At 44.0% G+C, this 117,599-nt stretch overlaps 2 protein-coding genes across 6 annotated transcripts; one reads left to right on the forward strand and one right to left on the reverse strand.

Moving 5' to 3' along the window:
- Positions 1–27,357: 27,357 nt before the first annotated feature.
- On the forward strand, positions 27,358–74,338 carry COG2 (component of oligomeric golgi complex 2). Of its 2 annotated transcripts, none has more exons than XR_012513581.1 (18): positions 27,358–27,557; positions 38,284–38,445; positions 39,576–39,641; positions 41,514–41,594; positions 43,408–43,511; positions 48,629–48,737; positions 49,312–49,491; positions 51,454–51,578; positions 54,983–55,109; positions 58,932–59,071; positions 63,598–63,659; positions 65,106–65,257; positions 67,007–67,204; positions 68,177–68,249; positions 68,535–68,677; positions 70,114–70,253; positions 71,786–72,641; positions 73,655–73,733. XR_012513581.1 is itself a non-coding variant. In XM_003940766.3 (18 exons), the coding sequence occupies exons 1-18, from the start codon at positions 27,486–27,488 to the stop codon at positions 73,754–73,756; spliced, it is 2,217 nt and encodes a 738-aa protein (XP_003940815.3). In that variant the 5' UTR covers positions 27,358–27,485; the 3' UTR covers positions 73,757–74,338. The 2 variants fall into 2 exon arrangements, 1 of the variants encoding a protein (XP_003940815.3); XM_003940766.3 differs by having other exon boundaries at positions 71,786–71,966; positions 73,655–74,338.
- A 7,491-nt stretch (positions 74,339–81,829) lies between these two features.
- AGT (angiotensinogen) lies at positions 81,830–93,629 on the reverse strand. Of its 4 annotated transcripts, none has more exons than XM_074385313.1 (6): positions 93,467–93,629; positions 91,355–91,452; positions 89,141–90,002; positions 85,001–85,268; positions 83,279–83,423; positions 81,830–82,440 (listed from the first exon to the last, which is right to left on the reverse strand). In XM_074385313.1, the coding sequence occupies exons 3-6, from the start codon at positions 89,997–89,999 to the stop codon at positions 82,252–82,254; spliced, it is 1,461 nt and encodes a 486-aa protein (XP_074241414.1). In that variant the 5' UTR covers positions 90,000–90,002; positions 91,355–91,452; positions 93,467–93,629; the 3' UTR covers positions 81,830–82,251. The 4 variants fall into 4 exon arrangements, with proteins under 4 accessions (XP_074241414.1, XP_074241412.1, XP_003940820.3 ...); XM_074385311.1 differs by having other exon boundaries at positions 91,355–91,472; XM_003940771.4 differs by lacking the exon at positions 91,355–91,452.
- Between the last annotated feature and the right edge of the window lie 23,970 nt (positions 93,630–117,599).

Genomic DNA, 117,599 nt, shown 5'->3' on the forward strand with positions numbered 1-117,599 from the left:
GGCAAAGTTCTCATGGCCTAGTCACCTCTTATTAGACCCCAATACTGTTGCACTATGGATTAGGTTTCCAACATATGCTTTTTGGGGGGACATATTTAAACCATAGCATCTGTGTTTAAACTGGTGGGTGACTCGAGGGGCCAGTAGGTGAGCACAATATACCCTGCCTGTTCTGTGCCCTCTGCCTTCCTCCCTGTTGTCTAGCTCCCCTTGAGCATGATGACCGGCAAAAATTGACCAAATAAAGCAATTGAAGGACTCCTCTGTTGACTTGGTCCCTGAGTGTCTAAGTTCCTGAAACATAAAATAGAGACATGTCTTCGACTTAACAATAACACAGCCTCCATTCCTTGTATGCCATGAGAAGCATTAATCATATTCATTAGGGATCTGGTTGCAGAGTACACATCAAGGGAAGAGAACGGAAGTGTGGGAAAACAATTATGTTTAACAAATGAACTAAAACAATTATGTAGCCCCCCACTGGGTAGAGAGCTTTGAGCTCTGCTTCAAACGGGTTATGAAATAACCAACTGAGAAACTGTATTGCAATTGAGCTGGACAGCTATTTCAGAGAATTCTTTCACAGGATGAGTCAACCAACATCTCTGATTAGAGAAGTCTAAATGGTGCTCTGTTGTCAAATCGCCTGTGAGTCTACAATGAGCAATTTTCTGTAATTTTTAGAAGTTCTATAATAGCCACATAAAGTCATTAAAATCCTTCCTCTGGTCATCTTCTTACAGTTACACTATTGTTATAATTTTTGACTGTTCAGCATCTCCTGGCTACTCTTCCTGTGTTGAGGAATCTCCCCTATTTTACCTCGCCTCCCTAAAGTAGGAACCAGAAATGTTCTTTCTCATACTAACTTTGCAACTTTTGGAAACCCACCTCTGCATCCTGGGCAAGACTTCCTATCAGTGGCTGAAAGGAAACATTATGAGATTTATATTTATTCCGTGACCCATGTGTCATTTGTAGGTTGTCAAACATTGAGCAAGTGAGTGAATGGTCCATTTCTTTGCACGCTTGGGCTGATGCTTCTTACCTCTAAAACCCAAGACCTGTCATCGCTATCAAAGATTGGTACAGTTCAGCTTGGACATGTGTCCTAGGCCAATCAAATACAACCACATGAGGCTTTGATGGGAAAGAAAAAACAGGTACCATGCAGACTTGGGTTGTTTGTTTGTTTGTTTTTGTTTTTTTATAAAGATGGGATTTCACCATGTTGGTCAGGCTGGTTTTGAACTCCCAACCTCAGGTGATCCACCCGCCTTGGCCTCCAAAGTGCTTGGATTACAGGTGTGAGCCACCACGCCCGGCCAGACTTGTTTTTAAGAAGGATGGAGGCAGAGTATTGGAGCCTCACAGCAAGCATGACCATGGTTCTCTCCAGGCCCACCGTTGAGGTATCACTGCAGTGTCTCTCTGGAAAGCCTTGTGGTATAGCATGTCTAGCTCTGTTGGGGGTATAGCTCTAAAACCTGACTTTGACCCTCCTGTGCTCATTCTTAAAGTTCTTTCCTGCTAGTTAGAATACTGAGTGATATACCATGCTTTTTAGAAGTTAATAAGAGAAGAAAAACATGCGAGGGTTTTAGAAAGCTGTATAAGGTTGTACCAGTTGGCAGGGCATGGTGGCTCATGCCTGTAATCCAGCACTTTGGGAGGCCAAGGCAGGTGGATCACCTGAGGTCAGGAGTTCAAGACCAGTCTGGCCAACATGGTGAAACTCCATCTCTACTAAAAATACAAAAAATTAGCCGGGTGTGGTGGCACATGCATGTAGTCCCAGCTACTTGGGAGGCTGAGGCAAGATAATCGCTTGAACCCAGGAGAAGGAGGTTGCAGTGAACTGAGATTACACCACTGCACTCCAGCCTGAAAGACAGAAAGAGACTCTGTCTCAAAAAAATAAAAAGGTTGTACCAGTTGATGGTGGCAGTGGCAATACTCAGCTTTAAGAGATAAGAAGCATTGGCCCAAGCTTGCAAATAATTAGACCACTCATTAGCTTGCTGAATGTTTGGCAACCTACAAAGTAATACACAGGTCACAGAATAAATGTCATAATGTTTCTTTCTAGCCACATGATAGGATGTCTTGCCGAGGATGAAGAGGTGGATTTCTAAAAGTTGCCAAGGCCACTCTTAGCACAGGAACTCACTGAAATAATCCCTGTGCCCTGTACTCTGACATTGGACAATGGTCCTTGGAAGGGCAGACAGACACTCAATTGGTGATCAGCCCCTAAGACTGCAGGAGCCTTCAATTGAGTCTAAATATGACCTAGGAGAGACAGTGCATGGAAGTGACCGACCTGTGCTACGATTTGAGCCCTTTAGCTAACCAGGTCACAGAATACAACCTCCTTCTATCTGCAAGGAGCATAATATAGGGTGAAATGATTGTATAGGATTCCCCAGACAAATCCCTTACTATAATGTAATTCTATAAATATTAGACTCTGAACAAACACATAGAGTGAGCCACCTTCAAAACAGTTAATTTCTAATATTTGGCCAAATATGACTAATTCCAGATTGTGGGCATGCATTGATTTTTTAAAGTAGACATATGTTTGGTACCTTAATAGGCTTCTCTTTTTTTTTTTTTTTTTCTGAGACGGAGTTTCACTCTTGTTACCCAGGCTGGAGTGCAATGGCGCGATCTCGGCTCACCGCAACCTCCGCCTCCTGGGCTCAGGCAATTCTCCTGCCTCAGCCTCCTGGGTAGCTGGGATTACAGGCACGTGCCACCATGCCCAGCTAATTTTTTGTATTTTGAGTAGAGACGGGGTCTCACCATGTTGACCAGGATGGTCTCGATCTCTTGACCTCGTGATCCACCCGCCTCGGCCTCCCAAAGTGCTGGGATTACAGGCTTGAGCCACCGCGCCCGGCCCTTAATAGGCTTCTCTAAAGTTAATTTTGAGATTCTGTGCCAGGTAGCCTCTCTTGGGTCAAAGAAAGTCTACTAATCTCAGGAGATCAGAGCCCAATGTAGAAAGACCTAGGGAAGCTGAGAAGAAGGTCTTCATGTTGGCTGCCACCCAGGCAGGCACTCAGACAGCTGGAGAGTTGTCTCTAGCCATGGGTTCTCTTGGGGTCACCCTCAGCAGCAGGCACCTGCCTGGCGCTCACGCTGTCATTGCTGTCATTCAGCTCCATTGTCCCTTCTTCCTCCACTCGTGCCACTGTGAATTGCCTTATCGCTTGTCTTCAGAATTCCCTCTAGTTCACAGCTTCTGCTTACTCATAAGCACTTCTGCTTTGTGGCTTCAGTTGAGTGCCTTTTATTTGTGTCTTTCAGCTTCTGCTTCCACTCCTGACTGCTAATATCGAGGATAGCAGTTGTCTTCAAATTCCTCATAAGAAGCTCCAATGACTTCATTTAGCCACTCTGCACAGCAGACCCTGTTAGTCAGAGCTCTCCAGCTGTCCTCCAGAATGCATACTCAAGCCCAGATAATATGGTAGACACAGTGGTGTGCCTTGCTTCACCCAGCCAGTTCCCCTTTTGTGTTCTATTGCCCTACAACTCACAAATGGATGCTTGTGCTGTTCTTGTCAGCTCCTTCTCATATATTAGAGCACAGAAAAAGAGACAGACAACTAGCTCGTGAACATTCTGAACCTGCAGGTAAAAGTTGTGCAGAGATTATCTGGACAGATTGTATTTTCCAAAGGTAAGTGGACCAGTATATCCCATCCCGCATTTTCTTCTTATGGTGGGAAGTTGACCATATGGGTCCATGGTTTCTTGTTGAATCTAAGCAGGCCTGTGACTACGGTGGAAGGGAAGCCACCTATCTTCCAAGGCTGAGTCATAACAAGTGGCAAGCCTTCTACCTCTCTTCTTGGGGACCTTGCTCTTGGAATCCAGCCATGATGCTTGCAGAGGTGTTTCAGCTCAGCCCTCGCCAATGTCCTGGCTAACAACCAGCACAAACCACCAGACCCACGAGTGAATGAGCATTCAGATGATGACTCCAGCCCTCAGCCTCCAAGCTGCCCCAGCTAAGGGTTAGTGGAGCAGAGACAAACTGTCTCCCACCAAGTTGAGCACAAATTTGCAGATTTATAAGAAAAACAAAAACAAAACAAAACCAACTCCATCTTAATCACTTAGGTTTGGGGTACTTTGTTACCCAGCACTAGATAACTAAAAGGATTTCTTACCATCTCCCCAGTGATTTTATCCCATCCACAGATCCCCCTCTTCCCTGTATCCTCACCATCATCATCTCCACTGGCTCCTTAACCTCAGCCTTTAAATGTACTTTAGCAGCTTCCAGCCTAAAGGAAGAAAAAAAATCTCTTTATCAAGCCAGTGAACTTCTACTTGCAAAACCAGCGGACAACACTCAATATTTATCTTCCTCCTTGTCTAACACCACGAATCTCACTGTGGGATGTCATCTGCTCCACTACTACCAAAATGCTTTCCACTCTATGTACTGATGTACAACTCTTATGTACTAACGACTTGAGGCTGAAAACAGCTGGGAGAAAACACAGAAATGTAAACTAAAGAAAATGACTGAGGCAAGTCTCAATCAATTTAGAGGTTTATTTTGCCAAACTTGAGGAGGTGCCTAGGAAAAAGAAACACAAATCACAGGAACATCTGTGGTTCATGCTTTTTCCAAACAGGGTTTGAGGACTTCAATATTTAAAGGGAAAAGAGTGGGCAGCAGAAGCAAGAAGAAGAGTAAAAGAGAAGAAAGGTCACAAAAGGTGACAAGGGGTTTCTTTTGAGGCTCCCCAGATCCCTGTCTTCTGTGTATCCCCACCATCATCCTCTCCACTGGCTCCTTAACCTCAACCTTTAAATGTACTTTAGCACCTTCCAACCTAAAGGAAGAAGAAAAAAATCTCTTTTTTTTTTTCTCATTCTTTTGAGAGACCTGGAATCCATGCCCCTATGTGGTCCCTTTTCAAAGCGAATAGAGCCGACCTGTGTGATTAACAGGATACTGCAGAAGTGGTGGTGTGTGGCTTCTAAGAATAAGTCATATTCTTAGAATTCTTAGTTGCAGCATTGCAACTGCTGCCTTGGCTTCTGGGGAAGCCAGCTGCTGCATGATTAGATCATTCTGCACCAAGGCCCCCAGGGAGAGCAAGTGAGGCCTCCACCAACAGCTGGCACCCGTGTGACAGTCACGAGAAAAAGCCACCCTGGAAGTGGATGCCATCACCCCGAACAAGTCTTCAGATGGCTGAGAGCTCAGCCAACATCCAACTGAGCTTCACGAAAAATCCCACACACGGTGAGAAATAATTATGTGTCTTGTTTTAGGCGATTGCATTTGGGGGTATTGATTATGCAGCAACAAACAATTAATACAAGAAGCTGTTTTCTACAGTCAGAGGTGCCTGTGTTTGATTTCCACTAGTCACACGGCCACATGGCAACTTCCCCGAACCTGAGTTACCTCCTGCATAAATGACAGAACCCACTTCCTACTGTCATTTCGAGGGTTACATTAGATAATCTGTGTAGGACACTAACCATGATGCCTGACACACAGAAAACTTACTGCAAATGTTAGCTGTCATTATGGTTATTACTCCAGCTCTATCTATTCAAATTTTTATGTGGCTACCTAGACATGATTCTTATAACCGCGTTTGAACATAAAAGAAGTGATAGTAAAGAAGGGACCCACTTGAATCCACTAAGATGGCATAAAGATTACTTTAAATTGAAGACATTTGAAATACAGCAGATACAGAATGAAGTCTTAGTGAAGCTTCCCTTATCTGACTAAAGGCAGAGACTTAGGAGAATAATCGCATTTCCTGGGAAGCTTCCAGACAGAAGGAGACTGACCATTAGAGAAAGTGCATAAACTAACCTTATCAAAAACTGTCTACCTTCCATTTGTTCCCTACAAGAACAAATCGTCTATCTTTCTTCCACCCTCACCCTTACCCTTTCCCTTCCCTGGTTAAACTGGTATATAAGCCGGTACTCCTAGCTGTTCAGTGAGTTCATGAGTACTGAGTACTCCTACAGGCAAGGGAATCAACTTTGTCTTTTCTTTTGTTAATATGTCAATTGTCAGTTAATGTGCAGGCCCCTGGTATGTGGACCTGTTAATAGAGGAAAAGTTTTTCTTCCAACAGTAACATAGCACCTTCTAGGAAGGCCACAGGTATCAAAATAATCACAAGGTCAGGAGTTAAAAGATTAGCCTGGGCAATATGGTGAAACCGCATCTCTACTAAAAATACAAAAATTAGCCAGGCATGGTGGCGTGCGCCTGTAATCCCAGCTACTCAGGAGGCTGTGTCAGGAGAATCACTTGAACCTGGGGGCAGGGGCAGGGGTGGTGGTGGGGAGGTGGGAGGGGCGGAGGAGGTCGGGGGGGGGGGTCGGAATTTGCAGTGAGCCAAGATGGCGCCGCTGCACTCCAGCCTGGGCAACAGAGCAAGACTCTGTCTCAAAAAAAAAGAAAAGAAAAAAAAAGAAATAATAAAGGCATAGCATTATTAACTTGGATTTAGAGAACCTTAATCTTAGAATACATTTCTGCAACTTCTGTCAGGGTCTGAGCAGTACTTTTAAGCCACTCTGAGACAAGAAATGTCACATACATGCTTGAGCCAGTGAAAACGGGCTGCTGTTAACAAGGCGATCTTTCAGAAAAATTCTTCTGAGGCAGCCTATGCCTGCCGCCTACTCTCTTACCTTCAATAGCTGATTAGCCCCTCTGACTCCCAATTCTGTCTTTCTCCCGGATTTAAGATTTCTGGATGGCCCCCTAATTACTCTTTGCAAAAAGTATATTTCACATTATCATCTTGTGGTACAAAACCAGGTAAAACTCTTCAAATCAAGAGGACTCTGATTCTCACCCCAATTTTCAGGAGATTTGGTCTTTTCCTGCTTCATTACCCCCTCTAGACAGTCCTGAGATGTCCCTGCATGGCCTGTGCTGGTTCCTGACATCTGCTCCTGCGGTTCACCTGCTCCTGCTGGCCGGGAGGTAGTGAGAATCCAGGCAAGACTGGCCTCTCCCACTGTGGTCACATAGCCTTCCTGGGGGAAGTCTCCAGACCTCCAGCCCAGAGTGTCAGGGAGGTCTAACTGGCCTCAAGATGGGCAGGACCACCCAGGTCTAATCTCGTTTCTGACGAGGCTCCTTGCATTTCCATTGTGTGTTGGTGAGATGTGCCTCTGTCTTTTCATAATCCCGCTACATTGATTGGTTATTTCTTTCTTGCAACCAGAGGCGTGGCTAGAACTGAAATCAAGACAAACACAAAGGTCATGATGCACATGAAAGGGGCAGAGTGGAGAGAACAGAAAAGACTCACTGCTGGGTCCCACTTCTGCGGTGCTTGCCGGCATCATGGCAGGGAGAAGACCTGCCCCTCCCTTTCCAGCCTCCGGAGGAAGCTCTCCACAAGGCCTCTGTCAGAACCATAAGAGGAGCCTGACTCCCATCTATATGGCTCACAGTGTGACGTCAGGTTTGTGGGTGTGGAAGGAAGCCATACCATTGCACCCAGAGAAGCATGTGTGGCCAGGGAGGCGAAATCGGAACCTGTCCTTGGAGTACTGTTGGAAGCAGGGGGGCCATCAGGACAGCGCCCGACTCCGACTCTGCGACGGAGCCACAGGAGCCTCTTCTACATGTCGCTGTGCTTCTTCAGTCTTGCCATCGCTGTGTTGAAACAGCATCCCTGGGCCTTTGTGAAGGAATGGATGAGGCCACTGGCAGAGCATCAGCAGGCTTTCCCATGTACCAGTTGTAAGGCCGGTTGCCTCGCCAGGAGCTCGGACACACCCACTCATCTCTGCGCCAGAAACCCACGTCACATGTCTGCTCCGGGAACCTACCTCAGGAGCACAGGCTCTCCTGGAAGGATCCGGCTAACGTAACCCAAGCCGGATCTTGCGTTAGGGAAATCCCGCCCAACAATCTGCCTACCAATAGCAGCTCGTCCTGTCCACATCCGGCTCCCCCATAACCAATCAGAGCACCCTGCTCTTCACCACTCGCTGTAACTATAAAAACCCTCCGCCTCAGGAAGTCAGCGCGACTTCTCTGGCCGCCCCCCTCCCATTCCCGGACCATTGAACCTAGCCGGGAGCTGAATAAATTGGAATTTAATTGTTCTTATACTGGCCTCAGTTTCCTCATTTTAAACTCGGCAATAACCGTTACACCAGTCCCTCCAGGACCAGCCCCAGCTCTATCATCGCGCAAAAAAGGCTCCGGAGTGACGAGTAGAGGGAATGAGTATGCAAGCTGGGAGAGGCTGCAGGGATGAGGCGTGGCTCTGAGAACTCCACATGCAAAACAGGGTTATGGCGGTCTAGGAGCCCAGCTGCAGGGCGGTGCGGAGCCAGAGGTGAGCTGGGGCCATCAGGGCGGTGACTGACTGACTGCAAGGACAGGCTCAAGGTGAAACCTTGCGAGGCAGATCCCAAGGCCCTTGGATCTGGCCTGTTACAGCCAATGCGGGCGTGAGGCAGAAAAGTGCCCCAGGGCTGTCTTCTACTCTCTCCTCCAACAGATTTTCACTGAGCATTTGCCACGAGCCAGAGTCCGTTAGCTGTCGAGTTTGCAAGGGAAGGTAGAAAAGGCAGAAGCTGATCAATGATAAAGATATCCAATGTCTTTTAGTGACTTTCAGACTCTCTTTTTATTCTGTGTGTCCCTTTCTCATAAACTAAGGGTTTCTTTTGTGCCAAATAAATCATCTCATTCAAACCTCTTAAAAAAAAAAAAAAAAAAAAAAAAAAAAAAAAGATGGGCAGGCCCACAGTGCCACGAAAGAAGGGCCCAACTGGCAGTGCAGCCATGCCTCTCCCCACAGGTACCCTCGTCCAGGGCTGGACGGCACCCCTGCACACCTCAGGCAGGCTAACTGCACTACAATTTGGTCAGCATTGTAGAAGTGCTGAAAATCCCAGCGGCACACCTCACACAGGAAAACACACCCTGTGGGTAACAGAACCCACCTTCTTCTTTTATTCCATTTTTTAGAAAACTGTGGAAAATATACATAATATAACATTTGCCGCTTGTTGTAGTTTGAATGTTCTTTCCAAAACGCATGTTGAAATTTATCCTTAATGCGGAGTATTGAGGTGAGGTCTTTAAGATACGATTCAATCATGAGGCTTCTGCCTCGGATTAATCCATTTACAGATTAACGGTTTAACATGTTATTATACAATGCCCTGTGCCACCTGAGGATACCACAGAGAGTCCTCACCTGCAATAAGGAGCGCCTGACCCCTGACAACCACCATTCTACTTTCTGTTTTTTATGCATTTGACTCCTCTGGGAACTTCATATAAGCAGAATCACTCGGTCTTCATCTTTTTGTGACTGGCTTATTTCACTTAACGTCCTCAAGGTTAACCTATGTTGTAGCATGTGTTGGAATTTCCTTCCATTTTAAGGCTGGATAATCAACATGCCATTGTATGAATGGATCACGTTTTGCTTATCCATTCATCCGTCTGATATAGGAGTTAAGAAATCAGCTAGGCAGATAGGGCATGGGAATCCTTGGTAGGGCTTTTCTTTTTAATAAAAAGCAGCCCAAATCATTTTCTAACAAAGTGCAGCCTGTAAAGTCAAGCTGCAGAACATAGACATGCAAGTTGGGAGCTTGCAGGGGTAAATGCTGCCAGGAACTAGGGAATAGACATGTTCAAGATGGCGACTCCATGATCCCTTCTCTGCCAGCCAAGTGTACAGTTAGAAGCAGACAAGATGGCGCCAGCCAAGGAGAATTTATTTGCGTAATAAGATTAGGGTGGGGCGACCACTACGATGCGGGATAGGATGATGTGGTGCAGGCTATGACATCACACCTTGTGAACCAATCAGTGAGGCCTAGGTAAGTAAGACACTGCCTCCTCAAGCTGGACTGTAAAATCCCGTGCATTTAGGCCGGGCGCGGTGGCTCACGCCTGTAATCCCAGCACTGTGGGAGGCCGAGGCGGGTGGATCACGAGGTCAAGAGATCGAGACCATCCTGGTCAACATGGTGAAACCCCGTCTCTACTAAAAATACAAAAAATTAGCTGGGCATGGTGGCGCGTGCCTGTAATCCCAGCTACTCAGGAGGCTGAGGCAGGAGAACTGCCTGAACCCAGGAGGCGGAGGTTGCGGTGAGCCGAGATCGCACCATTGCACTCCAGCCTGGGTAACAAGAGTGAAACTCCGCCTCAAAAAAAAAAAAAAAAAATACCGTGCATTTGCCGCCAGCCAGTTTTTTCCACTGGGAGACCCCCTTTACCTCTGTAGAGAGACCTGTTTCTCTTTCTCTTCTATAACCTCTGCTCCTAAACGCCTCCCATGTGTCTGTGTCCCAAATTTTCCTGGCAGGAGATGAGGAGCCCCGGGGTATATACCGCAGACAACGTAGCCATGTCACATCAATGAACACGTGAGGTGCTTCCACCGGGCTGTTGTGAATAGTGCTGCTTGGAACACTGGTGTAGCCTCTCTTCTTTTGAAGCCAGTTTAGTGGACCTCAGTTGTCACTTAAGCAAGTCTCCGACAAGCCCCAAAGCTGCTCTTAGCCCTTCTGCTCTACAGGCTGATCTTGTCTCGGGACATTTCCAGGGTTTTCTAGTGCCTCCCCTGTTACCACCTGGGCAGTTCACCCTGAGTCTGGTTTTTGGGCCAAAGTTTCAGCTCTTTCTGACAAGAGCCTTTCTTTTTCTTTTTCTTTCTTTCTCTTTTTTGTTTTGTTTGTTTGAGATGGAGGCTAGCTGTGTCACCCAGGCTGGAGTGCAATGGCGTGATCTCTGCTCACTTCAACCTCCACCTCCCGGGTTCAAGCGATTCTCCTGGCTCAGCCTCCCAAGTAACTGAGACTAAGGCACGTGCCACCACGCATGGATAATGTTTTGTATTTTTAGTAGACAGGAGGTTTCACTCTGTTAGCCAGGATGATCTCAGTCTCCTGACCTCCTGTTCCGCCCGCCTCGGTCTCCCAGTGCTGGGTCTACAGATGCGAGCCACCGCACCTGGCCACAAGAGCCTTTCAATTCATGCACACACAGCCCTTCCCTGAGACGTGAGCCTGTGTTATTACAGAATGACGGGCAGAGCTCTTCTGTGTCAGCTGCCTCCAGCGCAGAAACGTGAGCCTGTGTTATTACAGAATGACGGGCAGAGCTCTTCTGTGTCAGCTGCCTCCAGCGCAGAACTAAATTCTCCTTGCGCAAGTCTCCTTGGGACCCTACGGTGGATTCTCTCAGAGCCTTATCGCCCTTCTGTGGTTGTGGCCTTGATCATCACAGCCACTCTTTCACATTTTTATGTTTTTTTTTTTTTTTTGAGACGGAGTTTCGCTCTTTTCTTACCCAGGCTGGAGTGCAATGGCACGATCTCGGCTCACCGCAACCTCCGCCTCCTGGGTTCAGGCAATTCTCCTGCCTCAGCCTCCTGAGTAGTTGGGATTACAGGCACGCACCACCATGCCCAGCTAAATTTTTTTTGTATTTTTAGTAGAGACGGGGTTTCACAATGTTGACCAGGATGGTCTCGATCTCTTGACCTTGTGATCCACCCGCCTCGGCCTCCCAAAGTGCTGGGATTACAGGCTTGAGCCACCGCGCCCGGCCTTCTTATGTTTTTATCTACTTTTATGGGGGGGAGACTATATACTGCCATCATATAGGAAAAAGAAATGTGGCTTCTCCATTTTTCTAGTCTATTCTTCCTCATAGACCCTCACCTTGTAGGAAAAGCGAGGGGTGGGAAAGTTTAAAGATCTTCCGACTCTTCTAGATTAAAGAGTCCTGCAGGCAACTGAAATGCAGCTCCCTCCCAAGGCCAAGTTGAACTTTCTCATATGTAACCCAGTCCTTCCAGGTAAAGGCACCCTTTTCCATTCGCCCTCCCCATCTCTGCCCCACAGTGGTGTGAGCTGGGTAGAGACCCCAGGGCAGAAGGGCTCTGGATCTGTGCTGTGTCCTCTGGCACTATGGGTCTTTTTTGGCTTGCGGGTTGTCATGGAAAAGTATCTCAAGGGCTCTACTGCTGGAGTCTGGCTCCCACTGTAACGTCCCAGTGTGCTGTGGCCTTATCACATTTCCATTCCTCTTGCTCTCACTGTCCCTCTCCACCAGGAGTGGGGGCCTCCTGTGTCCTCTGCACACCACAGGCAGCCGTGGGGAGCCCGAAGCTCTGCTACAAGCAGCCAGCCAGCCCTTCAACCCACCTCCCAAAGCCTCCTGTACTCAAAGTCACGAAGCTTCTTGGCTCAACTTGGGAGGTGGAAAGAGGATTCTCTGTATGCGAAAGAAACTCTATTCTAGAGTCTAGCAGGGCTGGCTCTTAAAAGGTTAAAAGAAAGAAATTTTGTCTAACTGTGGATTTAAAAAACCCAACAGTAAGACTCAAAGACGATCAATGACTATTTTGATTTCGGTGGTAGCTGCTGTCTTTCCTGAGATGGATGCTTTGACAATAGGAATGGAAGCCCACATGGGAATGTAATTTCATGCCAAATTGAAAATGTATTGACTTCATTTTTTAAAAAGATAATCTTCATTACCCACAGTCAATCTTAAAGAGAACAAGAGGGGTTTCTGCTCGCTTCCCTTTGGGGGACCCACTTCTGGTTCTGCAGATTGCCCCACTTACTCCCGGCAAACCTCACCTGATTACAGATGGACTGGGCCCAATCAGGGAAAAAGGAGGAGGGGGAGCTCAAGCTGAATGAAAATGTGTTATGGTCTCACTAACAACAATGGGTGGACTCTTGCTTAACGTTTTAGTTTCTTTCGAAGAAATTAAAATGGAAATTGATGTTTCCATCTTCAGAAACCAAAACTTGCCAGTACCCTGCAAATGGCCGATCCCAAATGTGGGAAACTTACTAACTCCCTCTTTTGTCTCTCTGCTGTATGGACATCGTTTACATCTTTGACTACATCCTGTGTCACAGACGAAGAGTGAGCCATTTCATATGCTGCTGTTATTGACCTTTTTACGTTTATTTATTTATTTATTTATTTTTGAGACAGGGTCTCGCTCTGTTGCCAAGGCTGGAGTGCAGTCATGCAGTCATAGCTCACTGCCACCTCTACCTCCTGGGCTCAAGTGATCCTCTTACCTCAACCCTTGAGTAACAGGGACTACAGCTTAAAAAAAAAAATTAGCCTGGCTAATTTTTGTATATCTACTATTATTATTTTATGTAGAGATGGGGGTTTCACCATGTTGCCCAGGCTGGCCTTGAACTCCTGGGCTCAAGCAATCCACCAGCTTAGGCCTCCCAAAGTGCTAGGATTACAGACATGAGCCACTGTGCCCAGCCTGACCTTTTAACACCTGGGAGGTATAGCAAGAACTCTGGAAACCAGAGTCCTTGAGCGAGCGAATTCCTTCTGGAATACCTGCAACTGTCCCCAGAGTCTTTTTTTAATACCTGCTTTCCCTCAAGTGCCACTGTAGGTTCACGAACTGTAAGAAATGTATCCTTGGGTTGGGGACGTTGACCGTGGGGGAGGTTGTACATGCTGGGGGAGTGAGGAAGGGTGTATGGAAAGTCTCTGTCTCTTCTACTCCATTTTGTGGTGAACCTAAAACTGCTCTAAAAGGTCGATTCTATTATTAAAAATGGGGGGAAAAATCCAAGATCCATTACATGTAAAATTGATAAAAGCATATTTTATTACTATACATTTATAACTGAAAATTTATGATATTTACTTAATTTTTAGTCAATGAATAAGAATCATAAGGTGATACAAAAAAACATGGAATGAGGAGTTATATTTGACAATTAGAGAGTCAGCATCCAAATTACACCTACGTTTTACGTTGTATTCATTTGTATTTTGTTCCTTGAGAAAATACTGATTACAAAGGTAAATAACTACAAATAAAAATTGATTCATAATATTTTGCCTTGAAGTCTCAGAGTATTCCTTAATTTAACTTGAAGAAAAAGTGGCAGAAAATCTTTGCTTCAAAGTTAAATCAGTGAGAATGTCTAATACATGCTTACATTCCTAAATGCAAACAGGAACGTTTTATAAGGAGTACACAAATTTACACCATGATGTATAATTTTACACCAAGATGAGTTGAGACTTGTCCATTTGAGCAAAGCTAGTGTGCATTTAACACCTTTGCCTAAGGTCTTGCAGGTTGTACAGACCAAGGCATTTTTGACCAGGCAGCAAGGGGAGCCAAAAGCCACCCCATGCTCTTCCCCCAAGCCATGCACCTAACACAGAGCTGCATCTGCCCAGAAGGAGTTTCTTTTCCTAAGTCACATGCAGGTGCCTTATGAAGACAATAAGGCATTATATAGTGAGCAGTGAGAGGCAGAGGTGTGTATTCATGCATTTCAGTTTTATATGCATGAATATACACAGGCATGAATTTCTTAAAAGAGCAGTTGAGAGTTTCAGTTTTTCTAATTACATATTTAGAAGATCAAATATATGCACAATAATGACAAGAAAAATTTTATTCAATAGTCTGCACAAAGATAAATTAGTCTGCATAATTAATGTGGTGATATTCTTTGAAGTGTCAAAATTCAGTGTATAATACACCTAAGAGTATTGTTTGCATCATTTTAGAAGAAAGAAAATAAATATTTCAAAGGCATTTAAGTGAAAACTAAATGTGCATTCTCAAAAATTAGGAGAATAAAAATGAGGTCACATATCCATTAAATCTAAATTCAATGGCTTACATTTTTTGTTTGGTTGTCGTCATTGTTTTTTTTTTTTTTTTTTTTTACTAAAGGCAGGCCCTGTCGCACAGGCTGGAGTGCAGGATGCAGGGTGGTAATTATGGTTCACTGAAATCGTAACCTCCTGGGCTCAAGCAGTCCTCCCACCTCAGCCTCCTAAGTAGCTGGGACTACAGGCGCATGCCACCATGCCTAGCTGAGTTTTTAAAATTTTTTGTAGAGACAAGTCTCACTGTGTTGCCCAGGCTGGTCTCAAACTCCTGAGCTGAAGTATTCTTCCTGCCTTAGCCTCTCAAAGTGTTGAGGTTACAGGGGTGAGTGAGCCACCACTCCCAGCAAAATGGTTTCAAATTCTTACCTACTTCCCTAGAAGTAATTTGAAGGTCAAAGACTTCTGGGCTGTTGGATAAGATATCCTTGTTGGTACTGCTGCCATTGCAACCACAGAAGTGTGCAAGGAGTATTATGGAATCATAAAGAAGAGATGCCTAAACCTGACTTAGAAGATGCTGAAAATAATGCAAGGAAAGGTTGTATTAACACTGCTTTTCATTTTCTGTATTCTGATGCTTTTATATTTGGGGCCTTATTGACCCTAAAAGGACTGTCCTTCCAGGACTATTTAATTCCTAGAGATAGTAAATGATTTGCCATGGAGTGTGCCTTTCATATGCAAACCAGCCAATCCAGAGCCCACACCCTACAACCACCTTCTTATTGGGCTGTCATACCTAGGGCCACTATTATATCCTAATCGCCTTGTCCCAGTTGTAAGACTACAGATTACCTCTGTGCGGCAGAGCCTGCTGAAATTATTCACACTAGACAATCCTAGAACTGCTTCCCTGCTCACCCATTCTTCCTTCCTACAAAACCACCACAAACACTCTCTCCCTGGGTCTCCCGACCAACTCTGGTGTTTCTCCATGTGGCCCTTTGTGATATGCCCCCTCCTCTTGGGAACTGTGAGTAATAAATGGTCTTTTCAAGGATAATTATCTCCTGATCTGCTGGCTTTATTACAATTGAATAATAATAAAACCCACATGTTAAAACAAAGACTTCCTGAAGGAAGTAACGTAGGAGATAAGGTCTAAAGAATGCAGAAGCATCATCTTTGTAATGAGACAGCAAATGGTGTTTTAGGTACAGAGAGCAGTATGTGCTGGAGATAAAAAAAAAAAAAAAAAGCCAAAAGCCACCCAAGAATTCAAGTAGTTGACGGTGGCTGAAGCACAGAACACGACGAAGATGTTGGTTAAGGTGGAGTTGAAGAGGTTGGCAGGCACCAGATCTGCACATAAACAGCAGCTATGTGCCATGTTTAATAAACTGTGGAAACCATGACCTACCGTGTTGCCCCTGACCACTAGACTTTCTCATCTGTCTTCTTCTGCAGGCAGCCTGCTAATGTCTGTGGGGAATTTCTCCCACACTTTATGTTGTTTGGTTGGGGACACCTGATTGGTCCACCTGACCAAATTTGACCAATGAGACTCTTCCCTGGGATTGATATATAAATGGAGTGAAAAATACTCTCTTTCCACAGACGCCACTGGCTTTGGTGGATATGATTCTGGAGGTGGCAGTGGCGGTCTTTTCTGACACTTGAAAAGATGATGACTAAAGAAGAAAGCAGTCCAATAGAGACAAGCAGACAATAGACACGGACAGTCAGCAAGGAAAAAAAAAATATTCCACTGATTTTAAGTCCCAGTTGCTTGATTCTGAAATTCTAGTTTTTCTACTCTTCTTTGAGTACTATAAACTACCACAGAATCCTTTTCTATGTGAACATCAAAATTCCTTTTTTAAAGTTTTGCTTTGTATCTTTTTCCCGTTTTGTTCCATCCAGTTTGCTTTGGATTGTTGTCACTTGCAACTACTGGGTCTTAAAAAAATCCTTCACTAAGGAAATTTAGAGATATTGAGTAATTTTAAGTAGGAGAAGGATGTAATGGGATATATATTTTAGAATGATCGTTTTGGAGTAGTATGGAGCATGAATTTGTGTGGAGAGAGAGGGGAAGGAGACATACGGCTGGAGGTGGGAAGACAACTTGGAAAGCTTTTGCAGTAATTCTGGCAGAATATGGTAAAGGCTTGAAACAGAAGGGAAAACGGGGCAGTTGGAAAAGATTAAATAGATATAGAGTTGGGATGATTAATGAGGTTTTGGTAAAAATCTGAAATTGTTAGGCTTCTAATACACTTATTTTGGGATTTAACATGATCAGTTTTAGAAAATTGTCTATAGTAGCGATGATACCATAATCTTTTCCATGATTAAAGACTAAAATCTTAATCTGGCCTGGTTTGTAAATAATCAAATGGAGTTTAAGAGCAAGTAGCAGGGCACATGGCTCTCAGTCTTGTAATCCCAGCGCTTTGGGAGGCCAGGGCGGGAGGATCACTTGAGATCAGGAGTTTGAAACCAGCCTGCCCAACATGGTGAAATCTTGTCTCTACTAACAATGCAAAAATTAGCTGGGTGTGGTGGTGTGCACCTGTAATCCCAGCTACCTGGGGGGGCTGAAGCAGGGAAATCGCCTGAACCTGGGAGGCAGAGGTTGCAGTGAGTCAAGATTGCACCATTGCACTTCATCCTGGGTGACAGAGCGAGACTTCTTCTCAGAAAAAAAAAAAAAAAAACAAAAAAACCCAGGAGCAATAAAAAGTGATGAGAGGGTTCCTCTGACATTTTTAAAAGATCCTTTGACTGCTGTGTGGAGAATGGATAGAAGGGAGGCAAAAGTACACTCAAGGAAACTAGTCATTCTGCAATATTTATGGAACAGCGGCTATGTGCCAGGTACCATACTAGACCCCAGAGATGGAATAGTTACTAAGAAGGATACAGTTTTTGGCTCCATGGAGCTTCCATTTTAGTGGGGCAGTCAGACAATAAGCAGACAAATTATCTATCTATCTATCTATCTATCTATCTATCTATCTATCTAGTCTATTCAACCATCTGCCTATATCTACCTATCATCTATCCATTTATATCTATCTATTTAATGTGTCATCATCTATCTATCTGCCTACTTACCTATCTCTATCATCTATTTATCTATCTCTACCATCTACTCATCTATGCGTCTATTCATCTACTGTCTATCACTGTGTATCTGTCTATCCATCTATTATCTATCTATCTGTTCATCTCTCTATCAATCTATCTTAGGAGTTGATCGATATTAGGAAAAAAAGTAAAGCAGGGTGTGGGGACATGGCAGGTGGAGGTTTACAGGAGCAGGTTGCTCTTTTATTAGGGCTATGTCAGGGAAGTTTCTCTTATTTGAGCAAAGATCTCGAGGAAATAAAAGGGCGAGCAGCAGTAATATCTGCAGAAGAGCATTTCAAACAAAGTAAACAGCAAACATTGCTCTTTTATTAGGGCTATGTCAGGGAGGTTTCTCTTATTTGAGCAAAGATCTCGAGGAAATAAAAGGGCGAGCAGCAGTAATATCTGCAGAAGAGCATTTCAAACAAAGTAAACAGCAAACTGAACATGGGAGCGTGCCTATTGTGTTTGAAGAAAGGCGCAGGGATCAATAGGGATGGAGCAAGAGAGGAAGTGAGGGCCTGATCGTGTAAGTCTTCAAAGGCCTTTGTTAGAATTGATCCTTACCTCTGCGACCAATGAGTAGCCATTCTGTGATTTTGAATAGAGAAGAGGCCTGCCTTGGCTTAGATTTGCAAAGAATCCCTCAGGCTGCTTTGTGGAGGAAGATTGGCAAGCCTAGAGGCAAGGGGACAGTTGGGAGGCTACTTGCATTCATCTGGATTAGGTTTCACAGCCTCAACACCATTGACATCTGGGGCCAGATAGTCTTTGTGGTGGAGCCTGCCTGTGTGTTGTGTGAGGTTTGGCAGCATTCCTGGCCTCTGACCACTAGATGCCAGTAGTGACCCTTCCCCCATTGGTTCCACCTCAGACATCTCCAGACGTTGCCAAAACCCATGAGAAGAGTGGACAAACCTTCCACAGGTGAGAACCACTGATCTAGATGACATTGGCACAGACCAGAGCGGTAGATGGGCAGGTGGGGAGAAGTGGTCAGATTCTGTATGTGTTTCGAAGGCAAAACACACAGAATTTGTTGATGCCTTGTATGTGGATCGTGTGAAGAAGATAAGAATTGGGAAGAGTTTTAGATTTTTGGCCTGAGGCACTGGAACAATAGAGCTGCTGTTTACCAAGATGAGAAAGACTCTAGGAGGAGCAAGTTTGAGAGGAAATCAGGAGTCCAGTTTGGGATGCGTTGAATTTGAGATGCCTGTTGAATCACACGGAGATGACAAGTAGGCAGTTGGATGTCCAAGTCAGGAATTGAGGAATGAGGTCCAGGCTGGACACAGAAATGTGAGAGTCATTAGAATAGAGGTGTTATTTGAAGCCTTGAGCCTGGGACAGCTTGCCCATGCAGGGAGTAGAGACAGGGAATGTGTGTTAGCCAGCATTTTAAGATGGCCCTCTGATGTCTGCCCTGTGTTATGTCCTTTGATAGCAGACAGGACCTAGACTTGCTTCTAACTAGTTGAATATGGCAAGGTAAGGAGTTGTCCTTCCTACAAGTACACCGTGTTTCATTCATCTGTTCTTTTGCTGACTGGCGTGAGAGGCTCTCCTGCTGACTTTGAGGAAGCAAAGGGCTTCTTGTCAACCACTGTGGAGAGGTCCTGTGGCAGGGAACGGCAGAAGGCCTCTGGGAGCAGAGGGCAGACTCCAACAGATGGCCAAAAAGAGGCTAGGGCCCCCAGACATATGGGTGCAAGGAAACAAATTCTGCCAAAAACCTAAATGAGTTTGGAAACAGATTCTTCCCCAGCAGAACCTGCAGATGACGGCATAGCCCAGCCAACCCCTTCATTGCTGCCTTGAGGGAGACTCTGAGTTAAGCAGAAACAGGGCTGAGTTCTGGAGCACAGCGGTGCTGAAAAGTTGAGGTCAGAACAAGCCAGCGAAGACTGGCAGAAAACAAAGGCAGAGTCAGAAGCTAAGTGAAAAAAATGAAACATTTCAAGAAAAGCAGAGGGACGACTGTGTCAACTGGGACTGACGGGTTGACTAATCTGAGGTCTGAGAATGACATATGGGATCTGGCAATGTGGTGACTATGAGGGACCTTGAAATGATCTTGAAAAACAGCTGTTTCCGTAGAGTAGTGGGACTGAAAGCCTGATGGCAGTAACTGAGGTTAAAAAGGAAAAACACACACGTCAGGATTTGGATTCATATGGGAGCAGCGATCAAGTCTGCATTCTGTTTTGGAAGTAACATCAATAGGACTTGCTGACAGATGAGAATAGAGGAAGGGAGATGTCATCCCGAAGGTTGAGGCCCTAGCCGCTAGGTAGGAGGGGAGGTCTTTACTATTATGGGAGAAAACCAGGAGAGGAACAGATAGAGCAGGGAACTGGTTAAAGTTATGTCAAAATCCTGGCATCTGTAATATACTCCCATGGAGAAATTCCGTAGGCAGTTGGATATGAGACTGAGCTCAATAAACAGGTCAAGATTAGATATTTAACTTCAGAGCCTTCCATTTACAGAAAGTACTGAAATCAATATATTGTCTGGAATAACAGAACAGTCGTTCTGAAACTGAGAGATGAGGGTACATTGGAGGTGGTGCTCTTGCTTCCAGGGCACACTGGGCAATATCTGGAGGCATTTTTGATTGTCACAACTCAGGCAGGGAGTGCTACTGGCAACTAGCAGGTAGAGGCCAGGGATACTGCCAAATATCCTACAATACACAACGAAGAATAATATGGCCCAAAATGTCAGCTGTGCCAATGCTGAGAAATCCTGATTCAGAAAGCACGTGGCTATAGAAGGAGATTCAGAATCAAGCTTTGGGGAATCTGAAAATATGGAGATCAGGTAAGAAAGGGTAACCCTTAAAGGAAATTCAGGATATAGGTCCAGAGTGGTAGGAAAAACACCTGCGTGACTGTGGTGAACTAAGGAAAGAACAGGAAATGAGACCCGGAGACCCTGAACACGTGTTGCAAGGAGTGGACGTCTTTTCTCATGCCCCTCCTGAGAGAATTGATGTACCATCTTGAACATTTTTAAGTTGACACCTGAACTATTTCATCATAAGTTTATATTTTTAAAAATAAATTATAGGCTGAAAATATTTAAAGTTTTTTGTTTTTTGTTTTTTGTTTTTTGTTTTGAGCAGGAAGGTCTGTGTTTAATGAATATCTTTAAAAGCTTTTGCGACAGCAGACAGAACCCAAGGCAGCTTGGAAACCCACAATGATAGTAGTAGGGCTCTCATGCCTCCAGATGAGCCCCGAGGCTGGATTCTGGCTGCTCTCTCCCAACAGCTGAGCATCATGGTTTTGCTAATTAAGCCACTCTCTCGTCTTTAATTAGCTGCATGTGAATCTTGTTGGGAAGTCCTGGCTCCGTGAAGTAGTCTGTCCTCATTTTGAGGAAATGATGATGGAGGAAAGAAAAAGCTGAAAAAAAGCTCCCCTGGGGGACATCAGGTGAAGGAGTACCCCAGACTCTGCAGGGAGAATCCTGGGCTTATTCAAGTGTAAACTCCTAAAAGGATTTTTAAAAGATAATATAGGGAAAGATTGGCTTGACTGGAATAAAACTTTCCTGATCCAGTTTAACTTTCTAAAAACTCCTAGCTTTCCGTTATTTTGTTTTCTTAACCATACTGAAACTGGAAAACGTCTATGAAAATGCTGATTTGTGTTTCAACTCCCACTGTATTTGGACACTTTTGGTAGTCCCTCAAAGCAATTTAGTTTAATTTAAAAGAATCAATGTCACTAACCCAAAGGGATTCTGCTTTTCTGATTTCAGAGCACGTTAACATTAACCCAAAGACTCTTTTTCTAATGATACCCTTCAGTCTCAACAACAACAAAAAAAGGAAGTCCTAGTGTTGAAGTCTCTGTTAAAAAATTAAGGGAGACCGTTTTTTTTTTTTTTGGGCTGAGCTGCTGCACTAGGTCCCAATGGACCAGACCAAACAAAAATGGAGTCACTCCTACTAACTGCTGCTAATCAAACTGAAACTTGAAGGAAGCAGATAGATCCCCAAACGGACCAGCTTTTCCTAAAAAACAGAAGATTCCAGTCTACCTTTGTCAGTATCATAAGGAAGTTTCCTCTGCTTTAATACCTACAAAAAAATCCCCTAAAGTAATCTAATGTTAACCAATTAGATTCTTTTTTTCTATTGTTCTGCTTCTTTGTTCCCACCTTACAAAACCCACTGTTCTGTAATTTCCCAGTGGGACCTCCTGTCCTATTTATTTATTTATTGAGACTCAGTCTCACTCTGTCACCCAGGCTGGAGCGCAGTGGTGCAGTCTCGGCTCACTGCAACCTCCACCTCCCAGGTTCAAGCAATTCTCCTGCCTCAGCCTCCCAAGTATCTGGGATTACAGGCACACACCACCACACCCAACTAATTTTTGTATTTTTAGTAGAGACTGGGTTTCACCTGGTCTCAAACTCCTGACCTCAGGTGATCCACCCGCCTCAGCCTCCCAAAGTGCTGGGATTACAGGTGTCAGCCAACACACCCAGCCCTTTTGCATTTTGTAGGACGGAGACTGCCCCGATCCATGGCAAATAAATAAAAGGAAATTAGATGTATCACTAATCCGAGGCATTCTTGGACACATCAGTTTTACTAAAGAGTGAATATGGAAGTAGAGGATCTGGAAAGGGACTCTCTTAAAATGATCTGTGACCAAGATTGTATAGAGTTTTCAGGTATCCCCAGGGGAATGGTAACCAAGTTGGGCAACCAGGGTATAAAAAAGTATTTTACAAGTTATACTGTGAATGACGGTGGGGCAAAAACTCAGAGGTTGCTGACAGGAGTGATCCAGTAGAAAGGAGGCACGGAGTTACCTCCCAGAGTGGAGTCCTGGAAAGGGCTGGAGAGCATGAGTCCCGAGCACCTGTGGAGGCACCTGGCTGCGTGACACGGGAGGGAAGACACTTACTCCCCTATGACAGTCTCTCACTGCCCTTCTCGCTCACTCGGCTTTGTCTTTAGTGAACTTTTAATTTGTATTAGTTTATTGTGCGTCTGTTCAATTGCAATGTAAATTCCATGATGACAGGGACTTCTCTGTATTGTTCGTTACTGAATTACCAATGCTCAGAGTATTGTCTACCATAGAGTAGGTGTTTAATAAGTGTGTGTAGAATAAAGGATAAAAACTGAAAATACATGGACACAGATATAGTATACATTTGATTTGATGGTAAGAACATGTGAGAATTCCTGTGCAACTTGCTTCCATTTCCCCAACGAAACGTGGCATGAGAGCCTGAGCTAATAGGGAGGGGGCGTTGTGGCGGAAGAAGTAGGGGAGAAAGTTGAGGCAAGTCTTGAAGGCGTGAACTAGTCATTTTCATTAGAGGGAAAGTGCCCGCTGGAGAGCCAAGGGGGCTGGCAGTCAGTGCTGAATATGCTGCTGGGGCTGAGAAACTGCCGCCCTGACGTGTGGCACCTTGCCATGCGGAACTGGAGAAGGAGCCTCAAGGTCTCTATCACCCACTCTCTCCCCGGCTCTGGTTCTTTGTCCCTCCCAAGCACAGGATGAGAATCCTCTCTGAAGTTCCCTTATATCCCTGGAAACCAGAACCCCAAAGAGAAACACAATTGCCCTCCACTCATTCCCTGAAATCTCATTTCCTCTAGCAGGAAAAAGACCGAGGGGTACGACCATATCTGGATGGACTTTTCCACAAGATACTGTCAGCTTCTAGGGCTCATCTGTATTCCAAAGTGAATCATTTTTAGGTTAATTTCTGTCTCCTGGGTCCATTCATTTCCCCTGTACATCATTTTACTCCTACACCCCATCTCCCCTCTTCCCAATGCTTAAGTACGCTTAAGTATTTTACACGTTATACTGTGAATGACAGAGGGGCAAGAAACTCAGAAGTTGCTGACAGGAGGGATTCGTTAGAAAGGAGACACTGAGATACCTCCCAAAGCAGAGTCCTGGAAAGGGCCAGAGAGCATGAGTCCCATGCTTAAGGGCGCTGAAGCATCAACCAGCTAGGTCTTTTTGGAGTTTTCGTGTTTTGTATGATTCCAGTGCACATAGTAAATTTCTGATGCTTTCTCCGTTAACCTGTCTCTTGTTATAGGAGTGTCAGCCTTGACCCTTTATGATGGGGAGGAAAGGGATCACCCCTTTTCTGCCTCTACACCCATTTGAGGTTTGTGGTTGAGTATTTTAAAGTGCAATCGGTTGGCTCAGTTCTCTGATTGATATCTGGGTGTTTGGCTTATGCAGCTGGCATTTGGTGGAGTCATTTATCAAGAAATAAAATGAAGGAGGATAAGCAGGCCTTTTGGGAAAGATAATGAATCAGGCTTTGAACATGCTGAGTTTGAGGCATCAGTGGGACTTCAAAGTGAAGTGGTATTATACATGGGTCTAGTGGAGGGGGGAAAGAAGTGCGTGGTAAAGATGTGATAGGAGAACTGTGAGTATGTGTTCCAGGGCTGAAACCAAGGGCACAGCTGAGATGACTGCGGGAGAGGGTAGCATGGAAGAGAAAGGTTAGCAACCCCGAGGCGCGCTAACGTGAAAGAGTCACATATATTTATCATGCTTGAAGGTCATGTCTGTCTAAGCAGATTCTGAGCTCTTCAGGGTCAAAGGCTGGGTCTTGAGCTTCATTCATTCTTAGCCCCTGTCACAGTGCTGGCCACACAGAGGACAATTCTAAAATTCACTCTGATTTTATTTCTCTGCACTTTCATTTATGAGAATCCTATCACAGTTTATGATTTGAAATGCTGCTAAGGGATACTTTTTTAAAAAATCGTAACTTTCATACAAATATAAAAAGAATATTTGTGAAGATTTTAACTCAGTAATTAACAAGAGAACTAGTAAAATGTCACGACCACTTCCAGAGATAATCTAAAGACCTGACAGATATACAGCCAAGATGTGCAAATGAACTTTCCTAATGGATGCAAAACTAGCTTTTTCCAAAGGAAATTGAGGCAGGAAGGGTCAATTGTACTTTCACGGGATAAAATTTATTTGCATGTTTATGGACAAATGTTAATATTATTTGCATTGCTATCAGTTATCCACAACTTACAGAGTTGTAAAATAGCTTAAAGAAAGGCACAGGATACACCATAGAATTACATCTGGAGTGGCATGCTAGACCGACTATTTTTCCTTTGAAAACAACTGTAATCTTTTTGGTTCATTTCAAAGTCACAATTTCCCCTATAGTGGTAAAAAGAAAAAGATGTTATCCCTACCATTTCCATGAGCAAAGTCTATTACAAAATATACATGGAAGTATATTTGGGCATTACTATAACATTTACTAATTGATTAGGGAGACGAGACAGACTTTGGGACCCCCTAACAGAATCTCTTCTCATTGGCATGGGAAATGTTCAGGAATCAAACCAAACCACCTCAAACCCATCCTGGAATGAAGCAGAGTTATAAACAAAATACAGAAGATGTTGAAATAGCCCATGGGTTAATTGAGTTTTCCAAGTCAGAGTGCAGGTCCTAAAGGTAGTAACTGTCTCCCCTGTCTCTTCTGTGACGTGTCTGCCCTCCTCTAGAAATGCAGGACCGTCCGTCCGTATCCTCAGCCTTCAGTTCAAGCACATGATCCATTTAAAAATGGAAACGCTCCTATCCTTCAGCAGTGAACAAGGGCAACTCTGGTTGCTGGTGGAAAATTCAGCTGCTTGAGTCCCACAGTTCAGGAGAGGATGAGCATGAGAATGTGGTGATCATGACTGGAGAAAATGCTCCTCTGCTTTCCTGAGCATATTTCCCCTTGCAATTTTTGAATGTTCTATAGCAGACCTGCCAAAAATGTGAAGCCTATAAATAGGGGAGGGTGGGAAGAAAAAAATGGGAGCTGTCACAATGCCACTGAAAATAGGGAACTAAAAACCTTCCAGAGATGCAAAGTCAAGGGGGATTAATATTTACTGAGAAATGCAGAAGCAGGTGCATACTTTACGAAGAAATGCCGAGAAATGTTAGGTGTTTTTATTTTCTTCTTTTGATGAGGTATTAGGGAATAGGAAATAATGTGGTGTTTGGAATTTGTTTTAAAATATATTCCGACACTAAAAGAAGGTCTTGATGCGGATGGGTGGGGAGTGGACAGAGGAGTCAGGTTGATGATGGTGGAAGTGAGGTGCTAAGTACCTGGGGTGGGTCCCTGCGCTCTCTAGACTTGTGTGTGTTTGCAAATTTTCATAACAAGAGAAAACAAAAAACTAAACAGAAAATGAGGCTTTCATTTCCTCCAGCCAACAAACATAACAGGGACTTCGGATACACTTTCCCCAATCGCTCCTCTGGCAGAATATTTTGATTCTCCAGCTAGCTTCCAGCTCTCATCCTAGTCATCTGTTCTCTAGACACTGGCAGGATTCTTCAACAGGGCCTGCTAGGTCCAGTGCTAGCGAGTAGATCGTTTTGGATTCTATGCCTCCATTTTTTTTTTTTTTTTTTTTAAGTGACCAGTTTCCTATTCAAGATACTTGAAATACGAAGTCTCATGGTAAGGTCTTGCCCTCTGCTGTCCGATTCCTTTTTACGGGCTATCATGGCATTAATGTCATCTCCAAAGAGAAAAACTGGGAGGAAAGGTGTAGATTCCTCAATAAAAGCAGGAAGGAAAGGTTTGCAGAATGAAGAGTGTGAAGTGAGGTTTGTGGTTTGAGTCGTCAGAACGTAAAACAGAAAAGAAAAATGAATCATCATTTGACACAGTATTTACAGCTAGCGGAAGGGACAAGAGGAGAAACACGCAAGGGAGGAAAAAGAGGAACGTGTCAGAATAAAATCGGGGTGGGTGGAGGAGGAGGAAGACGAAGGCTGAGAAATTGGTTTGGTTACACCAGTACCGGCCACAACACAAACATTTGTCCATTCCTGGTTGAAATTAAAAACAAATATGCATACACATGTATTTGCCTGCTGTGTTTAATCAGATAGCGAGGCATTCCTTTAAGAATCTTGAAGACCCAAAGTTGCGCTCAGAGGCTGCCCACCTGGAATGCAGCCCCAGGTTGAGCAGGAAGCTGCCCAGAGGACCCAAAGCTGCCTAGCTGACCACCTTTTCCCCTGAGTTCCCAGTAACCGAGCCCAGCCGAGGACACGCTGCACTGCTCCGTGGGTGCAGAGACTAAGGGCGGAGTCTCCATAGAGGCGTCAGGGCCCATCCGGAGCAGTGACCCCGCATAGGGAGGTGAAGAATGCGACCCCGGTGATGTGTCCAATCTGGAAAACGGGCCTGAGAACCAAAGGGCCAACTTCCGGCCATGCAGAACGAAGCGGAGCAATCTCAGGGGAGAAGGCACTGGAAAAGCGTTGCAGGGCAATTTTTCCCAGTAGGAACGGTGGGGTCGGAGGGAGACCCGCTCAGCCCTTTTCATCCACCCCTGCAGCTCAGCCACGCCTCCTCAGGAAGTGAGCAGCCTCGCAGGAACCCGCGCGAGGCTGCAGTGCCGCCCTCCGCCGCATGAGGGAAGCACTGCCTAACCTGAGCGGCGGCGGCGGTCCCCGCGCCCCTCTTGGCCAGAGCCAGGAGCAGGCTGGCTTGCGGTGCCGTCGCTCATTGGCTGCGGCGCGGGCGCTGCCATGTTGGCGGAAGCGGACCTCTCGTGCCTTGGAAACTGGCGGTGGCTGCGGCCGCCGCGTCAGTCCGCGCAGCCTCCTGCGTTTTCTCGCTTGGATCTTGGCACTGAGAGGCGGTGGCCGGCGGGATGGAGAAAAGTAGGATGAACCTGCCCAAGGGGCCAGACACTCTCTGCTTCGACAAAGACGAGTTCATGAAGGTGCGCGCGTCCTCGGCTCGCCGGAGCCTGGTCTTGGGGGTGCCTCTGCCCTGTGCCCTCTGGGGGTCCTCTCTTCTGGAGGCTGCTCCTTCTGCTCGCGCACGCTCGGTGTCAGGTCCTCGGCAGAGACCTCGCTGCACTTCGCGATGAGTCTTTTGGCCTCAGGTTTGGCAGGTGCAGCCTGGAGAAAACACTTCTGTAAAATCGTGCATGTTACATGGAAAGGCCTGAAAGTTCTGGGCAAGTGGTTTTGAGCTGAATGTCAAAGCGCCTATTAGCCGGTCCTGTTACCATGCAGTGCAGTCAGATTGCCAGTCCCCTTGTTGGAAAGAAGCTTGCTGACCAGGGCCTTGGAGCTCATTAATTGGGTGTTGAATCAATCTCCGAGCCCACGTACTTTCCTAGGGACTCGGGTCGGAAAAAAAAAAAGAACTTAATCTAAAGTTTTGCCTAACATTCAGCTAAAGCTTCTGGAATGGGATATTTAGAAGCTTGGAACGTTCTTACTGACTATTGGAGTACAACAAAGCAAACCATTCCTCTTTAAAGAAGTTGCTCTACTTCTTTTTACGTGATGCACATGAGGAAGTTGGTAATTGTAGGTCATAAACTTAAAGAAATATAAGCTGAAAACACTTCGCTGATGATAAAGGTTGATCAGGAGCAGCCTTGAAAATGACCAGACTTTGAGTCAGAGCTAGTAGGAGCTTTGCCTACCTATTTGGTGTGTCCCTCTGGGTCTGAACCTTAAGCATTCAAAAAATGTTTTTATTTAATTTCCTAAGAAGTAGGATTTTTGACACCATTTAGTAGTTGGTTTCAATGTTAACTAGTAGACACCTACAATTTTGAGCAAGTGAGTTGAAATCTCTTACTCTGCCTTCTTGGTGATTTACAATGTTTTCTATTTTTCTAGATTAATTAACCTATTTCTTTTGGATGATATTTGCATTCAGATTATGTCTCCAAAGCTCTATTTTTACAAAAGGCATATATGTATTTTCTCCAGTGTGACCATATCATTTTTAGTATGTAGGGCTTATCTATACCCAGAAATAGCGTACCTTGTTCTTGTACAGTGATATTCCTGCTAAACCACTGTACTGAAAGGTGTAACTTTATTAGGATGTCTGAAAGAGTGTACAGAACCAACTCATTGATCCAGAATCCCTTTGTTTTGCCCACTGGCTAAGAGCTAGCATGAAATGAGGGTGCAAAGAAACAACTAAGGATACAGGCTGGGGAGAGGTTCTCTGGAAGAGGAAAGGCCGCACAGATCAGGGGCCTTGTTGATTTTAAGAATCTGGGAGTACAGAATACTCTCAACTTGTCCATCTCTTGACATCTTCAGGCTTCCTTCAGGCTCAACACCAGCATCTTCTCTGACTCACTAGCCCCGCCACCTTTCCCACTCTGAATTGACAGAATGCCTTTGGTAAATGTAGCTTCAAGAAGTGAAATCACAGAAATATAAATTCTAAAATAGAACTTAGAGTGCCAACTGGGGAGGTGGCTGGCATGCCAGCAGTTGCATATGCCGTGGCTCTGTGAATAAGCCGTCCATTTTGTAGTGCTTATAAATGTGACAACATACATAGAAGAAAATACATAGAACAGCTGTTTTGTGTAAAATACTGTTGATTTTTTAGGTGGAGTTTGAAGATAAAGATTATTTGCAATTTGTGTTTCCTTAAACATAGATGAATAGATATAAGTTATATTTCCATGGTAGAAAGGATGGGTGGAGCACTTGCTGTCCAGGGTATATTTCTATGTTTTTGTCTCATTCAACACATTTTGTAATTGGATAGGTTTTGCGCATGTGAGAAGGTGACATTTGCATTAGGAGATTTGAGATTGCTTGAAATCCAGTCAGTTGATGGAACATTGTGATTAGGTTGCCAAAGATCATGAGAGCATGCTAGTGCAGTGGCAGCAATCGTTCAGTCAGTGAGCTTTCCATGATCCCCTGCTATGCGCCAGGCAGCAGTCTAGACATGAAGGTACAGGGATAAATAAGATACGGTTTTTGGCGCTCTAGCATGGTGATAGGAAGGGCATGTGTGCCGAGAAATGACACTTAGTCCAAAGTGGCTAGCATATGGAAGGATGGCCAGGAGTGAGACTGGGAAGGTAGAAAGTTAGATGAGTGGGATTGCACGTTGCTATGGGCCTTGTATACTGTACTGACGGATTTGCACTTGATTCAGTATTCGTTGTGGAATATAGTCAGGCTTAAGGCAGGAAATGACATGTCAATATCTGTTGCCATTGGAGCTGACTGGTGGCAGGAGGCTACTTAAAAGTAATTTCATTGGTAGGCCAAAGTGAGGATCATGAGGTCAAGAGATCGAGACCATCCTTGCCAACATGGTGAAACCCCATCTCTACTAAAAATAAAAAAAAAAATTAGCTGGGTGTGGTGGCGCGCACCTGTAGTCCCAGCTACTCGGAAGGCTGAGGTCGGAGAATTGCTTGAACCTGGGAGGCGGAGGTTGCAGTGAGCCGAGGTCGCGCCACTGCACTCCAGCCTGGCGCCTGGTGATGGAGTGAGACTCTGTCTCAAAAAAAAAAAAAAAATTATTTCAGTGGTTTTTTATGAGATCTGAGAAATACGGGAGGGGATAGTTTGTGAAAAATATTATGTAAGTGATCAAAAAGCAGGAGTGGCAGATGAACGAATCACTTGAAGGGTCAAAGGTGGTGGCGGCATGATATTGTTGACTTCGTCAGCTTAAAGAAAGTACACACCCCAAGCAACATAGTGAGAACACATTTCTACAAAATATTAAAATATTAAAATATTAGCAGGGTGCGATGGCAGATACCTGTAGTCCCAGCTACATGGGAGGCTGAGGTGGGAGAATTACCTGAGCCTGTGGAGGTCAAGGCTGCGGTGACCCGGCATTGCAGCACTGCACTCCAGCATGGGCAACAGAACGAGACCCTGCCAAAAAGAAAAAGAAAAGAAAAAAAGAAAAAGGTACAAACACCGTTAGAGAGTGTTGACAATCCATAGATGAATTGAGATGCAAGATACTGGGAGTAGGAGAGAGGTGATAAGCTAACAGGGATAACTTAAACACACTTACTTACCTAGATGTGCTGTGGAAATCACATCCTGTGTCATGTATGACTTCATCTGTTTTATAGAAAAAGTAGTGGCCGTCAAGTGGCAGCTCTTTCATCTTGCAGATAACAGCCTCATTCTTGCATTTGTATCTGTTCTTACTCCCATTTTTATCCTGCTGTGTAGGGCAGCGGTCCCCAAGCTTTTCGGCACTTTTAGAAGACAATTTTTCTGGAGACCAGGATGGTTTGGGGATGCTTCAAGCATATTACATTTATTGTGCACGTTGTTTCTGTTGTTACTACAGTATAACACGTAATGGAATAATTATGCAACTCACTGTAATGTGGAATCAGTGGGAGCCCCGAGCTTGTTTTCCTGCAGCTAGACAGTCCCATCTGGGGGTGATGAGAGAGACAGTGACAGTTCATCCAGCATTAAATTCTCATCAGGAGTGCCTAACCTAGATCCCTCAAATGTGCAGTTCACAATAGGGCCCATGCTGCTATGAGAATTTAGTGCCACCACTGATCTGACCGGAGGCGGAGCTCAGACGGAATGCAAGCAATACAGAGTGGCTATAAATACAGGCAGCACTCCTGCTGTGCCACCTGGTTCCTGACAGGCAGTTGCGGACCCCTGGCGTAGGGGGCCTTCCTTGCTCCGGAGGTCTGCCTCCCATGCTTGGATCTGGTGCCTTCTCCCTTCTCAGGATCCTATTATTCCCACCCTCTCCACACTCCTTCCCATTGACATTCAGACACACTCGCTTCAGTTTCCTCTACTGGACCCTCCAACCTCCAGTTAAAGCCCGTCACACTCTTCCATCTCACAGGGTTGTCAATACTTTCTCTCCCTTCACTCTTAGACTCACTTCATTCTGGCTTCTGGCCCCATCATTCCACTAAAGACTTCTCACCAAAGTTAACTAGATAGAAGTCGATCCACTAGATCTTTTCTGCCTCCTCCCTGACCTCAGTAGACCAAGTGCTGCCTTCATTTGCTTTCTGACACCCAGTGCTGTCTGGCTTTCTTTTGGCCTCTCTGGTCTGCTTCTCTCTTTGGCATAATCCTCCTCCTCCTCATAGCCATTAAATGTGGATTATGAACTCGTCTACGTGTCTGTTCCTTTTCACAGGCTTTACACCTCTCCTAGGTGACCCACTTCATGGAGCTTCAGTGACTGCTTGTAGAGGTGAAAGGTTCATACTTCTGGCCCAGATATCTTCCGATCTGCAATCCCATGTGTGCAACTCCTTGACCTCTCTTTTTGGCTATCTCTGTGGCACCTCAAACTCAGCATACTTAAAACTAAATTTGTGGGGAGGCGGGGGAATGAAAAAACCAAGCTCTTCTAGTATTACCTAATTTAGGTAATCCCTCCATCCAGTTGTGAGTCAGAAAACCAGGGGTCGTCCTTGATAACACCTCTCTTCTTCACTTCCTCAAATCCAATCTGTTACTCAGCTCTAGGATTTCACTTCCCAGACGTCTCTGAAATTCGTCTACTTCTCTCCATCTCCTCTTTTCCCACTTTCTGAGTCATCGTTATCTCTGGCCATTATAATCTGGTGACTTCTTACCATAGTCCCCTGGCATCCATTCTTTCCTTCTAGTCCGTTTTCTACATCACAAGCAGGGTGGCCTTTTCAAAAGGCGTCTCAGTGCTTGCATGTAACAGGTGCTTGTATGTAATCAGACTGCCACCTGTGTTTACTATGAAAACATGAGAAGGCATTTTCCAGAACATTTGGAAGTATTCCCAAGCAGCTCATTGCATTGATGGACAGTTTCCACTGATTAGCAGCTATCTTGGTTATCAGATTGAAAAAGCGTAGCATATATAGAGTTGAGTACTATCTGTGGTTTTAGGCATTGACCAGGAGTCTTGGAATGTATCTCCCTCACATAAGGGGACTCCTTACTGTAGTTCTGAGGCTCCTCTGTATTCTAAGTGCATGAATAGGGAATATTGAAACAGGAAGTGTGTCCAAGAGAATAATGCCTTGCTGATTGAATAACAGTGACCTGGACATGTGGGCCCCAGTTTCAGCTCTGCTAACCACTCACGTGTGATTTTTGTACAAATCACTGGCCTCTGTGGGCTTCATTTCCTCATTTGTGTTAAAGGGTGACACTTGTCTCAGTACTCTTTCCAGTGTCTCTGGCTTTTGACGTTTTATGTTTCTGCAAATAAAGAAACTTACAGTTGCCCGTCAGTATCCGCAGAGGATTGATTCCAGGACACCTGTCACCCCTTCACAGATAGCAAAATCTGCAAATGATCGAGACCCTCTTATAAATGGTGTAGTTGCATATATATGTTATTTGCATATAACCTATTTACATCCTCTGGAGTACTTTAATCACCTTTGGATTACTTGTAATAACTAATACAGTATAAATAGTTGTTATACTATATTTTTATTTATTTTTATTGTTGTAATTTATAATTTTTTTTTTTTTTAAGAATCTTTTCAATTCATGGCTGGTTGGATTAGAGGATGTGGAATGCTCAGATACAGAGGGACAACTCTAGTAGTTTCTTCCGGTTTGCAGATAGGGAAACTGAGGTCCAGGGGTGTTATGACTTCCCCCACAGTCACATAGCTAATTGGGGCAACCCAGGGCCCTTATCTCCTGACTCCCAAACTTCAGTACTGGAAAAATAATCATGTCACGCTTTTCTTTCTAGATGGTAGGAACTTTGAGATGAGTGATTTTGAATATTATCAAGAACAGCCCAAAAGATGTCACATAGTCCCTATGCTAAAGCACATGCATTTTATCAGTAGGGACAAGATTGAGGGCCATCACTTATTTAAAACAAATTGTAACTCTTGGCCTGTAGACAAAAAGCAGACGTAAGTGTGAAGGCAGCACAACCCAGTGTTGCTGAGTGCCTGGCACAGCATGTGCCATCCTCATTTCACAGCAGCTCAAATGCTGACCTTACAAGTTCACCGTTTCATTTTCAGTCTTCATGAAAAGCTTGAATTCTCTTTCGCTTCTGTTTGCAACAGAAATAAATAATGTATTTGAGACTGATTGTCACTAAAAAATTTTTTTTTTTTTTGAGATGGAGTTTTGCTCTTGTTACCCAGGCTGGAGTGCAATGGCGCGATCTCGGCTCACTGCAACCTCCGCCTCCTGGCGGAGCCTCCTGAGTAGCTGGGATTACAGGCACGCACCACCATGCCCAGCTAATTTTTTGTATTTTTAGTAGAGACGGGGTTTCACCATGTTGACCAGGATGGTCTCGATCTCTTGACCTCATGATCCACCCGTCTCGGCCTCCCAAAGTGATGGAATTACAGGCTTGAACCACCGCACCCGGCTTGTTGATGTTCTTTATTGAGTTGAAGAAGTTTTCTTGTATTCCTAGTTTCCAGGTTTTTATCATCATGGATGTAGATTTTTGTCAAATACTTTTTCTCATCTCTTAATATGATCAATTTTTCTGTTGTTGTAATGGATTACATTAGTAGATGTCCTGATGTTGAAGAGGCTTTGTGTATCTGGTTATTTCTGGAAATAAATCTCTCATGGTTATGGTGGGTGATTTTTTTTATACATTATTGGATTTGATTTGCTAACACTTTATTAAGGATTTTTGCATCTGCGTTCATAAGAAATGCTGGTTTATAATTTTCCTTTCTTGAAATACTGTATTATTTTGGCATTAGAGTAATGCTATCCTCATAGAATAAGTTGGGAAGTGTTCCTTCTGCTTCTGTTTTCTGGAAGAGATCACAGAAAGTTACATGATTTCTTGTAATTAAATAATTTCTTCCTTTTATGTTTGGTGAATTCACCAGTGACAAGGGTGATGGCCCCTCTTTTCTCTGATATTTGTGGCTTTTGTTTTTTCTTTTTCTTTCTTTTTTATTAAATCTTGGTTTTCCTGGCTAGAGGTTTATCAATTTTACTGATCTTTTCAAAGAACCAGCTTTTGGTTTCATTGATTTTTCTCTATTGATTTTTGGTTTGTAATTTCATTGCTTTCTACTGTTATTTTTTCTGCTTACTTTAAATTTAATTTGCTCCTCTAGTTTTTTAAGGTGAAAGTGTGTTACTGATTTTAGATCATCTTTTCTAATATTGGCATTCAATGTGGTATTTTCCCATTTAAGCACTGTTTTTGCTGTATCCCACATATTTTGCCAGGTTATCTTTTTATTTTCATCTAATTCAAAATGTGTTATATTTTCTCTTGAGACTTCTTTGTCTTATCTGTTATTTAGAAATGTGTTTAATCTCCAAGTATTTTGGTTTTTCTCAGATATCTTTCTGTTACTGATTTCCAGTTTAATTCTATTTGGTCTAAAAATATACATTGTATGATTTCTTTCTTTTTTTTAAATTTAAGGTGTCTTTTATGGCTCAGAATGTGGTGTTTCTTGGTGACTGTTCCATGTGAGCTTGAGAAGAACATGTGTGTTGCTGTTGTTGGATGAAGCGTTATGTCCAGTTGATTAATAGTATTGTTAGTTCAGCTATGTCCTTACCACTTTTCTGCCTATTGAATTTGTTCATCTCCAAAAGAGAGTTCTTAAAGCCTTCAACCATAATAGTGGATAATCTTGGAGGAGAATAGATGGGTAATTCTATGTTTAACTTTTTAAGGAACTGCCAAACTGTTTTCCACAGTTGCTGTATTATTTTACATTCTCACCAGTAGTTTATGAGGGTTCTAGTTTTTCTACATCCTCATCAATACTTATTTTCTGTTTTTCCTCCCTTTCTCCTTTTTTATTATAATCATCCTCATGGATGTGAAATGGTATCTCATTGTAGTTTTGATTTTCATTTCCCTAATGACTAATTATATTGAGCATTTTTTCATGTGCTTTTTGCCCATTTGTATATCTTTGGAGAAATGTCTATTCAAGTCCTTTGTCCATTTTAAAATTGTGTTCTTTATTAAACCCTTGTCAGATATGTGATTTCCAAATATTTTCTCCCATTCTGTGAGTTGTGTTTTCACTTTCTTAATAGTGTCCGTTGATGCATGGACATTTTTAAGTTAAATTTATCTATTGTTGCTTTGATTGCTTATGCTTTTGGTGTCATATCCAAAAACCATTGCATAATCTAAACTCATGCAAATTTTCACCTATTTTTTTCTAAGAGTTTTATCATTTTAGCTTTTATATTTAAGTCTTTGAGCCATTTTGAGTTAAATATTTTTGCATATGACATGAGGTTAATATTTAAATTTATTCTTTTGCACTTGGATATCCACTTGTCCCCGCACTGTTTCTTAATCCACTGAATGTTCCTGGCACCCTTTTCAAAAGTCATTTGGCCATAAAGATACTGATTTTTAAGTTATTTCAAAATGTTTAAAATATAAAGTAAAAATATTTATGGCAAATGAAGTGAGTGTCTGCTGTTACGAGTTTTGGGTTGTTTGTTGTTACAGCAAATGCTGCCTGATACAAAAACTTAGTTCTTATGCTATGTAACATGTTTGTTTTAGACGACTGTAGAATACTTCATCCGATAACAGCAAAATACACTCTCAAGCTCACGTGGAACATTCACATTGCGTAAGAAGTAAGTTTCTTAGAATATCTGCATCAGGTAGCTTTTGATATAGAAGAAATACATAAGTGACAAGAACAAGTGAGTGGTAAGAAGCAAGTTGAGTACTCATATTACCTACTAGCATTTGCTCATTGGAGCTGGATTATACAATTTAGAATGGCTTCATGAAGTTCAGATCTGGACAGACTTCAAAGAATATTTAGCTTAGGCAAGAAAAGTGATCTAGCCTAAAGCCATATGACTGGTTAGTATCAAGGCTGTGATCATAAGCCAACTCCTGCCTCTATGTTCTTTCTGTGATGTGCCATGTAACTGTGAATGTAAGGTGGTGTCTGAAGTAGCCTCAAGAAGCAAGACGTCCAGGCTGATTCTGGCCCCAGATAAAGAAACAGATGGTTTTTCAGTAAGTGGCTATGAAATTATGGATTGGAAAGAAGTCCTCTTATCTGACACTATCAGGGCAGGTATTTGGTTAACTAAAAACATAAATAAGTACTCTGAAGGAATGATGCATACAGACCTTAATATTTTCTTTTCTTCTTCTTCTTCTTTTTTTTTTTTTTTTTTTTTTTTGAGATGGACTTTTGCTCTTGTTGCCCAGGCTGGAGTGCAGTGGTGTGATCTTAGCTCACTGCAACCTCTGCCTTCCGATTTCCCAGCAATTCTGCTGCCTCAGCCTCCTGAGTAGCTGGGATTACAGGCACCTTCCTCTACGCCTGGCTAATTTTTGTGTTTTTAGTAGAGATGGAGTTTCACCATGTTGGTGAGACTGGTCTTGATCTCCTGACCTCGTTATCCGTCCTTCTTGGCCTCCCAAAGTGCTGGGATTACAGGCGTCAGCCACTGAAACCGGCCGTTAGTATTTTATTTTAAAACATACATGTGTATATTTATTCTCCATTGATGTAGTACCAAGCTCTTTTATCTGAAAATTAATCTGCTGATTAAGTTTCCATATTTAGCATTCAGTTTTTGTTTCTTTCCATTGAATGAGGACCTGAAGACATTTCCAAAGAATCTAGGTATAGATACCTTCTAGACTTATATTATCCTCCTGCTTTCTGCCCTCCCAGGTTCATGGTTATTGCACCCATATCTAATTCAATAAACATTTTCTTGGTAGTTTGCCTGTATGAAATCTTTTCCAGAACATCTATCTGCCTTAGTGTCTCATAAAAACGGTTATCTTTTTCCCACTCATGTTCCATTGGTTCATATAATATTTAATAAAATTATGTAATCATGGTAATAAGTTCAAGTGGCCTTAACCGGTTTGGGAATCATCCCATCTGATTCTCAGTGATCAAAGAGCATAATGGATAAAAGTCAAAGTCACAGGTGAAGTTGACAGTAACTTGCTAGCCATAAGCATATCAGCCTACTAGGGGCATCAGAATGTTTTTCAGGGGAAGCAGAGATCACAGCTAATCATCTGAGACCAATACCTGGAAACTGGTTAAGCAAGCTTCTGCACATCTTGTTCAGTGGAATACATCCATGTAAAACATGAATACAAATTTATATGGATTATAAAAGTCATCCAACGTATACTGTTACATGGGAAAAAACAGTTTACGTAACAGCATGAATATTAAGATTTTGTGTGTGCATGTGACACATAGAAAAACATCTGGAAGGATGTGAATCACAATGTTAAGTAGAGACAAAAATTAATAGTACTTATCTCTACAGCATGAGAATTTGGTTGTCTTTTTTTTTTTTTAACTCTGATGGAGATTTTTGATATAATCCTTTGTTGTTGAAAGTTTTACATTAAACATTTGTTACTTTAAAATTAAGGGGAAACATTGTTTCTATTTTGAGAAGAACCTGATTGAATTGTGTTGTTTTGAAAAAGAAGTTAACTTTTAGAATTTTAGGCGACAGGAGAGAATGTTCTCAGTCGGGGGCCACGCTTCCTGATACCTTTATAAAGTGAACAAGCACCTTCATACTGTCCTGTATAAGCCAAGATGCTTTCTTCCTGCAGCAACATGGCCTTGTAAATGATGGGAATGGACTTTCTTATTCTTTCTTCCATTTCATTTTTATATGTCACTGTGATATCATCGCCATAATTTTTTCTTCTCTGGTTTTATTTTTTAGGAAGATTTCGATGTCGATCATTTTGTGTCTGACTGTAGGAAGCGGGTCCAGCTGGAAGAACTGAGAGATGATCTGGAGCTCTACTATAAACTTCTTAAAACAGCCATGGTCGAACTCATCAACAAAGATTATGCAGATTTTGTCAACCTTTCAACAAACTTGGTAAACTTTAAGTCCACGGTCCCTACATTTACACACATACCATTTCTTTCTCAATCATACTTATTCTTAAAAGTGTTGTGTGTTTTTAGAAACCTTTTAGTTGATGTTCCCTGCAGAAATTTGAAGAGATCACTAATCTCCTCAATAAAATAACCAAACTTTATTGATATACAGTTTTGCTTTTTTACTCATTTAAAACTATTCTAATGAGTATTTTTTGAATTTGATATTATTAGTGAAAAGCAAGGGCTAGTAATAGCATAGTGGTTGTTTTCGTTAGCTGCTGATTACCATGAAATCTCTCTGGTTTAGACCAATTTGCAAGAGCAAACATCAACTGTTCTTAAGGAAATATTTAATTTACTTTCAGATACATATGCTAGCCAGAACTAGATTGAAAGAACATTGGCCAATATTGATCTTTAGGAGGCTTGGTTTTATAAAATGTAAGAATAGTTTGTCATGAGCATATCAGTTGTTTATAAACGTAGGTTAGAAGTGCTTATGTTTTAATATTCTCAAAACATCCTGTTGGCCATCCTGTTCCTATTTTATTTTACTTTTTAAACTCTGTCCAAAGAAGTACAGAAAGTAACCATTTCCATGGAAATTTTAAGAAGCATTAAAATTAGTGAGTCATATTTGCATTTGGGAAATGTACATCTGAGATAAATGTTGTAGTAGGATTAGAAACCTAGAAACTTATATTTCCGTTCTGTTTCATTTGGATTTTTCTCAAGGGTTAGAATAGTTAGGACAGATATAGTCCTTCAGACTTATCAGCTGGTCAAATATTGTAAATTACAGACAGATAGCTTTTTACTTTCAGTTAACATTTGTCAAATTCATTAAAATATTTTATTCAGAGGCAAATTGTGCCTAAGGAGGCTTTTATTTATTATGACTTCTCTTATTTTTATAGTTTTCTTGGACATCAAAGGTTTTTTTCACATTCTATCAACAATGTTTATTATAAACTAACATTTGTTATTACTTAGCAATAAATGGTTGTTCATTTTGTTGTACAGAAAGAATAATGTTAAGTCTAGCAGTGCTTTGATCATTAAGTAGATACTTAGCTAGTACTCCTGATTGTGAAGTATGTGTGTCAGCATGATTTCTGCCTTTAGGTTGGCATGGACAAAGCCCTCAACCAACTTTCTGTGCCTTTGGGACAATTACGAGAAGAGGTTCTGGTAAGTTTCCCAAATAGCAGTAAAAGGTTTACCGTAAGGCACAATTTGCTTGTTTGGCCCTCCAAAAAAGAATTCCTTTAATCTGTTAGGTTGTTATTTTTGTGTTTTGAATGTTTAGTAATTATCATACCCTTAGAAAAGTTGTAAATCATTCTCTTTTTTTTTCTTTTTGCATGTGATACTATAACCAAAAAATTTGTTTGATTTGAAGATGACAGATTCTTAGAGTAGATAGTTTTAAAATGTAGGAGGAGGAGAAGGCTATTTGAAAACTCAACTTGTTACTGTCAGCTTACTCATATGTAGGTAGTCACTGATTTAGGAATAGCTTCTATTTTTAAAATGTGTAGTTTTACAAATATTTCCCTAAGTAATATTTTATATATTGTTAGGTTCCTAGACTAGTCTGCAGAAGTGCTTTAAACCCTAATGTAACTGAAGGATAACGTAAAATTAATGTAATAACTAATAGACATTGTATTTTATTTTAATGTTTCTATGAGATAATGTCTGCTATGGTTGGGACTTGCCATGTCTAACCCATTGGAGACAGGGACTCTGTCTGGATAAACAGTAGAGGGGGGCGTTTTGGCATCATTTTCAACAGAAAAGTGTGCTACCCTGCATTGTCCCTGCCGGTCCACCCTGCAGTCTGTGTCAGGTGCCCTGACTTCCATGCTCTCTTAGCATTGATGAGCTGTCATAAACTTGGTTCATTGCATCATTATTACCTGTATATGTCACCACTATATCATGGACAGTCTCAGGCACTTAGTAGGCTCATAGTAGGTGACATAAGTAAACATTCAATATATGTGTAGTGCTGAAAAAAATGCAGAATAATAGAAATGTCAGTGTTTAGAAGTCCATAGGTATATAGGCAAGGAATAATTCTTAAAAAAGAAGTCTTGGCCGCGCATGGTGGCTCATGCCCTCTTCCCACTGTCTCTAGAACCGCCTTTTTCCTGATTGGTTTACCTATAGACCTGTTCTGCCTTTTTGATCTCCAACTCATGAAGCTACTCTGTGAGACTCTGCGGTTATTGAGAAATGAGACTATTTCTATCTTGTTCACCATAGCGTCCTCATTGGTATCCACAATAGCTGACATTTAATAGGTATTTCATAACATTTGTGGAATGAATGAATTCACTTTTCTATAGAATTTTTATTTCTCCAGTTTATTCTAGTTTTTCTTTTACCTTCATTTTGGCCCTGATTTCTAATTAATTCATTAGCTTCTGGACATATTTCTCCACTTATAAACTCGCCCTTTTCCTTGCCTTCAGACTTCTTGATTCTGAATTTTCCCAAAACAACTTTTTCATGATATATTAGTACTTTTAAAATGTTTAGAATCTAGTCTAAAGATCTTGTCATGGCCCTCTTGAATTAACCCCTCCTGTTTTATTTCTACTTTTGTCCATGTTGAAGCCTGCAGTACCCCCAGAGGTATTCCTCACTGGTCCTGAAATATGTCATAACTGTTCTGTCTTTCTACCTCGTCTTCTGATAATCTTCTCTCTGTGCTTGTCAGCATCCACAAATTTTTAGATTCTACCTCAAGTCTCATCTCCTCCACCAGACACCCTTATACTTTGACTCAGGTTTCTTTACCCTGATCACCTGTGATGCTCATTGTATGTAGATTGATTTTCTTTTCGCAGCCAACCCTGCATGACCTTAGCTTTATATGTCATTTTTCCCCTAAATTATGAGACACAAATAGAAATTGTGTCTAATATTTTGTAATTTGTCAATATCTGCATAATACTGGCCTGTAGGTATTAAGTCCTGTGGAATTTAATTAAATGTGTAAATTCAATAATGTTACAAAACAATCTGTGCAGTACTTTTTTTTTTCTTTTAAAGAGCCTTAGATCATCTGTCAGTGAAGGAATTCGGGCAGTTGATGAACGAATGTCTAAACAAGAGGACATTAGGAAAAAAAAGGTATACTCAAATTTATAATATTAAAACATTGACTCACTGTAGCACCTTGTAGTAACAAGCACTTTTAGGTATATATTCTGATTTACTCTTCTTGGTACTTTTGCATAGAGGAGCATGATGTCTCTCTTTTATACACAAGTGTTTTTCAAATTTATTTATTAGATGTATTTATTTTTCTTTTGATAACTTTGGAACCCAAGCACACTTTTTTAAATCTCAAGGGAGAGAAGCCTATTTTATTTATTTTTATTTTTTATTTTTTGAGAAGACTATTTTAGAGATCTTCTGTTTGATTCTCCCTTAGATCCCTTCTCAGCTTTTGTCAAAAGATTCAGGAATGTAGTGCATTGTTAGAGAAGATTGTCCACTTCATGAGAGAGGGGAGTTTTGCCTGTTTTATTTACCTATGTCCCAGTGCGTGGAAGAATACCTTGGTTCATAATAGATGCTTTGTAACCGTTTATTTAATGAATGACTTTTTTGGTTGTTGTTATTTTAACAATGAGGTTGTTTTTTTTTTTTTGAGACGGAGTTTCGCTCTTGTTACCCAGGCTGGAGTGCAATGTGCGATCTCAGCTCACCGCTCTGCCTCCTGAGTTCAGGCAATTCTCCTGCCTCAGCCTCCTGAGTAGCTGGGATTACAGGCACGCGCCACCATGCCCAGCTAATTTTTTGTATTTTTAGTAGAGATGGGGTTTCACCATGTTGATCAGGATGGTCTCGATCTCTTGACCTCGTGGTCCACCCACCTCGGCCTCCCAAAGTGCTGAGATTACAGGCGTGAGCCACCGTGCCCGGCAACAATGAGTTGTTATAATGTTCCTCAAACTCCTTGATAATATCTGCCTTGTATAAAAACGTATTTAATGAATTGGCACTGAAGTTTATCGGTATATCATGCACATGTAAATGAAGAGGACAAATATGATCGAAAACTAAAACATGAGAAAAGGATCTTAAGAAAATACATGTACCAATCTGAGATCGCTTGAGCTCAGAACTTTGACACCAGCCTGGGCAATATAGCAAAACCCTGTCTTTACAAGAAATTAAAAAAAAAAAAAAAAAACAAATTAGCCAGATATGGTGGTTTGCACCTGTAGTCCCAGCTACTAGGGAGGCTGAGGTGGGAGGATTACTTGAGCCTGGGAAGTTGAGGCTACAGTGAGCCAAGATCACAGCACTGTACTCCAGTCTGGGTGATAGAGTGAGACCCTGTCTCAAAAAAGATGAGGAAAAGAAAAAGGGAATAAAGATAAAATATAAGAAACCAGACAGACACAGTGGCTCATGCCTGTAATCCCAGCACTTTGGGAGGCCAAGGCAGGCAGATCATGAGGCCAGGAGTTCGAGACCAGCCTGGCCAATATGGTGAAACCCCATCTCTACTAAATTAAAAAATTAGCCGGGTGTGGTGGTGTGTGCCTGTAATCCCAGCTACTCAGGAGGCCGAGGCAAAAGAATCACTTGAACCCGGGAGGCAGAGGTTGCAGTGAGCCGAGATCGTGCCACTGCACTCCAGCCTGGGTGACAGAATGAGACTACGTCTCAAAATAAAAGAATGTAAGAAACCAAAGAGCTAGGTTTTTTTAAATTCTAAAATTGTGATAGAATATTAAAATGTTTGTTCTAAAAAGCCAGAAGATTGGCATTCTTTGGAATTTAGTGTTATGTAAAATATTTAAAATGTAGAATGCTATAAGTAATTTTACATTGACTTTTGGCTTTGTACTTTCCTGCACTTAGGATGATGAAATAAGATAATTAAGATTAAACATGATAATAACTCTTTTTCCATAATTTTTATTTCTAGATGTGTGTGTTGAGGCTTATACAAGTTATTCGGTCAGTTGAGAAAATTGAAAAAATCTTAAACTCTCAAAGTTCTAGAGAAACATCTGCACTAGAAACAAGCAGGTAAGTATTTTTTACTAAATAACTCATAAATTAATACTTTACACCCAGGGTAAAAATTGTTTTTAGTTAGAACTCATTTCTGGTAAAAAAGAAAATCCCAGTCTATGGCTTAGTATTTTTTTTTTTTTTTTGAAAGCAAGAAAATAACTTTATTGAAAATAATAAAGTATTTATAATAAATAGAATCAAGGATGTAAAGACTAATACATTGAAAACTATAAAACATTGCTGATACAAATTAAAGAAGATATAAATAAATGGAAAGACAACTTTGCTCATGAATTGGAAAAGGTAATATTGTTAAGATGTCAATAGAACCCAAAGTATTCATCCCTATCCAGATCCCAAAAGTTTTTGTTTGTTTGTTTTGATAAAGCCTGACCAACACCATGTTGGTCAGACTGGTCTTGAACTCCCAACCTCAGGTGATCCGCCCGCTTTGGCCTCCAAAGTGCTTGGATTACAGACGTGGGCTACCACGCCCGGCCTATGGCTTAGTATTTTTAAATGTAGCTCAAGCAAAGCACAGTATATGAAATGTAAAGCTTACACATGTTATTATATAGAACTTGATGGTCGTAGACCACTGTTCCAACACAACACCTTTCAGGGAGAGAACATGTGCTTTCTGTGGAAGATATTTATTTTCGAAATTACCTTACTCAAAGGGTAGTAAAATCCCTATCGGTCTTCAGGGTGTGGAATAGCACTCGTCTTAGATTACTTAGACAGGCCCAGAATTTTCCAATTGTTGTATCTTGAGGTTCAAAAGGCATGAGTGTTACATAATTAACAAATAGTACAGCACACATTTCATTGAAATTTATTAATGGCAAATAAGAAGCTTATGAAATAAGCAAAAGATGACTGCTTCCTTTGTTATACTGTAATGTCTTATTACCTTCCTACACTGAATTTAAAATCAGCCAGGTAGTTGAATGACTCAGAAAGTGAATTGAATGGATCATTATGAACACCAATGGAAAGCCTCGTGGTACAGTGGAAAGAGCGTGGGCTTATGTTGCATGTACCAGCTGAGTAGCCTGAGTCAGGTTACTTCACTTTATGTCTTGGTGTTGACGTATAAGGCAAATAGAAACTTCACTTGCAGGATTGGTAGCTGTAGAGTAGACCCTCATACATGTCTAGTTTGGGCCTAACACAAGCATCTCTGAAAGTCACATTGATAGCCATCATATTTTTCCTTGACTAATATGGGATAAGCTGCAGGAAAACCAACCAGGATCAAATGGAATATACCTGCAGTTCGAAGTCCTCATCATACTATCAAGGAAAGTTGGATTTCTTAATTTTAGGAATCAGAAGTTTAGATTTAAAGAGACTGTAGAGACAATATGCTTCATATCTCTCATTTTATAGATGAGGAGATGAGGCATCCCAAAAGGGAACCATTCTCGTGTCCTAGGTCTCTATTTCCTTTCCTGGTCAAGATGTATAAATAAGTGGTCAGTCCCTGCCATCTTTGTTTCTTCAGCCTGTAGTTCTTGTGCTTCTGTCCCTTCTGTTCCCTTTCATCTGTGCTCATCAGAGTCCCCATCAGTGTCTATTCTGAGAGCCCAGTGGAGCCCTATTCGACCAACTGCTCTGCTCTGTTTTCTGCTCAACAGCGTTGACAGCCCCTCCCTGCTGTGTCTTCACTCGGCATCTGTGATACCTGCTCCCGGTTTTCTTTTCCTTCTTCCCCATTCCTACGCTGTTCCTTTGATGGACTCCACTGCCCTCTTTCATGCCTGCTTTCTCCAGGGCACTGTTTTTGGTACTGTGCTCTTGATCAGCACTTTCTGAATAACCTCATCCAACCCCATGGTTTTAATGGCCTCTTGGATACTGATCTCTTTATCTGCAAACTTCTGTAGTCCTCAGACCCATCAGTCTGATGACTGTGGGGCGTCTAGTGGATGTCCTGCAGGCACCTCACATTCACCATGTTGAAAACTGAGCTCTCATCTTTTTTCCCTGCCTCTCTCTACTAGCAAAAACATTTTATTCTTCTCTTTCATTCCTTGTCTTAGGAAAGGGTGCCATCATTTCCTTCAGTAACCAAGCTAGACATCTTGGGGGAGTCATTTTCTCCTTTTCACTAGGCAAGCCCTGGAAAGTCGCTGCTGTGGTGTCTCTGAGATTTGAGAGATGTCTGCCTCCCACTCTGGGTTCTCCCATTGTCTCATTTCAGGGATGGCTTCCTGACTGCCCTTTCATTTTCTCTATGCCAATTAAATCTGTAGCTGCCAAATGGGTCTTTCAGATTTGTCTAATCACATCTTACTATTTGTGTTGAAAAATGCCGCTTTGAATGAAGAGACCTTCCAAACAGGCCTTGTGTGAGCAACATGGCTTTTTATTCACTTGGGGGCAGGCGGGCTAAGGCCAAAAAGGGCATTAGCAAAGGGCAGTGGGATAGGAGTTGGTTTTATAGGTTTGGGTAGTTTTTTGGGGGGCGGGGGTGTTGCAGAGGAAGTTCAGTTACAGGGGTGGGGAGTAGGGGCAAGGAGTATACATGACCACAAGTTCAGTTACTACGGCAGGGTTGGGTGAGAAGTATTTGCATTATCATAAGAACAGTTAAGATGGTAGGGCTGGGTGAGGGGCTTGTCTGGGGAAGCTCCGCTGGGCAATCAGGGACAATGGCGAACGTAGGCAGGGGTAGGAGACATCAGCCGAGGCAAGCAGGACTTCAGACTTTCAGGCTCCAGGCTTGCATATGGAGACTTGACAATTTGATTGGGAAACAATGGTTTCCCAGTGTTTTTAGGGTAAATCTTAGATGCCCAAGCTGCTCCTTGCCACTCTGGATTCTTCACTAAAGCTATTCACAGCTACTTGTGGTTTTGTGGTTCCCTGACTGCCCATAAATCAGCATTGCTGATTTATACTTTGTTACTTTTATTATGTATGGCCATTTGTTGTAGTAAAAGCCCTTCCTTTAACTTCTGCCTGCCTTTCACCTGCCTGCTTTCTTTTATTCCATCCAGATCTAGCTCAAAACATGCTTAAAGTTTGGAAAGGTTCAAGACACTGTGCTAAGTGGGAAAACAGGTTATAAAACTATATGGATTTGTTTTGTGAAATTTATTCTTCTCTCTTGTGTGGGATACTTTTGATCCCTCTTGCTTTCTTTAAAACTGTCTCACTCAGTTCTGTGAGAGAAAGTACAAACAAGATACCACAGGAGTTCCCTTCCATAAAACTCGATTACAAGACCACATCTTTTAGGAAGTCTTCCCTGACCTTTCAGAGTAAGGCGCTCCGTCTCCTTGCATGCATCAGGCCTCCGGGGCATCCACCAGACAACTGTGGTTGGGCTGGAACTGCTGATTGATTTGCATGCCTTCTCCATCGGTCTGTAAGGCTCCACATCATCACACCCACAGTGTCTGGAACTAGTAGGTACCTAAGAAAAGATACCAAACATCACCCACTAGTGGGGAATGGGCTTCTGATTACCTCAGTGATTTCTGTTTGAGACATACTATTATATGATTGTATTCTATTGAGTATGTTATTAAAACAGGAACAGCTTCAAGAAACAAACATCTAGGAAAGAAGGGATGATTTATTCAGCCAGGAGCAAGGTAGCGTAGTCGCCTAACAGCCAAGTTTGAGTTCACAAAGAAAGTCCCTGCCCTTTTAAAGGCTTCCAACTCTAGAAATTACATGTGAAAGGGTCTTGGGCTCACAACTCTGGAAATTACATGTGAAAAGGTCTTGGTCCATGGAGTAGGTATGGTGTATGTGGCTTAGGTGGCGGTTTGATCTTGTTTAAGTAAAAATAATGCCTTCTGGAAAGATTCCTCCATACCATGCCTATAATCTGTAGGAGGATAATTAAGGTGGCCCCCAGTCTGCCAGCCTTTACCTCTCCTGTTGAAATGAAAGGGGGAGGTGATGCTTAGGTCTCCTTCCTCATTATATTCAGTATAATAGACACTGCACTCTTCCTTGCCCTGAATCATCTTTGAGGAGCTTTTCTTAAATTCAGATCTACAAATTTGAGCTGTAGAGAAGGTAGAACTAGGGGAATATTACTGAATAGTAGATATACCGTGCTTGTTAAGCCAAGAAACATTTAGGTGATTTATAAATAATTAATTCGCACGAGATTATTCAGGAAAGAGTTAGGGATATTCAAGACAGAGTTAACCTTTTTGATTGGTCACACTGGGCAGTTCCTGTTCCTCTAAACTAGTTTGGTTGCTACAAATACAGAACTGGGTAGACCACTGATGGTCTCAATGCAGCATTTCATATGTCCTTATGATGTGGACATTTTCCCTCACTAATTGGTGTCGTCATCAGATAGAGGATGCCTCAGCATACACAGCAGCCGCTTATGCCTTTATACTTCTCCTCTGCTATTTTACTTTGTTTTGAGTGATATTGACCCTTTATATTTGGGGGGAGTGCATTTATTATATTTTGTGGCAGATATGTAAAGAATGTCCTCTCACTAGGACCCAGAGAGCATATAGGTTGACTGCTCTTGCTGTTTGGCAACTGTAATTTTAAAGTAAGCTATTACTATTTAGATTTAAAATAAGGTATTTTGAGTTATTTATTGCTGCTGGAGGATCAGTTTCATTTATTGAGGAGGCAAAAGTGTTTGGTATTTTAGAAATATTTAGAAGTATTTTAGAAAGGAGAATGAGGCAGGCAGAAAAGAAGAAGGGATCCAGCTATAAGAAATGGGATGGAAAGAGAAGTAGGTAGAGGGGCGAGAGGGGAAAAGAAAGGAGGTTAAAGCTGAAGAAGAAGGTCATGAATGGGTGAGCTTGGAGTCAGTGGCAGAAACACATAATTTCGTGCACCCAGGCCTAGCCAGTCCTGCTACTGTCTGGTCCCTGTGGGTCAAGGCCAGGCAGCATCAGTAGCTTGTACTCAGCAGATTCCCCAGTGCACTCAGAACATGCTGTGCGTATGGCTCTTGGGGAGCGTTGATTGATGGCACAAGACACTTTAGCTTTCACCTTGCAACAAGGTGGCTGTGTAAAACACTGACAAAAGTCAGAACATAGTGGATATGAAAGCAGCCGTGCGATGTGTTCTCTTGGAAATACAGACCTTAGGGATTAAATTTCTGTAATTGTTTTCTCTACTAGCCCACTTTTGACTGGACAAATTTTGGAGAGAATTGCTACAGAATTTAACCAGTTACAGTTTCATGCCGTTCAAAGCAAAGGCATGCCTCTTCTGGACAAAGTAAGACCGGTAAGTGTTGTTTTGGATTTCCACAGTTTGGTGTTTAGGAACTTGCTAAATAATTTTCATTTAACCTAGAAATATTGTTGATCTACAGGATTTTGAAGCTAGCCTTGAATTTTTTTTCAATTTTTGATTTTTTGGGCTCCAGCTTCCTAAGTTGTCACACATTATTGTATAGATTTTGTGTAAAGACTCAGTCACATTCTCCATGTTGTAAGAGTAAAGTTAATTCTGAATTTCATGGAATTGGACATATTATATGATGTGGACAATTAATTTATCCAAAGCCCTTAACTGGATTTTAAATCCATGATGTTTCCTAAAGATTGACTCTGTAGCTTAAGAGGAAGATAACTTTTTCTCATTCTGTAATTCTGTCTAAATTCTTCTCTGATGAAGCAGAGATGTACTTATAAAGACATTGGGGTGGGGAATTTATTGTTATTCTCCAGGAAAAGTTATTATTTTGGTTTTATGTATGTCACCATCTATTGGTGTGAGAGGCTTGTTATGTATCTATTTGCAGCTTCAGAAATTGTTCCAACTAGAGCTTTTTTTGCTTACTCAACTTTTCTTGCAGCGCATAGCTGGCATTACAGCTATGTTACAGCAGTCACTGGAAGGTCTCCTATTAGAAGGCCTTCAGACTTCTGACGTCGATATAATACGGCACTGCTTGCGGACTTACGCCACGATTGACAAGACTCGGGACGCGGAGGCCTTAGTTGGCCAAGTACTAGTGAAACCATACATAGACGAGGTCTGTGAACCTCCCTCAGCTAACGTTCATGAGGATCTGCTCTGTCTTTGACTCTTTACTGGGTGTGAGGAAGATAAGAAGATAGAACAGAAATCTTTTGGGAAAGATTCTCAGTTCCTACAGTATCAGCTGTAAGGAAGGCTTGGTCTCTGTGGGTTACAGTTGGGAAGTAATGTTACAATGCCAGGAATTGGGCGAGCCTTCTCAGGTGTCCTAATTATGCTGTGGCTCAGGCCTCAAGGGCAAGATTCTCATGTAGGGAGAAGGTGTGCATCCACGTGTTTTTAGGTCAATTTTATGGGAGGTGATTGTTCCTCAGTAGTTGTTAATGTTTTCCAACCACTGGTTTTGTGGGTGGACTAAGGCAGTTAAGCGGTGACACTACAGTGTAGGGGGCAGCAGCAGAGAGCACCGGGGTAGACAGGGGTACCCTCAAGTCTATAGGAAATACATGACATTTGGCCCACGCCTTGAAAAATACAGAGGATACTGCTGGAGCGGGAGGGCGAGAGGAAGAATATTCAGAGATCAAGGGCTTTTATAGCAAATTAGCCGAGTAATACCTTATCTCTAGAACTCGGCTATGCAGTATCCTTCACCTATTAGGATATAGTTAAAATACAGGAAGTAAGTATATCCTGCGTCTGAGCAGCCAGAGTATAGAGTGTGCCATCTAAATTTGCTGATATTCAACAGTTTATGAGATACAGAAACAGCAGCATCATCAAGTTCAAACTGACAGAAGCCACTGAGCCCATCCTCAGTGTTCGGACACTTTCCCCCAGTGTCCTGTCAGTGTGAATGTTCTGACTGTTAGTAAATACAAACATTATACTCACATGATTTCAGGGAGAAAGTTTTTTATTTTTTATGGCAGAAAGGTGAGAATCCTAATGATAAAAATGAAATTTAGAGACTAATTTTAATACTTATTTTGACCTTACTAAAAATAAAAATAAATGATCTTTCATTTCTCTCTGTTTATATCCTGTTATATTCTATAGCTCTCTACGGGGGTGAAAAAATTAGGTACATTCTTTCTTTGTCAATAAGTGAAAATCGTGTGTGTGTTGGGGGGTTTCTGGGGACAGAGTCTCGCTTTATTGCCCAGGCTATAGTGCAGTGGCATGATTATGGCTCACTGGTAGCCTCAACCTCCTGGGCTCAGGCAGTTCTCCCACCTCAGCCTCCCAGGTAGCTGGAACTACAGGTACACACCACCATGTCTGGCTAATTTTTTTTTTTTTTTTTTTGTATTTTCTGTAGAGACAAGGTTTTGCCATGTTGCCCAGGCTGATCTTGAACTCTTCAACTCAAGTGATCTGCCCACCTTGGTCTCCCAAAGTGCTGGGATTACAGGCATGAGCCACCACACCCAACCAGTGAAAATATTTTAGTCACTAATGTATTCCTTTTTCACTGAACTGAATCTAGTGTGATAAAGAAATATTTGAAGTTTCAGTGGCATGTTAAATTAAGCAGCCACATTGTATTTTATTTAAATTCATCTTGTCATATTATTGTTGACTCTCAATTTTACCACAAAAAATAAAATAATAAAATAATGTATTTCTGCTATCTTTCTCTGCCTCAAACCTTTCCCTAATCTGAATGATGGTAGAAGAAAAGGCTAGGACGAAGACAGTGAGGAGCTATAGTGGAGAATTGTGTGCTCTGCTTTAAATCTTTTTTTAAAGGGTGTTATTTTGCTTTCAGAGTCACAGAGAAGCAGCTCAGTGTGCATGGTTTATCAGCCCGTGTCTCCCCACAGTCATAACTATGCAGCCTAATCTGAGGAACTAGTTTCGAATGTGACCTGTTATTTACTGTTTAGAAAATATGTCACAGGAAGGAGAGTAAGCATGAGGAAGCACATTTATAAGGTTTATTGTTTTTTCTGAAACACATAGTTTGTACTTCCCTTTTAAATGCTTTTTAAAAAAATGATATTCCTTTTAATAGGTGATTATAGAGCAGGTTGTTGAATCTCATCCCAATGGCCTTCAGGTCATGTATAATAAACTTCTGGAGTTTGTGCCTTACCACTGCCGCCTTCTTCGAGAAGTTACAGGAGGAGCCGTCTCCAGGTAATGTAAACGGCCCCTTGTGGACCTTCACCTTCCTTTCAGTGACCACACCTATTAACTGCAGGTGGACAACTTGTATGAACTGAATCCATTATGCATCTTGTGATTTCATTGTCTCTACCTTTGATACTGTGAGGCAGGTTCCATTAGCCTCATTTCACAGATGTGGAAACGGAGATGAAGCTGAGACTGAAGACCGCATCTCTGAATCCACAGCCTGTCCTTTGCTCTTCTCTGCACTTTTTCCTAAATTTAGTTTGAAGTCAAAATGGCTTTCCTTCTGTGATTCTAATATGTCGTAATCTGTCTATAAATATCAATTCAATTCAACCAGTTTTATACTAATTGTGAAGTCATCTGCATTTTCCTCCTTTTGTTCAGTTTCTATGACTTCCCGATTCTCTTTCATAAACATCCTATTACTTTTCACCATTGCTATTGCCCCAGTCCAGGCCTTGTCATCTGCTGTCCAGAATCATAGAATCTCCCACCCTGTCTCCTTGCTTCCAGTCTCTCCCTCTCTAGTCTTCTGACAGTCACATTTACCCAGAAATCTGAGATTCATAGATTTCTTCATAAATCTTCAGTGGCTTCTCAGTGTGCACGGAGGAAGATCCAGGCTTTTCTAAGCAGGGTGTGAGGCCCTTTCTGATCTGGTCTGGTAGCTGTCCACCGTAGAACTCTCTCTGCCATGGAACGTTCCCTCCATAGCCCTGGATGCTCCAGCCACACAGTGCTGGCTGCCTGTCCCCAGCTCCCCTGTACTCAATGTGCTTCTGCGTTTTTCCTCTGCTTGCTGTTCTTCCTGTGTCCTTTGTCTTCCTGTCAAGCTGCCTCTCCACATGAAGCTCCAGCTCAGATACCACGTCCTTCAAGAGGCCATTTTTGGTTGGGCATGTTCACTCACACCTGCGATCCCAGCACTTTGGGAGGTCAATTCCGGTGAATTGCTTGAGACCAGGAGTTCAAGACCAGCCTGGGCAACACGATAAAATCCCGTCTTAAATAAAAAATAGAAAAAGACCATTATTGATCCTAATGCTCAGTATTCATCATGTCCCCTGGATTGTAGACGTGTTGTTCTTGCTTCTGCTGAGTGCTGATTGCCGTCTTGCCTTGTGATCAATCTTGCACTGCTCACACCTTCCCCTGCCTCTTGACCCAGTGGTTTAGAGTTAGCAACTGCCCAGTTAGTGTTTGCAGAATGAAAGAGTTAACCATTTTTAATGATCCAAAGGGAAATAAGGTCTCTGTTTTTATGAAGCAAGCAATATATTTGGCCTTGAGTTTTAGTTCCTTGCAGAAATACGGGGTGATTAATGTGCTGCTTGGCCTTTGCAGTATCCTCTCTATTTCCTCTGCACCACTTAAGATGAAGCCTAGTTTTACTACTTTTGTTTATAATCGTTAAGGATTTAGTTGGATTTGGGGATAAGAATGTAGTAGAAATCGTGATACAAAGTGAAAGAAGCCATAGATATGAAACAACCAGCCATTAGATTTGACAGGACCAGTCTGGGTCCAGCTTCAAAGCTTTAGGGGATCTTTTCCCTAGTTTTTTCTCCCACAGAACTTTCCATAGTGTGGGAGAATTCGTGTAGAAGGCTCAGAGATTTGAAAACTCTGACCTGTACTTTGCAAGGTCGTCATCATCTGCTGCTAGCCCATCACTGTGTTGTGGTAGGTTTTGCGTATCCCCTTCTTTCCCTTGCTCAGCTCCTGGCTTCAGATTTCCAGATGCTTGGTGCTTCCCTGGACACTCTTTTCTTTTATCATGTATCACCCTTCATGAACTTTATAATGGCAACACCAGCAACATTTGTATTTATTCTGCAGAGTATACGGATGAGCTTTTCTAATCAGTCATCTGTGTCTACTGGTAATCTTGCAGGTTTTACGTTTCTCTTTGGGGGCTTTAATTAGACATTAACTTTGGGAATGAGGAAACATTGTCATTTTGTTTATCTGTAGTTTAAAGTCCTCAATTTTGTGCTTTCTTTCTCTAGATACCTTAACAGAGCCAGCTCTTACTATTATTTGAAAGTGTATACCCTGATGTGTGGAACTGGGTATATGGGAAGCAGCCATCTTCTTTCCCATCCCTCATCCTCCTCCACCCTCACCAGTAATTTCTTATCAATACTTAGGTGAAACTATCATAACTTTATTTGCTAGCTCTTCCTGGACAGTGAAGCAAAGCTTCCTTTATAACTTATCTGTCTTGATAATTTTTGTTAAGCAGGAAAATTATGAGAACTTTTTAAAAATTTATTTTGATAACTTACTGGAATGTTAAGTCCCACCTTGATATGGCAACTTAGTTACAAAACTCCCAGTTTTCCTAAAATAAGAACATTTATTAAATTGTTTACCATTTTAAAAAATTACCTTAAAATAGAGCATAATACACAATATGAAACGAGGTGGGCAGATAGTGAAATGGTTTTTGCCTAGAAGAGATGATGATGGGTCTTTAAGTTTGTGAGAGACTTAAGGAATCTCCCTTACGTGTTAGCTTATTTATTTAACCATTTCTAACATAGGGCTTTTACTGTATGTTAGGTGCTATCCTAAGTATTTTACAAATACTAATTCTTATAGTGACTTTGTGAAGTTGGTACCATTATCATCACCATTTTAAAGATGAAGAAAGCAAAGCACAGAGAAGTGAAATGACTTGCCCATGCTTCAGTATTTGAATCAGGTACACTGCCTCCAGAGCGCATACTTTTATCTCACTGCTGCCTGTCGTCTACGTTTGGGAATTTGGAGTTTAAAATCTGGTGCTTAAAAAAAAGACAAAATAAGACAGGCACACACAAAAGAACATTGTTCTGTTATCAGATTAAAAAATAATAATTTTTTTGTCAAGATTTGTGATAAGATTTCACGTTTGATAGTCATAGAATTTTAGAACCGAAAGCAATCTAAAGCAATACTAAGATAGCTTAGTAAGTACAAAGCTGTTAGTAATTTATAAATTACTGTGATTTACAATGCTGTGTGGTTTGGTGGTGTTTAGTAACGTGAAGGTTATTTTTCCTGTGGTATTAGACTACTGTACTTTTTTTTCCAAAATAGGAGTATAAAGGTGGTGGCCTATTTTCAAGGTACCAGGGTGTACCTTGAAAAGTGTACCAGGGTGATTTTATATGGTTTGCCTAGCCTTGACACTAGGTGGACGAGTCAAGATCCAAGAGATTTGACAGGTTTGAGGTGAGACTGACATTAAGGAGTGAAATAGAAACTTGAGTCTAGAAACAAACTAAATTACAAATACAGTTTTTAATAAAGTTGAAGTAAGTTTTAGACTGTGGATCTTTTGGCAGAAGCAACACAGTGGAAATTTGCTCTTTGTAAATAGATTATGGTATATTTTATTGAAATGTGCTCTTATTTTACAGTGAAAAAGGCAATACTGTTCCTGGATATGACTTTTTAGTGAATTCTGTATGGCCACAAATCGTACAAGGATTAGAAGAAAAGTTGCCCTCACTTTTTAATCCTGGGAATCCCGACGCATTTCATGAGGTATCTCCCCCCATCATCTTTATTCTTGAAGATGTTAACCGGAGACTTTAGAAATAACATGTTGTCTTCTACTTAGTCTTGGTTCTGTGGTTTATTAAAAATAAAATTTTGAGTTGCTAAGTGAACATTTACCTTAAAACACGCACATTGTTTTATCTAAGATATGACCTATGATACTTTTAGGAATAAGAACATTTTCATTAAGTCTAAATACAAGTGTAAGTAGAAATGTACATTATTTTCTAACTTGCTTAAAAACATCCTGAGGACCATTAAAAACCAGTGTTTTTGCATTTTTCTGTGAAAACTTAAGTTTGTACATTTCTGCTGTATAATTTTGAATGAAAACAAAAAGTATTCATTGGATTTTTTTCAAGCAGCAAGTACAAAGGAATTGATTGGATTATAAAAAATGCTATTTAAGCATCCTTTATCATTTAAAAAGTTAGAAAGCCCTAACATTTATTTCCTTTTAGAATTTATTTTAGTTTCATTATTACTGTTACTATTTGTGAAACAAGGTCTTACTCTGTCACTCAGGGTGAAGTGCAGTGGCACGGTTATAACCCACTGCAATCATCAGCTCCTCGACTCAAGCAGTCCTCTGCCTCAGGCTCCTTCCTGAGTAGCTGGGATGTCAGGTGCACACCACCATACCTTGTCAATTATCTTTTCTTTTCTTTTGTTTTGTGGAGACGGGTCTCACTGTGTTGCCCAGGCTAGTGTTGAACTCCTGGCCTCATGCAGTGCGTCCCCGTCGGCCTCCCAAAGTGCTAGGATTTCAGGTGAGCCACCATGTCCAGCCCTATTTTCCTCTTTTTTTTTTTTTTTCCTTAAAAAAGAAATCCCTATGTAAAAGATTTCATGATTAGGATTTCAAAAGTAAATGTCTAAGTTTGTTTTCTATCGTATCACTTTAAAGGCAGTTTGTAGTGTTGTGCGTTAGAACGGAGACAGATGGCCTGAATTCCCATCCCAGCTGTCCTGTTTACCGAGTTGCTCAGCCTCTTGGTACTTTTCTTCTTTCTCTTTCCCTGGATTTTGGTTTCTTACGCAGTGAGGTAGTCTTTGTCGTTTAATTAGGTACATTACTAAATTAACAAAGATTCTAATTGTCAATGCATTTGGCTTTTATTTTGGACTTTCTATTTGCCCCTGTTTTCTTCCCTTATTTCCTTCCTCCCATCTTTTCTTCCTCCTTTTTTCACCTTCTTTGTATTTTAGACTTCTGGGGATTTGTTTTCCATCTTTATTGCATTTTGTTGCCTCTACTAATTTGAAAGTCGTGTCCTTTATTTCTGTATATATTGAGTAACCTTAGTGGTCACTTAACGGAATCTGAAGTTGATTGATGTTCTTGAGGCTTCTTGATAATACGAGGAACTTAAGAATACATTAACGCCAACCACCCCTTCTCATAGTGTATGCTTTTATTTCCTGGCTCGTACTTGTATTTTTTTTTTTTTATCTTAAAAACTGGGCATTTTAATTGTTTTATATAGTCACCATCCTCTCAGAATTACCCTGCATGTTTATTGCTTACTGTTCCTTTTTGAATGTCAGCTCATCCTTCTTGGAACATTTTCCTTCTTCCTGAAATTCATGTTAGAAGACTTTAGTAAGGCTCTGTTGATAATAATTTTTTAAATAATTTCTCAGTTTGTATTTGTCTGAAAATAACTGTATTTTGTTTGAAAGATCAGTTTGCTTTCTATTTCATATTAATAGAATTCTCAGCACTTTGAGTATTGTCTTTTGAGTTGTATTTTTAAATTAGCTGTTAATTTAATTGTAAATCCTTTGTAGTTAATGCCTTTTTTCTCTGGCTGCGTTTAAGATCTTCTCTGTGACTTGGGTGGGCTAAGTTCTGTTGTGATACGTACAGTAGAACTTCTTTTTTATTATCCTTAGGATTTGATGGGTTTTCTGAATCTGAGAATTGGTGTCTTTCATCTATTCTGAAACATTTTTATTCATTATTTCTTCAGCTGTGCTTTTCTTTCATTCCTCTGTCATCTCCATCTAGATCTCTTGTTTAGACTGGCTCACCTTATACTCTATTTGCTGCATTCTCAGTAATTCCACAGTCTGTCTTCTAGGTCGCTAATTTTTTCCTTGGTTGTGTCTAAACTCTTTTTCACCTGCACATTGAGTTTCCAGTTAGTTATCATGTTTTTTACTTCTAGAAGTTATATTTGTTTCTTGTCCAGTTTCCCTGGTGAATTTGTTTATTAATTTTTTAAGTGTAGAGAGGCACACGATGAACATAAAGAGCCTGGGGCCCAGCAAGTTTCACACAGTTAAGACAGCGCATTGGGAGGTTTACCATCTCAGAAATGCAACTTACCTGTTCTCTTGGCTGATTGTGCCATGTTACAGTGCATCGAATAACAGGATTGTGCTGTTTTCAATAAATTTTATAGCAACAACATTTGCGATTTTAAAAAGTAGGGCTTTTAAAATAAGATGGCATAAGGAGAGTGAAAGAATGGCTTTAAGCACTAGCAATTGTACGCGTTCAGCACTAGCAAATGTAAGGATGATCTGTAATTTGCTCTGTGCCTTAGAGACGCATATTGACCATGTTTAACTCAGGAAATGTTTTAGCTCAGAAATGAACATTTCTGATAGAATTTGACTTTAGAATTTTAGGCTAATACTTAACGTTTGTGAGTATAGTTTCCAGCCGATATGTATTCATTTATTTCCAGAAATACTTTCAGCTTTAAGCCTTAATGTAACATGTTTCTTGTGAAGAGAGAAATATCTTTGTAATTTTTTTAGCATCCATTGCATGCAGAGGTATAGTTTTGTCCCAAAAGGGGAAGAATAATACCTGTTTTTGTCTCAACTCCACACACCTAGACCACCCTCTGGGATAGCATAAGTTTGCCCAAAACCATTTGAAAGAAGTTTAAAGCCTGTAGTTTTTACTACTACAAAATCCTAAGCATAGACTTTAGCATATTTAGATTAATGGTTTGGTGACCCCGGATTGAATCCCTTTTAATTGAGAAGAACATAAAAAATTCAATAGTGTTCTCCTTAGAGCCCAGGGACTTGCGGAATGAAGTACCCACGAAAGCAATGTGCAGCCACAGTTTTGCTCAGCTGACTGACCAGCATTCCGTTTCCTCCACCTCCTAGCTTATCTTCTGAGCAAGTTCTCTGTGAGCCAAAACACAAGAAGCAGTGTCATTTATAAAATGGGGGATGATGATGATGATGATGATGATGATAGTAGTTACCTTGTAGAGTAGCTTTGTGGGTTAAAGGAAATAATACAGTTCTAAGCACGGTGTGTTGATGGTAAATGCTAAGGGTTAGCTGCCACTCTTAATGGTGTTGGTACATCTCCCTGCCAGTTTTTATACTATCTTACTTATAAAAATGATGTGAATACTCACATGGTTTGATTCTTTCTCTTCTCTCCCTTTCTTCAAAATGTTCTCCTTCTCTTTTTTCTCCTTTGTGAGGCAGTGATGAATTATGTCATTTAATCTGCTATCCTAATTCCAGTGAACTGGGGTAGGGGGCCCTAGAACATGAGCACTACCATTTAAAGAGCACTGGACATAGAGTGCCTGAGTCTCAGATGGGGTTTGCCACAGAAGACACGGAAGACATATCACAGAACCACTTTGGGCATTTATGCATCTTTAAATGAGAACATTGGAAGGAAGATCTCGTAAGGTCCCTGTTAACTCTAGAAACTAATTCTTATGTGTTGACCTTGTTTATCTTGAAACAGTTTTCAGTACATGCTCCCTGTTCTAGTTACTTTGCTGACAATGAAAATTCCCCATTTGTTTTTTTTTTTAGAAATATACCATAAGTATGGATTTTGTGAGAAGATTTGAACGGCAATGTGGATCACAGGCCAGTGTAAAAAGATTAAGAGCACATCCTGCCTATCATAGCTTCAATAATAAGTGGAACTTGCCTGTTTATTTTCAAATAAGGTTGGTTATTTATTCTGGCCCCCCTCCACCCTTTTAAAACAGAATTTGAATGCCATTTAAGGATGTTGCCCCAGTTAGTGGCTCCTTTTCTCTCATCATCATAATAGGCTTTGGGAGACAAAATTGAAAGTGGAGAAAGATATATAAGAAGTATTATGGTTGCCAAAGTCTGGCTTGCATGACAAAAAGATAAGTTTTATTTTTTGGTAATTGGAAAGCTCAGAACACAAGACTTGGAATGAGCTGACTCCAAGCCCAGCCTCATTCCCACCCACTGTGTCCTCATTCATTGTGAAAAGAGAAAGTAGGCGTTACATAGCAGCTCTTTTTTCCCATTTTCCTTGTTTCATCATCTGCCTCAAATAATGAACCTATCCCACATCTGTTTTTGCTCATCTGAGATATATTTTCCCCTAGAGGGAATGGGGAGAAGCAGAGCTTTAAGTGTTCTTTGCAGCTGGTTCTATCTATTAGTTTATAAGAAGCCTAGTCATTATTTCGGCCTTCCTTATAATCTTTGTGACATTTTGTGCTCTCTGTTCTGGAAAATGGTGATGTTTTCCTTCCAGGTTTCATGATGATATCACGTATGTCAGTAAGCCATTCTATAAAATACTTGGAGAAATTTCGGATAAAACCTTAACATATACTGCATTGGAAAAATAGATGATAATAGCCATTTTTTCAGATTCTCTTGAATGAGGTCATGGTATATTCTTCCATAGAATGGCATTAAATAGAACATTTTACTTGAAATGCTCTTCGAAGAATCATAGCCTCTTTTGTTTAAATTGCTGAATGCTTTCATTAATTATGATGCAGTCCTTTCCCTTAGAGTTCTGAGGAATAATTACAGAGAGAGAAATCAGGAATTAGGTACCCTGATGATAATTGCTTGAGATGATTGAGAACGTATGTAATCATCTTTTCATAATGAAATCACAGTTTTCGGAATGAAGTAGTAAGGTGCCCTTTCACTCACAATACTGTGTTTCTGCTAACTTTTCCAAGGTTGCATCTTTACATAGATTGTCTCTCAGCAGGAAGTCGTGGATTTGTTCATCTAAGATATTAATGGAATGCACTAGAAATAGTTGTTATATGATAATCAAGAACAAGCCAGGGCAAGAAGCCTTTTTGATTTGTGAGCAGGATTCAAAATAGGAAAGCATCATTTTACAAAATGATACTGTGATGGAGAAATAATGTTTACATTTCCCCATCTTTCTGTAGTCCAAGCTTGGAGTTAGATTGCTTGAGTTAGCTGATGTTGTCACCTCACAAACATACCCCTCTGCTTTCTGCCTCCGAGCTGTTTCCTGATCCTTTTCCTCAGACCCTGGGACCCATGCACCGTCACCTCGCTCTTCCGTCCCACCACTGCACCTCCTGGAGCCCTCCTGGGCTGTTTGAGCCCATGCTCTTGGCTCTGCCAGGCTGGGCCCATTGGTGATGGCACAGCTTGGCTTCAGCTGCATCTTCCTTCGTTCCAGTTTCTCCCGAAGCTGGAAATTGAGCCTTAAACTATGTTGAAACTCAGTCAGTTCCCTGAAAGTCTTTTTTACCTTCACCAAATTTCATCCTTAAGCCTTCGAAGGAGTTGCTTAGCCTTTCTTTTAAACGCCTTTATTTAAAATTCATGAAATTTAAAAAATATATATTTGAGTTATGAAGTGTAGAACTCATTTTTAGTAGATTTGTTTTTCCATCTAAAAAGTAAATTCCATTAAGACTTTGTAGAACTTTCCTGTTGATTTTTATCAGGTGTTGGCTTGTTTGTTCTGAAGGATGACAAAAAGTTCCGCAAACGTGGTTGGGGTCAGAGTTGCATTGTCTTCAGATTCATTTCAAGACCATTTGAAGTAAACCTAAAGACAGTGGGGTGATGATAGTTGGACATTTTTCTAAGCAGAAATATTAATATTCTATTCTTAGTAACAGTTTTCCGCTTCTGGATCTGACTGTATGCCCACATTCCAATCATCTTCAGGAGAAAAGGCCACCATACCACCATTCTTGTGAACACATTTTGTATCCTCTCACTGTTCCTGTGACCCCCACTGTGTCTACATTTCATTTGCTCCTACGGGCATATTGGAAAGTAGATGAGGACTTGGTTTCTCATAGGAAGAAATTAAATGCAGATGTGACCAAACAGCCTCAAATTATAATGAATCAATAGCTACCTGGAAACTACAGGGGTTAGCCCTTTAAATGCCAAAAGCTAAGTTTTAGTTTGCTGTTCTTTTTAAAATAGAAATCTTTCTAGTACATTCACATGTTCATATGTATATACTGTGTGTATTACATAATATATGCTGAACACAATCAGTCTTATGATGTGGAATCTACACAGTAGTATTGAGCTGCAGGTAGCCCTTTCCTTTCTTGTCCCTGTTCTCCTCTCAGATGTGTGTATCCACAAGAGACGGGTACACTTATACTTTTTCTGATACTTCAGAGAAAAATATAATAGGCATCGCTATTATTATCACCATTGTTATTTTTATTTAAGTATATTGTAGACCTGTGATGTTCGTGGAGGAATATGTCTAGAGACCTTCCCCAGGCCCATATTTAAGAATTTAGAAATATTTATATTTGGGGTTGCTTTTCTTACATGGATACTGTTAAGAGTAGAGTGACATTCATGTGCATATGAAAACCACAGTGTGGCTTTTCAGGTGTCAATGGAGTATTCCCTCTCACTTTTTGCCATTTTCCAAGAAGAAATAGGATCTGTTGCTTCATTCCCGGAAGTTACAGCACAGCAGAGCTGTGTGAGGGGCTGGTCCCACGGCTGGGAACACACCTAGGCCAAGTGACTCAGGCGGTTGTAATCATGCATTGTCGCACCTGCTCACAAATAGGCAGAACTTCTATGTAAAGTGCAGGCTCTGCTGCATTTTTGGGGTCCTTTTTCATTTGTATGCTTTTTAGAGTTATTGTATATCTGCACATAACTGTGTTCCATGCCTCTGCCTAATGCTAAATTATACCTATTTTTCCTTATCGCTTTAAAGCATCAAGCTTTCTACAATAATACTGCATACTAGTCCGTTGAATATTCCACAGATTCCATAACCATATTCTTTCTTTTGGCCATTTAGTTTGCTTCCAGTTTTTTCCTGATCGAAATAGTGCTGTGCTAGCTATCAGGCCTTTTCTGTATCAGGGCTACCCTCCTATATGTTGTTCAGATTTTGAAAAAAGGCGGTACTGGGAGTTTGAGGTTCCGCTCTGGGTGCTGGTTTGCTCTCCCAGGTGCAGAGCAGCCCCTTCTCCCGTGTTCTGTGCTCGGTGTCACTGCTTCCTCTGATTGCTGTTCCTGGGCTAGTTTCCAGTGCTCTCTTATCCCCCTTTCCCATCTGTCACTTACTCCTTCTGTGTCTCTCAACTACTGCTTGAAAAGACTAGCCTTTTGTAAGTGTCACTGGGCAATTAGAGAGTTACTTTTCTTCCATGGGGCAAAAAGGACAGCTACTGGAAACCAGCCAGCTATAATGGTCCGGGATAGCCGTAGTGTCTTCATGGCTCAGCTGTGTTGGGTAGGGCTGCTGCTTTTGTCTCAAGCTGTTTTTTTTTACTCTTCAGACGATTGCTGTTAGCTCAGTCTCTGAACTGCTTTTTAAAAGCACATTGTGTACTATAAAAAATAATTTAATGTCAGTTGGATACATTGATATTGAGCATGCATCAGAATTTCTTATTAGCAAGGCAATTAGGCGACAAAAGAGTGTGCTAGTACAGAGAGGTATGAAATTGGAAGTTATATAGTTAAAAATGCCTGCAGAAGCAGTTAGCTTAAAAAAAACTATATAACACATTTGCCTTTCACAAAGTCATAAAAACATGTCCATACCCATTGTTAGAACAGAGGTCTATGTCAGGATGAGCTGAAGTGCCAGGCGAGCCGGCTGTCATCAGGGAAAAAAGAACGCCCATCTAGGAAGCGCTGGTACAGACACTGAACAGTAGTACCCAAAGGGCAAGTACCACGGATGTGAGAGAGGGTCCGCAGGTTAGAAGAGCACTAAGCAGCAGTTCTGGTTTTAACTGGCTACTTCCCTATACTTTTCTCAAGCTGCCAACACAGGTACAGAATGCAGCTTTCTCAGCTTGGGGCCATTTACCTTGCTGTGATGGTGTTAAGATAGATGAGTTGGACTGTTGGAGTAACCAAAGTTTTATGGCTTGAGGTGATTAGAGGATCATAACCAGGTGCTACTCACCAGTAACAACTTCTTCTTGGAGACTAACTGGCAGTTTGTTTAATTTGAGAAACATGGGGTGAATTATGATTCAGACCAGCTGCAAATAACAGAGAACCCTTATGTAACAGTGGCTTAGTCACGATTTCTTGTTCAGTTTAAAAAAAAAAAAAAGGCTGGGAGAATAGGCATTCCGTGGCTGGACTTACCAGCAAGCAAGAGAGGAATTTGTGTTACTTAGGAAAAATGGAGAATGGGTAGGGAGGCATCTGTCAGAGTCATAAACGTTAATGTGTGTTCTTGTTTTTTTCTCAGATTTAGAGAAATAGCAGGATCCTTGGAAGCAGCACTTATAGATGTCGTGGAAGATGCCCCAGGTAACTCTTTTAAAGTCATAAATGGCATGGTATCCTAACTGAGTTAATTCAGCTCTCCAAGTCGGCTAGATTGTAATACTCTGACCATACTTTTACCATTTTCTGTCTTAGAGTAAGTTGGACCTTAAAATTCTTCTATTTTTTTTTTTTTTGAGATGGAGTTTTGCTCTGTTACCCAGGCTGGAGTGCAATGGCATGATCTTGGCCTACTGCAGCCTCTGCCTCCCATGTTCAAATAATTATCCTGCCTCAGCCTCCCAAGAAGCTAGGATTACAGGCACATACCACTGCACCTGGCTAATTTTTGTATTTTTAGTAGAGACGAGGTTTCAGTATGTTGGCCAGGCTGGTCTCAAACTCCTGACCTCAAGTGATTCACCCACCTTAGCTTCCCAAATTGCTGGGAGTACAGGCATGAGCCACCATGCTCAGCCTGACTTCTTTTTTTAATAAGGTAAAAAGAAACCAAATAGTTTCGGTGTATAGAGTTTCTTGCTTTATAGAGATGAAAAAGGAGTAAGAATATAGGAAAGAGACCTCATTTTCATTCCTGAATATAACATGTCCAGGGGATATGGCCCCATGGTGTGCTTATGTGATCAGCTGTTTTATTTTTTTTAGCAAGTTGGCTGTGATCTGCCTTCTTCCCAGGCTGAGAACTGGTCTGCATGGTCAAGGGTCAGGGAGCTGCTGCCTCTCACATTCTAGTCTGTGAGTCATTCTAGACTCACAGCTGGAGCATGTATCCTGGGCCTCCTGGGCCCTGGCCACCTATTGTGGGATGCTGGGCAGATAACAGTTGTAGGTTGTGGACTTACCAGTACATGTTAGCATATCCTGACAGCCTCATTAATTTCTGTATTATGTATTCATTCCTAGTGACCATTGAAATACTGTGTGCTTATATCTAGGTTGCTCGACTTACGTTTCCACTCTTTTGGGCAGCTAAATCTGCTGTCATTTTGAATCAAGTTTAGCCTCAGAGTTAGTTTTCATCTGTCTTTGCCAAAAATGGTCATATCTAGTTAACTACTTCTATAGACATAAGAAGAATGTTGAGATAGAGGGAGACTCTTGTGAAACAGGACAAATTTGAAACTGAAGTTTAAACCTTTGCACATGATTGTGACTCCTGCCCATGCTTGTTGATTTGGTATAAAGTGCCTATTAAACATTACTTCTGAATGCTATGTATGTTTGATATTTATCCAAACACCTGGGAGATAGTGTCATGTAAAATTGCGCGTGGCATGCAGGATGTGGTAGGGAACATGGATTGTGGCCACTCCTCATCCCTGTGCCTCCAGCAGCTTTGTTGACCACATGGTTTTCTTCAGAAGGCCACTGTCTTTACCTTTGAATCATACATTAAAAATCTCACATTAGATTATAGCCTAAAATTACCTGAAATTCTTTAAATATATGTTCTTGTTGTTTTTTCTGTAGCTGAAAGTCCATATTGCCTTTTGGCTTCTCACAGAACATGGAGTAGCCTTAGGAGGTGCTGGTCGGATGAGATGTTCTTGCCGTTGCTGGTGCATCGCCTGTGGAGGCTCACTCTGCAGATTCTGGCACGATACTCTGTGTTTGTCAGTGAGGTAAGGGCGGCTGTGGAGCTCATCCATAGTCAATACTGATAAAAATTAAAGATATGTTAGGCTAACTCCTTGAGTAAGATTTTTTTTACTGCCATGTTGTCATGAGAGGTTAATTTAGAGGACGACAATAGTCTGACTTCCCAAGATTGTCTCCAGCTCTGTTTCTGTGTTTCATTTTCACTCCTGTAAACATTGCATTTAGAGTTGTCTATTATCACAGACTTGTTTTGTTGAAAAGCACCACTCTGATAAGTCCATTATTTTCCTTCTCAAAACCAGAATCTTTGAACTGCCTCCAGATTTTAAAAAAAGATGTTATTTTAAGATGATTATGATGCTTAGAAATAAAAACATATGCATTTTAATACTTAATATTTGGAAGTTTACAAACTGATACTGTCATCAAGATAAAAAGGTATTAAAATTAAGTAATCTTTTCTTTTTTGAACATCCTTTTCCCTTTTCAAATAATCAAATGTATTAAATATTCACATGCCCCTGGTGACTTATTAATACTCTACAAAAAGCCAGAAATTCTTGATCCACAAGAGTGTTGGTGCAGCCTGGTGCTGAGCACCAGCCTGCAAGTCCTTGCTAGGGCCTTGGAGTGCAGTGCTGCTCTGCCTCTGGGGACAGCACGAATGACAGGCACTCAGGTAAACCACTCATCTCAGTGTGAGGAGTATGCAGAGGAGATGCGTTCTAAAAAGTAAGAGAGATAACACGGAGAAAACGACACACTTTGAATAAAAGCTTTGTTATTTGGAGTAGGAAAGGAACCCAGTCCTCCTCTTGCAGTGTATTTCAATGGAAAGAGCATCAGCTTTGGAGTCAGTGTCAAACATTGGCTCTTCAGCTTTTTAATTCTGTGGATTTGGAGAAATTAAGCTGAGTCTTCATCTGGAGAATGGGAAAACAGCTTTTGTATGTGGCTGTTGTGAGGACTGAGTTCACCTAAAGTGCCTTTCAGTTAATGGGAGTCCATTGAAATCTAGTTTGTCTTTCCCTTTTGCCTTCCCTCTACTCAGAAGGGCCTTAGTAGACCACCCTGGGCCATCAGCTGTTCCTGAAGACTACTGTATGATTCCCCTGACAGATCGGGGTTAGTACGATTATTCACTTAGGCTGAGTACGCGTTCTTGCTAGCCAGGAATTTTCTGTTTATCTCTAATTGATCACTTTGCCCTGAATGCACATTATCCCAATTCTATCCCATTCTTTTCTTGATGCTAGCATACTTCTTTTCGATTTTTCCCTTATAAACAATGTTATGCAAAGAATATTTTGTGTTTTGTGTTTGAAGGTTTGGATTTTGATATTTCATCCTTATTAATTATAATTGCAAATTTATTATGGTATGTTATTTACCTAATATAATTTATTTTTTTTAAACCTAATATAATTTTTTTTTTTAAACCTGGTGATGTCCCCAAAGTTAATTTTATTGTGGTTTGGGGACTTTATTTTTACATGTTTTTTTTTTTTTTTTTTTTTTTGTCAGCAGACATTAAACAAGTTCCGGAAGGTAAATATACACAGGGCCATAGTTTGTCCTTGTTTCTCTGTTAGTGCTTCACTCCCTCCTGTAGAGATACAGTATGATGTACTTTTATTAGTAACTTCTTACTAAATGGTATGTCGACCGCTAGCATTTAATGATGCATTGTTGACGCACACACACGTAATAATACAAATGCTCATGTAATCTTGCTCGTGTAAAGGTAGTTAATCAATGAAATTCTCTTTCAGCTTTCACTCAAGCCCATTTCTAATGAAAGTCTCAAAGAGATCAAAAAACCTTTGGTAACTGGTAGCAAAGAATCTTCCATTACCCCAGGAAACACTGAAGACCAAGGAAGTGTTCTGTCAGAAACAAAGCCTATGGTTTCCATTTCCCGCACTCAGCTCGTGTATGTGGTTGCAGACCTGGACAGGCTTCAGGAGCAGGTAAGCCTGTGTCCCAGAAGAATTCTAGGTGCTTGGTTTAATGTTTTCACAGAAGGCAGTTATGTGTAAAAGGCAAACACCATTGGGTCTTACAGGGCTTAAATTGTGGGGCCATAGGTACCCCAAGAGAGAACCACTCATGTCCCTTTCTAGGTGTCTTTCCAGCTGTCCCCGACAGATCATGTCTATACGGGGTTTCTGAGAGTGTGCGCGTTTCTTCCTTGTGTGACATGCGTTCTGTTACTGTATTCACCTCTACCTGCTTCCTTTTCAGTAGTGATGTGACAAGCTTGAGCAGCCATGCTCCCCTTCCCTTTTTGTTTTTTTTTTCTGTTATCTCACCTTTTATTCTGCTCAAGCAATCTTCAGTGGGCTGGATTTTAGTTATTTTACATTCATTTATCTGATATTTTCTGTTGATGTTTAATTGTCAGCTATACTTTGAAAGTGCTAAAATATTAAAACTTCTGCCTCTATTTTCTCTGTAAAGATCCATATGTTTTTTCTTTTAACATTAACTCGGTGGGCTGAATTTAGTGGTTAAGTCCCCTGATATACAGTTCTGCTTTCCTCAAGTTTAGATATTTTGTGATGCTTGAATAAATACTGTTTTGAATTTTAAAAGTTGTATGTAAAGTTATATGTAAATTTTAAAAGTTGTATGTATATTCAGTAAGAATATGGTCTTTAGTGTGAGCTATTTTTGTATTATGGAGAGCAATAGAGTAGAAAATGTTTTTGCTTACTCTCTGTGCCTGTTAGCAACCATTAAACCGTGTGATTTCCCATGTTGTTGAAATCTTTTTATAGTGAAAGCATTAAAACTCTTTCCTTTGAGGAAAATTACTGAAAGTCCTGATTTTAGGTTCACCATTGATTAGCAAATTCTAGAGTTTGTAGATGCAAATAGAATCGCCTCTTTCTTTGATTTATAATAAGTAACTTCATATATAAAGTGCATATTTATTTCAGCTTCCAGAACTCTTGGAAATAATCAAGCCAAAACTTGAAATGATTGGCTTTAAGAATTTTTCTTCTATCTCAGGTAAAAACGAATCTTGACTAAACAAATCTTTAAATAAGAAATGATTTAAAATAAAATTTCAGAGACTGTAGAGTATATTTAAATTAACATTTTCCTCTGTAGTTGTAAATCCTTGGTTGTTTCTCTCTTTTGTTCTGATTATAACTTCCCTAAATAAGATGTTTTGTTTAATTCATTTGATCTGATTTATTATAGTTCACACTATAAATGCTGTGACAGTATTTTAAAAGAAGTTTGTGTCTAGGCCTGAGCAGGATGGTTAAATTCAATATTCAATCTCAACAGCAGCCCTGGAGGACTCCCAGAGCTCTTTGTCAGCCTGTGTGCCCTCCTTGAGTAGCAAGATCATCCAGGATTTAAGTGACTCTTGCTTCAGTTTCCTAAAAAGCGCCCTGGAGGTTCCCAGGCTTTACCGAAGAACCAATAAGGTCAGCGCCATTCATTCCTGGGGGAGAATGTTGAGGTGGGGAAGTATGTATTAGGAAAGCTGAAGACGAAGGGAGGAAGTGGTGGATTCCAAGGTTGCCTGAGGCAGACTGAGCTCATCCCATTCTGAGAGTGGTGTTGATGAAGAAAGAAAGGTTCTGCACGGGTGCTCAGGGGCTCTGGGCCATACACGGAAAGTTAGGCCTTTCCCATCTTGTCCTAAAAGTGTTTAAGGATATACTCAGTTTCCTTTTGGCCTTAAGGAGAAGTATGTTTTTCAGAAGAAAACATTTTCATAACATTTTAAAGTCCTATACATTTTGGTCTCCATATCTGGCATTCTGCACTTCGTATCTTGTTCCTGCTTGTTACTGGAAGTATAGGCGGCCCCTCTGTCCCCAGGTTCTGCATCCACAGAGTCAACCACCTGTGGATCAAAAATATTTAGGGAAACAAATAACTATAACAATAAAAAATAATACAGGCCAGATGTAGTGGCTCACACCTATAATCCCAGCACACCGGGAAGCCGAGGTGGGAGAATTGCTCACGCCCGGGAGTTTGAGATCAGCCTGGACAGTGTAGTGACATCCTGTCTCCACATACAAAAAAAGTTTTTATTAAAAAAAATACAAATTTTAGTAATAAGATTGATTTAAACTATACTGAAGGCTGTGTATAGGTTATACAAATATTATGCCATTTTACATTTGCTCTTTATGGTCTGATTTGAAGCTGCCACTGGAAGTGGGAGACAGAGACCTATTTATATTGCCAAATATGTTATTTTTCTTTAGTAATCTACCAACTCTCCCTTTCTATTCAATAGGCTATTGCAGTAATATATTTATGAAGAGTTTGTGTTACGGGTCAGACACTTTTCGTAGTCTTATTATCCTCCTACAAAGTGGGTGCTAGTATTGTCATTTGCAGATGAAGAAACCAGAGCTGAGAAAGGTTACATTACTGACCCTGGATCCTTGCTTCTCAAATGTGTTCTGGTCATCAGCAGCATTCATACCACCTGGTGGGAAGCACAATCCCAGAACTCAGCCCTTCCACCCACTGTCCCCCAACAGAATTAGAACCTGATTTTACGAGATTGCCAGGTGGCCATTGTAGACATGAAACTTCGGGAAGCAGTGCCCTCGTCTCAGTGCGCTGAGCTGTGGGTGGCCGCACCAGCCAGCACCTGAAGCCAGCCTGGCTCCAGATGTCACCTTCTTGTGCTGGTTCTTCTTTCTCCCTGGTGTTCTCCAGGCAGCTTTCCGTGGACCCCAGTGTTACTTTTGGGAGGGATGGAAATTGACCATGTCTCAAAACTAGAACATTAATAGTATCCTTTGGACTTGAGGTCTTGAAACTTACTCTGTTTCTTTTTTGTTTGTTTGTTTTGTTTTTTCCTTTGCCTCTTTATCTTCTACCAACATCATTCCAGGAGGTCCCAACCACAGCTTCCTCCTATGTGGACAGTGCCCTGAAGCCCTTATTCCAGCTTCAGAGTGGACACAAGGATAAGCTCAAACCAGCAATCATTCAGCAGTGGTTAAAAGGCGCCCTCAGTGAGAGCACTCATAAGTAAGTAAATTAAAAGTAGACCCTGTGGGTCTTGCTTAGAAGAGTCTGCGGCAGAAACCCCCAGGGCCATCAAGCACTGCTCGTAGATAAGGCAGTGAGACTGTGGATGAGTCGGTGTGGTCCCGCTGCAGTTTGCTCCCTCCCTCCAACACACGCTGGCCGCGTACACAGTGCCCCCAAGTCTCCCGGCCTTGCCTGTGTTCCCTGCACGTGCCATTCTCCCATGTCCAGCCACATTCTTCTTGGAGGCCCTTTCTTTGCTCAGGCCCTGTCAGTCCAGAATGGCTCTAATCATACCAGATAATCAAAGGACTTAGGTTGGTGAAACCCTTGTAATCAAGGAAGAGAAAACATACATTTAAATGTTCAATTACACCTAACAAGGAATCAATTCCTAAAACCTTTAAAATGCTTAAGTGTCTTTTTCTAATGAAATCTACTTTTCCCAAATCAAAAAGTATGTTACTCAATTTTGTTATTGATTTTGTTTATTAATTATTTTGCAGTAGTATTTTATTTCATTTATTTTACTTAAGATTTAAGCTGGCTGGGCGCGGTGGCTCACGCCTGTAATCCCAGCACTTGGGGAGGCCGAGGCAGGTGGATCACGAGGTCAGGAGGTTGAGACCAGCCTGGCCAGTATGGTCAGGTGAAACTCTGTGTCTACTAAAAATACAAAAATTAACCAGGCATGATGGTGCACACCTGTAAGTCCCAGCTCTTTGGGGGACTGAGGCAGAAGAATCACTTGAACCCGAGAGATGGAGGTTGCAGTGAGCTGAGACCGTGCCACTGCACACCAGCCTGGACAACAGAGCAAGACTCCATCTCAAAAAAAAAAACAAAACACAAAAGAAAACTTTAAGCAGCCATTTGTGGGTTAATTTAGAACATAATAATGAGGTATAATGTAGTTTTTGTGGGCAAATGTATTTCAGATGTCAAGTAGCCAGCTTGTAAACAAAGCTTTGAAATATAACTCATTTATAATTTGAAAATTATATTGAGAGTATTTTGAAGGCAAAGAACTTTATTTAAAATTCTGAAATACTTTTATACTCCAAAAGATGAACTGTTCCTAGAACTGATTGGAAATGAACTTGTTACTTGATCTGGGGCATGAGGTACAGATGTCCTCCCTCGATATATGAGAGGAAAAATTGGTCTATGGTTTTCTCCATGTTCAGGATTAAAATTTTAAACAAAATTCATACACATACACATTTCTTAAATTCTGAGGGAATGCCATGTTAGACACTTAAGGCCATAATACACACACATACACACACACACACACACACACACACACACACACACACCCCTCTATATATACATATATATATCTATCTATATGTATGTATGTATATGTATGTATGTATATATAATGATCTTAAGAAACTTAAATACTTACCATGGCTGAATTTTCATTGGAAATGAATTTTTATCTTAAAAGTCTTTTTTTGGTCCACAATAAACTATTTGGTGTTACACACCAATGCCTTTTTCACAAGTAAATGTGTCTTGTGCTCAAGGTACTATGAAACCGTGTCAGATGTACTGAACTCTGTGAAGAAAATGGAAGAGAGCCTGAAAAGGCTGAAACAAGCCAGAAAAACCACTCCGGCCAACCCCGTTGGTCCCAGTGGCGGCATGAGTGATGATGACAAAATCCGGCTGCAGTTGGCCCTGGATGTTGAGTACTTAGGAGAGCAGGTAACCATCAGCCGCCAGCAGTTCCAGCAAGCCTGACACCAAATTCTGGAACCTGGCAATTACGTGGTGGCTCACGTGGCCCAGAGAAGCTGTTGTGATGGCTGCAGCTCAGCTTCCCCAGTTTTAAGGGTAATAGGAGTCAGGGCTTCCAAATGACCTTGCCCCTGGGCAATATGAGAAGGAAAAGCTAGAAGAAAATGGCGAGTTCCCTTTGTGAAGTCCAGCGGCGTGCTCTCTGATGCCGCTGCATCTGCTTGGTTCTCCAGTGCTCGTGCTCACAGAGCTCACTGTGCTGGGACTTTTTGGTCCAGTGCCTGATACCTAATTGGTACTAACCCCAGGGTTTTTAAATATTTGCTGGTTTAGCTTAAAATAACTGAAAGCACTATCCCTCTATGATGCATGAGAAATCCTTTGAGCACAACTTCTCTGCTTCCCTGCTTGGCTTTTTTAGGTTTCCTATAAAACACAGATTTGGAGTCATGGCTGAACATTAATGAGGATGTTATCACTTAAGAGGTGATATGGATAATGTACAATGAATGTCTTTTTGTTTTCACCGAGGTGAAATCCTGACAGCATCATAAAACCTCTAGATGTTCAGAAACTGGCTTTCTCAACTGTTAAGGTTTCCTACATAGTAGGAGGTCCTCAAGGGAGGCCTTTCCAGAGGAGGTAAAAAAGTGAGATCAAAGTTTCTGTAAGAGGACACTTGGTAGTGATTTGGAGAACTGAGACAGTGTTAATAGAAAAAGCAGAAAAGAAAAGCAATCAAACAAGACACTTGACTTTCTAGCTCACTGAGGAATTTCTTTTGTACATGCTCATCACTGAAAATTCAACTTCTGTCTGCTTTCAGATGAATTTAGAGAAGCATCCTGGCAAAAGTCAGCTGCCATGTTTATTTGGCAAAAAACCTCAAGTCTTTTTACAAGCCAGAGAGTATGTTCTAGAAACATGAACAGCCGATGAGCAAAGGAAAGGGCAGGAAGGAAGGAGAGTGGGATAGGGAAATAAGAGGAACGAGAAGGGAAAGAGAAGTTGCTCCCGCAGTCCTCAGGACAAACCACAAAATGCTGAGAGACTTGGTGTGTGTCTTTCCAGATCTTCCTGTGTGTATGTGTGGGGTGTGTGTGTGTGTGTGTTACATGTGTTTGTATATATGGATGTATATGTCTGTGGGGGTGTGTGTTGTTGTTGTTTTTAAACAAAAGTGGGAACATAGTGTGCATGTCTTTGTGACCAAAATAATCCATGGTAGTTGCTGTGCCGGACAAAGTGTTTACAAAGAGATTCTACAAGGTTTTTGTGATATGTTAAGAAACTCAGAGCAGGCCAGTCCTTTCTTGAAAATTCTTTACTTAAAAAATAGTGCACTTTTTAATTTCTTCCCGTGTGGATTTTCTTTTCTAGAATTTTTATTAGGCCCACAAAAGAGGCTCTGATCCTGTCTGATTTGATGGATTGGGATAAATTAACATACCGGCTTCTTAGAATGCTAAGTGTTTGACCCCAAAACCTCATATTTTACAACAAGTTTGCTCTAGAGGAAAAATATCCTGCAAGTCTTCAGGGAACTGTCTTCTGGTTTAGTGGAGGATGGAGATTCTGTTTTTTAATAAGGATCTTTTTTTCCTCACATTCAGCTTAAATTGAAGTAACCTAATTCATTCTCATGGCCTTTGCAGATACAAAAGTTGGGACTGCAAACAAGTGACATAAAAAGCTTCCCCGCTCTCACAGAGCTTGTTGCTGCTGCCAAGGACCAGGCAACAGCGGAGCAGCCTTAAGCATCTTGGAAGATCCGAGGTTAGATTCTCAAGCAAGAGGAGAGTTGGGCCTCCAGGCCGAAGGGGAGAAAGTGACTGACTGTTCTCTTAGCAACCGTCCATAGCAAAGAAGAGCTTCCAGCAACACGCCCATGTGTCTTCTCTCAGCATATTTGGGTCTTCCTTTGCCCAAAAAGAACACAAAAGCCTTTTTCCATTGTATGGAAGATAGTTTTTAAGACATTTGAATCTTTCTACTATAGTTTACAGAACAAATTATTTTATTTTTATTGTAAATCTTAGCGTGGAAGAGCTGATTTCTAAAATATGATTGAAGTAAATATATATGTATGAATATAGAGTCGTCTCCCTGAGCCTGCAGTTGGAAGTGGTGACTGCAGTGGAGTGATGTTCTGTGCAGAAACGCCCTTCTCTGAAATGAAGAGAACTTCTGGGCTTTGTAGAGCGGCTGCGGGAGGCCATCCTCCACCCCCACTCAGTGTGAGAGCTGTGCTTCTGATCTGCTGTCACCCGGACCTCTGTCAGGAGCCAGCACCAGTAGGAAAGATCTACTTCCTAAATAAAAGAAGTATCTCCCATGAATGTGTGCTCCTTTTCTTTGGGAATTCCCCACCGGGGATCCACTCTTCGTCCCCCGTGCACTGTAATGACACACGTTCCCTTCCAGGTGATGCTCGTCTTAGCACCAATGGGAAGGGTCCTGACCGACACCGACTCTTCACACGAGGGAGTTCCTTTCTTTGGAGGGGTAGCACAGGCACCTTCCTTAGGAGTCAGCAGGCCCCGCCCTTCCTGGCAAGCTTGGAGGGAAGGCAGACTGCCCTGGGAAGAAGACCTGAGAGCACCAGGGAGAGGCACTCCAAGACTAGTTGGTTGGTTTAACTCACATGGCCAGCATGGAGTGCCGTGCAGCCCCCGCCTCAGTGTGGCTTCAGCCCTCCCGGCCTGAGGAGGACCTGAAAGCAGCTGTGTTGAGTCCTTAGCCTTGTGTTCCTGTGCATCTCAGTCCCTTTGTTCACAGGTCAGCTGTAGGGAGAGGAAGGAAAAGAAGTATACAGTAGGGAATGAGAGCAGGTCCTGCAGCTGTGAGTTTTTCAGCACAGACCAGGATGAGGAGGGCTAAAGGAATCAGAAGAAACCTCAGTGATGAAAGCACCAAGAGCCAGGTGTGTGTGGAGCCCCAGCGGCTTCCACACAGCCCCCAGCCCACCACCAAGAGGCTGGTGACAGACCCTGGACAGTGGCCCCCTGTGCAGAGGGCATCTGCTCTGGGCTTAGCACCGGACGCCCTGTCCCTGAAGGGGGAAGTGTCCAGTCCTGCAGTTCAGTGTTGGGGAATTTGGTCAGTGACAGAACCATGGGAGAGAGACAGAGAAGGGATTTCTTCTCAGGACTTGACCTCCCTGGTGTGGGAGCTGGCTCACCTGGCAGGGCTGTGGTGGGGTGGGGTGCGGTGCCATCAGCAGGGGGCCATCGGAAGGAAAGGCGTGCAGTGGGGAAGCGAGAATAAACTGGAACCTGTGGGGATAAATGGAGCCCGCATCTGGCTCTGGCTGCCTCCTGGTCTCCCCAGTTCTGTGATGGGGTGATGTGCAGAGGAAGCTGCACGGGCGCATGGCCCAGGATTCAGGGAAGCTGAAGGAGGAGACCTAACGGGGGACTGGAGGAGTTATGTGTGAGCATGTGGCCGCCTCACCCTGCCTCCTGCGGCTGTTTCCTGTGGCCAAGGCCAAACTCGCACCGTCCCAGCAAGGGAGTCGTGGGGAACACCGGTCCAGCCTACCTAAGCTGATCAGTGCAAAGCTGCCTCAGTAGCCACATGGAGCCAAGCTACTTCCTCCATCTCAGCCTTCATCAGTACAGCGTCATGTCTCTCCCCATCTCCCTCAGTGCTCTACCCCTCTCATTTGTTTGAGAACATAGGAGGAGAGGATTACAACTTGCCAGCCCTTCCCATCCAGCATTGTTTCCATTTTATAGATGAGGAAACGGACAGCTTAGGTCATCAAGATAACTCATAAGTAGGATTTAAACCCAGGCAAGATCGTTCCAGAGCCTGGGTTACTAACGTAATTCTCCATACCTAATAACAGTACAACAGAGAAGTTGACGGACTGGAGCACAAGTTGCTGATTTCTTTGACCCTATCAAGCCCCAGGCTAGTCTCACCATCTTTCTCAGTGACAGCCTTGATGCCATAACACCTATTTCTAAGAAACAGGGATATTTGGGTAAAAAGCGAAAGGCTTCAGAGCATTTGTCCATGGCTTCTCCAGAACATCTTTCTTTGGTATGTGTTTTATTTGCTTTGCTTTGGAGAAATTGCTGTTGAATAAAGCGTAAAGATGAAATAATACTTATGTACTGTAAACCTGTCATTATTTTCAATTTTTTAATATATGGGTTCAAAAGAGGGCATCACCCATAGGGGAAGTTTCTTTTTTGTTCTACTATAACGCTGCTGGGGAGGCAATGAGTAGGTCATTTGGGGACTCACACTGACTGGAAGTCGGCCATCTCTGTCCTGTGGCTTCCAAGTTCACCCTGGGAGAACCTCCTGCATTCATTTCTAGGGCCGCCGTAACAAATGACCCCAACGGCGCGGTGGGTTAAAAGAACAGAAATGCATTCTCTCACCGGTTTGGAGGCAGAAGTCTAAACTCACGGAGTCGGCCAGGCTGTGCTCCCCCGCAGGCTCTAGGGAGATTCCTCGCCTCCTCCAGTGTCTTGTGGCTCTAGGTGTTCCTTGGCTGTGGCAGCATCACTCCAGCCTCTGCCTCCGTCTTCATATGACCGTCTCCCCTTCTGACTGATGGGGACACTCATCGGATTCAGGACCCACCCGGCTAATCCAGGATGACCGCATCTTAAGATCCCTTGTTTCATTACATCTGCAAAGACCATTTTCCAAATACCTTCACATTCACAGGTACCAGGGGTTGACACATGGATGTATCTTTTTGGAGGCCACCATTCAGCCCACTCCCTCTCCACTGCAGCTTACCAGAAAGGGAGAAGATCATGATGGGGACACCCAGGGTGTGGCTGTGGCCCCAGTTTGGATGAGCACATAATCCTTCCCCTTCACTCCAGTGCCTGGAGCTCAGGCATGTGGGGCCTGGAACTGCAGTTTCAGCTGTGTGTCCAGGAAGGAAAGAAAAAAGGGATTTGGAGATTCTGTAGACAAACTCCCCAATCTCTGACCTGGGATCTTTACTGGTGATTCCTTGCAGCTCCCTAGAACTGCTTTCCAGAGTTCCCCACATGAGAACCGCACAGCCTGGCTGCCCATGGCTTCATCATCCTCATGATGGAATAAAAGCAGGGGTCACTCAGGAGCGCTAGAGCAGGAGGTAAGGGCTGATTTTCCTTTGCAGTGTCCTTCTCAATAACCGTGAAGCTCTCTGGTACTGGGGTGTAGATGTCACTCTAACGGTCGCAGCAACCCTAGAGGTACAGTAGTTGGAGCCAGCATGATTGAGTCGTCGACAGCATGGACACCTCCATGCTGTGTTTGTGTCTCAGAACTCAAAAGCAGTGATCAACTGCAGATGCTGATCTGTTGGATTCTTTCTTTTCTTTTTTCTTTTCTTTTTTTTTTTTTTTTTGAAACAGAGTCTTGCTCTGTCACCCAGGCTGGAGTGTAGTGGCATGATCTCAGCTTACTGCAACCTCCACCTCCCAGGTTCAAGTGATTCTCCTGCCTCAGCCTTCTGAATAGCTGGAATTACAGGCACGCTGCCACCAGCTAATTTTTTGTATTTTTAGTAGAGATGGGGTTTCACCATGTTGGCCAGGATGGTCTCAATCTCTGGACCTCATGATCCACCTGCCTCGGCCTCCCAAAGTGCTAGGATTATAGGCGTGAGCCACTGTGCCCTGCCTGAACTGTTAGATTTTAAAGCAAGATCTGTTAGGGGTCCATATTTGAAGGCAGCGTTATTTTCTCTGTTCATGGCATCTGAACACATCTGCTGTATGTCTCCCTTCCTATCAGGAGCCAGACAGTCCAGATGGTTCCAGCAGTTTGTGAAAAGCAAGCCTTTGCCAGTTGGCAGCCCTCTCTCCGCGTAAGATCTCAACCTCGGTGCCCTAAGGGAAACACTGTCTGTCCTTTGAGATTCCTGGTTCTGCCTGTGAGTCTCAGTTTCTGCCCTGAAAATGTCCTACTACTTTTGATCAGCCACTAAGCTTCATGTTAGATGGCTGTGAATATCTGTGAATTGTTGAGTGAAGGAAGTATTACCTTCATTTGATTGTGAAAGTCTCTCCATGTTCCACTCAACCCTCAATGGGTTTTCACGTGGAGACTAAATTTCAGAACAATCAGGATTCTCATTTTTCCTTAGCTCTAATTTTGAATTAAGAAGTATTATTGGCCGGGCACAGTGGCTCACACCTGTAATTGCAGCACTTTGGGAGGCCAAGGTGAGCGGATCACCTCAGGTCAGGAGTTCCAAGACCAGCCTGGCCAATATGGCGAAACCCTGTCTCTACTGAAAATACACAAATGAGCCAGGCAAGGTGGCGGGTGCCTGTAATCCCAGCTACTCAGGAGACTGACACAGGAGAATCACGTGAATCCTGTAGGTGGAGATTGCAGTGAGCCGAGATCTGTACTCCAGCCTGGGCAACAGAATGAGATTCTATCTCAAAAAAAACAAAATGTATTATTAATCTTCAGAGTGACAGTCTGACTGTTTAAATCTCTTGTGTAATCCAGCTTGATGGCATGTTGGGAGCTCATTGACCCTCCCATCCTAACAACTGAAAATCAACACTGTATGAAACAGCACTGCTCAGTGTTGGATGCCTGCAGTTTGCAAGGTCCCAAAGAGAAGGGGCAGGTCAGGGGTCCTGTGATTTCCCAGCATCTCACATATGGAGGGTCTCTGGATGTGCAGGACCATCCAGAGCCCAGCTGCTCCCTGAGAGGAGGCAGTGTGGAGTTTGGGGGCACTGTGGAGGCTGGAACTGAGGGTGTGGAGTCTTGGAGAGGAAAGAAGTCTGTGGAGTGTTGTTTTGCTTTTATAGCTGGATATTGACCAGCCTGCCAGTGCAAAGAGGCTGTCAAGGCCAAGGAAAGAATCCCCAGAAAAGGGCAGGTAGAAAAAAAATCCCCACAGCAAAAAGAGCCTGGGAAGAGTGTGTCCAGAGTGAAAAGACGTGGAGGGTGGGGTTACAGCCCCAGCAGTGGAGCCAAATTAACCCGATGTAAAGGGCTGCTCTGAAGCCACCTCACAAAATCATAGAAGCAAGCCTCAAAGGATGACGCTCACTTAGGGTAACTTTCTGTGTCTAATTTTAGCTGCAGGGGGTACATGTGCAGCTTTGTTACGTGCATCTATTGTGTGATGCTGAGATTTGGACTTCAGTGGAACTCACCACCCAGGTAGTGAACATAGTAGCCAGTAGATAGTTTTCCAACCCTTGACCATGTCTTTTCCTCCCCTTTTCAAGAGTCTCCGGTGTCTGCTGTTTCCATCTTTATGGCCCAATGCGTACCCAGTGTTTAGCTCCCACTTATAAGTGAGAACATGTGGTGTTTGGTTTTCTGTTCCTGCATTAATTTGTTTAGGGTAATGACCTCTGGCTATATCCATGTTGCTGCAAATGACATGACTTCATTCTTTTTTATAGCTGCATAGTATTCCATGGTGGCTACGTATCACATTTTCTTTATCCAGTCCACCACCGATAGACACCTAGGTTGATTCCATGTCTTTGCTATTGTGAATAGTGCTGTGGTAAACATACAAGTGTATGTGTCTTTTTGGTAGAGTGGTTTCTTTTCCTCTGGGTGTATATGCAGTAATGGGATTGCTGGATCAATGGTAATGCTATTTTTGTTGTTGTTGTTTTTTGAGAACTCTTCAAACTGCCTCCTGCAGGTGCTAAACTAACTTAGAGTCCCGCGACAGTGTGTGCATCCCTTTTCTCCTCAGCCTCGCCAGCACCTCTTGTTCCTTTGATTTTTTACTAGTAGCCATTCTGACTGGTAGGAGACGGTATCTCATGGTGATTTGATTTTCATCTCTCCGCTGATTAGTGATGTTGAACATTTTCCTATTTCTTGGCCACTTATGTGTCTTCTTTTGAGAGGTGTGTGTTCATGTTCTTGGCTCACTGTTTAATGGGGTTGTTTTTACTTGTTGCTTTAAGTTCCTTGTGGATTCTGCATATTAGACCTTTGTTGGATGCAGAGTTGCTAATATTTTCTCCCATTATGTAGTTCATCTGTTTTCTCTGTTGTCAGTCTGTCCCTGTCAGGTTTTGCTGCCAAGTGAGAAATAAAAATCTTTCTGTTTTTCAAACTCACTTGTTTCCTCAGAGGCTGCTGAAAGCATCCCTAACCGTGGTCTCGTGCCCCACCGAAATCACCGATTGACTGTGATTGGGGTAATTTTGAGTGATTGCCTTGTCTCGGAGATAGGCCCTTGCAACTCCAGGAGACTTAGAATTCAGTGAAAAAAAGTTTCGGAGAAATAGACCTGTGGAATTAATTGTGTGTGTGAAGTAACCTGCAAAATGTTAGTATTTTGTATCTTTGTAATAGCTGAGAGATCTATCCTGACCCAACTTCCCATTTGCAAGTGCACAGAAAACAGCTAGAGAACAGCGCTGGTTGGCAACTTTGTACTCCTAGCGACTTCCAGAAACCGAAGCAGCCTAAGTAGCAGAAATTGGTTTGTCGACTGCCAGCTGCCTTTTAAAATAAAGTCACAAACTTAAATGCTCTGTTTTTCCAGCACATGGCTGCGCTATCTCAGGTCATTATGAGCAACTTCCAAGCCTGGACCTCTTGTAAAATTGCAGATTCTGACTCTGTAGGTCCAGGAGGGCCTTGAGAAGCAGCATTCTAAGAAGCTCCCAGGGCAGCCACTGTGGCTGCGGGTCCAAGTGCCACACTTTGAATAGCAAGACCTTAAGGCATTTCTGGTCTCTGTACTTCCAGTTCTCTCAAGAGACTTGGCATCCCGCAGCCATTTCGGAGAGACCGTTTGTGCCAGCTCTACCCCCTTTGAGGGTACAACAAGCCAGGAATCACTGAGAGCGGGACTGGAAGGTAACCTGAATAAAACTGGTGGTGGGGAGTTATGACGAAGCCACCATGGGCCCTGCTGTCGCCGACAGAATCCCCTTGCCCTGACATCGAGTTAGGGAGGTGGTATTCAAAATCAGCGGAAGATTCTCGGGAACGTGAGGGGAGAAGGTGAGATTTGAAGGGCTGTTGTAATCCCTGTGGCAGATTTCACCTTAGTTCTGATTGATAGCTAACACATAGAACAGCTTGCTTATTTATTTCAATATGTATGGAAGGGAGGGAGGTCGAGGGCCTTACACACATAGGTAGGAAAGCATCACCATTGCTATCAGCTGTTGGCCACAGGCCTGCTGGGTGCCCACCGCCTCTTTGGCTTGCCCCAAGATTCTGACTTGTGGGCCTAATCCTATCAAGGAGCAGGCGGAGGCACTCAACATATGGGGGAAAATTGCAAATATTTATTTGTGAGGATTTTATTTCTCTATCTTCCACTCCCGGAGCACAATACCAGCAATGTTTTGGCCCTGTGTCACCGCGATGGGAGAAGTCCCTGTCTGCCTGGTTCCTTTCCCAGGCGCCACGTGGGGTATGGGACCTTCCCTGTCGCCCTCTTCCCGCCCCCTGTCCATCACACAGATGGCCACTACTGCTTGTGAATGGAAATGTCCAGAGAAAAGCATCACCTAAAACTTCAAAGGACTGCTAAGTCCCGGCTCAGGCTTCCCATGGAAATTCCATTCCAAGTCCAGGAAAGCACTTCTGTTTGCACAGTCCATCAGCTAAATTGGATGCATCTGTTTGGCTGCTGAATGGAAGATCGAATTTTGGGCACTTACTGTTGTAAGACATTTATTATAACACAAGGGAGAACTAGCCGGCCACGGTTCTGCATTCAAACAGAAATTCAGATGCCTGCATCTTTCGTGTGTTGCTCAAAAATCACAAACATCTGTGGGGAAAACCAAGGTATGGTGTACACTACACAAAGGTCATGTTCTTACATTCAAGACACTAAATATGAACCGAAGGCCATGCAAAAGCATAATGCATCCTTTAATGTCCAAACCCAATTTTTGTTCTCTGCTTTAAAAGGGAACGCTTTCTGGTTTCACAAACAAGTTGGTCGGGTTGAATTTTTTTTGGAACAGCAGTCCTGCGCTAAACATCGGTTCTTGCCTCCCCACCCCCATTCTCTAAAATAAACCCAGCAACCTGGGAGGAGGCGGGTTTGTGCCACTGCAGCCTTCTGCTGTCCACTCCACGCAGCACCACTTAGACCAAGGAGAAACGGCAGCTTTCCAGCTCAAAGTCAACTCATTAGAAGAAAAGGTGGGAGATTGGGGGTGACAAATGGCTGATTTGTCCAGGGTTGCTATCCACTGCTGGTCTTTGCCTCAAAGGCCAAGGGCAGAGGCCTTGCCGGGCAGGCGCCATGTTCTGGGCCCTGGCCTCACGCTGTGGTCAGTGGGTTGGCCACACGGCCCAGGAAGTACAGGGCAGTGGCATCTTGATCATACACAGCAAACAGGAATGGGTGGTTCAGGGTCAACTCCAAGACCTCAGGCCCCTTAGGCTGTTGGGGAGACTCTGTGGGCTCTTTCTTATCCGCTTCCAGTTCAAACAAAATGCTGTTCAGCACCTGCAAAGCAGCAGACATGAGGATCTTTCTGAGGGCGCACTGGGTGACCCAGGATGCTTGGGGCTAGAGGGCTGGCGAGGGCTCAGGACCTCCGTGCTATGCACTGTCCTAGAAGAGGACATTTTCCAGCCTGCCAGGAGGATGCACAGTGTATGCCTGCCCCTCAGTGTAGGCAACGGTGTGTCTGTGTAGATGACCCTCACTCAGCCACGATGGCCAAACTCACGAGCTGGCTCCTCCCTAACACACCCCTCACATCCTCCCATCTTCACACTCCTCCCTGCTGGCCTGGGCAGAATTCCTGGCTCCCTTGGCTGTGGCCCACCAGTGCCAGTGCTTAGCTAACTTAGCATGGAGGGCTCATCCCGCCAGCCCCCATAGGAACTCTCACTTTCTCTCCAGCACCTAGCAGAGGGCCCAAAGCATCCAGGCGTGTCCTGGATGTGCATGGTGCCACATGGCAGGGGGACATTCTGTCCGCTGTTCAGCATTTCCCTGAAGAAGGGGCTGGACCCACGGCACCAGGTCCAAGGCTGCTCACTCTCCTTCTCCCAGTTTCAACTCTGCTATAGGATCCCTGGATGGCCTGAGGCAAGGCCAGGCCCATGGACCACACCCCCAGCAGGAGGAGGCAGAGCAGGGGTAGGGAGGGATTTGCTGCTCTGAACCTGGAAAGCCCGGAACCCTCTGGCCACTTGTCTCCCACTCTTGGCCCTACTCTCCTCTCCCTCTTGCTTGCTGGCCCCACCCACAGCCTCCTCTGTGTCCCTTCCATCCACGCCTCCACCCTGTGAATCCTCCAAACCTGGGTCAGGCACCAACACAGGCTCGCGCATACCTTTCCCACCCTGAGGTTGTCGTTGCTCATTTTTTGCAGGTTCAGCTCGGTGCCCAGAATGGTGGGCAGCTCAGCCTGGGCAAGCAGGTCCTGCAGGTCATAAGATCCTCGCAGCACCAGCCGGGGCATGGTCAGGTGGATGGCCCTGGGGAGGCGATGCACAGTTAGGACGGTTCCAGGCAACACAGCAAGGGCTCTCCCAGAAGCCTGGTGGGCATATTGCTGCTTGCACCCGACCCTGACAACGGGGATGTTTGCCCCCTTCACCCGACTAGGCCATCCTCCCCCTTGGGGAAAATTTCAGCAAAACCTATAATTAAAAAAAAAGGTTCCTGTCATTTGAAATACTATGAGAGGGACACAGAACGTTATTTACTGGTGAGGACCTAGGAACAGTTGTCCTTTGGCACATTCTGCTTTTAGGTTGGCTGCATCGAAGGTGTGTTGCTTGGGTAATTTTACAATGCTATTCTCTAAAATAATGCACCGTGTCTTATTACTGCTACAGTGGTGTTCTTGATGACAAGACCCCCATGAAAAGGAGAGAGGCAGGAGGGTGCAGCGTCAGCCTCGTGCTAGACACAGTGCTATGTCAACTCAACTGATCTTCATATAGAGCCTCTTCCATCTTTTGGCATCCCTCAGAGCCCGTGGACATTTCTAGGGATGTATTGAGCACTTGTAAGAGTTACAGTACATCCATGTTCACAGCAGCTCAAAGGTGGAAGCAACCCCCCTGTCCATTGATGGATGAGGGGATTCACTAAAGGTGGTAATCACATGCAATGGAGCATTACTCAGCCTTCAAAAGGAAGGACATTCTGACACGTGCTACAACATGGTGAACCTCGAGGACATCGTGGTGGTTGCCGGGGGCCGAGGGGAAGGGGAAATGGAGAGTTAGTGTTTCAGCGGGGCAGAGCTTCAGTCTGGGAAGATGAGAAGATAAATGGGGATGGATGGTGATGGTTGCACCACACGGGGAATGTGCCTGGTGCCACTGGACTGTGCACTCGGAAATGGTTACAACGGCAAATTTTGTTGTGTATATTTCACCATCATACTTTTTAAAACATAAAAAACACCCAGAGTTGACATCAGGAAGCCATTGTGTCACTCAGTGACTCAATGCCTGCCTCTGGGAGCAGATTTCCAGACCTCAGTGATCTGGAGTGATGTGTAGGTTGAGTCTCGGGCTCTATAGAAGGGAATTGCTGCAGGAAAGAGGAGCTAATGACACTTGTCCCCAGCAAGGGCATTCTGGAGTCCAGGGACACTCCCTGAGAAGGTCCCACCCCCCGGTCATATGCAGTCTGAACCCTCCTGGCAAGTCAGTCCCAAGAAGCTCTTGGATGCCACAGATGTGCTGTGTGTCAGGTGTGGGCCGAAAAGGTCCTCTCTCAGAGGGCGAATTGCAGCGTTTTGTCTCCCTCCGAAACTAGCAGGCAAATGTAAGTATAGAAAAAGCATTCTTCCTCCCCTCCCTTACCACCATGCCTGCACCTGAGAGGCAGACACTAACTGGAGAGCTGGGTGCTGGGTGGATGGAGAGCTGGTCGACGGACACACTGCCGCCTGCCCAGCCCTGTGCCATCGCGGCCCTGCCCTGCTCTGCACCCAAGGCTCAGCTCATGCGTATCTACTCCCCAGCCCATCCCCAGCCCGGGCAGAAGGACAGTGCGGCTCCCACATTCCAGAGGAGACCCGGACGGAGGTTCCTACCGGGGAGACAGTTTATTCATCCAGTTGAGGGAGTTCTGCTGGAAGGTGAGGGCCTCCACCTTGTCCAGGTCAGAGGCGTAGTGAGGCTGGATCAGCAGCAGGCAGGCACTCTCCGTGAAGGGCACTTGAGTCACTGAGAATTTGTCCTGGGCATCGCTCCAGTGCTGGAAGGTGCCCGTGCCAGAGAGCATGGGGACAGACACTGAGGTGCTGTTGTCCACCCAGAACTCCTGGGGCTCGGCCAGCAGGGAGAAGCCCTTCATCTTCCCTGAAATCCAGATGGGAGAGGGGGAGGGAAGAGTCAGCCGGGATGGGGCAGGGAAGAGGGCTGGCAGACACCAAAAGCCCAGATCCTGCCCCCTCCCTGCCTCAGCCTCCTTCCCTTGCCTGCCCCAGGCCACTCTGCATTCTCCTGGCCACAGGACCCCAAGTGTCCTCAAGGCTTCCTCCTACAAAATGCAGCCATTTGAGTTCAGTAGGGCAGCCCTAACCACCACCTGCTGAAGACACACAACATGCCAACTGGGAGTTTTGCATCTGTCACCTTAAGGGACATACCCCACAGGCACCTGCCAGGCCAACCCAAACCTAGATCTCTTCTGACCCAAAAGCTGTTGTTTGACACACTTATTTTTTAAAAATTTGGAGAGATGTTTTCTTTTTTTGAGATAGAGTCTCACTCTGTTGCTGAGGCTGGAGTGCAATGGTGTGATCTTGGCTCACTGCAACCTCTGCCTCCCGGGTTCAAGAGATTCTCCCTCCTCGGCCCCCCCGAAGATGTTATTTTTTAGAGTGACTTTAGGTTCACAGCAAAATTGAGCGGAAAGTACTGAAAGTTCCGGTATAACTCCTGTCCCCCCACACAGCCTCCCCCACTACCAACATCCCACACCAGAGCAGCCCGTTTGCTGCAATTGAACCTACACTGACGCATCCTCAGCACTCAAAGTTGATCATTTTCTTTGGGGCTCCCTCCTGCCGTTTTACATTCTGTGGGTTTGGACGCATGTAGAATGACATGCAGCCACCCCATGCTATCCCACTGCTCCTCAAGGCCCCTATCCATGCTCACTTTTTCATCCGTGTCCAGCCCCAGCCATGCAGAGCCTGCCGGCTGTCCTGTGACCTCCACCCTCCCCAACAGTCATAGAATACAGAGCTGGCCACACAGGCTCCGGAACGAGGCTCCATTCCTCAGCAGCCCTTACTTACTCGGGAGACTCACATGGCCTCGCTGTGACTAACAGATTTGCACACTGGGCCTTGGGGGCAGGGGTGAGCCCTCTGTCTCCCCTCCTGCTCACAGGCCCATGGAGAAGGCAGCTCAGGAGAGCCCAGCATGGGAGAAGGACACAAACTTGGCTTTGAGGCAGTGCCTGGGGTCTCTTCATGACAGCAGCCCACCTTCCGCCTGGACCTCACGCTAGCACATCCCTACCCTCAGCTGTCCTCATCTTGAAAGGCCCATTTTGCGTTCACTCTTAGGAGAACAGGGTGAAGCTGTGTATGAGTTTGTCACAGAGCAGTCCCCTGGGCACATGGCCCTGGGAGTCTTAAGTAGAGATGGCTCAGAAACAGTGAGGTCTTCCTTCGTACTGGGGCTCCCAGCATGAAAGTAGGGGAGCTGGGAGGACAGAACTCCTGACAGGTGGGAGCTGGGCACGGCTGTGCCTGCCCTGGGTCTGGGTCTCATGAGAAGGGAGTGGCAGACCTGGCATATTCCTTATCCTCAGTCCTCGGAACACTCAGTCTTGGGAGGGCAGGTGAGCATGAAACTGCAGGGTCCCCTCCCAGGTTCCCTGCAGGGACCTTGGTGCTGCTCACCGGGCTGGCAGGAGGCTTTTAGTTTAAAGGGAGAACGGGACAATTCTTTTCTTCCAACAAACTCAACCAGAAAAGGGAAGCTGCCTCCAAAAAGATGTTGGAATTTGACATGAGGGTGGCTGCCCTCTTCCCTCTGCTCGTCTGACACTCACAGCTCGCCATTCTCACCCAGAGACTAGGTAAATCTCAAGGTCAAGTCAGCTGGTGTCATGGAACCTACCAGGGACAGCGCCCCATGCTCAGGAGCACAGAGAGGGCTGGGCAAAGGGAGCCCATTGGGCCCCAGATCCTCAGGTCTCTCTAGTGGTTCACATCCAGCTGCCTGCTGAGGTCAGGTGAATAGAACGTCATTGCTAAAGGGAAGCATAGAGGTCCCGAGACAACTCCTGATCTCCTTGCTGGACAGACTGTGTGGGCAGGAAGGGGCTGTCTCCTTTGATGAAAACTGAGGCCAGCAAAGGTTAGGAAGTGGGGTGGGGGCAGGGCAGCGTGTGTGGTGAAGGCCAGCGAGGATTCCAGGCTTCCTTTGAGTCCTGATGCAATTGGTTAAAAAGCCAAGAAAAATCTTGCTCCTCGCCTGGCTCTGCAGTCTGGGTTGGGTGGATGGGCTCTCTGCTGAAGGGAGACCCATTTTGGAGGCCACTGGCTTTCTTGCCTTTGCTTCTGCAGGACCCTCCCTCTTGGCGAGCCTTCCTCCCAGGGCTCGTCCTAGGGACAGCAGGCTGAGCCCACATGTCCCCTGTCTGCCCTGCACAGTGTGCGGCCACCCTCAACCAGGCACCTCTTGGGCTGGCCTTGGCCCCTGTGGCCAGTCAGTGCCAGGGCTGAAAAATCTCCCCATCTGTCACCTTCCCCTGAACCCGAAGGCAGAGACTTTAAGGATGTTGTCATGGTAAGAAAATCACATGCACCATTGAACCTCTTTCTCCACCGACTGCCTGGCTCTCTGTCCCCCGCAAGGTTACACATCTTGACGGAGCCCCATCAATGTCTCTCAGATGCATCCCTCTGCCCCGCCCCACCCATGGATTTGCCAAGTTGCTCCTAGAGCATGTGTTCCCGTGACTGTGTGCCTGGACTCTTGCGTAACCTTCAAACAACCCTCCCTGCCCCCAGTCCACACACTCAGGCTTCCGGGATGGCCTCTGAACAGAAATTGTCCTCATTCCCACACCTACCCAGCATGGCATTCAAAGTGTCTCCAGCTCTGCCCTCCCCAGGCCCATTGTCTGGTTCAACACTCCTGCCAAGCCAACCGCCCTGTCCTCATTCCTTGCTCCAAACTCTGCAAGCTCAGCTCACGACGCTTGCTCCTGGCTTCACCAGCCCTGTTCCCCTCACTGCCAGGCCAGGCCTGCCCACCATTCTCCAGTGACCTCTGCCCTCTGAGGGCTCCGAGCCCTCCCTGAGCACCTTGTCGAGGGCATTTCCCTGCAGCTCCATATCCTAGTCATTTGTCCATTAGCTTTTAAAAGCCTGGAGTCGGGGCTGATATATCCCTCCTCTGGCTTCCTCTGAGATGCCAGGCTCAAAGTCTTACAGGTAGTAAATCCTTAATGATTATTTGTTAAATGAATGTTTTAAGCAATCTTTGGCTGGGTACAAATCCTAACACTATGGAAGGCTGAGGTGGGAAGATCACTTGAGGCCAGGAGTTCAAGGCTGCAGTGAGCAATGATTGTACCACTGCACTCCAGCCTGAGTGACAGAATGAGACCTTGACTCAAAAAAACAAACAAACAAACAAAAAAACAATAACAATAACCAAAGAACAAAAAATCAACAATCTCTGTGGTAGGGTGTTTTGTAGTAGGGGTTTTCAGTAATAACTCTCCTAACACGAAAGTGATTTAAGCAAGCCAATTGGTTATTTCTGCATGGGCCAGGGACCCTACTTCTTGACCTTCTCAAGAGACATGAACCTGTCCCTTCTGAGATCAGAGCTCGGCTGTGGGTCCAGGAGGTGTGGGTGGAAATCCCAGGCACCCCACTGGTGACTGTGCCATCTTGAGCAAGGCACTTTGTTTCTCTGAGTCTATTTCTTCGCAGGTAAACAAAGGCACAAATACCTCTTCACTACATCATAAGGGGATTAAACAATGTCAGAAAAAGGATGTAGCATAGTCGTGCACATAGTAGGGCAGCAGGTGAGGGAGGTGGATGCCCATCCAGGGACCCAGCAGAGCAGCCACGTCCCTACTTCTCAAGGTGGTCACCAAGTGTGTCCTGAGGGCTGCCCCCTGCCCACCTCCAGGGCCTGACCTGCTGAGCTCAGCTACGCATTGGGCCCAGAGCTGGCAGACAGGTTTGCCTCACCTTGGAAGTGGACGTAGGTGTTGAAAACCAGGTTGCTGTCCGCACTGGCTCCCGTCAGGGGGCTGCTGACCTTCCACCCTGTCACGGCCTGCATGAACCTGTCGATCTTCTCGGCAGCGACATCCAGGTCTGTGGAGAAGTCCAGAGAGCGTGGGAGGACCACGGGAGCATAGAGAGCCAGGCCCTGCACAAACGGCTGCTTCAGGTGCAGGCCTGGGGCTGTGAAGAGGCCCACCACTGTGGACAGCAGCAGCTGGGTCTGGCCCTCAGCGCTGTCCTGGGCCACCAGCAGGCCCTGGATGGCCTGCAGGGCAGAGAGGACCTTGTGCGCATCCAGCCGGGAAGTGCAGGTCTCGTCCTTCCAAGGGACGCCCAGGATTGCCTGTAGCCTGTAGGCTGTGCGGTTGGAGGCTCCCAGGTAGAGAGAGGCCAGAGTGCCAAAGACAGCCATCGGGGAGAGGACGGTGGCCCCTTGGACCACGCCCCACAGCTCACTGTGCATGCTGTATATGTGGAAGCTCAGGAAGTTGGCCAGCATCCCGACCGTCGCGGCCCTCAACTTGTCTTCAGCGTTGAGTTTTGCAGCAGCAAGCACAAGCTGGTCCTGCAGGGCCTTCTCATCCACAGGGAGCGACTTGGCCTGGATCGGAGCAGGTGTGAAGGTGGGCTCTTCGGGCTTCCCTGCACTGGCCTTCGCCAGCTCCTCACAGGTACTCTCATTGTGGATGACGAGGTGGAAGGGGTGTACGTACACCCGGTCACCTGCGACCAGGCCAGCCCAGGCCAGGAGGCAGAGGATGGTGACCCTCAGGCTCACGCTGGCAGGAGGCATCTCAGACTGGGGCCCTCGCTTCTGCATACCCTGAAATATTATTTTGCAAAGGGTAAAAGGTGATTATTAACTGACCGTTAAGTGCCATCTAACCAGACTTTTCATTGTCTCAGTATTCCCTGCCACCGTTTAGTGCAGAATAAATCCATTCAGGTCTACAAAAAAAGAAGAGAAGAAATTGATTCAAAGCTCCATGGAAAATATCTACATGATCCAATGCACCTGTTGAAGTCCTCAACCTCAGGACCTCCGAATGTCACCATATTTGGCGACAGGATCTTTAAAGAGATGATTAAGTTAAAATAAGGCCACAAGGGTGGGCCCTGATCTACTATGACTGTGTCCCCATAAGAAGGGGCGGTGAGGACACACACACACACACAGGAAGGACCATGGGAGGACACGGAGAGAAGAGCCATCTACAGGCCAAGGAGGGAGGCCTCAGAGGAAAGCAGCTCTGTGGACAGCTCGATCCCAGCCGCCAAAACTGTGAGATAACACATTTCTGTTGTTGAAGCCTCCCAGCCTGTGGTACTTACGGCAGCCCAAGCGGACCAAGACATGCTCACGCCTGTGGCCATAAGTTCTCTCCTAGAGAAGCGAGTGTGCGCCAGTCAGTAGGTGGAGGCCCCCCAGCCCCTTGAGATGCTCATTAAATGGCCCTAGGGTGAGGCATGGGAATGGTTTTGTGATCTCCCTTCGGTCCTCACTTGCAGCCAGGATTGAGCTGGTTCAGCCTAAAGCCCAAGCATTTCCCACCCGTGTCGACCCCCAAACCAGCTCTCAACCGTCCCTGCACAGTGCTATCCCCTGCAGAGCCCCAAAGGCATGCATACCCAGCCTGGGCTGCTCACTGATAGATTCCTTAGTCTGTGCTGGGACAAGGTGTAGATTTAAAAAAAAAAAAAAAAAAAAAAAAAAAAAAAAAAAAAAAAAAACACCACCACCACCACCAAAAAAGTCTCAGGTGACCCTGATATGTAACCAGGGCTTAGAACCCCTGCCCTAGACATGGGTCACCAGAGTGGGCCAGGGGAGCTCCGGCGCCAAGCTCTCTCAAAGGCCTCGCTGCTGTGCTTCAGCCTCAGCTGCTGCAAATGAAAGCAACCTGAGATCCTGGAAGAGCACCTTCTTGGGCTGGCCCTGCTAATTCATTTCATCTGACTCCTCTCGATCAAAGGGATGAAAGTTTATTCCATTGATTCAATCAATTCTAACAGTTTGGCCGGGCACGGTGGCTGACACCTGTAATCCCAGCACTTTGAGAGGCTGAGGTGGGCAGATCACAAGGTCAGGAGATCGAGACCATCCTGGCTAACATGGTGACACCTCATCTCTACTAAAAAAGATACAAAAAATTAGCTGGGTGTGGTGGCACGTACCTGTAGTCCCAGCTACTCAGGAGGCTGAGGCAGAAGAATCGCTTGAACCCTGGAGGTGGAGGGTGCAGTGAGCCGAGATCATGCTGCTGCACTCCCGCCTGGGTAACAAAGCAAGACTCTGTCTCAAAACAAACAAACAAAAATCAATTCTAACAGTTTGTACCACATCTCACTCATTTCTTGTGGAGGGGGTGTGCTGCAATATCATCACTTTTCAGTCTTTTCTGTCCCCACAGGGCTAGGCCGGGCTTCCTTGGAGAGGTGGCACGTCATCACTGACTCAAGGTCATCTTGATGCCTAGATTTTTCTGCTTCACCTAAGCACACCCAGTCATCCTTCTTACACTGGCCGCTGGCTTCCCTCACCCAGACTGGCAACCAGCACCTGCCTTCAACATGGTGTGTCTGCTGACGCGCCTAATGTGTTTTGGTTTGCTCCAGTCATTCGATTGCCAAAGAGACTTTGACTTCTGACCTCAGCTGTCATCTCACCCCCATCCCCATGCATTTGACTCCATCCACCGTTCTGGGGAAGAGCCATGCGACATGGAAAAACAGAACAGAAAACTCTCCCTGCTCCACGCAGGCCTTTCTGTGCAGAGAAGCCTCAGTCGCCAGTTCACACCTAATCTAGACAGTCCCATCAACTCGGATCATCAGGGGAAACCTGTGGGAACCGACTGCCGGGAAGTCCTGCCTGACAAGCGCCGACTGGTCCGGGGTTCGGATGGTGCGGGTCAGTGCCGCCACTCACTCTGCTGCTCCTGCACGGGCACCGTCTCCCGAGACGCAATTCCATGGGCCATTTTTGAGGCAGAGACTGCTGTTTGTTCTCAGTGGTGATCTGCGGCTGCTCCCTAGGCTGGTTCCAGTTCTGCATGCAGCCCGGTCCTGGGAGCCACGGGCCTGACACCCTCGCCCTGAGCGCCTCTCTGCCCATCTCTTCACCAGCGCCCACCCCTTCTATGTCCCTGTACTTCTCGCAGGCCGAATGCTAAAGGTGAGGATGGCAGCTCACCCTCCCGTGGTGCCTGTCATTTCCGGGGCACCGTTCTTGTATCAACCCCTCCGACCTCAACACAGTCCTTACCTTCCCTGAGGTTTCCTTGATGCTGTATTTCACCCTGCAGCTTTCCCCACCACGCCGGGCCCTCTCAGCTCTCTCATCCTGCTCCCCTTTTCTCTGTTGATAACCCTCTGTACCGTGTAGTTATGCACTCATCCTGTCCAGCGTCTTTACTCTGATGTGAATGGGCCCGGGGAGCAGGGTTCTCGCTGTCGTGTTTACTGATACAGCCCACCTCCCCGGGATGGTCCCTGGGACTATTACATCCTGGAGAAGTAGTTAATGAATTGCTTCATGCTGTTTTGCAGAGCAACAGAAAGGTTACAGTCTGTTCTCAGTTGTTCAAAGTCACACAGCTGGGAAGAGACAGAACTAGGACTCTCACCCAGGCCCCTGACTCCGTCATCCACAAGCTTAAGCACCAATCTATGCTGTCCTTGAATAAAATTAGAATCTGCCTTTTAGCTTATTCCAAAGCTTAGAAAACACTTTCATGTTATATTTGCTCTCTTCAGCTCTACCAGAGCCCCTGAGAGAGGACGCCAGGCATCATGATTAGCCCCATTTTACAGGCAGGCAAATGGAGGTTGAGGGAGACTGTGACCAGCCTGATGACACACAGTCAGGCAGTCTCAAGGGAGGGATACAGTGACCACTCTGGGGGTCCCAGCTGGGGGCTGACCGAGCCTGGCCCTTCCCTCCAGCCCCACTTCCTGCACAAGCCCTGCTATTCCTTCTAATGGCAAGACTCGGGCATGGTGACTCTGCTCCTGTGCCAGTCTGCTCCAGCCCTGAGGACCCCAGCTCTTCTCAGCAAAAGCAGGAAGACCTGACCTTCTTGTCCTATTGCTAAGGAGAAGCAGCTCCCCCGTAAGACCCAGGGTGGGCACTGAGTGGGAGAAGCCCATGTCCTGGTGACTGGTCTTATGGGAGGGGAGAGGTGCTTCAGGCATCACCGGTAACCCCCACCGGACTTCTCCTGGCCTGCTCCTCAGTTACATTTGAGAGAGACAAGGCTGAGGAGCTGAGAAGGGCCCCTGGCTTACCTTCTGCTGTAGTCTCCGGAACAAGGGCAGCTTCTTCCCCTGGCTGGGCCACGAGGTCCTATTTATATCTGAGGGGTGGGAATGGAGCCGTTCCCAAGCTGTCTGTGCACAGGCTGGAGGGGAGGTCACATCATTTGGCCAGACCACAGGCTGGCCGCGAGGACAGACGCCAGGAAGCGACGCTCACACCGGGACCTCTTCCAGGAAGTCTTAGTGATCGATGCACAGTTTCACTGCTGAACAGAGTGAGCTGGTGAGGGTCGAGTTACACATTTACCGAAGTTTGCAGGAGTGGAGGCCAAGGTTACCAGAAACGGGACATCTCCCTAGGTGTGCGACAGCCTGAGGACAGCTGCACAGGCCTTCTGACCCAGCCCCGGGAGACGCGCCCCTGAGAGGCCACAGGGACATGCGGACCAGGGTGCCGAGGGCAGAGGGCAGGGGAGAGTTGTGCTCAGGCACCGTGGGGGCCACCTCTGACCCTGCTGCTCACTCATGGGATGTGTGACCTTGAGCTGTTCCAAACAGCCATTTGACACCTACCCTGTGTAAAGGCCTCGAATAGACACTGGGAAAAACACACAAGCAAGTGAAAAGTGCCTTCTGGAAGCTTCCAATATAGCTGGGAGACTGTTAAACACCAACAATAGTGCAACCAGATTAAAAGACACGAACAAAACACCTTCAGGATGCGGGAAGCCTTCACTGGTGAGAGCTGGAGAGGGATGTCGCTGGAGCTGCACCCGGAGGACAAGTTGGTCCGACTTAGAAGCTGCAGAAGGGCTTTTCTGAGGCAGAGGCTTGAGTGGCACTCACCAACAGGAGGGAGAGCGTGGGTGGGGTGTGTGGGGGAACACAAGCGGGCCCAGGTGCTGGGCAGGAGGCCGGAGGAGGAGAGACCTGGCCAAACGGCGGCTGTTGCCTGGCCACAGTGGCCATGAGGTTCTGCAGTCACTATCACATTTCCCGATGAGCCTCTGGGACCAAGGACTTTAGGCCACACTCTCAAGGAGCTGGGGTTGACACACACACAGAAACCTGCTCCCCATCAAGATCAGGGGCCAGGTGCAGTGGTCCACATCTGTAATCCAAGTACTTTTGAAAAAGGAGACAGAAAGATCACTTGAGGCCAGCAGTTCGAGACCTGCCTAGGCAACATAGCAAGACCCCAATCTGTATAAAAAATAAAACTAGCTGCTTGGGAGGCTGGGGCAGGAGGATCACTTGAGCCCAGAAGTTTGAGGCTGTAGTGAGCTATGCTCACGCCACTGCACTCCAACCTAGATGACAAAGTGAGACCCTGTCTCTTAAAAAGGACCCTTGTGGACCTCATGCTGTGTATGTCTTCTACTGGCTGTTCATTTGAATTCCTTATAATAAACCAGTAAATGTAAATAAAAAGTTTCCTTGATTTTTGTGAGCCATTCTAACAAAACATGAGGAAGGGGTGGTGAAAACCTCTGATCTGTAGCCAAGCCAGACAGAAGTGTGGGTAACCTGAGGACCCACTACTTACAGTTAATGTCTGAAGCTGGGGGCAGTCTTGTACTGAGCCCTTGACCCTCAGGGTCTGCACTAACCCCAGGCAGCTAATATTGGAATTGAACTGTAGAAAACCCAGTGGGTGTCTGAAGAGTTGGAGAATTGGTCGGTATTGGAAAATCCTCCACTCATTTAGTTTCACAAGTGTGACTAGAGAAACAGTTTTTGTTTGTTTGTTTGTTTTAGGGAGGAAAATGCATCAAGGTATAGTTCAAGTCCTGTGAGTGGAGACATTTTATCCCTGAGGAGAGGAGAGAGGACAGACATCCAAAAACGGGGAGAGGGAAAGAAGTTGGGGAGGAGGGGTCCAAGGGGCAGTGCGAAAAAGAGATGCTGTTCCGGAAGCCAAGGAGGAGAGTTTTGCAAAGTGAGGAGGAGTTTGGGGCTGAACCTGGTCTTTGAGGCAGTATGTCATGATGGCTTAAAGCCACTGGTGCTCCTCTCACTGACCACCAATGAAAGAGGTGCCCCTTTCTGAAGTGTGGCAGGGGGCTGGATAAATGGCCTCAGGGGGCCGCATGCAGCCCGCGGGCCGTAGTTTGGGGACGCCTGCTTTAGAGCCCGAAAGCCAAGCTACAAGATAAATCCTTGAACCACATTAAGAACTTGTCTTCCTGTTTGGTGTTCTTTCCTCTAATTGATTCCCACACTTCACCTATTTTACATATACCTGTCTTTTCCTAACTGATTTTCTACACCATTATGCCCACTTTGAATGGTGTCTTTGCTTTAACCTTTTTTGCATACTCACAAGCCAATCAACATCACTCCCCATTCCGAGTTCATAAAAGGCCCCAGACCCAGACACATGGGGGACTTTCCCACCTTCGGGTAGGGAGACTACCCCTGCATCCCCTCCCCAGTGAAAGCTGTTTTATTGGTCACAAAACATCTTCTCCACCATCCTCACCCTTTAATGTTCAGCACAACCTCATTCTTTTTGTGAATGGGACAAGAACTCAGGAACTGAAACAAGCCAGACTGGGCCCGGGTGGGCCGATCGGGCGAGGCACCTCCAGTGGCAGGCACTGTGCCCCAAGCAAGGCCTCTGGCATCACCGGCTAAAGGTTCCTGACTGGCGAAGGGACCCAGAAAAATCCTGCATCATTATTCTCCTCTGTAATCATTAGTGGTCAAGTAAGATAGTTCTCACTAATGAGACATAAACAGAAATCTGTTGAGGGCTTTTGGGAGCGCTTTCTCTGTCCTTTTATCAGCAGAGTCAGTGGTTTAGACACTAACCCTTCTTCCTCCTTCAAATGTTGATGTAACATCTGGAGACAGAACAGCCATTTTGCAACCATGAGGCAACAAATGTAAGGACCCAAAGCCAACAAGCAAAGAATAATAGAAAACACCTAGGATTTTGCTTGGCATAGAGCTGTTTAAACTAGTACAAATGATTGCCCGTCTCTGTGCGTGAACACTATTTGTAGCATTTTTAGGCAGAGTGATTTGGTACCACAGAGAGCGGGGTCCTGCTGTAAAGATATCCAAAAATGTGGAAGCAACTCTGGAACTGGGTAGTAGGCAGAGGTTGGAACAGTTTGGAGGGCTCAGAAGACTGGAAGATGTGGGAAAGTTTGGATCTTTCTAGAGACTTGTTGAATAGTTTTGACCAAAATGTTGATAGAGATGTGGACGGTGAAGTTCAGTCTGAAGCAGTTTCAGATGGAGATAAGGAATTTATTGGGAACTGCAGCAAAGATCACTCTTTCTATACTTTAACAAAGAGACTGGCAGCATTTTACCCCTGCCCTTAGAGATCTGGAGAACTTTGAACTTGAGAGAAATGATCTGAAATAGGAACTTATGTGTTAAAAGGAAGCAGAGCATAGAAATTTGGAATATTTGCAGCCTGCTGATGGGGTAGAAAAGAAAGAACCATTTTCTTGGGAGAAATTCAAGCTAGCTGCACAAATTTGCATAAGTAATGAGGAGGCAAATGTTAATCACTAAGACAATGGGGAAAATGTCTCCAAGGCATGTCAGAGATCTTCACACAGCTCCTCCCATCACAGGCCCAGAGCCCTAAGAGGGAGAAATGGTTTCATGGGCAGGCCCAGGGCCCCCCTGCTTCATGCAGCCTCTGGACTTAGTGCAGAGTACAGCTCAGGCCATTGCTTCAGAGGGTGAAAGCTTCAAGTCCTGGCAGCTTCCACATGATCTTGGGCCTGTGGGTGCACAGAAGACAAGAACTGAAGTTTGGGAACCTAGATTTCAGAGTATGTATGGAAACACCTGGATGTCCAGGCAGAAGTCTGATGCAGGGGTGCAGCTCTCATGGCAAACATATGCTAGGGCAGTGTGGAAGGAAAATGTGGGGTTGCAGCCCCCACACAGAGTTGCCACTGGAGCACTGCATAGTGGAGCTGTGAAAAGATGGCTCACCATCTTCCAGACTCCAGAATGATAGATCCATCAACAGCTTGCACTGTGCACTTGTAAAAGCCACAGACACTCAATGACATCCCATGGAAGCAGCCAGGAGGAGGGAGGGTGTACCCTGCAAAACCACAGAGGTGGAGAGCTGCCCAAGGCCATGGGATCCTACCTCTTGCATCAGGGTGACCTGGGTGTGAGACACGGAGTCACAGAGATCATTTCAGAGCTTTAAGATTGAATGACTGCTCCACTGCATTTTGGACTTCCATGAGGCCTATAGTGCCTTTGTTTTGGCCAATTTCTCTAAATGCCTGTACCCCCTTTGTATCTTGAAAGTAACTCACTTGCTTTTGATTTTACAGGCTCCTAGGCAGAAGGGGCTTGTCTTGTCTCAGATGAGACTTTGGACTTGGACTTTGGGGTTAATGCTGGAATGAATTAAACCTTTGGAGGACTGCTGAGAAGGCACAATTAGTTTTGAAATTTGAAAAGACATGAGATTTGCGAAGGACTGGCAGGGAATGATATAGTTTAGCTCTGTGTTCCCACACAAATCTCATCTTGAATTGTAATCCCCACATGTCAAGGGAGGGACCTGTAATCCCCATGTGTCAGGAGAGGGAGGTGACTGGATCATGGGGAGGTTTCCTCCATGCCATTTGGGTGATAGTGAGTTCTCATGAGATCTGATGGTCTTGCAAGTGCTTGACAGTTCCTCCTTCACACATGCTTTTCTCTCTCCTGCAGCTTTACAAAGAAGGTATCTCCTTCCCCTTCCACATGATTGTAAATTTCCTGAGGCCTCCCCAGTCATGTGGAACTGTGAGTTAATTAAACCTCTTTTCTTTATAAATTACCAAGTCTCAGGTATTTATAGCAGTGTGAAAATGAACTAATACCGGCAGTTAGGTGCAGCTGAAAACATTCTTAAAGAACACAACCTTTATTCTCACCTGGAGGCCAGAAGAGCATTATTCAATGGTTCAATTCTATTAAGCAAAATGTATTTCTTGTTGAATTTTGGCTCCCTCTTTGTAATAGGTTTTGCTTTTTACAATTGTTTCAGTTGTTTTTTTTTTGTTTTTTTTTTTTTTTTTAGGGGAGTCATCAAAATGTAGACTATAATATTTTCCTAAGGCCAGAGCTTGTCTGATATACTCAGATAAGGCTAGTAACTCTAAGCCATGAATGAATACCAAAGCTCGTGTCATGCTTTGCTTTGCTGTTAGTTTTAATTTTATCATCTACTATGCTCCATCCATATTTAGCCCTATCATGTGAGTCTGGGTGATTTTTCTGCTTCTATTCTCAGTAAGATAGGAAAATAGTTATCTTCTCTGTATCCACTTCCAAGAGTTTTTATGGTTCTTAATATAAGTCCATAGGGTGTTGAACTCCTCTAAGAAAACTGTATATGAGCCTGGTGATATATGCATTATTGGTACACAGAGCTTTGTATAACAGCTGTGATCCTGAAAAACTGAGCAGAAAGAGAAACTTCTGTAATGTATATTCCAGGAGCTCCCTATTTATGGTAGTTCATGGTCAACCTGGCAGCTAAGGGATACTCTTACTAAACAAATAATAGAATGAGCATTTATCTGTTAAAAGGATTGGCAGACTACAGCCCATGGGCCAAATCTGGGCTGGACCACCATCTGTTTGTGAAAATAGGTTTTATTGCACCACAGTCACACTCATTAGTATACAATAGCCCAGGATGCTTTTGTGCTACAACAGCACAGTTGAGTAGTTGCAACAGAGAATGTACAAACTGCAAAGCCTAAAATATTTATTACATGGCCTTTATAGAAAAAGCTTGCTAACCTTTATTCTATTCTGTTATTTCAGATTGTCTATGACACTGGGGTTAGCTCTAGACTTACATATTGTCCTTTCATTTAAAAATTAGCTATAGAAACATCTACTGTATTTACAGCACTTATTTAATGTATAATTTTATTATTTCACTATTATATGAAGGGATGACTGTCCTGGGAATTCTGAATAGAATGACACCAAAATAATAATGTTTTATCCAATTCATAATGAATATTATAGGTAGAAATAGTCACTTTGTCACTAACTGAAAATTGATTAAAAAGAATATTGTTGGCTGAGCACAGTGGCTCATACCTATAATTCCAGCACTTTGAGAGGGCTGAGGTGGGTGAATCGCTTGAACCCAGGAGTTCGAGACCAGCTTGGGCAACACGACAAAACCCCATCTGTACAAAAAAACCCAAAGAATTATCAAGGCTTGGGGTATGTGCCTGTAGTCCCAGCTTCCCAAGGAGGCTGGGGTGGGAAGATGACCTGAGCCCAGGAAGTCAAAGCTGCAATAAGCCATGACCATGTCACTACACTCCAGTCTGGTGGCAGAGTAAGACACTGTCTCAAACAAACAAAAAGAATATTGTTGGAAAAATTTAGATATTCAAAATTTGAGCTGGAGACATTGGACTTGACTATGGCATGGGAAAAAATAAAACAAAAGAAAACTTTAAATGTGGCCATAAAGGAAACCTCACAGTTGCAGAAGCTATAATCAGGAAAATCTGATGAGGACAAAAGTTAATTGATTAATCAGCTCTTTATTATAAGCTTTAAATGGAAAAGAATCTATCCTGATGAAAATTACTTTTCAGAAATAAAAATAGAAAATGTTTTATTAATTAACTTTTAGAAAAAATATGATTTAACTACACTACATAAAAATTGATAAACAGGTTAAATTGGTTTAACAGATTTTATTCCAGAAAATACTTTTTCAATGAAAATTCATCAGCAGCCACATAAATAAACTACTGTTATGTAAAACGTAAACATTTACATACCTTTACATTACATTTTTACGTAACAGTAAACTACTGTTATGTAAAATGTAAATTCTCCAATATCCTCAGTTTGTTTGATGGGTGATGCCGTCCTAGTTCAGGGATAGCTCTGGACAGGCATGGGGTGCTATTTTCATGTCAGGAGAAGGAGGGATCATGAAAGTAGAGACAGAAAGTCCTGTTTCCCAGTCTCTCATCTCCATTCAGACTTATCTGCACTTACACTACTGCAGCAACGTGTCACTGGTCCGAACTTCTGTGTGTTTGCTTTGGCACTCGGGGTTGGGAAAAGTCTACAGTGAAGAGTTCTGCTCACCATTTAATAAGTTTAGATAAGAAACAGCTACTCAAATGGAAAAATGTTGTCATCTTTTTCCCACTGAAGCCCTGTAGTGGCAGTGATATAAATATTGCCCTTGTGGGACTGAAATGCTATCTCTTACGAAAACTGAGTTCTAGGAATAATATTTATTTAATGTTCAGTTCTTCTACAGAAAACATTGCAAAGAAATTTGGAAAGACAAATATCAGTGAATGCCTTTTTACTGCAAATGAGAAGCAGAGAATTCAGAGTGGATCCAGGAGGCTAGTCATGGTAGGACTGCTAGGAAAGGCTTCCAACAAGAGCCAGCAGGACAGTGGTCACTGGGATTTCTGTCCCCATGAAGGCCTCCTGCCAGACATTGCATAGAGACCTAAATGACTGAACATCATTGTGAAGAGAAGTGCCTGCAACCACTGCTTTGCTCATCCTAATGATAAGAAGGATCAACTGCCTTATAAATGGTTCAGTGGAAATGGTCAATTCACAGAGTCTGGGGCTGGTCTTTCTCTTAGGGACAAGGCAGTGTGTACTATTTAGACTGCAAATTGGAATGACTTCGCTTGGTCTTATGGCAGCCAGAGCCAACTTTGAATGGATCCCTGGATCTTCCAGGTGAATGGAATTTAACAAGCCTAATAATAAACAAGTTATTGATGATTATGTGCCAGGAGTTGTGTTAAACACTTTATATGCAGTGTTCCATCTTATTCTCCCTAAGACAAAGATGGTGTTATTTTTCCCCATTTTATCAATGAAGATGATAAAGGACAGAGAGAGGACATATCTCGGTTAGTTATGGAGCCAAGATTTGAATCCAAGGCATTTTGTCTTCAGATACTGTGTTTTTAAACCGGCGAACCCACTGAAAAAAGGACTGGATGTCATCCATTCCTTCCATACCCTGTTCACTCATAGGTACCATCCTTGTCATCCTAATCTTGGCAATTTAAAAACTAAAAGAACCAAAAAAAAAAAAAAAAAAAAAAAAAGACTTGACCTAAGATGTCACTCTACTGGCTAAGGTGGGAGAGGGCTCTATTTGGTTTGCATTTACTATGCTTAAAAAAAGGTAGCTTGATGGATGACTTACTTATATCATTTCATTACATCCTTAATCAATAGTAGAGAGTCTAATGGGTGACTGAATCTCTTAAATCATCCTTTCCAAGCATCTGTTCTCTAAAACTCAGTGAAAAGTCGTATTCAAACTGAGAGAATCATGAGTCTGGAGAGGAATAACACTCGAGTGTCATTCATCTCACTCTTCCTCCTGTCTGCAGATTTGTCTTAACCCAGCAGGGTCTCCCAAAAAAGCCAGATGCTATGTCTCCCAACCATTTGCTTCCCACCCCATGCTACTCTTTCAGATCTCCCAGTGCTTCCTAAGAAGATGTCCGGGCTATCTGAGTGATGAATAAAGAATTTGTATAAAATACTGGAAGTTCTACCTTCTCCTTTTCTCCTAAGTGGCCATATGAATGGTGACCTTCTGGAGTCAAAATTACAATCTCTGTTTTCTACATGAAGGACATGAATGGTGGGATGTTCAGGAATGCTGGCAGGAAATTAGCACCACAGTGGGCCTTGGGGAACCCTAAAATCATACCAGGGTGCTCAGGGATGACCCTGATGCCTAAAAAGGACTCTCTCTCCTCCTAAAATGTTGAGGCAAGAGAAAAACACAACTCCCCTCAGCTTCCTGCTCCAAACATTAATGACCCCACTCTTGTCAGGAATTGTTACTTATACCTTAACCCATGAGTGGCCCCCCAAGCCAGGGAGAGAGATCATCTCATGATACCAAGCATCCGGACTGTGAATCCCAGATGCCCTCCCAGGAGGCAAATATCCAACTGCCCTCACTGGGCTAGTCTATGTTCGTAACCAGAAACTATCAATCAGACTCAAAAAATATTTACTGAGTACATATAAGTAGACTGCAGTTACAGAGGAGTTAGAAAATTGAGAGAAAATACTACATACAGATGCCATTAACTGTGAAAACCTAAGTAATATGTATAATTTCTAGCAAAATTTAAATGACAAATACAGGCTTCAGAAGAAGTCGAGACTCTAAGAAAGTAACTAAGGAGGACACATAAAGTTCAGAGAGAGCTCTGTTCCCTAAAACGTACCACTCCTGGCATGGAAAAATGACTTTTAGGGAACCAGTAATTCTCATCTTTTATGAGTAATTATTGATACCTACTCCGTATAAGGTACTGACATGAGAGACATAAATTACATGACAGTTTCCTGCCTTCAAGAACCTCAGTCACATTGAAGAGGTAATATCGTAACCACCCAGTGAGCTCATCTTCCTCACTGCCCAGATAGAGCTGATTTATCAAGACAGGGGAGTTGCAATAGAGAAAGAGTTTTACACACGTAAAGCCAGCGGAACAGGACACCAGAGTTGTATTATTACTCAGATCAGCCTCCTAAAAAAAATGAGGAGGCAAGGGTTTTTAAAAGATAGTTTGGTAGGCAGGGGACTAGGGCATATGTCCTGCCAATTGGTTGGAGATGCAATCATAGGGGCGTGGAAAAAATGGCCCTCATATGCTGAGGTTGCTTCTGGGTGGGGGCCACAGGTAGGGGTCGTGGGTCCAAGTGAAGTCATTTGGTCATCAGAAATATAAAAGTCTGAAAGGGAATCTGAAAAGGCCAATCTTAGGGTCTACAGTAGTGATGTTAATTAAAGGAGTAATTGAGAAAGTTGCAGATCTTGTGATCTTCAAAGTAATGGCTGGTGATTGTTTAACTACGTCTACATCTTAGCAGAATTCAGGCCATCTCATCCTTTTAATCTGGTGGCCTTTCATTAGTTTTACAAAGGTGACTTAGTTTTGGGAAGGACTATTATCATTTAAACTATAAACTAAATTTCTCCTAAAGTTAGCTTGACCCATGCCCAAAAATGACCAGGGACAGTTTAGAGGCTAAAAGGCAAGAAGGAGATAGTTAGGTCAGGTCTCTTCCACTGTCATAATTTTCTCACTGTTATTTTTGCTAAGGAGGTTTCAATATTTATATCCATTAAGATATAACTGGCAAAATAATCGCCACAATAACAAAATGCTGCCGCTTACTAAGAACTTTTGAGGGATGGGTTACCCTCTCAAGAATTCTGCATCGATGGCCTCATTTTCATCCTCATAAGTGTCCATAGCAGTGGACAGAGAAGGGGAGGAAAGGTTTGTGTGTACTCTGTGCATTATAGCTCTTTCAGCACACCCATTAGTTCTGCTCTTGCCTCATATCCTCTTTTACTAATGCCAGGAAACACATCTCACACATTGTTTTTGCTCCCTACAATTCCTGTCTCACTGGCTGTAGTGAGGACTGAATCAGTTCACATATGAAAGAATTTGGAGCAGAGCCTGCCATGCCGTCAGCCCCAGGAGAGCATTTGTTGCTACATCACTCGTGAAAAACCTTCTGGAAATGTGGTTGCCCACTAGTAGACTAGGCAAAGAGAGTCAGGTAACCATGCAGTTAACTCAGTCGGGCTAACAGCAAGCAGAACTAGAAAGGCTACCTGACCCTCTCCCCTGACCCACAAAGCCTGAGGCATCTGCCTGGTGCAGTTTCTCCACCATCTGCCATGCAGGACACCACCATGCCCTTTGACCCCACCTTCCACTCTCAATCTGGACTTTCATCCGCACTCAGCAACAGCCTGTTGGCGCCAAATGGTCTCCAGCCCTAATTGCTCTTGCTAGCTCCCAGGCCCTGTTCCTAACACCTAGTAACCACCGTAAGGACAAACCCAACTTAAAATCAAGAGGCTTAATTCTCCTGGTTGAAAACGAGGGAAGAGATTTTCCCTCCCTTCCTTATTATCAGAGCATTTACCTAAGAAAACTTGTATGTTGTAGGTATTATATACTGTGTTCTTACAACAAAGTAAGCCAGAGAACAGAAAACGTTATTAAGAAAATCAAAACGAAGAGAAAATCTATTTACTCTCCCTCAAATGGAAGTGGATCATCATCAAGGCCTTCATTCTCATCATCTTCAGGTTGAGTGGGCTTAGGAGGAACAGGAGGAATTGGTCTGGCTGTCCCTCAAGGGTGGCAGAGGTGGAAGAAGATCCAAGAAGTGGACTCGCATAGTTCAAATCTGTGTTGACCGGGGCCGACAGTATTTGCAGACTATACCGTGTTAGCACAGTGAATGCAGACAGGCCCCTAAAACCATCCCAGGCACAGAGGACAAGCTTAAATAATTCATTTGTTAAAAGTCAGGCCCTTTTTGCAAAATACTCCTTTCTGATTGAAATGATACAGTACTACTATCAGCTCTGAAACTCAGTGTTTCCAAATACACTTTTCCACGTTCACCCAGCAAGAGAACATCAAAGGGCGGAGCTTGTGAAAGCAAGTTCCCAGGAGAAATGCCACAGAGATTCCAGTGAGCGCCTTTGGCTGGGGTCAGTTTTCACTTGACGAATCACTAAGCAATTTGTTTGCCTTTGTCTACACCCTGACAGTTGTCTCATTTGCCACAACTTAACAAGTCACACCAAAATGTCATCCTTGCTTATTGTGTGAAGACAGAAGGCACTTGAAGGACAGACTTTTCCTCTGGAGAACTTGGCAATGAAGTTCATTGAGTTGGAATGAGCCAATCCAATCATATATTATATGATACATACAAATGGATTTCCACAACCGTTTTCACCCGAGTCTCTGCCTGGTCATTACATTTGACTTGATGGGGCCATCTGAAGGCCACTGCGAGGACTGGAGTAGTCTTCATCTCAGCTTGTCTACCAGCTAGCCACTTCCACGTGACTGTCCACTGCTTGGAGACCATTCCATGGACTGGTCCTGCCAGTCATTCAGGGGCCGCTATCCAAGAGGCCAGGCCCAGAAAACAGTGCAGCCTCCACCTTTGTGATGCCCAGATGCCTCATTCCAGCCTCTTGAGGCTTCTCATCTGCACTCTTACATTGGCGCCTGTATTTTCTCTTTCTCTTTTACAGATGATCCTTCAACATACTGGAGTTGGTGTGTGACTGTGCATGTGTTATATTTGCAAGAGGTGAAGGCAATGTAAGTGTCCACCAACAGATAAATAGAAAGACAAAGGATGACATATCCATATGATGGCATATTATTCAGCCAAAATAGAAAGCACATTCTGACATATGCTACATCGTGGATGGACCTTGAAGATATTACACTAAGTGAGATAAACCAGCCACAACAAGGAAAATACTGTATGATTCCACTTACACAAGGTTCCTAGCAGAGTCAGATTTGTAGAGATGGAAAACAGAATAGTGGTTTCCAGGGGCTGGGGGAGGGAAGGATGGGGAGATTTTGCTTAATGGGCACAGAGTTTCAGTTGGGGAAGATCAAAAGGGTTGTGGAGTTGGATGGCGCGAAGATTCCACCACAATGCAAATACACTTGATGCCAATGAACTGAGCACTTAGAAATGGTCGAGGCTTTAAATTTTATGTGTATTTTACCATAATTTTTATATGTGCATATACAAATATATATATGGCATGTGTGGATGTGGGGGTGTCTTTGTGTGTTTCATTCCTATGTACAGGGCAAGACTGCTTCCAGTGAAAAATTGAATTCATAGCCAGTGAATATATAACTGGCTGTTTGTCCACGCAGGAAAGGGTCTGTGTCTGCCTCTGGAGGGGAGGGGAGCTCCTTGTCTCCACGTCGCTCATGGAGGACTGTGCTTAATACTTCATAGGCCTCCTGCCCTCCGGGGGGAGAGCACTGTCAAGATCACAGCTGGCTGGCAGGGCCGCTGCCTTTAAGGGCCTCACTGAATGCTTCCTTCCACCACCTCCCAGAGCATGAAAATCTTCTCGCCTCAACTGCAAGGGGAGAAGGCCACGGCGCTGTTTTTCCTTCCCCCTCCTTCTCACTCCTTCTTAGAGTAGGTGAGCAACCTGGTTTCACCTTCCAAAGTGTCATTAGTTATCTCAAGAAGGGTCATCAACTTCTTATGAGAACCTCAAACTCAATGATTTCCAAGTCATGTTTCATGTTTTCACATTTTTATTTAAAAATTTCTATGCAGAGGCTGGGCGCGGTGGCTCATGCCTGTAATCTCAGCACTTTGGGAGGCTGAGGCAGGCGGATCACCTGAAGTCAGGATAGTGATCTCAACCTGGCCAACGTGGTGAAATCCCGGCTCTACTAAAAATACAAAAAATCAGCTGGGCATGGTGGCGGGCGCCTGTAATCCCAGCTACTCAGGAGGCTGAAGCAGGAGAATCACTTGAACCCAGGAGGCAGAGGTTGCTGTGAGTCAAGATCACACCATTGCACTCCAGCCTGGGCAACAAGAGCAAAACTCCATCTCAAAAAAAAAAAAAAAAAGAAAAGAAAAATACATTGCAAATACAGTCTTTTTAAAAAAACTCAATACAGAAGTATATAAAGCGGCATTTTTGTTCTCCTCTGTCCTCCTGCCCAATCCCACTAAGCAGGGCCTGCCTCCCTCTTACCAGCTGGGCCCTGGGCTGACTCACCTGGTGACTTCTCCCTCGGGATGCACTTGTCACCCTGCTCCATCTCCTGGAAGGCTGATTACATGGATGGTGTCATGGAGCTCCCTGGCTTCCCTGGCCTCCACTCCACAGCTTCTCCTTCCCCTTAGGATGGCTTTGGGTGACAGCACCCTCCCCCATCAGCTCCCATCCCGCCCTCCTTCCTGGAACTGCTCCTCCTTCACTCCCTCAGAGCTGTAGATTCTAAGGGTGCCCTGCTGCTTCCAGCCCCCCTGAACTACTCAATCTATTGTGGCTTTCCTACCCACATCTTTGTAAATAGTTCATCCATTAGGCACTCCTCCAATTGTCCCATTCAAGTGTCTTCTCAGGTCCCTGACTTTACTGTTTAAAAGAAAACTGTGCCACCCACCATTTAGGCAGAGTTTGGGAAAGAGTATCAAAACACAAAGGTGAAATCTTAAATCCAAAGAATCTGCATATCTTTGATATATTTCTTGATGCAGTTGAAAACACATAGGCTGATTAATAATACTCAGCTCCTAAACTTATTTTCTGCTTCCAAGCTTGTGAAACACGTTGATGTTTAAGGCAAAGTTTGTGTTATTTTCTTTTAACTCAATTGACACCTTATCGTTTTGAAATTGATCATGAGAAAGATTTCAAACATTTTTGTTTCTGCAGTATTCTTGCAACATCTGGGGCATGAACACAGTTCTCAGATACAAATGAGGACTAAGCAAGGAAGAAATAGGTTACTCTAGGTGTTCAGGATTTAAATAAATGTTTTCACTAGCCCAGCTTATTTTTTCCTTAAGTAGTCAGTGGCGTGGTGCTATCCTATCTAATCCAATTCTTCTAGCAGCACTTTGTGGCAAAATTTCAAAGTCCCGAAGCACAGTTTCCTGCTAGGCTAGGCTTCAATCCCTTAAAAGGGTGGAGGTGGTCACAACTGAATGGTTCCCTGGAGTCTGTGGTAGGCATCTGTCCCTTTTCAGCACCTGGACCCCTGTTGTTCTTGAATAGAGGCTGGAAGTTCTGTGAATCGGAGGCTCTGTTCTCCTTGGGCTGAGAGGCAGGTACCCACTAAGCCCGCCACCCTGGAGCTGGAAACTGGAGCACAGAGGTTCAAATGCGGAAGACAGCTTTCAGTTGTAGGCATTTCTGACCCTGGTGCAAGACCGTTTCTACTCCTGGTCCCTGATCTCCCCTAGTTCCTGCTCATTTCCACACCTGGTTCTTAGCTTCCCAGTCCATTTTTGGAGCTACCCAAGCCCTTCATCAAACGCCTTTCTGCCTAATTTATACTGATCAGGCTACATTGCTTGCAACAAAAACCTTGATAGATGCGGGAGTTATGTGCACAAAGTGCCATGCGTAGGTGACTGCTAAGAATAATACTTAGAAACTGTTTATTATTATTATTATCTTGAGACAAAGTTTCATTCTTGTCGCCCAGGCTGGAGGGCAATGATGTGATCTCGGCTCACTGCAACCTCCACCTCCCAGATTCAAGTGATTCCCCTGCCACAGCCTCCTCAGTAGCTGAGATTACAGGTGCCCACCACCACACCCAGCTAATTTTTGTATTTTTATTAGAGAGAGGGTTTCACCTTGTTGGCCAGGCTGGTCTTGAACTCCTGACCCTAGGTGATCCACCTTCCTGAGCCTCCCAAGGTGCTGAAATTACAGGCTTGGGCCACCATGCCCAGCCTGTTTATTATTATTATTATCGTTATTGCTATTAAAATTCAAATCTCCCTTTTAGCACAACTTTACAAAACACTATAGGAGGCAAAATGAGACACAGAGCTTACTTAAAGATAACTTTGAGATGTAATCCATATGCTGTACAAACAATTCACCTATTTAAAGTGTACAAGTTAATGATTTTTAGCATATTTAGAGTTGCACAACCACCACCACAGTCAATTTTAGAAGATTTCACAATCTCAAGAAGAAACCCTTTAGCCATCACCCCAACCCCTCCCACTTCACCCCACTCCCAGCCCTAAGCAACCACTAATCAATTTCTTGTCTCCATAGATTTCCTTGTTCTGGACTTTCTACGAATGGAGTCCTATGGTATGCTGTCCTTCGTGACTTGCATCTTTCAGTTTAGTGTAATGTGTTCAAGGTTCATCCAAGGTATAGCATTGGTACTTCATTCCTGTCCACGGAATCATGTTCCACAACATGGATATACCACACGCAATTTATCCATTCATCAGCTGATGGACAATTAGTTGTTTTCACCTTTTGGCTATTATAAATAATGCTGTTGTAAGCATTCATGAATAAGCTTTTGTGTGGACCTCTGTTTTCAGTTCTCTTGATAGACACCCGGAGTGAAACTCCTCGCTCCTATGGTAACTCCATGTTGAATTGTTCTGAGGACCTGTCAGACTCTTTTCCAAATTGGCTGCACCATTTGACATTCTCACCAGTTCACACTCTAAAAAATTACCAGCATTAAACAAGAAATTATGTTTATAAATCAGCCATAGTAGTTGAACTTCATACCACGGTAGTCTCATGCATAAAAAGGGCTATAAAAATAAGTGCTTATTATGTTACTTTATGTCTTCACAGCTATGACTGGCAGTGGCTTCATAAATTATCTTTTCCTAGAAACCCAAGCTAATAAATCTCTTTTGAAAGTTGAATCATAAAAATTGCTATGGCACTTTGTGAAAGCCATTAGCTCAAAAGAGACAAATAGTTCTCTTCCTGAGCCTTCCATCCACACAAGCATTCGGTGTGCTTGCTGGCTAATGCTGCCTTGCCAAAGTGGGAGGATACATCACTTATAAGAATCTGAAAATGGTGCATCAAAAAGAGAAAACGGAGAGTGGGAAAGGATGAGATGCATGAAGAGATGCTGAAAATAAGCCTTCACTGCAAAAAGATGAGAATTCAATTAGATGTGTGTTCCATAACTAAATATATAACCATAGATGTAGGAGAGAAATCAAATGAGATATTCTAAATTAAATAATTTAATAAACCCAGTAATATTGTAGCTACAGAATTCAAAAATCTCTGTACTGAAAGGACTTTTTGAAAAAAAATTACATCTCCTTCTGCTACAGAAAAAGCTTCACACACATTGATCTCCAGCAGCAAAGAATCTTAATTCTCAGTGGTAAGGCATGTTAGTGATAATTTTGCTAGTATGTAACAGATGTCATCAATGTTCCCTATAACTAAAAATACTAAGGCCAGGTGCAGTGGCTCACATCTGTAACCCCAGCACCCTGGGATGCCAAGGCGGGAGAATCATTTGAAGCTAGGAGTTCAAGACCAGTGTGGGCAACATAGTGAGACCTCCCTCTCTACAATTTTCTTCTTTAATTAGCTGGGTATGGTAGCACATGACTGTAGTCTCAGCTACTCAGGAAGCTGAGGCAGGAAGATGGCTTGAGCCCAGGAGTTGAAAGATGCAGTGAGCTATGATCATCCCACTGCACTAAATAGACACTCTATTTAGTGTCTCTAAAATAATAAATGTCCAATCACAATTTCCACTATGGGGTGGGGGATGGTGGCTGAGAACTGAGAGTCACCTTGTCCATCAGGGTGTTGCCCTGAGCAGGGCAGGAAATGGTGTGGCAGAGTCAGCAGAGCTGAGATCCCAAAGCTGGGGACTACTGAGAAGGGCAACCGAGTTTCTGAGGTTCAGCGAGCACAGAGAGACCAGGTGGAGGGCTCATCATTAATGGGAAATGTCAGCCAGGCTGAGCTCCCAGAGTAATTACAGTGCATTGCCCCTGATAGGAAAATGAAACACAAGTTTGCTAGCTGTGACCCCTCAGCTCCATGAGGAGAGAAGCCGGTTCCCAGAGACACCTCAACCAGGAGATCTCAGAGAGCCAGAGGTCCCTGCTCCAGTGGCAGGTTTGGTAAGATTCACCCTGACCTAGACGCCACTATCAGAAAGAGGAAGGAGGTGGAAGATCACTTATTTGGGGAAAAGCGGGTCTGTTACCGGAAACAGGTCCTGATCTGGACCCCAGGAGAGGGTTCTTGGATCTCGTGCAAGAAAGAATTCAGGATGAGTCTACAGAGTAAAAGCAAGTTTATTAGAGAAGGAAAGAAACAAAAGAATGGCCACTCCGTAGGTGGGACAGCTGTATGGGCTGCACAGCTGAGTATACTTAGGGTTATTTTTTGATCATGTACTGAACAAAGGGTGGATTATTCATGAATTTTTCAGGAAAGGGGCAGAGACTTCCTGGAAACGAGGCTTCCTCTCCTTTTTAGACTACAGAGGATGACTTCCTGAGGTATGGCATTTATAAACTGTCATGACGCTGGTGGGAGTGCCCTTTAGCATGCTAATGCATCATAATTAGTGTATAATGAGCAGTGAGGATGACCAGGAATGGCTTTCGTCACCGTCTCGGTTTTGGTGGGTTTTGGGTTTTTGTGGGTTTTGGTGGGTTTTGGTGGGTTTTGCAGTAAGCATCCTGTTTTATTTATTAGCGGGTCTTTGTGACCTGTGTCTTGTGCCTACCTCCTATCTCTTCCTGTGACTAAGGGCACCTGACCTCCTAAGAATGCAGCCAGTAGGTCTCAGCCTTGTTTCACCCAACCCCTATTCAAGTTGGAGTCACCCTGGTTCAGATACCTCTGGCAGACCTCATAGGATATCTGAACTTTGAAGTAACTGCTAGTTTACGGAGACAGAAGAAGATAGAGTGAGGGAGACCATTTTAAAATGAAAAAGAGTGTCACACAGCAAAATCTAAATATAGTTTTTGGTGCTAAGTGGTGACTGGGGACTCCAGAGGGCAAGAAGAGATAATATACATATTTTTTAGTTAGGATTTTTTGTACCCTAAACTGTGGAAGGTAAATTCCTATTCTGCAGCACCTGGGGTTCAAGTCATCCTAAGGTCTGTGCACAGCCTCAACCTCCAGCCCCTAGATGAGAAGGAGAAAGGAAATCACCCTCGGCTGAGGTCAGACTCCAGGGAAAGAAATCCCAGTGGGTTTGCAGAAGGCAGACAGGGATATTTATCATTTTTCAACATTGAAATTTTAAGGGGTGAAACTGCTTCTCAGGGATGGAAGAACAATTTCAACAGTGTCACCTTAGGCCATAGGGGCAGTGATCTAGAGCTTATTTAGGGAGATGAGGCCTTGGAAGAAACTACATTCCACAGTCAAGAAAGCAAGGAAGCCAGAAAGCAAGCCCAGAACGGAAAGGAGCTACAAGCAGCTTATGCAGCCCTGGGGAAACCAGGGGGAGCTACCAGGTCATCAACAAACCTGTGTGCCTCCAAGCTGGGACCTCTTGAGTCAGACAGCTGCATCCAAAGACTGGGCATCATACTGTGGAGCAGGGGGTGTAAGGGAGATCTGGGCTTGGTGCTCTGTCATTTCTCTGGAGATGGCCTCTCATCCTATGGTGCAATGCCTGGGCACGGCTCATTCCCACGGAAGAAAAGCTTTGTTGTGGTTCATGGCTGAGTGCCCGCTAGGACAGGGGTGAAACAAGGAGTGTTCCAGGGAGGGACAAGTCCCCAGATGAAGAAAGTGAGACCCCTCATCTGGTGTCAGCCTTACCAATAACCTTGGGAGGGGATGGACCACTTGAGGTCAGGAGTTCAAGACCAGCCTAGCCAACACGGCAAAACCCGCCTCTACCAAAAATACATAAGGGAGCGGTGGCAGGTGCCTGTGATCCCAGCTACGCGGGAGGCTGAGGCAGGAGAATCACTTGAACCCGGGACACAGAGGTTGCAGTGAGCTGAGATGGAGCCACTGCACTCCAGCCTGGCTCTGTCTCAAAAAGACAAAAAACGTCTCCCCACATTCCTCTACCCCCCGCATCTACTCTATCTACCTCCAGAAAACAGAACCACTATTTTGAGTAGAACTTTGTGTAGTTTCTGAGAGATTTTTACACAAATATCTATACCTTTTGCCTCCTTTCTCCACAAATGCTGGCATACTCTACGTGCCATTTTGCACTTTGACTTTTCAGTTGAACACTATATCCCAGGGGCCTTTCCACATCAGTGTATCCAGAGTTCCCTTGTTCCGTTTTATGGCTGTAGGCTGCTCCACTTCAGGATTAGCTGGAGCATAATTTTTTTTACTATTCCCCGAGTAGAGGGCACTAAGTGCTGCTTTTCAACTTTTTTTTTTTTTTTTTTTTTTTTTTGAGACGGAGTTTCGCACTCATTACCCAGGCTGGAGTGCAATGGCGTGATCTCGGCTCACTGCAACCTCCGCCTCCTGGGTTCAGGCAATTCTCCTGCCTCAGCCTCCTGAGTAGCTGGGACTACAGGCACGTGCCACCATGCCCAGCTAATTTTTTGTATTTTGAGTAGAGACGGGGTTTCACCATGTTAACCAGGATGGTCTCGATCCCTTGACCTTGTGATCCACCCGCCTTGGCCTCCCAAAGTGCTGGGATTACAGGCGTGAGCCACCGAGCCCGGTCAACTTTTTTTTTTAAAGTAAACAATGCTGCCATAAAATGAACAGCCTGGTAACCTTTCACTTTTTGGGGTGCTGCTCTATCTTCAGGATAAATTTTTAGAATGGAAACAGCTGGATCAGAGTGTGTGCATTGGTAGCTCTGAGAGGTATTCATAAATACGTCTCCAAAAAGGTGACTCCAATTTACACTCCCACCAGCAAGTAGGAGGGTGTTTTACTTTTTCTTTTTGAAATGGAGTCAGCAAGTAGGAGGGTTGTTGGAAATAGATGCTGCAAAGAAAATTAGGTGCCACAACGAAAAATTAGCACTGAGACAAAGGCTCTTTTAGCAACACAATTTTTACTTCCCAGACTGCAGGAAGGGCACCCTACTAGACATCATGCCATGAGAATACAATGAACAAAGGAAACAGACAAATTTATCCCTTACGCATTTGGGGTTGTCCTTACTGCTATGTCTGATCTCCACTGGCTGGAACCAGACTTCACAATCTAAACTAAAACCTGATTGGCTAATAACTTAAAACTTTTCTAAACAGGTAAAAGCAATGGAGAGCTGGGACATGTCTGTGAGCACGTCCAGCACAGATATCTTGGTTAAAGTACAAGGACATAGAATGTACTATGTACCTGTAAGCACAGCATGTCTAACAGCTACATAGGGCAGGGCTTAACAAAGAGTTATTAGCACACTTACTCCTTAACAAGAAAAGAAACTTTAAAAAGGAACTTTTCTGCTTCCCACAAGGGTGTTTTACTTTTTCTTTTTGAGATGGAGTCTCGCTCATTGCCCAGGCTGGAGTACAGTGGCTTCCTCTCGGCTCACTGCAGCTTCTGCCTTCCAGGTTCAAGAGATTCTCCTGCCTCAGGCACTCCCCCACCATGCCCAGCTAATAGTATTTTTAGTAGAGTTGGGGTTTCACTGTGTTGGCCAGGCTGGTCTTGAACTCCTGACCTGAGGTGACTCATCTGCCTCGGCCTCCCAAAGTACTTGGGATTACGGGCATGAACCACTGTGCCCAGCCGTCTGACTCTTAACATATCCAAAGTGTTCAACGTTTCTTCCAAGTCTGCCTCTCCTCCTTCTGTCACAAATGTCACCCATTTGCTTGAGTCTGAAAGCAGGATGCCACCCTCACACCTCCATCCTTGCACCCCAGCAGAACGCCCTGACGGTAGTTCTCCTAGAAGAATCTGCCCCCTTCCCGCCTTCACTTCTGTTACATCTAGAGTTAACCTCAGCGCATCTCACCTGGACACCTGTGCAGGTCCCCTGCCTCTCTTCCCCTCTCCCACCCTCCTCGGCAGCCCACTCCATCCTCCACACTGCAGGCTGAGGGGCCACAAACATCGCAGCCAGGTGGGCTCACTCAGCCCACCGCAGGAGTGGAAAACAGGACACTTCTCTCTGCAGGAGCCAGGCTGCTTGGCATATCCCTCAAAACGCGAGCCCTGCTGTGAGCCCCGGACTGGCTGAGGTCCTCGGGGATGTCTCCCTGCACCTATGTGAAGCTTCAGAGTGTTCGTCATTGGGGTTTTGCCCCATGGCATCCCAGAGCCACCCAGGCACTATGTTCACATCCTGCTGCCCTGCGAGAGGAACAAGAAGAAGAGAAACAAAGGGAGTTTGCCGCAGGCCCGAGTGGGGAGGAGAGAGAAGGAACAGCGCAAAAAAGAGAGCCGGGAAGGCCGCAGATGGTCAGGATCACTCCATGCAGAAGTCACTTCTGCAGACTGCTCTGCTAAGGAGAGGAAAGCAGAGCTAACATGGCGCATGCTCCCCGCTTGGCTCAAAGCTGCTTGCATCTCTAGGCTGGCGGCCATCGGGCAGAGCTTATTAAAAGAAGTGCACGTGGTTCTCTGCCCAAGCTCAGAGCCCTTTCCCTCTGAGCCGCTCAGAGCATTTCCCAGTGTGGGTGAGGAAGTGTGCAAGGCCCAGCCGGCCTCAGACTGCGTGGCTGCAGGTTCTGTAACTATTGTTCATCCAGAGAAGTGAAGGTTTGGAAAATGGAGAGACCCAAGAATGCTATCTGTTTTCTTGAGGCATCGGTTCAATGTTTACTCAGCAAGCATGCATCATGCTTCTGCCTTGCACTGGGCTGAGCTGGGAGCAGGATTAGGCGCTAAAACAAAGTCGTGGAGAAGTCTGGGGCCATGAGCTCTGCAGGAAGATGGGCCCAGGGCTCTGTGGGCAGACTTTGGGGGTCAGGAAGAGTGACCCGGCCGTAACTCCTGAGGACGCACTCCCTCCCGCAGATATACTCAGAGTCTCCCAGCGCTAAGGCGCAGGAGGAATTCCAGCTGTGGTTCTGAAGGATTGTTAAACCTTTTGGTGTGTTTCCTGCTCTGAGGCATGCTTGCTTTACTCACAATGACGATGCAATTCTCCGATTACCTAGCAACTGTAATAAGGCTCTAAAGAAAAAGGCAGGTTCTTCCAATGCATAGATAAGTCCCAGGTGGAAGGACTGAGGTGTGTGGATCAGGTGAAAGTGGTGTGTGGATCAGGTGGAAGAGGTGTTTGTATCAGGAGGAGAATGAGAACGTAAATCCCTGAAGCTGGGGGTGGGTCCGAACCGAGCAAACCCTTTACGACTCCGGACAGTGCTGAAATTTACTTCAAGGTCCTTTCTCAGTTGCTGGGGCATTTGAGGGGGATGTTCTCAGAGATCTGGGCTTGTGATCGTTTGCCCGCTAAGGCGTCACCAGAAATGGATGGCCCTCACATTGCCACACCTGTCTCCCTAGGTTGCCCTCCTTAATCACTTGGAAACAGAGCTGTCTGCCAGGGCAGCGGGCAATGGGACGCTGGCAGGCAGCTCCATCCTCTCTAGCCAAGGATCATTTGGACAGGCCAGAACTGCGCTCTGGTCCCAGCCAAAGGACCCCAGTTCCAAAGCCCTGCATTGTGTGAACAAAGAACACAAGAGAAGCCTTGCAAGTTGAGGCAAGTCAGGCTCAGAAGGAGACCATGAAAGTCAGCATCTGTGGGAAGCGCAGGGGGTGCAGAGAGGATAGGGGAAAGGGAGGAATCAGCAGCTCCTGACCTCCTGCCTGAGCCCGACTTTGCAAGTGGCTTTGTTGGCATAAACCCCCCATGCCTCTAGGAGGCAGCACCGATTGTCCTGATTCACAGCTCGGAAGCAGGGGCAGACAGCAAGGATAACGTGCCCAGGATCACCCCAGGCAAAACTGGGAATATGTCTTAGTTCATACAAGCTGCTATAACAAAACAGCACAGACAGGGTGGCTTCTAAACAACAGAAATTTGTTGCTTACAGTTCTGGAAGCTGGAAGTCCAAGGTGAAGGCACTGACAGAGTCCATGTTTGGTGAAGGTCTACTTCCTGGTTCCTGTATCCTCACGTGGTGGAAGGGAGAAGGGGGCTCTCTGAGACCTAATCTTTCATAATGGCACCAATCCCATTGATGAGTGCTTCACCCTCCTGATCTAATCACCCCACAAAGGCCCCACTTTTAATACTGTTACTTTGCAGGTATGAGTTCAACAAACAAATTTGTGAGGGAATACAAGCAATCAGGCCATAGCAGAGAAAAACCTAAATATCCCCAGCTCTAATGTCTGCACCTCCCCTGGAAAACCACATGCAGGATCTAGCCAGGTGCAGTGGCTCACGCCTGTAATCCCAGCACTCTGGGAGGCTGAGGTGGGTGGATCACCTGAGGTTGGAAGTTCGAGACCAGCCTGACCAACATGGAGAAACTTCATCTCTACTAAAAATACAAAATTAACTGGGCGTGGTGGTGAATGCCTGCAATCCCAGCTAGTTGGATGCTGAGGCAGGAGAATCACTTGAACCTGGGAGGCAGAGGTTGCGGTGAGCCAAGATCGTGCCACTGCACTCCAGCCTGGGCAACAAGAGAGAAACTCCGTCTCAAAAAAAAAAAAAAAAAAAAAAAATTGCAGGATCTACTAGACAGGACATGTGTCGGAGTGAGTGCACATTCCTGGAACTGTGAGCTTATATAAAAATTCACATCACTGCCTTTTAACTGCACATTAACTCAAGACTCCTTTCTCCAAACCCCAGCTTTGACTAGTTAGCGAATCACACAGAAATCATTATAAAGTGCTTAGAAC

The sequence above is a fragment of the Saimiri boliviensis genome, chromosome 14, assembly GCF_048565385.1.
Source record: "Saimiri boliviensis isolate mSaiBol1 chromosome 14, mSaiBol1.pri, whole genome shotgun sequence".
In the NCBI taxonomy this organism is placed as follows: Eukaryota; Metazoa; Chordata; class Mammalia; order Primates; family Cebidae; genus Saimiri; species Saimiri boliviensis.

What these genes read in the sequence shown, in the direction of transcription:
- COG2 (XM_003940766.3), top strand. Translation starts at nt 27,486, where the DNA reads ATGGAGAAAAGTAGGATGAACCTGCCCAAGGGGCCAGACACTCTCTGC. An exon ending in TGAAACCATACATAGACGAG is followed by an intron (nt 49,492 to 51,453) that starts GTCTGTGAACCT and finishes TCCTTTTAATAG; the next exon opens with GTGATTATAGAGCAGGTTGT. An exon ending in ATCCCGACGCATTTCATGAG is followed by an intron (nt 55,110 to 58,931) that starts GTATCTCCCCCC and finishes TTTTTTTTTTAG; the next exon opens with AAATATACCATAAGTATGGA.
- AGT (XM_003940771.4), bottom strand. Translation starts at nt 89,999, where the DNA reads ATGCAGAAGCGAGGGCCCCAGTCTGAGATGCCTCCTGCCAGCGTGAGC. An exon ending in ATGAATAAACTGTCTCCCCG is followed by an intron (nt 83,424 to 85,000) that starts GTAGGAACCTCC and finishes TCGCCTCCCCAG; the next exon opens with GGCCATCCACCTGACCATGC. An exon ending in ACAACCTCAGGGTGGGAAAG is followed by an intron (nt 82,441 to 83,278) that starts GTATGCGCGAGC and finishes GCTGCTTTGCAG; the next exon opens with GTGCTGAACAGCATTTTGTT.